At 35.8% G+C, this 144179-nt stretch overlaps 1 protein-coding gene and 1 non-coding gene across 4 annotated transcripts; one reads left to right on the plus strand and one right to left on the minus strand.

The window, feature by feature from the left end:
- Positions 1–53393: 53393 nt before the first annotated feature.
- e(y)3 (PHD finger protein enhancer of yellow 3) lies at positions 53394–117888 on the plus strand. 3 transcript variants are annotated; one of them, XM_089092481.1, is made up of 10 exons: positions 53394–53497; positions 76857–79084; positions 80327–80506; positions 85490–85602; positions 87151–87371; positions 98178–98655; positions 105015–105187; positions 108476–108774; positions 113550–113721; positions 117707–117888. In XM_089092481.1, exons 2-10 carry the CDS (start codon positions 76859–76861, stop codon positions 117823–117825), a joined length of 3981 nt encoding a protein of 1326 aa, XP_088948607.1. In that variant the 5' UTR covers positions 53394–53497; positions 76857–76858; the 3' UTR covers positions 117826–117888. The 3 variants fall into 3 exon arrangements, with proteins under 3 accessions (XP_088948607.1, XP_088948609.1, XP_088948608.1); XM_089092483.1 differs by having other exon boundaries at positions 80336–80506; XM_089092482.1 differs by lacking the exon at positions 53394–53497 and adding an exon at positions 75717–75921.
- A 10575-nt stretch (positions 117889–128463) lies between these two features.
- Positions 128464–128662, minus strand: LOC148950566 (U2 spliceosomal RNA). The gene has a single exon (XR_016142023.1). It is a non-coding gene; the product is annotated as a U2 spliceosomal RNA (small nuclear RNA).
- Positions 128663–144179: the final 15517 nt, after the last annotated feature.

A 144179-nucleotide genomic window follows, 5' to 3' on the forward strand; every position in this document is an offset into this window, starting at 1 on the left:
ATTTGGACGTCATGACATCAAGAAAAGGCTCAAATTGTCTGCATTTAGAAGACAAGCTAATATATATATATATATATATATATATATATATATATATATATATATATATATATATATATATATATATATATATATATATATATATATATATATATATATATATATATATATATATATATATATATATATATATATATATATATATATATATATAGAGAGAGAGAGAGAGAGAGAGAGAGAGAGAGAGAAAGAGAGAGAGAGAGAGAAAGAGAGAGAGAGAGAGAGAGAGAGAGAGAGAGATCTATTTACTGGTAAAACATGTAAACGAAAATTATTGCTACTTCCCCTAAAAAGCAAGCTTGTCCGTGGGGGAGGTAGAGAAAACAAAATCCTTTAAACAAAAAGACCTCTTGGCCACCGACACCTCTAATACTATCACACTAATTCAGGCGCCATTGTGTTCGAAAGTGGACCATGGTATACTTCAATTCTCCGAGTTAACTATTTGCTTTAATTTAATAAAAAAGAGCAAACAAGTTTATTCAACGGAACGTAAAGAGCAACATTAAAACTCAAAACAGAGTAAAATTATTCCGTGTATGAAGGGTCACCCCCCTTCTCAATAACTTTCTCTTCACGCTAAATTTGTTAGCACTTTTAAAAAAGCTTCCTATTCTATTTAAACGGTCCTTGTGCTTCAGGAGCGATTTCTTTAAAAAATGGACAAACAGTCAAACTTTAGCGTAAAGAGCAAGGTATTAAGGAGGGAGACAACTCCTTCAAATAAGGAATAGTTTCTGTTCACTTCGAGTTTTAAAGTTGCTCTTTACTTTCAGTTAGAAAAAATTGTTTTTATTATTTAATATCTGGTCGTTTTTAAAATAATGCCGGTAATTCTGGTACACTCTCCATGAAAAGTTCTTTCACCTCACGGAAAACTCCTCCGTGAAAAATTCTTCACACATAAAATATACCCCTCCGCGTAAAATTCTCTCTGGAAAATTCCGTCCTCACTGAAAATACCCCCCCCCTTGTAAAATTTTTACAGAAGATTCAGCCTGAAAAATTCTCCTAAGCATAATTTTATTTGAAAAAGACTAATTACTAATCGTTTTTCCGAAAATCCAAACCCACTGAAAATTTCCCCCAGATATTTCCCCCGGAACATCTCTGCATGCAAACTTGAGTCGGCAAAGAGAAAGTAAGACATATCAAAAGGATTTTGTACAGGAAGTCTGTCACCCCCCCCCCCTAGTGTAAAATCTCCCCTAGAAAGTTCACCTCTGGAAATTTCTATCCTCAAGGAAAATTCACTCCATAGAAACCCACCCCAAGCACACGCCCCCCCCCCCGAAAAATGTCTGTATACTTCTCCATAACAAGTAGCCTACTATGCGCAAACAATGGGCTAATCCCATAACATACATTCCTTTCCCCGCGGGACTGTGGGGGTATTGCTACCCCTAAAGCCAAGTTTTTTTGGATCTTTCAACTATGCTGAACGAAATGGTTACCTCAAAATTTGGATTGGATGACATTGGGGAAAAGGGCCCTGGGGGAGGGGAGAGGCTAGTTGCCCTTCAATCTTTTTGGTCACTTAAGAAGAGCACTAGAATTTTTAATTTCCGTTCAAATGCACCGTCTCCCGATGTTCTAGGACCTTAAGTTCGATACGATCAGCCCTGGGGAAAAAAAGCAATTAAACACGCATCCGTGATCTTTCTTTTGGCAAAAAATGCAAAATTCCACATTTTCAAACAGTTCATGGTAACGAACAGTAAGTAAGGAGCAACTCGGCTCAATAGTAACCGAAACTCTAGAAAACGGGTTTTTGATACCAATAGATACATCAAAAGAATCAGATTTCAATTCTGATTTCAAATATATAAGTTTCATCAAGTTTAATCTTACCAATCAAAAGTTACGAGCCTGAGAAAATTTGCCTTATTTTTGAAAAAGGAGGAAACACCCCCTAAAAACATTAGAATTTTACTAGAAATAACACCATAAGATTCAGCTTTTAAGAAAACCCTACTTTGGCGGTTTCAAGCTCATATCTACAAAAAGAGATCACGGATGCGTGTTTATTATTATTATTTTTTCCAGGGGTGATCGTATCGACCCAGTGGTCCTAGAATATAGCGTGAAGGCTTATTCGAACGGGAATAAAAAGTTTTAGCGCCCTTTATAAGTGCCCAAAAAATTGGAGGGCAGCTAGACCCCTCCGACGCTCATTTTTTCCCAAAGTCACCCGATCAAAATTTTGAGATAGCCATTTTGTTAAGCACAGTAAAAAAATCTAATAACTATGTCTTCAAGGATGACTTAATCCCCCACAGTCCCTGGGGGAAGGGGGGGGGGAGTTATGAACTTTGCCCAGTGTTTACATATAGTATTGCTTATTGGGAAGTATACGGACGTTTTCGGGGGGGGGGATTTTTTCTGGTGGGGAGGGGGTTACGTGGGAGGATCTTTCCACGTAGGAATGTTTCATGGGGGAAGGAAATTTTACATGAAGGGGGCGCCGGATTTTCCAGCATTATTTAAAGAACGAAATTAAATAAAATAAAAAACTAGTTTTTTTCAACTGAAAGTAAGGAGCAACATTAAAATGTACAGAAATTATTACGTATATGAGATTGTTCTCCCCCTCGTCAATACCTCGCTCTTCACGCTAAAGTTTTTTTTCGTACTTTAAAAGGAGCTATTTATTGTAACTAAACGGCTGTTGTGATTCAGGGATCATTCTTAAAGAATTGGAACACAATTCGAACTTTAGCGTAAAGAACGAGGCTTTGACGAGGGGGAGAACCACCTTATATACATAATAATACCTGTTCATTTTGTGTTTTAATGTTGATCCTTACTTTCAGTTGAAAAAACTTGTTTTTTATTGTTTAATTGTATATAGGAGCTCGAACTTTCACAGAAGGGTTCTCTGATATGCTGAATCTGATGGTGTCATTTTCATTAAGATTCGTTGTATTTTTGTGGGTCCCCCTTTTTTTTTATAAATTCGGCAAATTTTTTCAGACTCGTATCTTTTGAAGAGTAATATTAAACTTAATGAATCTTATATATTTGGAATCAGCATAATAAGTCAATTCTTTTGATGTATCTATTGATATCAAAATTTCGTTTTCAGAGATTCAGTTACTGTTGAGCTGAGTCGCTCCTTACTTACACTTCGTTACCACGAATTGAAAATTCAATTTTCTATGAAGGGTGTCTATATAACGAGGCGAAAAGAGGTTTTTGTTTGCTACCTAGAGTAAAATAGTCAACAAGTTGCATTTCAGAGCCTTTATTCGTACTAAAATGCTTCTCCTTCTCTTTGCATGACAACTGCAGCTATCACCTCTCTAAGAAACCTTCCGTCTCTCGTTCTGATATTGGCATTGAAAGGCATTGAAATGCTTCTATTGAAAATCGTGAATAATGTTACCACAAATTTGGAAACATTACTATAAAGTCTTTTAATGAACAGACAAGTTTACATTGGGTTTCATCATTATAAGGAAAAGAAAAAATTCACAGGAGCCCATAGAAAAAAACAGCATATTTTGAGCTTGTAGTAATGACTCTGTTGGTGTGCAATGTCACGTTGTAAATCACAACGTGATATAAACAGTGGCGTCATTTCATTCTGAACTACGCGGGGGCAGGGGGGGGCTAAGCAACCTCTATGGGTCCCCTTAATTGGTCGGCTCACAGTTGTTGAAGAGCATTATTTCATAGTGCTCTTCAACGTAGCCACTTCACAGTAGTTAGCACAGGTCTCTCCCAAAATCGAGTAATAAGCAATGAAGCAATATTAGTATGAAGCAATTTAAAAGTGTTTAATGAATACACAGAAAACTTAAGTTGGAAAGTAAGTTACAGCTTTATTGTAACACTGAGAACCGAGAACATCTCATTTTTCTAAAAATATTTTCTAACCATATATTTTATGTTCTTTAATTTTATACAATCATTTTATATGTTTAAAAATATTTCCTAACCATAGCACTGAAGTCAAGCAATTTCTTAAGAGCCTTTTTACTAAATATCAACATCAGATCACTGAGCCTTTCGTCACCTACTATTGATCTTAAATAGTTTTTTTTCAAACTTAGTTTAGAAAAAAATATCGAACTACAAGTCGTTGTGGTATAAAGAAGAGTAAGATTTGTATAATTTTCAAAACTTTGGAACATGCTGTTGACATTGCCTTCAGACAGTTTCGAAACTCAAAAAAATCTTTTTTTTTATTGAATAATGAGTCTACATCTCTCACAAGATCCATTTGCGAGGCCAACAGAGTTGTGTCAATGTACGATTCTTTGTAATGCAATACTACATTAGCTAGTTGGCTAGTATTGGTAAAGTGTGGGGAGCATCCACGAAGCTACTTTCAAACTTGGAGCACAATCTGTCTGTCACAAGAAAATGATCCCATCTGAAAGCATTTTAGTTTATTTTTCACTTCAGCGAGATTGCTTTTTCCCAAAGTCGACATGGTTACAAAATCACATAAGCAGCAAGCTACTTGCTATGCATGCTTTGGTCTTTTACATGAAGATTCAAAATTCTGAGAATTTTGCAAAAAGTCTTCAGTGAGACTGCTTTCACCGGAAAACTATTTCGCTTTACGAAAGGTTTCTTCAAAACCATCGACAGTTCGCATTTCTTTAATTTTATCTCGCGAACCTACAATAAGACCAGTAGCTATTAGAGAAAACTGGGTCCAACTTCTGCAGCTGCTCACACAGAGTTCGTGACGCATTTTTTTTCCGCTGGATGGAGTATAAACAAAATTCAAATGTATGGTGTATGGTTACGAGTCCTTAGGTCGGAGCAGTCGATTCCCCATTAGTAATGTCCCGGTACTTCATAAAACGGTCAAAATATCGTTGTATATACTTAGAAATATGCTCGTTAATCTATTCCAGTGTGCCCATCTTGTAGTAGATGATTTCTCCAGCTGAAGACCAGTTATGCCAAAAGCTTTCTGAACACCAAAGTATAATCATCTATTGAACAAGCACTGACAAAACTCTCCAAAATTGACCCCGCGTACCTCAGCGCCTCTAGACGCAAAATGTTGTACTACTTAATTGCTCCGAGCCAAAGTACTTTGCTCCCAGCCAATAAATTATCCCAGCCAATCGCCCCAGTCAATAGAGCGTGATTCAGGCGACGAGTTACCCGGAAATTTGTATTGAATTGTGTAACTAAGGGTCTTAAAAATAACCTAAGGGTCTGTGTAAATTGTGTAACAAAGGGTCACTTTTTTGTGTGGAAAGGATAGGTTTTGTCAGTACTTTTTCAGTAGATGATTATACTTTGCTGAACACTAACAAACTGTTGGTAGGGTGTACTACTATTCGTGATTAAACAGTATTGCTCTGGAAGAGTGGAGAAAAAAGAAGCCATTCATCTCAAGTTCTGAACGGAATCACCCAACAGAAGGTTGAGTCTATGGGGATGGCAGTTAATAAAAATTACATGCGGTGCAGTTGATATAATACAGGCTTGCCCACCTGAAAATTGGTCGCTTATGACACTGCCCTGGAATTTTCAAAGAAAAATTTTAAAAACAACAAATTTTCACTCCCTCTAGATATTTTAGCAGTACATTCCCCTCCCCCAGCGTAAAATTTCTTGAACTGACACCAATCGATTTGCCTGACTATTTCTTTTAATGCTCAGATTGTTTTTGTATAGCTCTTATCTTTTAAATTTCTCATTTTTTCTCATTTTTTTTATAGGTTGTTTCAAGCTAATCCCCCCCCTGCTGATAAGGCGTTTGTGAAGTCAAAATATTTCGCCTTTGATTGTCGGTGCAATTTCTTTTTAACTGTCTTATTAACAAATGTTTTCCATTTTCCTATTCCCGTTTTGTTATGATCTTTGGTGTTTGAGATTAAGTATTGTTCTTCAAGATCTTTATCGATTCTTTGAATTTTCCTTTTATATAATATATTTTTCTTGTCTTTCCTGAAATTTAAAAAAAATACTGGTCAGAAATTCCCACTTTGATTTTTTCAAATTCAAGAAGCTAAATTTTAAGACAATTCGAGAAACAAAATTCATGAAATAATCATTTTGAACAAAATCAAATTTCAAATTTAACATAAGGAACTTTAGCACAAGGAACTTTTAACATCCCATACGGTCTGGCTTCTATTAATAATAATACGTCTATGGCTACTAGGAACGCAAAAAGTCCGCCGTTGTACAAAATAGTGTTTTATTTACCAAGTCCAGAAACAGAGAAGACCTGAGTCAGGTCACGCCCGACTCAGGTCAAATTCACAAACAGTTCCAAAGAAATAGAAAGTACATGATAGGTATATATGGAAAGGATTACTGCTCCGATGTAACTATAATTTATAATTTTATTAGGGATCCTGGGTCAATTACTTTATTAGAATGAAAGTTGGTCATCGTGGCTGTAACATCAATGCAATAAAAATATGTGACGATATATGAAAAAGGAATATCAAATAAATTGTTTGGGAAGGAAGCCCACATTTTTGTGAAGTACAACCATATTAGAAACGGATTTGTTTTAATTGAGATCACTTTTCTACGCCTTTTTTCACACTTAAAATCAAATCAACAGAAATTGTGACAACTGATTTGGGACCCATTCTAAAATCAGGGTGGGGCTCTAGCCTCAGCCAGCCCCCCTCCCAAATGCCGCCTCTGGATTTACACACCTGTATCAACACATGTATCAATCACAACGTGTATCAACAATCAAGGCTTTACCCAGGGGAGGGGGATGGGAAGGGATATGACTCCCCCCCCCCCCCCACCGAAAGTTCTGTCCAACTCGTGTAAACAAATTTTTGATGCGTTTTTTTGTATCCCTCCCCGGAAAAATCCTGGATACGCCCTTGTCAGCAACCATGTACATTTGAGCCTCGCATCCCCAGCCTATTTTCAACTTGTCACTGTTTAACCCTATTATTTTCTTTTTTTTAGAAAAGATAATTAAAAACTTATAAATAGTGAAGATGGATATTAAGACTGTGATTTCTGAGTTAGCTAGCTGGGGGGGGGGCATGGTTACCATAGGAATGCCATCTTTTGATCCACCTAAATATCGTTTTTTAGAGTTTCGGTTGCTATTAAATCACACTTAGTTACAGTGCGTTATCACGAACTGTTTGATAACCTAATAGGTACAAATATATTTGCTACAATAACACCTCCCACATCACTATAGAAAAAGTAATGGTGTGTTGTTAATTAGGATAACCTGTAGCTTATGATCAGAACAAAGTATAAAAGCCCCGTCTAGTGGTTCGTTGCTCCCTGGAACAACATCACCCTAAAAAAAACAAACACGGAAAACCATTTTTGTAAGCTCCGATATTTACTGAGGCAAAAGGACTAAAAACTTACAACTGAAGATAAGCATTACTTCTATGCCCCACTAGAAGCTCGCAGAAGCGCTTAAACAATTCCATTACTGAGGATATAAATATACGAGGCAACTGGAAATGTGAAGCTGGCAGAAATGGTGGTGGTGTTTCGGACAAAGACTGGCATCGTAGTTTTATGGCTCGCTCCAAAACTTTAACAGTTAGAATGGATGATGGGGTGAGTCTAGGTGAGCCTGGTGACTGAACTAACAGACACACTTTGAGAATCTTTTTTTAATAGCTTAAGAGTGTATCCTTGACAAATTCCTTTTTCATATAGAAAAATATCTGGAGCGTGGAAGAGACGTGTACCATAAATGTCCACAACCATGAGAGGATAGACGTACAGAAGTAAATAGGAAGTCATACCTGGCGATTGAGGCCTGTTGCTCTTCTGCTCATTTGGTTACTGATTTGCCAGAAATCTTACTCAGGAGGCTTCACTTAGAATCCTTATGTCCAGTTCGGAAAATTATTCAGGCTGGCTGCTTCGTCCTTTCTCATTTACATTCCTATTACTAAAAATCTTTAAATCAGTGAGCTCTATTTCTGGAACTAGACAATCCAATTATCTATTACAAAGCTGAGTTACTTGACTTGGCAGAAACCAACGGTGTTTTCCTAACTGTGCGCCCCTCTTCAAACTATTCACAAACTAGTCTACAAAAGAGTCACGGGATAAATGAAGGACTCCTGCTACAAGAAAGCAGCAAGTTTCCTAAACGCCAGTAAATATAAACATCATTGTATAGCAAACTTAAACAGCTGGAGAAAGCATGAAATGGCTCACAGTCCTGAAGATATTATAAGCGGCTTCATTGCAAGTATAATCTGCCCTACAAACAGATGTATCTTCAAGGATGTTGAGTTTTTCTCATTGTCTGTATCAGACAAGCCGAAGTTACAACTAGCAAAGAGCCCAAAAGATAACGTTATACAAAATATACAAAAATTAAAACATCTCCATTTATGTTGACGCTAATCGTGCAGCGATACAGGATACCCTCAATATGGGCAGCTTAAGAGTCGTTCACCAATATCCTATGAAAGATTACAAGAGGGCCAAACGCAAACTGGCTCTTCTAATGAGGCCCTGATAGTCAAAAGGAAAAAAGAGTGAGGAGCAAAAAAAGTAGTTTATCTTAAAAAAAAAAATTCAAGTGAAGCAGTGAATCCAGCTTAGTCTAGGCTATATAGAGCGACAATTCAGACTTCAACATGTATGTTGTAGATTAAGCAATCTTAAGCAATTGAGAAAATACAGGGAATGCATCGATTGAAGATTAAATTGTGACCAAGCTGAAGAGCAGGAAATGGAATCCAATTCACCATACTGCCGTTATTAAACGCACAACAATCAATGCATTGGAGATTCAGATTATTAGGTGCATTAAAACTAGAGGTTTCGTTACAAACTGACGACATGCCGGTATCTTGAAGAAACAAGTTGAGCCGAAACCGCCACCATCAGCTGAACCTCACGGCTGATCATCTGTATCAGAGGCAACGCTATAGCGTTGCCTATAGTAACAAAGGCCATACGGCTCCAATGTTTTCTTATTATTTATTATTATTTTTTTTCCAGAGGCACTTCATATGGAAGGGGTTGTCGTATAAACTTCAACAGGGGCTCATTCGATTGGAAACGAGAGTTCTAGTGCCCCTTTTAAGGGTCAAAAGTGATTGGAAGGCAATTAACACCCCTTTCATTCCCACCACTTCCCCAAAAACATCCAATCAAAATTTTGAGATAGCCATTTTGTTCTACGAAGTTGATTTCGAGATAGAAATTATGTTTTGAGGAGGCCACTCCCCCCACAGTCCCCACGGCAAGGGTTGTAATTTGTGCCCTGGGGGCATATAAGGTTTTTATAGAAAGCTTTGTCGTAGAAACTTCAAAAAGGGCTCATTCGATTGGAAATTCAAAGGGCTGGTGAACTTTTTAATAGTCTAAAGTGATTAAGGACAACTAACCCCCCTATCACAACCATCTTTTCCCCAACTGCATCCAATCAAAATTTGAGATAGCCATTTTAGTTCAACGTAGTTGAAAATTCTGAAAATTAGGTCTTTGAGGATGACACCCCCCCCCCACAGCTCTCAGGGCAAGGGTACTAAGCTATGCCCTGGGGGAATATAAAGTTTTTTTTTTTATAGAAAGTGTTATCGTAAAAACTTCAAAAATGGCTCATTTGATTGGAAATTTAAATGGCTAGCGCCCTTATAGTCAAAAGTGATTGGAAGGCAACTAACACCGTTCCACGCCCATCATTTCCCTAAACACATCCAATCAAAATTTTGAGATAGCCATTTTGTTCAATGTATTTGAAAGTTTTGAAATTATATCTTTGAGCAGGACACTCCTCCCACAGTCTCCAGGGCAAGGGTTATAAGTTATGCCCTTGGGGCATATATGGTTCTTATGGAAGGAATGCTCATATAAACTTCAGAGAGGGCTCATTTGATTGGAAATTGAAAGTTCTAGTTCACTTTTTAAGCGTCCAAAGATATCGGAGAGTAACCAGCCCCACACTCCCTTTTTCCCAAATCCATCCGATAAAAATTCTGAGATAGCTATTTTGTTATAAATAGTTCAAAATTCATATAGAAAAACCTCCGGTGTCGACACAACCCCCGCGGGCCTGGGGGCAGGCGTTGTAAGTGGATGCCCTGGGGGCATATGTGTATTTTTTTTTCAAGTTCAATCATTTCTTATGGAAGGAATGCTCGTATATTCTTTAAAGAGGGCTCATTTTATTGGAAACTTAAAGTTCTAGTTAACTTTTTAAGAGTCAAAAGAGACTGGAGGGCACCTAACCCCCCCCCCCCCCCACACCCTTTTTCCTCAGACTCATCCGATGAGAAATTTGTGATAGCCATTGTTTTAAAATAGTTCAAAGACCATATAACGAAAACTCCGGAGTCAAAAAAGCCCCCCAGGGCCTGAAGGGCAGGCGTTGTAAGTTATGCCTTGAGGGAATATATGGTTTTTATGGAAGGGATGCTCATAACTACTTCAGAGAGGGCTCATGTGATTGGAAATTGAAAGTTCTAGTTCAGTTTTTGAGAGTCAAAAGAGATTGGAGGGGAACTAGCCTTCCAAACGTCCCTTTTTCCCAAAATGCATCCGATAAAACTTTTTAGATAGCCATTAAGTTAAAAATTGTTCAAAAGTCAGATAACTAAAACTAAGGTGTCGATACAACCCCCCAGGGCCCGGGGCCAGGCGGTGTAAGTTATGCCCTGGGGCATATATGGTTCTTATGAAAGAGACGCTCGTAAAACTTCAGAGAGGGCTCGTTTGAGTGGCATTTGAAATTTCGAGTTCACTTTTTAATAGTCAAAAGAGATCCGAGGGCAACTAGCCCCCCACGCCTTCTTTTTCCAAACCCATCTGATGAAAATTTCGAGATAGGCATTTTGTTAAAAATAATTCAACGGTCGGCTAAGAAAAATTCTAGTGCCAATACAACCCCCCCCCCAGGGCCGGGGGGAAGGCATTCTAAGTTATGCCTTAAAGGCATGTATGGTTCAAAGGCATGTATGAGCATCTATAAAATAGATGCTCGTATAAACTTCATATAGGGCTCATTTGACTGAGTCAAGAGATTTAAGGACAACTAGTCCTCCCCTCAAGCTCCTTTTTCCCCAAATGTATCCGATAGAAAATTTAGGATAGCCATTTTGTTAAAAATAGTTCAAAGGTCAGAGTAAAAAAAAACTCAGGTGTCGACACAACCCCCAGGGCCCGAGGGCAGGCATTGCAAGTTATGCCCTGGGGGGCATATATGATTCTTATTGAAGGGATGCTCGTATGAACTTCAGAGAGGGCTCATTTGATTGGAAATTGAAAGTTCTAGTTCACTTTTTAAGAGTCAAAAGATATCCGAGGGCAACTAGCTCCCTCCCCCCAACACACCTTTTTTTCCCAGCCCATGCGATAAAATCTTTAAAATAGCCATTTCATTAAAATAGTTCAAAGATCAGATAAGAAAAACTCCTGTTGCGACGCAACCTCCCGTATGCAGGCGTTGTAAGTAATAATCTGGGGGCATATATAGTTCTTATGGAAGGAATGCTAGTATAAACTTCGAAGAGGGTTCATTTGACTGTAAATTGAAAGTTCTCGTTCCTTTTTTAAGAGTCAAAAGAGACCAGAGGGCAACTAGTCCCTCCACCCTCCACGCCCTAAATGCATCAGTCAAACTCAAAACGAGCAGAAATTAACATAAGTTGGGCGTAAAACCCCTATGCCTTCCCAAGGCCAGAACAAAATTTGCACTTTACTGAAAAAATATAAATATTTTTACTTTTATAACTTTAAAAAATTAAATAATATGACCATTTTGATTAGTAAATATCAGTATATGTATATTAAACTGCCAATGCACATTCATTTGTATTTTCTTCAGTAAAGTGCAAATTTTCTTCTGCCCTTGGGAAGGCAGAGGGGTTTTGCGCCCAACATGTTAATTTTTGCTCGTTTTGAGTCTGACTCGGTTAAATATTGTAATTTCTGTTCGTCTTGGGTTTCATTTATTTATCGATGCTGATTTGTGGTAGTTTCACGCTTGGTAGATTTTTTTATTTTATTTTTGCTCATTTTTTGTTTAATGGAGTCCTTTAGTTTTCTGTGAAAAACTTATTTTGTGGGAAAAGTTTTTTTTAATTAATTTCTGTTCGTTTTATATTGACATAGTCTTTTAAGGGAAAAAGAAAATAATACTTTAAATCTTTTCGTTTTTAAGACTTATTAGTTTGGCCTGATATTTGTATGCCGGAGAAAAATTTTCAGCAATTTTTAACAGCATACACACTTTTAAAAATCTGGACACAAATAGTACTGTTTGATTTAGTTTCATACCTCCTCTAGTTGACCTGAAATGGAAAACTTAATACCATTCGCAAAAAATTCCGTTTACTTTCTTTGATAGCTTGGATACACTAACGCTATTTTGATTTGGTTAAATTTTAAGAGCAGAAATGGAAGGGTTGGCGTGGGAGGGTGAGACTGGAAGGGGGATTAGCTGCCCTTAAATCACTTTCGACTATTAAAAAGGGCATCAGCCCTTTCTATTTTCAATCGAATGAGCCCTTTTCGAAGTTCCCACGACAACTCCTTCGATACGAAGTGCCCTGGTCTAAACAACAACAACAACAAAAAAATAATACATTCTACCCACATCGATCTTTACTATAAGAATGTCAAGCCTTTCAATCACTTTCGACTATTAGAAAGGGCACTAGGCCTTTCGACTTCCAATCGAATGAGCCCTTTTCGAAACAACAACGCTTTCTATAAACACCTTATATGCCCGGAGGGCATAAATTACAACCCTTACCGTAAGGTCTGTTAGGGTGGTTGTCATCCTCTAAGACCGAATTTCCAGAACTTTCAACTAAGTTAAACAACATGGCTATCTCAAAATTTTGATTGGACGTGTTTGGGGAAATGGTGGGCGTGAGAGGGGCAGTAGTCGCTCTCCAATCACTTTCAACTATTAAAAATGGCCCAGGCCCTTTCAATTTCCAATTAAATGAGACCTTTCGAAGTTTCTAAAACAAAACTTTCAATAAAAATCTTATATGCCCCAGGGCATAACTTACAACCCTTGCCCTGAGTGCTGGGGGGGGGGTGGGGGTGTCATTCTCAAAGACTTAATTTACAGAACTATCTACTAAGTTGAACAAAATGGCTATCTGAAAATTTTTATTTGATGTGTTTGGAGGAATGGTGGGCGTGAAACGGGGTTTAGTTACCCTCCAATCACTTTCGACTATTACAAAGGACACTAGCCCTCTCAATTTTGAATTGAATGAGCCCCTTTTGAAGTTTTACGACAACTCTATCTATAAAAACCTTATATGCCCTAGGGTAGAACTTACAACCTTGGCCCTTGGGGCTCTGGGGGGTTTGTCATCCTTAAATACATAATTTCCAGAACTTTCAACTACGTTGAACAAAATGGCTATCTCAAAACTTTGATTGAATATTTTTGGGGAAATGGTGCGCGTAAGAGGGGGGTTAATTACCCTCCACTCACTTCCGACTATTAAAAAGGGCAATTTCAATTTCCAATCAAATGAGCCCTTTTTGAAATTTTTATAACAACTTTCTATATAAACTTTATATGCCACCAGGGCATAACTTACAGTCCTTGCACTGAGGGTTCTGAGGGGGTTCTCTTCCTAAAAGACATTGTATACAGAATTTTCACGCGCTTTGAATAAAATGGCCATGTAAAAATCTTTATTAGATGTGTTAGTAGGAGAGATGTACGTGACAGAGACGTTAATTTCTCTCCAATCACTTTCAACTATTTAAAAATGCACTAGCCCTTTCAATTTCCAATTAAATGAGCCCTTTTGAAGTTTCTACGCTTTCAATAAAAACCTTATACGCCCCCAGGGCATAACTTACAACCCTTGCCCTGAGGGATGTGGGAGGGAGGGGTTGTCATCCTTAAAGACCTAATTCCCAAAACGTTCAACTACGTTGAATAAAATGACTATCTAAAATATTGATTGGATGTGTTTGGAGAAAAGATGGGAGTGAGAGGGGGGTCAGATGCCTTCAAATCACTTTTGACTATTAAAAAGGGCACTAGCCCTTTGAATTTCCAATCGAAGGAGCCCTTTTTCAAATTTCTACGACAAAGGTTTCAATAAAAAACCTCATATGCCCAAAGGGCAAAACTTATGACCCATGACCTGAAGACTGTGAGGGGAGTGTCCTGCTCAAAGATATAATTTCCTGAACTTTAAACTGCGCGGAACAAAATGGCTATCTCAAAATCTTTATTGGATGTGTTTGGGGAAATGGTGGGCGTGGGAGGGGTGTTAGTTTCTTTCCAATCACTTCCGACCATTAAAAAGGGCACTAGCCATTTCACTTTCCAATCGAATGAGCCCTTTTTGAAGTTTTTACGACAACACGCTATGTAAAATCCTTATATGCTCCCTGGGCATAATTTAAAACCAACCGTTGCCCTGAGGGCTGTGGAGATGTTGTCAGCCTCAAAGACATAATTTCCAGAACTTAAAACTACGTTGAATAAAATGGCTATCTCAAAATTTTGATTAGATTTGTTTGGGGAAAAGGCGTGTCTGAGAGGCAGGATAGGTGCCCTTTAATGACTTTTAACTATTTAAAAAGCGACAATCCCATTGAATTTCCAATCGCATGAGCCTTTTTTAAAGTTTCTGTTACAAACACTTCTATAAAAAACCTTACATGCCCCAGGACATAACTCACAACCCTTTCCCTAAGCGCTGTGGGGGACTGTCCTCTAGATCAAAATTTATATCTGGAACTCAACTACGCTGAACAAAATGGCTATCTCAAAATTTTGATTGGATGTGTTTCGGGAAATGGTGGGCGTGGAAGAGGGGCTATTCGTTTCCAATCACTTTCAACTATTAAAAAGGGCACAAACCACTCCAATTTACAATAGAATGAGATCTTTTCGAAGTTTCTACGACAACTTCTACGATACGAAGTGCCCTGCTCTAAAGGAAACAATTAATAAATAATACATTGTGCCAACATCGTTCTTATATGCCCCCAGGGCATAACTGAAACCCTTTGCCCTGAGGGTTGTGGGGGAGTGCCCTCCTCTTTACTTAGTCCGCGTTTCTTCTCTCGTTCTCAAGTGTCCCCGTTCTTTACTTAGGCAGCGCGATCGTGCTGCCTATGGTTTATGCAACAACTTTCTATATAAGCCTTATATGCCCCCAGGGCATCAATTACAACCCTTGTACTGAGAGCTCTGAGGGGCTCATCATCCTAAAAGACCGAATTTCCCGAATGTTGAACTACTTTGAACAAAATGGATATCTCAAAATTTTGATTAGATGTGTTTTGGAAAATGGTGGGCGTCAGAGGAGCGTTAGTTGCTATCCAATCACTTTCAACTATTAAAAAAGGCACTAGCCCTTTCAATTTCCAATTTAATGAGCCCTTTTGAAGTTTCTACGACAACAATTTCAATAAAAACTGTATATGCCCCAGGGAAAAACTTACAACCCTTGCCCTGAGGGCTGTGGGGGGAGGGGTTGTCATCCTTGAAGATCTAATTTTCAAAACTTTCAACTACGTTCAATAAAATGGCTATATAAAAATTTTCATTCGATGTGTTTTGGGAAAAGGTGGGCGTGAGAGGGGGATTAGTTGCCCTCAAATTGCTTTCGACTGTTAAAAAGGGTACTATCCCTTTGAATTTCAAATTGAATGAGCCCTTTTTCAAGTTTCTACGACAAAGATTTCAATGAAAACCTTATATGTCCCCAGGCCATAACTTATAATCCTTGCCCTGAGGGTTGTGGGGGAGTGTCACCCTCAAATATGTATTTTCTATCTGGAAATCAACTACGCTAAACAAAATGGCTATCTCAAAATTTTGATTGGATGTGATTGGGGGAATCATGGGCGTGGGGGGAGGGGGCTAGTTTCCCTCCAATCACTTTCGACTATAAAAATGGTACCAGCCCTTCGAATTTTCAATCGAATGAGCTTGTTTTGAAGTTTCTACGACAACGCCTTCTTTAAAACTTTATATGCCCCCAGGGCATAACTTAAAATCCTTGCCCTGAGGGTTATAGGGGAGTGTCCTCCTCAAAATATATTTTCTATCTGGAAATCAACTACGGTGGACAAAATTGCTATCACAAAATTTTGATTGGATCTGTTTGGGGGAATGATTGGCGTGGGGGGAGGGGGCTAGTTGCCCTCCATTCACTTTCAACTATTAAAAAGGACACTAGCCACTCCCATTTCCAATCGAATGAGCCCTTTTCGAAGTTTCTACGACAACTCCTTTGATCCGAAGTGCCCGGGTGGAGAAAAAACACACGTTGTGCCCACATCGTTCTTTACTTAGGCAGCGCTGGCGCTATGCCTATGAAAGATCGATGTGGGCATAATATTTTTTTTGTTTATACCAGGGCACGTCCCCTCCCACCCTCCCATTTGTCCATTATATTTAAAAACTAAATGTTGCCTTAATATTAAAACAAAATGTCCTGTGTTGATGTTAATTCCCAATACGGCATTTCAGCAGTAGCCTAAGAACGACTGAGGGTATTATTTTATATCTGAGGGTATTTCGTAGCTACTTCTGCTATTAAAATTTAACCAAGTCAAAGTAGCGCAAGTGCATCCAAGCCATCAAAGAAAGTAAACAGATTTTTTTTTGCGAATGCTATCAAGTTTCCTATTTCATGTCAACTAGAGGAGGTATGAAACTAAATTAAACACTACTATTTGTGTCAGATTTTTAAAAGGGTGTATTGTTAAAAATTGCTGAAAATGTTTTTCCAGCATACAAATAGCGGGCCATACTATAAAGTCTTAAAAAACGAAAAGATTTAAATTATTATTTTCTTTTTCCTTGAAAAGACTATGTCAATATAAAACGAACAGAAATTAATAAAAAAAAAAACTTTTCCACAAAATAAGTTTTTCAAAGAAAAGTAAAGAGCTCCATTAAACCAAAAATGAGCAAAAATAAAATCAAACTATCTACCAAGCGTGAAACTACCACAAATCAGCATCGATAAATAAATGAAACAAAAAAAGGAACAGAAATTACAATAAATAACCGAGTCAAACTCAAAACGAGCAGAAATTAACATGAGTAGGGCTCAAAACCCCTATGCCTTCCCAAGGCCAGAACATAATTTGCACTTTACTGAAAAAAATACAAATGAATGTGCATTGTCAGTTTAATATACATATACTGATATTTAGTAATCAAAATGTTACTATTATTTGATTTATTAAAGTTACAAAAGTAAAAACATTTATATTTTTTCAGTAAAGTGCAAATTGTGTTCTGGCCTTGGGAAGGTATAGGGGGTTTTGAGCCTTACTCATGTTATTTTCTGCTCGTTTTGAGTTTGACTCGGTTATTTATTGTAATTTCTGTTCTTTTTGGGTTTCATTTATTTATCGATGTTGATTTGTGGTAGTCTCACGTAGATTATTAGATTTTATTTTTGCTCATTTTTGGTTTAATGGAGTTCTTTATTTTTTTTTTTGAAAAACTTATTTTGTGGAAAAAGTTTTTTTAATTAATTACTATTAAAGAATAAATCAAACCCAAAACGAACAGAAATTAAAAAAACAATCATAGCAAAAAACATACAACAAGTAATAATATAAATGAGTTTTTTTTTTTAATTAAACCCTTAAACCCTATAATTTTTTCTCAACTCTCCTTTCATTATTATGCTTTTTTTTTTTTATATCAAGCTTAAAACGAAAAAAAAAATATTTTGTTACTGAAGTATAAATGAAACTTAAAACGAACAGAAATTAAATAAACAATCAATGCAAACAAACATACAATAGATATTAATGTAAATGGATAAATAACTCTTAAAACGAGCGAAATTTTAATTGAATATGCAAATCAAGCTTGAAACGAACAAAAATTACTACAAACAAGAGTTTGGGTATCGTCTCCTCCTCTCACTGCAAAAGTCTAAACCTACTGCGTCTTTGGCGCTTTACTGAAAACTATATGCGTCTTGAACAGTAATGGAAAGTATAAACAACATCAAATGGAATATTTGATACATAATGATATTAATGGTTGAAAGATCCATCAGTTCAAGAATTTATTTCACTGTAATTTTATCTTTATTTTCAATGCTGTAAGAACTGGAAAACAAAATATTTGTTATATAATTCGTTTTCAGAGAAGCGCCAATGACGCAGAAGGCTTTTGGTTTTTATTTACAGTTAAGGAAGGAGGCAGTATCCAAACTCTCGTTTGTAGTGAAACAATATTCGTCTTGAACAATTTTAGAAAGAACTAATAAATTAAACTGAATATTTGATGCATAATGATATCAATTGCTGAAAGCTCATCAGTTCAAAGTTTTACTATAGTTTTAATGTTTATTTTCAATATTAAGTACAAAAAATGTTTTTGTAATAAAATTGGTTTTCAGTAAAGCGCCAATGACGCAGTAGGTGTTAGACTTTCACAGTGAGAGAAGGAGGCGATACCCAAACTCTTGTTTGTAGTGATTTTTATTCGTTTCAAGCTTGATTTGCATATTTAATTTAAGGTTCACTCATTTTAAGATTTATTTATTCATTTGCATTAATATCTATTGTATGTTTGTGTGCATTGATTGTTTATTTAATTTCTGTTCGTTTTAAGTTTCATTTATACTTCAATAGCAAAATATCTTTTTTCGTTTTAAGCTTGATTTTCATATTCAATCTAAGCATTAATCGGTTTAAGATCTTTATTCATTTATATTATTGCTTTTTGTATGTTTTTTCCTATGATTGTTTATTTAATTCCTGTTCGTTTTGGGTTTCATTTATTCTTTAATAGTAATTTCTGGTCGCTTTGAGTTTGAATTTTAAAAGGTATTTGTATCTGCTGAGCTTAAGTTAAAAATGACCTTTAATTTTTTTTTAAAAACTTATTTTACGGAAAGTTTTTTTTAATTAATTAGCGAAAAAGTTTATTTGTAATGCTGCTTTTTCCACTTTTTGATCTGAAATTAGTTTGTTTGTACTTTCTTTCTAATATTAATAAAGCTTATTTTGCAGCTTTTTATACTAGTGTACCCTTATTAAATTTTTGTAGACAGAAAACAAACTTTTGCTGTTTTCTTGAGAATTTTTTGATCTTATTACTTTTTTTTGTGGCGGCCGAACGTAGGACTGAGACGGCTAAACCAATATCAAGGTAGCCAATTAGGCACTTTAGTTCACATGGATAAACAAATTTCAAGCTAAAGAAGTGGGAGTGTCCCAAAGGATCTCTTTACTGAGTCCTACCAAATGGGGGTGACTTCAAGTCATAGAATGCTTTTGAGGGAAAGACAGCACATTTTTTTCGCAATATAGGAAGAGGGTAGTTTTTTCCCCCTCGTTTTTCCCAATCAAAATACCAAAAAAGGTTTTTTTTCACTGAAAAGTCAAAAAAGGTATTTTTGAAATCTAGGAGGAGGGTAAATCTAGGGATTGAGATGGACACTTGACTAATGGAATATATTTACTTTGGTATGCTTAGCAATTTTTGTATCAGTTTCTTGAGAGCCTCGAAAAATAATCAAGTCAAATCTTGCCAATCGTTGATTAGTCTCGCTATATTTGTAACAGGTCTTTTAGTTTTACCAGTATAATTTGAAAAATTGGCTTTTATTTCACCAAAAAAGGCACTTTGGATTTTCGAAGCCACGAATTTTAAATTTGAAGCTAAAAATACAATTTGATCAAATGCAACAAAGCACATTGTGCACCATACCTATTTACCAACATTTTCCACTATCGCAATTTGCACCAAAAAAAACTCGAAGCTCATTGGTTTTAAAATTGATCAAAATATTGGAAATAGGTAAACCAAAAAGCGAAACGGAGCAAAAAATATTAAAACAATTGTGTTTGGTTTCTATAAGAGTTGGTAAAGAATTGGTGAAAGCAAAATAATGATCATTAGATAGCGACGTATGTCCCGTGTGTATTTTTTTCCACCTAATAATATAGAACAGAAAACTGTAGAGTTACGAGAAGGCTCATTTGATCGTAAATTCTAATACATGTGCCCTCTTTCAGTGACAGAACGTGTCAGAGGGAACCTAACTGCCTTTTTTTGTGCCTCCAGGCATCCCCGTAGCACCAAATAGCATTCTATTATAATCACAAGGTAATCTGTCACAAAATTTAAAACCTAAAAACAAAGCTCCGAGGACGAAAAGATACTTGCAATCCTGAGCACGAGGGGGACCAAATTATGTTAATAAATCTTTTATTTCTGCAAGAGCCATATAAACACAGCAACATATAAACACACTAAGTAAATACAAAATAAAAACTCCAACATAAAGCAATCCACAAGTATACTGCCAAGGAGGGAAGTAGGAAGAAATTATGAGTGCCAAAAAATCACTATTCTCAGTCTCCGTGATTCAACTTTTTTTTTCAATGGAGATACAATTTATTTACAAAAAAACTGAAGCAGTAAGCCTAGGTAGAGTGACTGACATCAGCAAAAGCTCGACAACTATTAGCAACTTGTTTCATATAATTACTACATATCTGAGGCCATGTAAAACATTCTCCCGTAACTTGATTTTAGCAAACCTTTATATACTGCATTTTTCATTTGAAGAGTTAGCAGAAAGACATAGGCTAAAAACAACTACAGCAATAAGTTTGAAAGAAACATTTTTTTAAGAGCAACATCTGCATCGCAAACTTCCGAATAGGTATATCTGAATACAAAAACCTTATTTTTTCTATTTTCAATCAAATTCTTTAGTGTTCCAGAATAGTTTAACGATCTTTTAGCTTTAGAATGACAACAAGGGTTCTCCATGACCAAACGGTGCTAAGTGTATCCCCCCACCCAGAAAATTTTAGAAAAGTAATTAAAACCCGTTAACAAATAAATATTGGGTATCATGCCGAAATAAAAGAACTATCTATAAATTATAGGGAATGTCTTTCGAAAATGGCGAGGGGGCCTAGAGGTCATACGTTTGCGAAATCCTTGAAACCCAAAGATTATGGGGTCTATATACAGTCATTCATAAACAGTTGACAAGTGAACATCTCGCTATATTCCGTTGTGCGCTGGCGTCATGCCAGTATTCTGGGATGGATTGCTGAACTATATTTCGCGATGCATTGACAGTGAGATTGAAATTGATAAGAAAGATGTGTGCGTTGTGGCTTGCGATTTTTCCAAAAAAGGATCGATTTTGATCTCGAGAAAATGTTTAGCTAGCTAAAGCTGGTGGTCAGATAAATGCCAATAAGGACGGTACAAAGGAAGAACTAATTAGTGAGCTATACGACTTTTATGTGATTTTTCGAGAAAATGATATCAGAAGCGAGACGGTGTTATGCATGTATGATCCTTCGGAGGGCGGCAAAGCCAGTTTTAAGGCACATGCGGATATATTGCGCTGGCTGCTAAAAATCGAACGCACGTTGGAAGAAGCGCTGAACATAAAATTCAAAACGCTAACGAACTAACCCGTGAAAGGTGCTGCATGTGCAAGTAAGGATATAGTAAATGCTTCTGAGAAAAGAGCTTTCTCCTTTGCTCTGGCAAATACACCTGAAGTATCAAATCTTACGAAAAAAAGACAGTTGATTGAGAAGTGTGGCATTAGCAATACTGATGTTTGTATCAAGTCTTAAAAAAGTCGTTGGCTGATCAATGTTTCCGACCTGGTTTCGGCTGAAAACATTGCAAAAATCCTGAAAAGCGACACTGGACAATGAAAGTGACCGAGGCCGTCTTCATTGGCGCTGTGAAAGGGATACCTAGTTATGTAGCAGAAAAAGACTTAAAAACTGCCTCACCAGAATGCACAAGAGCTATCCGTATCGGAAGCTCGTCAACTTTCAAAATGTATTTTCTGTCAAAAAGTGCCCTTTCCTTTGCAATCCGACACGGTATTCGGATCGAATATGATTGCTGTCGAATAGAGATATTCCTGTTTAATCAAAAACACTGCTACATTTGCCAACATTATGGACACGGAGCTTCCGAATGTAAAAATACGGCAAAGAGTGTTAGATACTCCGGAGGACATACCTCCAGTGCGGAGCAACCTTGTTCTGTACCTATGAAATGTGCAAATTGTGGAATTGAGAGACATCCCCCTCATAGCATCAAGTGTAAAACACTAACCGAAGTTTCGAAATTTTCTGGCTGACTCACCAACTAATCCTTTGTTACCCTTGCTGAAAGTTTTCTTATACATAGTGTACGAAGAGCAGTCTTCCTGATATCGAATTGATTTGATTATTTACGGTGAAAATAAGTTTTTAGTGCTCATGTTCCTTTTTTCTTTTTATATAGTACTCCGTCATTCCCCTTTTTGTAGACGGGTAAGAAATAGATTATTATTATTATTAGTATTTTCTTGAGGTGGAGGGGGTTTTGAGAGTAGGAGATCCAGAAGGCTAAATGAGTGGCATCAGTACTACTGTAGCCCTATACGCGTTTCAGGATTTTTAAGAACTTCCAGAAGTCTCGATGGTGGCAGCTAATAGAGCTTTGCATCCAAAAGCGCCAGCTTGCCACAGAATTATTAGTTCACGGGAGACTTTGGCACATCGATTGTGAGTATTCCCTAGATCAGGAGGAAATGGAGGGGGGAGGTAGGTGAACCTTTGGTTCCTTCATCGACGACCTATATAGGTGTCCTCGAAGTAGTCTGTCAACTCGGTAAAATATCTGCCAAGCTCTTCCTGGAGATATTCAAAAGCTGAAATAGCATCGCTAATGGGAAGAAGTACAAGAAATAGTATTATCTGAACCTGCAGAGAAAACTCAGGGTCACTTCTGTATTGACCTTGGAATCCAAGGGCCTGAAATTTTCTACAGACACTCCGACTCAGGTGGAAGGCTCTGATCGCTCCCAAGATACGGGTGTATGTAGCCTGACCCTTTGGTTCCTTCTTAGACATCCTACATAGACGTCTTCAAAGAAGTTCATTAAGTCGGAAAAATCACTACCAAGCTTCTCTGGAATACCTTCAAAACCTGACACAACATCGCTAATAGGAAGAAATGGTAGAGATGGTATCATTGAAACCAGGAAAAAAAAAACTCAGGATCATTTCTGTATCGCTTCTGGAGCTCAAGCGCATGAATTTTTCTACAGATAATTAGACAGAGGTAGAAAAAAATCATAAGATCTAAACATAGGAAGCCTGGCGACGGCTAGTTCCGTCAAGCTTCTCGAAACAGTCGAAACAATGCGAGAATAAGCATCGGACATTTCCCTTGCTCGCCTTGCAATTCCCTGACAGGCAATAAGGACCTCTTCAGCCTTTGGATTAGGGGGATTGGCGTGGTTCACATGATATCAGTTCGTCCCTTGTGCTCGAAAACGCATACACTAAGCATAGGCATGCATCAGAAGGTATTCCCATCTGACGTGTCAATAAGATATTTTTTTGGAAATTTTTTAATTAAACTTCAATAGTACAGAGTCAAAATCCAAGTCAGAATCAAGAAAACTTAAGATGAACAGAGCTTCTTTTTCAAATAAGCAATTAAATTAATTTTCTCCTGTTCAGCTCTCAACTCTCAAAAACATGAAAAGAAGAATTAAAAGAAACAAAATATAAAATAAGTAATATATTCTCCATCATATATTCTAAATGTATTTTGGAATGAAGATACAATATTCCATAATCCTTCTTTTCTTCATTGTTTTTATTTCTCTTAATTTTCTTTGGCTGCTCAATTTTACATGTGGGGAGAATTTTCCAGGGGGGGGGGGCATCAGAGGGGAATTTTCCAAGGGGATTTTCCGAAGGAGGAATTTTCCCGGGAAGTGGACGGGTTATTTTCCTAGGGTAATTTTCTGAGGAGGAATACACCAGACCCCCGAAACTCCCAAACCTTCCTTTAAGACTACGACTGTCCAACATAACGCCTGTCAATTACTAAATAATCAACACCTCTGCAGAAATTTTCTAGGGTAGCAGCTCGTATGTTAGATATTACAAGGAAATGTAAAAGAGAGTTGAATTCATTTAGATATTTAGCAACATTTGTTCAAGTTTTTCATTCCAAATTATTAAATAGATAGATATCTACTTTATTTTACCAAAAAAAAACAAAAAAAAAACGTAACTACGTTTTGCAAAAAAACTAAGCAACTACATAAAAGATAAAAGTTCTGTGGATGACTGTGTTCTTCCAATTACCTTTAAACTTATATTACAAAAAAATAAAGTGTTATTTCTTCAAAAAAGAACGAAAACGAATAAAACATATGAACAAATAAACATCATCATCATCATCTATATACAAGAGTTTTTTCCCTCTTTTTGATTTTCTAACTCTGGGTAAAAGCAAGCGAAGTACCTTGGCCCAAATACATCCCTTGGTTGCTTCTTTGTGTCTTTACGTTTGGATCTTCTTATTATTTAAAAGTATGATTGGACCTTGGACCCCCTCCCCCCACACGTCACCTATTTAGAATAGAACGTTGCCATACCACACCGTATTTGATGTGGGATCATGCAAAGATTTTCAATCTGAACAATTCCAAAACCAAATTGGGCACCGTGCCTCTCCATCATCCTCTACACAAACTCTTGACTATTTAGCGGATAGGTAGGCTTGCTGCATGTTGTCCAAACCAGAATAATATAAAGATCTTGAATAGGTATCATTGGAGGATCAAAGTTGGCCAATGGCTCCTCTAACTGAAAATCAAGCGTGAAGGTAAGTTTTAAAGAAGAAAGTAAAGCCCCAGTCTCCAATATGGCTACCCCCCCCCCCCCCCCCCTCAAGGAAAAATATCTAGCTGCACCCATAGTGGGAGGTACTAGAAGTTACCACATCCACGTAGTTCTCAGTGTTCTGATTAACTAACCTCATGATAAATAAGTCAAGGGCAGATAGAAGGTATAATTAATCAACTTCAAGCTAGCTACACCCATAGAACTGGTGCTGCAAGTTTGCAGATTAACCTACTTTTCAGTGTTATGCTTAACTTTGCTCAGTATTACCTTATCAAGTAATGATGTATCTGAACAGTCCTTCTTGGTGGTACATGCCAACCATCCATATATAATCACATGCTTTTCGCAAAGACAGGTAGCATATTACCAAGTAGTTGACAGTGCAACAAACCGATCTAAAAAAAAGGAAACGTTTACCAAATTTTATTCTTCTAAATTGAGCACAGTAAACATTTGACAATTGGTAAATTTTTGGCAAAACTCAGAAAACCATTCGTCACGAAAAAAGAACTGAAACTTTAATGGAAACCATGGGTAATTGATAATGCAGAACATTTATTCATCTAGCTCAGAAATCAAACAGAATAATAAATATAACTGTTTTAGACACGTTTTAAAAATGGACTAAAAATAGAATATATTTCATTTCTTTTGGAAGATCTATGGATATAAGTGAAAACAAGGGGTGCCAGACAGACTGGGCTTCACATAACATAGATGTCCAATTGATGTAAGTTATAAATACACAAATAAAAAAAAGTTAGTGGATTGAGGAAAACACTTTAAAAAGATAAAATTCTGCAAAGCCCAATCCGTTTTCAAATTATTTTTGGTACTTGTATGATATACCCACTACCTAATATTCTTCTAATATCTTCTAAAACGGATCTAAGTTATAAATGCACAAATGAAAAAAGTTAGTGAATTGAGGAAAACAAGTTAAAAAGATAAAGTTCTGCAAAACCCAATCCGTTTTCAAATTATTTTTGGTACTTGTATGATACCCACTTCCTAATATTCTTCTAATATGTTTCTCTGACACTCAATCCTAATGAAATACGCCAAAGTAAAATAAAAATATAATACTTTAGAAACAAATTTGGGCTATATATTTGCACATTAGGGGTGGGGGTAAAGTATATTGGGTCTGCAAGCCTAATGTATTAGGTACAATTATTCTGCATATTATGTAGTAAGAATTGCTTTCAAACTTCACACACTATCCAAATACTTCCCCCCCCCCTAATGTGCATATATATATCCCAAATTATACATTTTCCATGTATTCTGTCACTTTTCTTTGTCTTGTCTCACACTAGGCTGAAAGAAACTAACAAAAAAAAAGATTCTATAAAATGTCAATGAATTAACAACTTGAGCGGTAGTGGGTTTATGATACAAGTACCTTATTTTTTACTTCTTAATACATTCTGAAAATGAGTTTAATTTTTTTTAACTTATTATTTTTGACTTTTTAGTCTTCTGATTTCATTATCATGAAATTGTGTTTATTCTTATACAAACATTTACACACTTCATATTTCTAACTACTATGCCCAGTTTCTAAGAGTTTCCAATTCGAATCAGTTTGATTTAGAATTTCATCTTGAGTGGACATCTAGACCCGACACAGAGAAACGCACGCAAATAAACAAACACAACAAGCAACTGAAGAGAAATAGAGCCTGAAACAAGAGAGAATAAACCAAAATTATTAATGATAGTCTTTTGCTTATAGGCTGTAAATTCTGCACTCTTCCTATTTCCTTTATTGTATCCTTGCTGCAAGACATCTTTCCTCTAAGTTTTTGTCTATTTTAAAAAAGACTCTAGGCTGAGAAAGACTCTGCTTATAGGCTGTAAATTCTGCACTTTTCCTATTTCCTTTGTTGTATCCATGCTGCAAGATATATTTCCTCTAAGTCTGTCTATTTAAAAAAAAGACTCTTCCCTAAAATTCAAACATAAATTACAACAGTCACAGGCAAGTGTCCTCACCACTGCACTATCAAGTCTTATATAATGCTGTTTGTTTCATACAAGAGGGCACATACAAGAGAGGACTACCAACTATATCAACTACATCAATTGCAGTTGAAGTGAAAAGGTAAATTATGGTATACATCACTGATGCAAGATTGGGACCTTTCTAGTCATTTTGACAAGCAAAATTTTCAAAACATTACCAGTTTCCAACATCTGTCCAGTCAAAACATAATTACAAACTTGTGCAGCTTTGGCCCATCAGATATCAGAAAAATTTACTGTCTGAACAACTGCAGAATCATGAAAGGCAGAGATTAGCCAAAAGTAGCAATAAGATTTGCATTCCTTTTTAATCACTAGAAATAAAAAAGTATGTTTTATAGACTACCAATCTTATTAAACAAAGGTTTTGACCATTTGTAGTTTGAAGTCACTGAGTTATATGGTAGAATAGGGGATTTACATTGTAGAGGCTAGATTATTCCAATTTGGTGTATAAAATTATCAATTAATTGCCAAATTTTTCAAAAAGTCCATCCAAAAATAGCATTAGCAATCATTTCATAGAGTTGTCTAGGCAATTTAAAAAACAAAAACAAAAAAAAAACAAATCTTACTAAACAAGAAGTTGACTACCCAAGTTTTGTATCAAATACAAATAAAATATGTAAGCCAAAGCATCTATTACTGTAAGCAAAAGATTTAAATTACATATTTCTTTCATAGAGAATTGGTATTTGAGGAGTTCTGTGTCATCAATAGAACTTTTCATACATATTTGTAGTATCAATGCACCCAGGAGAATTCTGGAAGAAGGAACTATGCTAACAAAGATCAGCAGTTTGAAAAATCTAGCCAAAAGTAAAGATTTGGAAATACGAGAATAATTACAATTTCCACAACTCCCTCCCCCTGAAAACAAATTGCGTTGTTGTAGAAACTTCAAAAAAGGCTCATTTGATTGGAAATTGAAAGGGCTAGTGCCCTTTTTAATAGTCGAAGTGATCGGAGGGCAGCTACCCCCCCTCCCTCATGCCCACCATTTCCCCAAAAACATCCAATCATAATTTTGAGACAGCCATTTTGTTCAATGCAGTTGAAAGTTTTGGAAATTAGGTCTTTGAGGATGATAACCCCCCAACACCCCTAAAGGCGGGTTGTGAATTATGCCCTTGGGGCATATAAGGTTTTTATAGAAAGCGTTGTCATAGAAACTTCATAATGGGCTAATTCGAATGGAAATTGAAAGGGCTAGTGCCCTTTTTAATAGTAGAAAACGATTGGAGGGCAACTAACCCCCCTCTCACGCCCAGCATTTCCCCAAATACATCCAATCAAAATTTTGAGATACTCATTTTTTTCAATGTAGTTGAGAGCTAAAGAAATTAGGTCTTTAAGGATGAAACCACCCCCCCCCCCACAGCCCTCAAGGTAAGAGTTGTATATTATGCCCTGGGGGCATATAAGGTTTTTACAGAAAGAAGCCTTGTAGAAACTTCAAAAAGGGCTCATTCAATTGGAAATTGAGAGAGCTTGGGCTCTTTTTAATAGTCAAAATTCATTGAAGGGCAACAAAACCCCCTTTGACGCCCACTATTTCCGCAAACAAATCCAATCTAAATTTTGAGATAACCCTTTTGTTCAACATAGTTTAAAGTTCTGAAAATTAGGTCTTTGAGGATGACACCCCCCCCCCCCACAACCCTCAGGGTAAGGGTTGTACGTTAAGCCCTGGATGATATAAGGTTTTTATAGAAAGTGTTGTCGTAGAAACTTCAAAAAGGGCTCATTCGATTGGAAATTGAAAAGGCTAGTGCCCTTTTTAATAGTTGAAAGTAATTGGAGGACAACTAACCCCCTCTAACGCCCATCATTTTCCCGAACACATTCAATCAAAATTTTGAGATAGCCCTTTTATTGAACTTAGTTCAAAGGTCCAGAAATTATGTCTTTGAGGATGACAAACCCCCCACAGCTCGCAGGGCAAAGGTTGTAAGTCATGCCCTGGGGGCATATGAGTTTTTTTTTTTAGAAAGCATTGCCGTAAAAACTTCAAAAAGAGCTCATTCAATTGGGAATTGAGAGGTTTAGTGCCCTTATCAATTGGCAAAAGTGATCGGAGGGCAAACGCCCCCTGCGCCCTTCCTAACCACAAACACTTCCGATCAACATTTTTCTATAGCCATTTTTTGGAACATAGTTGAAGGGTCTGGAAATTATGTTTTAGAGTGTGACAACCTTGGTACTTTCGCATTAGATGGCCCTCTCTAAAAAGTCAAGTTTGGTTAATCCTAATGAAATAAAATAGGAGGACTATATAATAGTTTATAAACAAATTTGGGCTATATATTTGCACATTAGGGGTGGGGGGGGGGGGCAAAGCATTGCATATATTAAATACGAAACTTAAACTAACCTAGGTACCTTTTTCCCCAACTAAACTCCAAAAAAACACTGTTTAATATCGTATACGCAATTAAAACCACGCTAGACAAAATATTTCTCTCAGCGGTGTCTTGAATCATCTTGTATCAAAACGGGTTTTTCAACGCCCGTTTGACTGTAGCATCTAGCATCTCTTATACGACTTCTTTAGAGAGGCCCATCTAATGCGAAAGTACCGACAACCTTCCCACAGCCCTCAGGGCTAAGATTATAAGTTATGCCCTGGGGGCATATAATGTTCTTATAGAAAGCGTTGTCGTAAAAATTTCAAAAAGGGGTAATTGGATTGGAAATTGAGAGGACTATTATCCTTTTTAATAGTAGAAAGTAATTGGAGGGAGAATTACCCCTGCCCCACGCCCATCATTTCCCCAAACTTTTCCGATCAACATTTTGATATGGCCATTTTTTTCAACGTGGTTGAAAGGTCTGGAAATTACGTCTTTCAGGATGACAAACCGCCCCCCCCCCTTAGCCCTCAGGACAAGAATCCTAAGTCATGCCCTTGGGGCATATAAGGTTTTTATAGAAATTTTTGTTGTAGAAGCTTCAAAAAAGGCTTTTTTGATTGGAAATTAAGAGGACTAGTGCCTCTTTTATCAGTCAATAGTGATCAGAGGGCAAATGACCCCCCCCCCCTTACTCCGGGCCCATCATTTCGCCAAACGCTAACAATCCAAATTTTGAGATAGTCAATTTGTTCAGCATATCAGTAAGGTCTGGAAACTATGTTTTTGAAGATAAGAATTCCCCCCAGCCCTTGGCAAGGGTTGTAAGTTATGCCATGGGGACATATAAGGTTTTATAGAAAGCATGGCCATGTAAAGTTTGGAGGGGGGCTCATTGGATTGGTAATCAGACAGTTTAGTGCTATTTTCAAGAGTCAAATTGATCGGAGGGCAGCTACCCCATCCCCCCATACGTTATATTATCCCGAAATGCATTTAATATAAATTTTGAGATGACCGTTCTATTCAAAAAGTCTAAGTATCATATAACAAGGCTTTTGGGGTTGAAACAGACCCCAGAGATTAGGAGCAAGGGTTATAAACTATGCCCTGGGGGAATTTAAGGTTTTATGGAAGGGATGGTTGTTCAACTTTAGAAGAGGATCAGCCTTTCTCCCTGAAAACGACTATGTCAATATAAACGAAAAGAAATTAATTAAAGAAACTTTTTCCACAAAACAGGTTTTTCAAAAAAAGTAAAGAACTCCATTAAGCCAAAAATTAACCAAAATTGAATCAAATAATCTACTAAGCCTACAAATACCACAAATCATTATCAATAATTAAATGAAACCCAAAAGAAACAGAAATTAAAATAAATAACGTTTTGAGTCAAACTCAAAACCAGCAGAAATTAATATGAGTAGGGTTCCAAACCCCATTTGCTTTCTAAAAGCCAGAATATAATTTGTACTTTACTGAAAAAATTCTTTTAAATGTTTTCACTTTTATAACATTAAGACATTAAAGATTAATTAAGATTTTAAGGAGTAAATATCAGCATATGTTTATTAAACTGACAATGCCCATTTTTTTGCAGTAAATTCATTTGAATTTTTTTCAGTAAAGTACAAATTATATTTTAGAAAGTATGGCTTTAACCAAGACACTGGACAGCTCTTTTTCACTGGACAGCTCTTTTCGCTCTAGGGGCAAAATTATCGTTTATTTGCCACATCTGGTAGACAGCGCAACTTTGCTGCGGCGCAATCTTTTTTAATGCTTAAAATGGGTACCAGAACTTTTATTTTTGTCTTAATGAGCATTCCCTCAATTTTACGTATATTATCATTGGTTGAATGCGATCACTTTTGGAAAAAAGGCAAATAAAAAAATATATGAAAATTCATGATCAATCTTTTCAGAAAAATGAAAAATTTGTCATTTCTGTAATTAGGGTCTTAAAATACTTGAAATGGGATTATCTTATTTGCTGTGTTGATTTTTTGTAAACATTTTTACCACTTTGAGGATGTTTTGTCCTTTTTTCAAAGATCAGGCAAATTTTCCGATGTTTATAATAATTTGAACTTAATCTTTTGAGCTTTGAACTTAAAGAATTCTAAATATTTAGAATAGTTGTGAACAACAAAGTGTTTTGATGTATCTGTTGTTATCAAAATCCTATATTTAAGGATTCGGTCACTATGTGCAAGTTAATTCAATATCCCTTCAACCCTCCCGCCCCTTTGATTTCCAAATTTTACCACAAAGGTAGTCGTGTTCTACCTTGTTCAAACCGAAATCCAATTTTCAACATATACAATTTAAGACAAAAAATGGTTAATTGGGATCATCAACGTCCTATGTCCATTCTCTACCACCTTTTTGCAGAAACTTGGGCATTTTCCACCTTCTTTTATGTGGGTTATTACATGTTCAGTGTGTATAACAGACAGCAGAAAAAAGAACCTATGTTCAAAGAAACTCTTCTGACGTTTTTGCTCGGCCTAGTTTTTGTATAGTAATGCAGAAAGTTTAAATACGGATAAGATTATTGAGCTGGAGAATTTAGCTCAAGTAATTGGGGCACCACTAGTAGCGGTAATAGAGGTTCATAGGCAAAATCCGGATCTACTCAGTTTGTTAAGTTATTAGGAAATAATGAAGCTACGCCCATATGACCACTGGCTTGGAAAACAGGTGGAAGTCTTGCAATTTATGTTAATGAGAAAATTTCTGCTTTTCAGATAGAGGTACCTGTGCTTGATTATTATGATGAGATTCTATGGGTATTTGCAAAGCACAAACGCCTACCCGCCCATTATAATGGTATTGCTATTTGTGTCTTATGCACTTATCACGATCAGGTATGTCCCTAGGTAACCACTTTGCGAAGAACCTAACCTCCTCGTCAGGATGGTGATAAGTCCCTTCAAATTTAGGACACTTAAGTTCTTTTAAATTGAAAAGTGGAATCCTAGGATCGCAGTTTTGAATTAAAACTTTATTCGTAGGTTCATTACCCTTTAAATGAAGTGCTGCAACCCCGAAAAATCTGCAAATTTCACTGACTTCTTCCTGAACATTTTTCAGTTCTTGACCACTTTTATTATATGGTGTAATCACTCTATCGTAGAATCCCATTCTGTTTATACGGCGTAATCTAGTACTCCATAAGCTTTTATCGTAATCAAACAAGTTATAGTTCACCATCCAATGATAACAGTCAATTTCTTCAAGTTCCATTGACAATAATAAAAATGCACATTCAAATATAACACCTCAGAATGATTTTTTCGAATCAATAAATTCTGTGTCATATAGTCTTATCATTCTGGAGGTTATTAATGCAATGTTTGAGCAGAGAAGTACTTCGTCAAACTTTTATATCTTTGCTCAAGGTTAGAAAGACTTAAGACTAGGGGGCGGAGTCCTAAAACCATCTGAATTCATTGTGGTAAGCAGTCATAAAACTCTTGCTGTCTATTGCATGCAAAAGAAACATGTAAATTGTTACATAAATCCTAATTTCCCGAACTTAAAATATGTATGAAACATGAAAATTGTTACGTAACTTTGCTTGTAAAATATAACATGTTTGTTAATATCATGTATCTCCAACTTTTAATAGATATTCTAAGCGTTAACACCAGTTTAAATATTGTAAACGCAATTTAAATCGCACTTTGCCATCCATTTATCTAGAGAATAGCCGTTTGTCTGGTTTCCCATACTAGTTCCTTGTAAAGTATATAGCGATGGATGACATAAAATACACATGTACCAAAGTTTCTATAGAATTCTATGATGTAAACATTGGGTAAAGTTCATAACTTTCAGCCCTCCTCCTGGGGACTTTGGAGGATTAAGTCAAACTAAAAGACATATTTATTATATTTTCGAGACTAACAATGAAGATATTTATACACAGTTCAACAAGCTATGGCTAAGTTTGTTAAAGACGATATATTTTCTTGCGAAAACACACAAAGTCAGAAAAAATGTTAAATGTTCCTTTATTAGCTACGCAATTGTATTAAAAATGAAGAAATTATACACAGTTTCAATTAACTATGGCTAAGTTTGTTAAAGACGAGCTATTTTCTTGCGAAACCACACAAAATCTGAAAAAATGTTAAATATTTCCTTATTACCTACGAAATTGAACTAAAAATTAAGATACTTATACGCAGTTTCAACTAGCAATGGCTAAGTTTGTTAAAGACGAGCTATTTTCTTAAAAAAACACACAAAATCGGAAAAAATGTTAAATGTTCCTTTATTACCTACGCAATTGGACTAAAAATGAAGAAATTTATACACAGTTTCAACTAACTTTGGCTAAGTTTGTTAAAGACGAGCTATTTTCTTGCGAAAACACACAAAATCAGAAAAAATGTTAAATGTTCCTTTATTACCTACGCAATTGGACTAAAAATGAAGATATTTATACACATTTTCAACTAGCTATGGCTAAGTTTGTTAAAGACGAGTTATTTTCTTGCGAAAGCACACATAATCAGAAAAAATGTTAAATGTTCCTTTATTACCTATGCAATTGGACTAAAGATGTATTTATTGTACATAGTTTCAACTAGGTATGGCTAAGTTTGTTAAAGATGAGCTATTTTCTTGCGAAACAACACAAAATCAGAAAAAATGTCAAATGTTCCTCTATTACCTATACAATTGGAATAAAAATGAAGATATTATACATAGTTTCAACTAGGTATGGCTAAGTTTGCTAAAGACGAGCTATTTTCTTGCGAAAATAAAACAAATTAAAAAACAACTACTTGTTACAAAAATAAATAAATTAAAATATATGCGAAGAATTATCTTAAACATTATTTACATGTATCTATTTTAAAGATGTTTCAGATATCTTAAAAAAATAAATTTAAAAAAACGACTACTTGTAACAAAAATAAACAAATTAAAATATATACGAAGAATTATATTAAATACTACTTACATGTATCTATTCTAAAGATGCTTCAAATACCATGAAAAAGCTCAACACGCTGCCTCAGACCTCTGAGCTGTATTCTCTAAAATATATACTTCCTCGCTAAATATATGTCAATAATATATGATTCACCTATACCAAACTTCCTCAACAGCTCTCCGAAACTATACCTAGTGGAGGAAAATAGTACCCCCATTTTTATTATTATTAAAGAGTTTCAATCAAATAAACGAGTATATTAAAAAAAGTCATGTTGTTAACCGAAATTTACATTAGGAAAAAAATAACGCCTAAAGGTCATTCTAAGAGATGTAAAAAAAGTTGAAAAAATACCATGTTAAAAATAAAAAAATTCAAAAAAAGTATAAAAAATTGGCCCAAAAGTTGGAGGGGGCCCAAAAGTTGGAGGGGGAACCCTTTCAGGTTGGGGTAGGGGATCTTACAACACTTCAAATGCTGCTTGTGTATTATACAGAACACCATCGAAAACCACCCAAATAAAAAATAATATGTATCTCTTAATAGTGGTAGCATTCCCTGAGATGCCTTACCTTTTTCGTTTCTACTTCTTCCAAATTTATCCCCTAAAATATGTCAATCTGTTTCGACCAAATAATCACCTAAAATGTCTCAATCTGTTTCGCCCAAATAATCCCCTAAACTTAATTTCTGAATGTTCCTTTGCTTTGGCATCCCTGCACTGTCACATTTTAAATTCCCAGGAGACAATTCCTGCGTTAAATATATTCAATCTGTCTTCTATCTCGTTTGAATTTCTGAAAATATCTAAGATGTTCGTAGTAGTTACACTATCAAGGCTTCAAAAGAATATTAAAATTTATCCCTCAAACTAAAGACCAGAAAAGCGATATTTAAAAATGGAATTTCTATCTCTTTAGAAACCCGCATAAATCCTAGAAAACAAGTGATGTCATTTCTAATTCCACTAGTGGATCAATAATCTTGTCCCGTTAGACGCTCTTATCTGGCAATGATGTAAACTTCTATCTGTATCCATTAGGCTTAGAAACATCTATGAGACATCAAACCACATAACCATCAACAAACAGAACAGAACTAAGAAACAACATCAAACCACATAACCATCAACAAACAGAACAGAAATAAGAAACATCATTAAACCACATAACCAAAGACGCTCTTATCTGGCAATGATGTAAACTTCTGTCTGTATCCATTAGGCTTAGAAACATCTATGAGACATCAAACCACATAACCATCAACAAACAGAACAGAACTAAGAAACAACATCAAACCACATAACCATAGACGCTCTTATCTGGCAATGATGTAAACTTCTGTCTTTATTCAATAGGCATTGAAACATCAAACCACATAACCATCAACAAACAGAACAGAACTAAGAAACAACATCAAACCACATAACCATCAAACCATATAGCCAACAAACAATATAATCATTAAACACGCTCTTATCTGGCAATGTTGTAAAACACCCGTCTGTATCCATTAGGCTTAGAAACATCTATGAAACATCAAACCACATAACCATCATCAAACAGAACAGAACTAAGAAACAACATCAAACCACATAAACATAGACGCTCTTATCTGGCAATGATGTAAACTTCTGTCTGTATTCATTAAACATCTAAGAAACATTAAACCACATAACCATCAACAAAGAGAACCATGTAAGAAAATCAAACCACATAACCATAGACGCTCTTATCTGGCAATGATGTAAACTTCTGCCTGTATCCATTAGGCTTAGAAACATCAAACAACATAACCATCAACAAACAAAACATAACCATGACACAACATTAACATAACCAGCAAACATGCCTAGAAAGAGAATGTGATCTTTTACAGTTAGACTGGTTATAAATGGCAGCAGACGGCCCTATTCGGACCTCCTGATGGGTTCCTACTAATATAAGCATATGTATTTGAATTAGACCCAGTTTGGAGGCCTTAATTAGGACTAAATTTGAGAAATGCAAGCCGCATAGCATAAGAAAGAAAGCGGATGCTGCTTTTTATCCCCATTCTCCACTCCACTCTAGTAGGCAGGGGTGGGCACCACCCCAAACTTTATGCGATTCGGTAAAAATTAGACCTAAAGTTCGACATTACACTGAATCCGAGAAAAAAAACGGAGTATTTACAGTAGAATCTCAGAGAGTCCAAAATTTCAATCCGATTTTGATACCAATTCTAAAATCCGGTAAAGATGGTCCAAAATTAAGCGGTAGAATTTATAAATTCTGTGAAGATCTGGTAGTGATATGCCTAGTTATTAAATACAGTTAATGCTGAATCAAAATCTAAAATCGTTCCGCAAATTTGAAAAAAAAACGTTGAGTATTTGGATGAATATCACACACGACTTTAGTTTTATCCCTCTCTTCTTTCTGAAATCCAAGTGAATTTTCTGTAACGGAAATGGTAAAATGGGATATTTAACTTAACTTTGCATTTCCCTAGTTTCGTCAAATTGGCCCAATGTTTTTCTGACCTAAAATAAGTTATTCACTCAACGAATTTACTACTTTTATGCATTGGTTTGATCTGTTTTATTTTTCGTCTATTTTCGCCAAAGTTGAACAGTGAGCAATAAAATAATACGATCAAATAAGGCCTTGGTTGCAAAATTTCAAGAATATACTTTCAACTCACGCCTTCTTAGGAATATTTTTAACTGAAAATCGTTTTGCTGCTTTTTCAGTGCTATCATCAGTCCAAGCATACAGGACATTATAAGGTCGTTTTATGGAGGTAGAAAAGTTTTACGGAAATGGACAATTTATAATCCTCTAAATTCCAAATATCTTGCCGCTTTGCTTCATACGAAAACTGATAATCCTTAGTCCCAAGATTCGAATTTTTAAATTTTTTAAAATTTTGTGCTACAATTTGAAAAATGTGTTTCAGATTTTAAAAAATTGCAATAAAATGCGTTGGAAACTAGATCATAGGAATGGAATGACGGAGGGAATGCTAAATTATGGCTCATGATTTGAGATACATCTTAAAAGTGAATAATCTTAATAAATGTATAAAAGCAAAATAAGATCATTAAAGTGTAAAATTTTTATTGTTGTAAGCCAATTCAAATAAATTATCAAACTATACTGCAAGAAATTCAGAGGACTGCTGAAAATTAAAAAAAGCTCTTTAAGAAAGTCTTGTGAAATCCTTGGGGGAGGAGGCAGGCCCCTCTCCCCTTTACATACGCCATATTCTAATCGCCGATAATTCTGTGCAGTGTCGGGGTCTAGTTCATAGACAAAATATATGTAATACAAACGTTCAATTGGAATAATTTTATGGTACCAATTAATTCGGTGCTTGTTCTCGTTTATGCTCAGTTTCTCGGGCTTCTACGACGCATTAAAGTCATCATACATAGCCAAAAGGCACCCGGATACCTCACCCTTTTTTAATCTTGTTAGTTAGGGTAGACCCAGACACCGCACCGATTTATCGGCGGTGTGCCACCGATGATAGACGTAGCCTATTGGCACGAAGAAAAGTTTTAGCGGCCCGCCAGCGTTCCATCGGTGCTACTGGCACGATGGCGTGTCGACGGTTTGTCTTTATTTAGTCTTAGGTTTTTGTAGTGATTTGCTGGTCTCGGTGTGCGAAGTAAGCTAGCAAGCTAAGTAACTTTTTGAAAGTCTATCGACACTGATTTCTAATAAGAAAATGGGAATAAGAGCTTACAGAAAGAGTGGGCTGTGGTATTTAGGGGGGAATGGGTGCCTGGGCCCCCATTCCATACATTTCTTAAGATTGTCTTTCAAGAGCTTATTCTCTTACTTACAGCACTCCTCTTGATTTATTGCAGTTGGGTTTGATAATGTATTTGAAGTGACTCACAGCAATAAATATTTTTCCTTTTACAGCTCTTATTTTGCGTTTATAACTCTACGAAGATTATTCATTTTAAAATCTATATCATGGCATGAGCCGTAATTTGTCATTCTCTTGGTCACTCCATCCCTATGCTCTAGTTTCCAGCGTATTTCATTGCAAAATTTTCGATTTAATGTTAGGTTTTAACCTTGGAATTAGGGATTATTAGTTTCCATCTTTCAAGTGACTCAGTATGACGTGAAGCAGTAAAACATTTGGAATTTAAAGAATTAAAGGAACGTGTCCTTCTTCACAAAGCTTTTCTTTCTTGATAAAACGACCTCACAATATTATCTATTACCAAATTATTTGAACAGCTGGATCTATGATAGTATTAAAAAAGCCACAAGAGTTTGATTTGTTTCGAATTTTGTAGATTGAAAACTTGGGGAATAATACATTCAGTTGTTATTTTTGTTTTGAACCAAAGATGACAACTTTAGTTTAGATCAACAATTCTAAGTTAAGAATATTTCTAAGAAGCTGTGAGTTTAAGGTATATTCTTGAACTCTTGCAACCAAGACTATATTTTACATATTTTATTTTATTGCTCACTGTTCAACTTTGACGAAAACAGACAAAAAATAAATAGGTCAAACCAATGCAAAAACAATAAACTCCGTAAGTGAAAAGCTTATTTTAGGTCAGAAACAGATTTTACTTTCTTAGTCGGGCCGACCTAGTGAAAATACGAAAATGCAAAGTTAAAGAATTTCAAATTTCACCATATTCTTTCCAGAAAATTTACTTGGATTTCGGCAAAAAGAGAGGAATAAGATTAATATCTTGTGCAAAATTCAACCAAGTCCTCAACCTTTTGGCCGAACCTTTTGGTTCGGCTTTAACTATAGTTGATAACTAGACATATCACAACAAGACTTCCTTTGAAGAATTATAAATTGTACTACTGAATTTTGAATCTTCTCTACCTGATCTTGGCATTGATATCAAAATCAGATGGAAATTAAGGGGTCTCTGAGATTCTGCTGTAAGTACAAGTAGTGGGGCCAATCTGCTTTTAAACGCATGCCCTCCCTTTTCCCATAGGATTTTCAACGCATGCCCTCTGACGTCATGACACAGATAGGGAAAATAGTATTGGATTTTAAACGCAGGCCCTCTAACGTCACAACACCCCTGGCAAGATTCCGAGCACATCCTGTTTCTAGGCGAAATTCCCAGGTGTTTTCCCCCTATACATGTCATTACAGTTTTTCAGGAGTGCAGGTGTTCCCTTCGAGAATAGAAGATCCCTGTGTATTCTAGAACTTGTATAAATACTCAAGAGAAGAATAAAACAGCATCATTCTTATATAACCTATTGAAGACAACACAACTATCTATAAAAATAATGGATAATTAACCTTCATACCAAGAAGTAATTCACTTTCTCTAGTATTGCCTATACCCCCGCCCCCCGCCAAAACCCCGCCACGCACATCGCTTTGTTTATACTCGTTTTAAGACTTATAATACCTTCTTTTTACCGTGTAAAAACCCAATCCTCCACCCTCACTCGATAAACCTCCAAACATGGGGTAAAAATAAGGACTATGCAGCCCTTTCCACTTCCCTTAATAATTCCTTTCTGCACCAAGAAGTAAACTATTCATCTTCAACTCACTACTGAAGGTTAGGTCCTCTCTTCCTAAATTAACCTTAAAAAAACACCCCCTCACCCCATGCCTTTTTTACAACTAAGCCGAGTCATAGGGTTTCTGAGATATCCTTTTACTGCCAAATATGCACCTTGTGATCACGTAAAATATTCATCAAGGTTGCCAATTTTTGGCCACCTCATTATCTATACCCGATCCGTATTTTATTTTTCTCTCCCTCCACAATCTTTTGAAATCTTCCTTACCTATAAAGGTCGCAAAACTGGAGACATAAAAGCTTCTAGGCCAGTTAAATAGATTCAATCCTGGCATATTCAGAATATATTCCCGGAACTTCGTTATATTTAATAGCCTAGGACTTGTTTGTGCAAAGCTGCAAATCTCTACTCAACTACTAAACTATCAATGTTTTCACTTACAACTGACCATCTTTTACAAAAGCCTAGTTGTAGAGCTTCTAATGCTGGAACCCTCAACCTTTTGAAGCATTAACTTTCGATCTGAGCGGTTCCCAGGGCAAAATTTAAGTGCCCTCTCCCCTCCCGACTTAAATTGTAAGCAAAAAAGTCAAATTAAAGTGAAAAATTTGATCAGAAAGGGCAAATCCCTAGCCTTGGACTTACCCCCTGCCATGGAACCTGGGAGAGCTGTCCCAGTTGCCTCCCACCCTCTTTGAACGGATCTGTTTACGATCATGACAAAATTATCATTGGTGAAGACCACGTTCACCAATGCAACAAACACTTAACAACGTTAAGTGTTTTTTTTTCAATGACCGTTTTCCAAGTATTAAGTACTATTATTAGGTTAATGTAGGTTTTCATTTAAGTGTTTTATGAAGATCGTTGATCAAAGTTTATGTTATTTGTGCCCTTAATTTATGTTATTTTACTGTGTTCATGGCCGTATGTTTGGCTTTAAAATATACTTATCTATCTATCTATCTAATATGCAGAATATTTGTACCAAAAACACTTCGCATGTAGACTCGCTATACTGTACCTTACCCCTCCCCCCTAATGTGCAAATTTATAGCCCAAATTTATGTCTAAAGTAACGAAGAAACTAACGAAAAAGCCGGTGTGTTTTCAAATTTTACATAGCGTAAACTTGAGTGAGTGGCGCATAATACGCAAGTACCAAAATTCCTTCCCCCAACGGAAATAATAAAAATAAAATTCAAATAAAATTCTCAAATTTTGAAAGTCTCTTTTTCCAGTGGTGGTATTATCCGGAGGAAGTGTTTTTTACGGGGTCGGGGGAGGGGGGGGGTATTTTACACGGGGGGATTTTCCGATGGATTTTCCGGGGGTATTTTCCACGGGGTGGGGTCCAAGGGGGTTATTTTACAAGGGGGTAATGTCCGGAGGGTGGGGGGGGGCTTAACGCTGGCCACCAGACTGATCATGATACCTTTAGACTCATCATATTTTAAACAGTAAGTGGTACAAAATATGATTCCGTATCGGTATAGAATAGCCAAGAGTTTGCTATAAAAAAAGAATGGTTACTATTTTACTAATATTATTTACTAATTACTATTAATTTGACTAATCAATCCATTTTATATTTATTTAGAATTATTTGTTGATTAATTATTAATTATATATTGATTTATTAAAAGATCAATATTTTTGATTCACAAATTCTGGTATCTTGACTAAATTCCAGTTCAGGTTTAAGCTAAAAGTTAAGTTTAATTATTATGAAAGAAGAGCAAGCAAAATTCCTAATGCGACAAGACCTTATAGGATACAACCAATAGAATAGACACAGGATGATCATTATAGACTTAAGCAAAGTTAGATTCTTACCCCTTAACTGGAATTAAATTTTAAAAATTAAGTAAAAGAATAAAAAAATAGACTTACGTTTTTAGCTTGACAAAATATGAGCAAAAACCAAGACCAAACTGACTCCTGGTTGGGAACGACGCAGTATATAAATTAAACTTTTCTTTGTTTATTAATTCCAAAATGCGGTAAGCTTTATCAAGCTTGTCGCACTGTTGCTAGGGTATAAGAATGTCCTTGAGAGTATTTACTCTACACCTTAAATAGGGTTCCCGTTTCGGTCTCCTTTAGATAGATAAATAATGACCTATATCGAGTTAATATAAGATCTAAGAATCGAATTAAATTCTGAATTGATTCTAAACAAGTTTCATAGCAGTTCTTAAAGAAAAAAACAAAAATAAAAATTCTTTTAATTGATTAGTTGTTACACTTCTATGTTCTTCCTATTCTGGTCTAAATTCCAGGGGCCATGGCACCCCCTGTCCCCCTTCCCTGTGGGTAGCCATGGAGGTATTAGTGAGAAAATAAATCAGGAAACAACACTAAAAAAAATAAGTCACACATTTCAAACGAAAAAACTCAAAAAGAACTTTGAAACATCAACAGAAGTAACACTGACAAGATAAATCACGACACAACACTAGAAAAAATATCTGTCATACGTTTCAAACAAAAAAAAATCCAAAATGCACTTTGTAACATCAAGAGTATGTAACACTGAGTATATAAGCCATGACACAACACTAGAAGAAATATTCGAAGTCATACGTTTCCTACGAAAACAAATTCCAAAATGCAATTTGAAACATAAACAGAGCTAACACTCATAAGATAAATCACAAAACAACACTACAAAAATATTCTAAGTCATATGCTCAAACGAAAAAAATCCACAATTTACTTTGAAACATAAACAGAATGTAACAGTGACAAGATAAATCACGACACAACACTACAAAAATATTCCAAGTCATACGTTTCAAACGAAAAAATGCCAAAATGCACTTTGAAACATCAACAGAATGTAACACTGACAAGATAAATCATGATAAAACATTACAGAAATATCCCAAGTCATACGTTTCAAACAAACAAAAATCCAAAATGCACTTTGAAACAACAACAGAGGTAACACTGACAAAATAAGTTACGACACAACATTAGAAAAAATATCCCAAGTCGTATGTTTTAAGCGAAAACAATTCTAATATGCAATTTGAAACATTAACAGAATGTAACACTGACAAGATAAATCACGACACAATACTAGAAAAAGTGTCCTAAGTCATACGTTTCAGACGAAAGAATTCCAAAATGAAATTTGAAATATCAACAGAGATAACACTGATAAGAAAAATCACGACACAAAACTAGAAAAAAATATACTAAGTCAAACACTTCAAACGAAAAATTCTAAAATATACTTTGAAACATCAACAGAATGTAACACTGACAAGATAAATCACGAAACAACACTACAAAAATATCCCAAGTCATACGTTTCAAACGAAACAAATTCAAAAATGTAATTTGAAATATCCACAGAATGTAAGACTGACAAGATAAATCACGAAACAACACTACAAAGACATCCTAGTTCATACGTTTCAAACGAAAAAAAAATTAAAATGCACTTTGAAACATCAACAGAATGTAACACTGACAATATAAACCATGACACAACACTACAAAAAATATCTTTAAGTTATAGGTTTCAAACGAAACAAATTCTAAAATGAACTTTAAAACATCAATGGAGGTAACACAGACAAGATAAGTCACAACATAACACTACAAAAAATATCCTAAGTCATACGTTTCTTACCTTTCGAACGAAAAAAATCCAAAATGTACTTCGAAACATCAACAGAGCTAACACTGAAAAAATAAATTACGAAACAACACTATAAAAATATCCTAAGTCATACGTTTCAAACGAAAAAATGGGTCCTTGGTGGTTCAAATCCATAACCACATCACTACTTGATTTCTAAGGACTGTATTGGATTTCTATGGATTTTCCTTGATTTTTATATTAAAGTTCTTTTTTCGGCACCTACGAATTTATTAGTTTCAACTTTCTGCAATTTGTAGTAACTCCAATAGTATACCCACTATGAGCGTAGTTAAATCCATAACCCTCCCACTACTGGATTTCTGTTCATCGAACTTTGTGTAATACAGAGCGAAAAACGTATTTTATATTTTGTAAAAAGAATTTTTAATATTTCCAATAGTATAGCCTACCCTCTATGGTTGTCGTCAAATCCATAACCACCTCACTACTTAATTTCTAAGGATTATACTGGATTTCTAAGGATTGTTCTTCATTTCCATATTAAAATTCTTTTCTTTGCACCTACGACTTTATTAGTTTCAAATTTTAGTATATTCCAATGTTAAACGATATTTTGTATAGGCTGCACTTCTCACTTGGTAGTTGTGTATTATACCAACCACAGTCAAGAATTGAAGCTAGGTCAATCGTTTCAATCAACTTGTGAATAATGAATATATTCTAATAATATTATGACATTCATTTAATGTGCCATGGGAGTCACCATTCTCTCAGACTTACATTTAGTTGGTAAGCAATTTTAACCCTGTACCTGTTTCATTCAATCCAAATACAAAATATTCTTATTATTGTAATCCGTCCATATGTTGAATCTGGTTGATATGGATCGGTCACCATGACCTCATAGGAATGGAATCTTGCAAGTGCTAATGATGAACAAATTATGTGCAATCTGTATCTATTGATATGGTTTAGATTTTAAAGCTGTAAGTTCTGTATTGTTTATCATTATAGCCCAAATATAATGTGTTCTGGTTGACTTATAAGATCTAGCCCAGTATTGCATACAACTTTTGGCTCAAATGTAGCTGGTTCTGGTCACTTTATACGATTTCACTCATTATTGTATACGTACATACTACTACCCTAGTTAGTAGTATGTACTAACATTACTTGTAGTATCTAATATGAGTAGTATGTACTCATATTACTTTCTGCTCCTTTTGAGTTTAACTCTGTTATCTATTTTAATTTCTGTTCGTTTTGGGTTTCATTTATTTATTGATACTGATTTGTGGTAGTTTTATGCTTGGTAGATTATTTGATTCTGTTTTTGTTCAGTTTTGGTTTAATGAAGTTCTTTACTTTTTTTGAAAACTTATTTTGTGGAAAAAGTTTTTTTTTAATTAATCACAATATATATTAACCGGAATTTTGTTCTAGACGTCTTTCAAGGGGTTAAACAAGTCTGTCATTTCCGGGCGTGGAAGGAGGGTCAACATCTTTAATCCTTGGAATTAATTTGCATGTAAAAGAGTATAAATATTGCAGTGATTCCGCCATCTCCGTCCATTTTTGACCGTTCTTCGTTCTTTTTACTTGTTCGTCACTTCTCCTATTTACTAATATCAATTTACTTCGCATGATTAGATTCGTAAACATCAGGTAAAAAATATTTGTAGCTGTGATTTTAGCAATCAGTTCAGGGAATACTCTTGTCAAAGTATGTTACAATTTATCAAATTATCAGTGCATGATAGAAAGTTAAGCTTCTACCAATGATCCACCACCCATCCACCGTTGCTTAAGGCTGTGCGTTATGCTAATTTGAAGTGGCGAATTAGAGTTTGGTATAGCCCTTTTCCCTCCTTCTGTTTAAACTAATTTTGGATGAAGTGGATTTGATTGTTTAATTCATATAAACTGATTAACTTGAATGATCAAAAAATTTTTCGGTAAGTTGTTTTGTTTTCAGTGGCGTGATTTCAGAAGAATTGTGAAGGGAACAAATCCAAAATGTTAGTCGCTCCGCGGCAGAAACTTTTGAAATTAAACACTAAAGAGTGTAATTTTCAAATGTTTAACTTTTAAAAAACTTGTTTGAGTAAGATAATATTCTAAAAAAAGGATTATTATACAAGGAAGAAGCCTAATTTCATTCTCTTTCATCGTTTCTTCTATAATCTACTGGAGAAAAAGATGACTACCAAAAATCCAGAGGAAGGCACGAAGATCTAGAGAGTAAAACTGCCCTCTAGCCCATGGTAAATTACACATATTTTTTTTCAGAATGCCATTATTGGAAATATCAAAGAAAAGCTGTTTTTCTTTCTATATAGTTCTTTCTTTGAAACGTGTGATTAAGGATGCCTGGTCTGTTATGGTCTAAAGGATTATATTAATACTTATTTATAAAACTTTGTAGATTTCACTCATATTACAAAAAAAATATAAGAAAACTTTTTTCTCATACCCAGGGGTGTGAACTTCAAAAAGCGCAGCGCATTTAAGATAGAGGAAAAAATGCAAGAACAATTATCATTAAAAAGGCTAAATTTAAATCAAATTGCTTCGCCACGGCGTAAGATTACCTTTTCAGGCATTGAGCTTTTCAAAAATATTTCTCTAAGAGTCAAATACAAAGTAAAAAAGTATTATGTAGAAAATCCAAAACAGTTCTGTCACTTCTCGGCAGCAAGAGACCTGAAATGAGCCTCCTAGCGATTCTTAACAACACTCTGGCTAAGTCCCGCTGCAAACTCACAGCTTATCCCATCCTTTCCAGAAGCAAACAGGTGACATTTCTGTTGAGTTGGAAAATGCCACAGTCTGTATATCATTATACAGTCCCTGAATAATGTTACCAGAAGATCCCCTTCCTTTACATTTTGTTGTCTCAGTCAATGATTGAAAAACCAGGCCCACAATTGAAAGCTGCATTGGAAGGATACCACAGCTAATTTCAGATGGAAAATAGTGAGACTATCTTAAACGAAGTTCAGCAATCTAAAATATTTGACGAAGAAGATATTTTGGGTAATCTTTCCGAGGTTGTTGAAAGTATATCGTCTTCATCAAGTAGTGCACTTAGAATGATAAAAAGCCTAAAAGATGCTTGCTTGTAAGCCCAGGAGAATCAGGTTTTACTACCCCAAGAGTTTATTTTGGAACATGACCCTGGACATCACCCCAAAACCCTGACAGATAATCAAAAGTGGCACCTCATCAACCTAGTCTTAAAATCTATCTAAGTAATATTTCTGTTTCTGGTGTTAGATAGGTTACAACATTTTTCAAAAGTTGGTATGAGGATTATTCACACTTTCAATATTCAATTCAGAAGGATGCTATGTTCTGACATGTCTGCTGTCTTTTCCGTTCTGGGATTAGTAAGGACAGAAGTAGCGATGATTTTATAGCTGGGAGTCATCAGTGGGACAAATTGAAAAGTCAACGACCTGGTCCGAAAGGGAAGCTGCGGAAACACTTCAGCAGTCAATCACATTGAGCTGCTCTACTTGATTTTATGTAATTTTCAAAGTACAACTCTTCTGTAGGATCTTTGATGAACAGACAATAGCGCAACATCAAGATTTTGCAGGCTGTTGATGATGAAAAGAATCGGCGTGTTTTATCTGTCCTAAAGACAGCACGAGATACTTGGCCCGGCAACAGCTAGTTTTTAGGAGATCTGATTCAGAGGAAGGAAGGAACTTCTATCAGCTTATCAAACTGTTAGGTCAACATTGTCCCGATATGAGAGCGTGGTATGGAAACCGTGACAGTCGTCTTGACAAAGTCACCTACTTGAGTAAATGGTTCCAAGATGGGTTTATCTTTGTCATTGGAAATGAAGTGACATGTAAAATAAAAGAAGCTGTTAACAAGTCACTGTTCTTCGGGATCCTTGCTGATACGACGCTAGATGTAAGCCATGTAGAGTGCTTGGTTGCTGGGCTGCGAAATATTGATGAAGCTAAACTAGCTAGAGAGCGCATATTATATATAGTGGAATTGAAATCTAAGGAATGCCTGGATATAGATAACGACACTGTACAGTACATTCGAATTACTGGTCTCAGTGAGGAGAAGCTGGCTTTCCAGTCGTACGACTTTACCAGCGCCATCTCAAGACGTTTTGAAGGAATCCAAGCTCATGTGACCAGAGTTTTCAAAAAATAAATTCCAGACTTTTGTTGTTTGGCATACCGCTTAAACAATATCGTGGAACACGCTGGTGAATCTTTAAGCCTTCTTCTTCTTCTTCTAATTCACAGCAGGCGGGCTTTTTAGTTGATACTATTTAGCCCTTTCCCTTTTGCTTCACTCTGTGGGCTACAGAGCTACTGGCTTGGCTGTCTCCTATTTATTAGATATTCTCAGATATCTTTCAGTAGATCTTTCGACTCAAGGAGTTCAAATATAAGATGATAGATATCGATTTCTGTGCTCTGTGTGCAGGTATAGTTGGCTAGGCTCTTGGCTAATAGTGAAATTTTGTGGTGTTTGAAGCATTTTAGCACTTTACACAGCAATGTGTGTTGTGAAGACGTCAGCATATTACATTCAAATAGGCAATGGTCAATTGTTTCATTATTCACATTATAATTCCTACAAAGAGGGGACAGGGGAATTTAACCCCTTGAATTAGGAAACTTATACGAGAATGCCAGAAAATTTAGTCCATTTGTTCCGGAACGAATTCTATGATAAATTTTAGAAAGATACTTTTTGGGAGAGGGGGAAAGGATAGGATTAATCTTATTAAAATTAATATCTGATAGCCTCCATCGGTAAATATCTCTGATTGGGATTGGTCTCCCACTTGGCTGGTCAATATATCTAGCATTTTTTGCTATTTTATCAACCTGATGGTTACCAATTCTGCCAGAGTGGCTAGGAATATATGAAAATAAGTTTTATGCCACTTGAAGCAAGATTACCTATAAGACTAAGACAATGATAAGTGTCAATGTTCAACTTATACTGAGGAGCTGAGCCCAGCAACTCAAGGCTTGATAAAGAGTCAGAATATACAATAATATTATTTGAATTTGCAATCAAAGGTTGGTTTTCCTTAAAGTGTTCTAATGCCATGATTATGGCATTTAACTCAGCAGACATTATAGATAAATTATTATATAATCTCTCACCCATTGCAATTTTCAGGTGAGGAAGGAAAGCGCAACTTGCTACCTTCTCATTCATTTTTGACCCATCAACAAATATTTGGAAGTGATTATTATAGGTAATTGTATTAAGTTCAGCAAATTTTTTTCTGGACAAAAGCAATGGGGGTTAAATCTTTATTCCACTTTGAGAAGTCAGTATTTATTATGGGACTTGACCAATTCCATGGAGGGGATTGGGGGAAAGTGGGTGCAATAGACTTTGCTGGTATGGGGAACTTCTTCTGCATGTTGGCATACTCATCTGCAATGCCTCTATACATGGCTGGATTTCTTAACCAATTATGTAGGGTGTGTGAACTATTTGATTCAATTTTCGTAAGATGTTTTGTCAAGAGAAATCTACGCCTCTCCCTTATTGTTGTTAATCCACTCTCCATAAGCAGAAACTTGGTGCTTGTGGGTTTCCTAAGACCAAATATGAGACATATTATATCATTTTGTGCTGTTTCAATTTTTTGCATGGAGTAAGGTTTTCTCCTTACAGCCCCAGGGTCTGGAAAGCAGTCTTTTTAGTATATTTGTTTTCCTATAGCATTTTTTATTGTGTTTGAAATGTGGATGTGGAAATTAAGTTTTTGGTCAAGCATGAGACTTAGGTAATTAATATGATTATCTTCCGGAATAGTTGTTTTATTTAGAGTTAGTTTTGTATTAACATGGTTTCGCTTTCGGTGAAATTGGATTATTTTTGACTTGGTAGGTGCAATGGGTAAATCTGAATGTTGAGAGAATTTTTCAAATTGGAAAAGTGACTTTTGCAGATTTGACTGTGCTATCTCAAAGGTGTTGCCAGATGACCATAGCACCAGATCGTCAGCATATTGTAGATTTGGTTGGGGTAGGTTCATGTTCCAGAGATATAGGGCAAACAGGAGGCAACTGAGGACTGCTCCCTGAGGTAGTCCTTTGGTTGTTGTCTTTTGGGGTGAAGAGGCTGAACCAACACAAACTATGAAACTTCGCACTTCTATGAATGATTTAATAAAAGATACTAGCTTAGGGGGTAGTCCAAGGTTTGCAAGTTTGTTTAAAAGGATTTGGTGGTTCACATTGTCATATGCCCCTTCAAAATCTAGGAAAGCTGCAACTAGGACATTATTTTTTTAGAATGATTCATTTATTGCATTTGTTAGCAAAATGAAAGCATCTGTTGAGGAGTGGTGTTTCCTGAATCCAATTTGAGTATGAGGGATCATATTATTTTTTTTTCAACAAACCAGAGGAGTCTGTGATAGATCATTTTCTCAATTATTTTCCCCATCACAGGAGTAATCATTATGGGCCTATAGGACTCAGGGTTATCTTTGGGTTTATTTTTCTTTAGGATTGGTAGGAGGGACGAACATTTCCATATATTGGGGAACATAGAAGATGCCCAAGCGTGATTATAACACTTTAGAAGTTCTTGTTTATATGAAGGGGTGAGATTCTTTATCCATGTAGGGTGTATATTGTCATAGCTGCCACTGGTTTTGGTCCTAATATGATGTATTGCATTATTCATTTCCTGGATTGAAAATAAACTAGTTATATACTCGGATCCTGGGCGTGGTTTGTAACTTAGTTTCATAGGAATTGGGGACATTTTGCTTTGATTGTTTGATGTTAGCTTATTAACAAAAAGAGTTGCAAATAGCTTAGCTTTTTCATTATCATTGTCATAATGGGTATTATTATGTATAAGCTCATACAGGAGTGGATTGGGGGAAGACTTTTTCCCACAGATGTGGCTTATGACTTTATGTATGATTGGCTCGTTTGTTTCTCTGGAGAGATTATTAGCGAAATTATTCCAGTAATTATATTTAGCATCTATTATAGTCCTTTTTAGATTAGATTCTGCTTGTAAATTTTTTAAATAAGTAGTAGGTGATGGTTTTTTTTAATAATTCTGTCCTAGCTGCCTTTTTTATTCTCCATTTATTTTGGCACTCATTTGTCCACCATGCTTTAGGAATGTGTTTAGGGAAGGTTTTCTTGGGTGTTGTCCTGGGGATAGCATGATTAGCTGTATTTATTAGTAAAGATGTCAATACTTCAGCATGTGTGTCAACTGTTGTGTTTGAAATGCATGAATTTTGGGTGAAACTTGTAATTTCATCATTTAGCTTATTTTGGAACATAGACCAATTTGCTTTAGTGTTGATATATTTGGAGGTATGTGATAGAATTTTAGCAGGTTCATTTAGGGAGCAGACTATAGCAAAGTGGTCAGTTCAGAGACTATCAATTTCAGTTGTATAAATTTTATTCAAAATATTTAATGACACAATTTGTAGGTCAATTGTGGAGAATCTGCCACTTTTGGGGTTGAAGTAAGTATTCAGGTTTGGAGGGGTAGCAACAGTTAATTCATTATTATTTGAAGTCATATGCTCAATCAATTTACCAGCTTTATTTGCTGGTTTAATCCCCCACAAAAGGCTGTGGGCGTTGAAGTCTCCACAAATAATGATATTTTTTAACATATTAGAATTATTTATATAATTAAAGAAATCCATGGCATCTGTAGTTTGGCCATTAGTATTATAAAAGCTTATTATGTAGGTTTTTATATTATTCAGCCAAACACTGATACCAATTGCATCAACATCATTTGCAAAATCTGGAAGATTGATCCCTCAGAATTTTATATTATTTTTAACTTATAAAGCTACTCCACCTCCCTTTCTCTCTGATGATCTATCCTTTCTCAGGATAGTATATCCCAGAGCTTAAATTTGTTGATTTTGGTTTAAATGAGTTTCCTGGAGGCAAGCATATTCAAAGTAATTATTATTCATAAAAAATATTAGTTCATTTGACTTATTTTCTGTGGGTAATCTTACGTTCCACTGGAGTGTTGATATGTGATGTGTTATTGATTTATTTTTCATATGACTGTGTATCAATGTTCAGCTTTGTTAAAAGTAAAGCAAGATCTTTTTCTGCTTGAATGAGCATATCATCGGGGATGTAGATTTTTGCCAATTCTGCAATGATTTTTGTTTTCTGTAGTTGATGTATGTTCATGGCCTGAACTGCATTACTGTTTAGAATGAATAAGCATATATTTGGGGATTGCATGTTTGGTTGTGCATCCTGTTTGTCAGTTAATGAATTAATCCCTGGTAATGTTTCTGGTTTGTTTCTTCTTGGGAGGGGGGGCCAGGCTGATCTCATCTCACCGGACAAGGAGGCTTGTTGACTTGGTGATTCCTTCTGATAGGGATGTGAGCTATCAGAAGGAATCACCAAGTCAACAAGCCTCCTTGTTTCATGCTGGTGAATCTTTAAGCCTTGTCAAGAACATGTTCGATAATCTTCGAGTTCTTCATTCCTTCTTCACTGGAGGCACTAATCGCTTCACTTGTTACACAGAGGCCACGGAAAAGGTAGAAGACAAGATTCACATGAAAATTTTGTCAGAGACAAGATCGTTTGCCAGACATGAGGCTTTACTTGTAGTGTAGAGCAGGTTGCCAGAACTCACTGGGCTCCTTTTGACGATGAAAAGTGATACACGATTAGACACTGATATGAGAAGTAAAGCCGAGAGCCTCAGTATTGTGACTTTGTGATTTGATTTCATCTACTCACTGAGCTTCATGAGACTTTTGCGGAAACAAACCGACAATCTCATTGTTTGTCTCCAAGCTGAGAGCCTTGACATTCTTGCTGCTAATCCATTGATGGAAGTAAGCTTAAAATCATTTGTAGACATCACTGATACAGACATCGAAAGACAGATTGAAGCATCGGTAATTCTTACTGGGCGTATAGTTTTAGATCCGAACACAGAATCTAATCATCTGGACGATTGCAGCCCAGAAACAGACTTCGACCGCCGCTACAGACCACGGTCTATTCCACTAAGATCCAGAGATGTGATACCTTCTTGAGCTGCCTACCACTTGACATTCAAGGGTTTCTACACTTGGAAATACAATCAGTCATAGTAGTCCGTGTCTCAGAAATAAAAGAGTCGGTCAGAGACACGAAAACAAAAATTGTTTCTATTGTTTGGTGCCTTTTCAATTGTGAACTCACTGAGTGCGATAATTTTGTGTTAGCATTCCCCATACTGAACTTGATGAGAGAGGAAACTGAATCTCAATTACATCTCTTCAAATACAATGCTGAAGAATGGATTATTGACAAAACATTCTAGAATGCTTTCACTATTACAAAAGAACTGAAAAATGCTTTCCTGCTAGTATGGAGAGGATTCCAGATGACAAAGATTGTTCTGTGACATTGGCTAAGAGAGAAAAAATATTTAGCTGGCTTAAGTTGGTAAAAAGTGTTCTTAGGTTTACGATAAAGGAAAAACGACTTGATCACCAGCTGACACTAGCCTGTGAAAGTGATTTTTTGGACCAATGCGACTTGTCTCAGATTGTTCAAAAGTGGAAAGAAATGAAAAGTCGGCAAATTTCTCTCTAATTATGATCTTATACATGCTATGCGATATCTAAATATTAAAGTATATTTAAAAGTCAATCTTTTTTTTTTAATTTGGTGAAAATCAGGTAGCGATTCGGAAAAAACTAGGAAGTTCAACCCCCCCCCCCCAATGAAAAGAGGCTTGGGACGCCCCTGACTGTGATTACTGGGTTTCATGAAATACAATGACAGGGATCATAAAAACACAAACATGAAGGGAAGCGAACGCTACCGTTTATTGAATAGCGAAAGACTAAGAAATCTGAAAGAAGGTTCTTGGTCCTACAGATATTTCAGTGTTGTTGCTTGTGTCGCGTTATCCTCGAATTTGCTTGTTCATTATGTAGGACGTGGTATCGGAGTTTTAAAGGGCCTCGATGTCGACAAACTCAACTGTTTATTTGGATTTGAACGATACGCCACTCGGGGTGTTTTGAACAGATTTGAAACTCCTTTCTCATCAGAGAAATTGGTGTCAGCCAATGGCACGTCACAGGAGAAAAATTAGTGGCGCGCCATGGCACGCCGCCGTTTTCCCTAAAAATCAGCTACTCGCCGCTGAAAAGAAAACCGGCGCGGCATCGGGGTCTACTGTGCACCAGAGTAAATAGAGCAAAAATGTGCAAAAGGGCGAAAATAGAAACACTGCTCAAAGTTTACAAAAGAAAAGAAGACAACAGTCTTCTGGAATTAGCCTAGCCTACTACTGTACAACTGTTGTACATACATTTGGTCTTGCATATACATAAATAGTAGGTTTACTTTATATATTCTAAGTTGATCTTTGGTAATAATAGCTATAAGCTTGGTATGTTTTCCTTATGTCTTTGACAGCAACTAAAACCAAGGACAAGAAACCCATTGACATTAGGCTATTGTTCTGTTGAGAGTCAAATAGTTCGGGTAAAGTTCTACGAAATCATATTATTGAGTTAGGAATAAAGTGAAAACACCATTTGATGCCTTTTTGTAGCCTATGCTGATTACAAATATAATAATCATTTCTATCGGAAATGAATTTCAGCCCACCCCTATAGGCTATATGCCAATTCAGGGTTAGGTTATGTTGTAGAAATATATACCCTGAATTGGAATATATAGGGGGGGGGGGGGTTGAAATTAATTTCCAATAGAAATTATTACTATCATAATCAGCATATAAAAAGGCATTGAGTGGTAGGCCTATATTCACTTCACAGTTTTTATAATTATCCAGTAAGTTTAGCACAGATGATTTCTGGCTCTTCATTCTTGGTGTGAACAAAAAGCTCCTCCCACTTATTTGTGCACTTATTGGTGAGCTGGACAAGTGGTTTTGTCAGTACTTGTTCCATAGGTGATTATTCTTTGTGTACCCATGAAAAGATCTAATGCTGCTTATGTTTATATGTTCTCTGGGGCACTTGCACCTTGGTCTGGGTTTTTATAATGGGTGAGATAGGGAAAGATCATACTGCTCATTATATAAACTGTGATTCACTTTATGTGTAAGTCAATAATATGATTTGGTAGAAATTTACCCCTCCACTTCTTCTCTCTAGAGGGTCCTGACCTTTGATGACCTTTAAAAATCTTTGTGTTATAAAAGTAAGACCTTGCAAAATTGATTTTCTGCTTAAATAAAGTACAACAAAATTGCTGGTAAACATTTTGCAGTTCATATTATTGACTTACAAATAAAGTGAACATACTGTAAAATTCCTTTTTATGCTTTTACAAATATAATAATAATTTTTTTGCAAATTAATTTTACCCCCACCCCTATATAAACCGATTCAGGGTATATATTTGCACACTAGGGGAGTGGGGGTTGGGGTAAAGTTTAAACTTACCTCTCATTTGCATCAGAAATAAACTTTACCCCCACTTCCCTAATGTGCAAATATATACCCTAAATTGGTTGAATTGGTGTTGATAACTTCTTTGTGTAGTTACAAAAATGAAATAGACCAACCCTTGGGGCCCTTTAGGGGCTCAAGATGCAATTTGCAATAGAAGCAATTATTGAATTATGAAAGAGCATAAAAGGCATCAAATGATATTTTCACTTTCATCCTAGTTAAATTATAGTGCCACCTAGAAATTTAACCAACTTTGCTCAATCCTAATTTATAAGGTTGTAAAGATATGCTAATACATTTCCTAAATTAAAAAAAACAACATTGATATGGTTTAAAAGTCTACTCAAATAACAAGAATTGCATTTTGAGAACTAAAGCCAGAGAAAAAGAAACTGCTAACTAAAAATTAAGGTAAAATGGGGAAGGCATCAGGAGCACTACCATCAATACATCAACAAAATCTGCCATAACATCAACAAAAAGTCTGTCAGAACATCAACATGTCAGGACATTGACAGTCATAGTTGCTATCCATCAAAATGTCAACAGTCATAACATCTACACATCAGTTCATTGCCAGTCACAATTGCTACCTGTCAGAATGTTGACAGACATAACATCAATATATCATAACATTAAATTTTTTTTCATAATTAAAATCTGTCAGAACCACTAACCATCAGAATGTCAACAGTCATAAAATCATCACATCATAACATCAAATTTTTTCATAGCATCTGAAACCTTAAAAATTTAGTTTTTTTGTGGTTTAAGGGGGAAAGGTGTCTAGATTAGGTTAGTTTACATATTTAATGCATGCTATGCTTTACCCTACCCCACTGATGTGCAAATGTATAGCCAAAATTTGTTTCTAAACTATTATATACTTATTACTATTATATAAACTTAAAAATTTTTTACATAGCAAAAATCTGTCAGAACCACTAACCATCAGAATGTCAACAGTCATAACATCAACACATCATAATATCTAAAATTTTTAAAGATATTATGTCTGTTGATGTTCTGATGGGTAGCAATTGTTACCTTAAATTACCTTAAATCACAGCTTGGAGTGAAATAAGGACTTTTGATCCTGTTGAATCACTCCTTGTGATGACTGTTGTAGTTGGTTAAGTTCTGGTGGAAGATTCTGGTGCTTCCCAGTCAAACTTCCATGGTGTATCTTTCCACTCAGCATCCAGATGGCGTTTGAAAGCATCTGTTGATTCAGCAGCAACAGTGTCTTCCTTGAGGTTATTCCAGAGGTTCTTGATCCGATTCAAGAAGAAATTGCATCTTGCTCCAGTTGTAGTGTGATGTTTGCAGATTTGTCTAGGGTGTCCCCGTGTTTTGTGGGAGGTGTCAATCTCCAGGATCTCATTTTCTCAATTGGTTGAGAGGAGTTTGTGCGCCTGGATCATGTCTCCACGTTTCCGTCTGTATACTAAGGAGGGGAGGTTGAGTTCCTTCAGCCGTTCACTGTATGTCTTGTTTTCCATGCCGGCAATCATCTTAGTGGCCCTTTGTTGGATTTGCTCAAGAACTGCCTTGTCCTTTTTGAATCGAGGGGTGGCCAGTATCGACCCCACCTCCAGTCTAGGTCTTACTAATCCTTTGTAGAGTTTGGTGATTACGTGTTTACTCCTACTGGTGATGCTGTTTGATGATGCCTAAGGCTCTACTAGCATTGGCTGAGATGTTCTGTGAGTGGGAGCTGAATTTCAACTGGGAGTCAACGATGACGCCAAGGTCTCTCTCCTCCTGGACAGGCTCAATTGTGTGGTGACTTCCAGAATTTTGGGTCATGAGGTACTGATGTTTGGGGTTTTTGTGTCCAAAGTGTATGACCTTGCATTTTTCTGCATTGAATTCCAGCAGCCATCTTTTGACCCAGGAGCACATGTGGTTGAGATCAGTTTGGAGGGATTGGATGGAAGAAGAGGTATTGGCAGGACCTATGAGTTTCAAATCATCTGCATATAGGGTGGTTTTGCTGCTGGTGATGAGGGGTAGCTCATTTATGTAGAAGTTGAACAGGGTGGGGCCCAGGACGCTGCCCTGGGGAACCCCACTAGTGACTGATTTTGTCAGAAAGGACATGGCTGTTTGGTCCGGTTGTCACTTTCACTTGCTGTGTTCTGTCCCTCAGAAAGTCCTCTGTCCAACTGACCACTTGTGGACTAACAGAGTAAGTAGCCTGTGAATGAGGTATCAGTGACAAACCTTGTCAAATGCTTTGGCTAGGTCCAACAATATTATATCCACAGGTAATCCTCTCTCTAGTAGGTCAGTTACAAGACTATATGACTCAAGAAGGTTTGTGTCCACCGATCTCTTTGAGCGAAAACCATGCTGACTACTGCTGATAAATGAGTTGGCCTCAAGATGGTTAATGATACGCTTATTTATGATTCTCTCCATGACCTTGCATGCCACACATGTAAGGCTGATAGGTCTGTAGTTTGCTGCAGAAGTTTTGCTACCCTTCTTGTGAATTGGGATGACTATTCCCTTCTTCTAGTCCCCTGGAAGCTTTCCTTGTGCCAGTGACAGATTGAATAGTTTTACCAGTGGGGCTGATATTGCAGGGCTTAATTCCTTCATCAGTCGTGGGCTGAGACCATCACGTCCCGTCGATTTATTGGGATCGAAGTCCTTAAGCTGTTTGGTTACTTCTTTGATTGTGACTGGTGAGTGTACCATCGGGAAGGGAGTGTGAGCCTGTTCTGCTGGTGGGGGGGGGGTTGATTGGGGGTCATTCATGGAGAACACTGAGGCAAACTGCTGATTAAGCAGGTTTGCTTTTTCAGAGGGGCAAGAGGATAAAGAGTTGTTGTTTACCAGGTCTGGTATGGAGTGTCTGCCTGGCTTCTTATGGGAGATGTATTTCCAGAATAATTTTGGGTTTTCCTTAATGTTTTTGGCCAGTCGTTCTTTGTAGTTTGAGGTCAGTTTTCTAGTTTCTTTTCTGAGGAGGTTCCTTGCAGTTTATTACTGCTTGTACAAAGCTGTAGTCTTTTGTTTCGTGTACCTCTCCCAAAGTTTTCTTTTCCTGTTGCATAGTTTCTTGATTTTTGGGGTGAGGAAAGGTAGAGTTTTGGGTTTCTTTTTCCATGTTATGCTGGTGTGTTTGGCTTGGCTCTCTAGTAAGGTCTTTTTTAGAGTTAGCAATGAGGCTTTAACATCTTCTGATATAAGTGTTTCCAGGTTAGCATCCAACAGCTCGTCCACCATCATCTTGTAATTTGTAAAGGATTGCTTGGTATATGTTTATGGTTTGGAGTTGAGTTGAATAGGTGAGAAAACTGGCTTGTGGTCACTTTAGCCAACTGGACTGAGAGTGTGTGTGTTGTTCACCTTTTCTGGGTCATTCGTTATGACTAGGTCCAGTACGGAGGGATTTTGTCCTGGCCGCATTCTTGTGGGCATAGTTACTGTTTGGTACAGAAAGTTGTCGGAGAGGGCTTGTACTAATGTGTTTTGTTCAAGGCTTGACTTGGTCATACCTTGACCATCTACCCAAGACACGTTTGGGAGGTTGAAGTCCCCTGTCATGAGCAGGGTTGCCTTTGGGTAATTGCATAGTATGAATTGCATCATTTTGGCAATTGCTCTTTCAGAGGACAGCTGGCAAGGGCTGCTGGGGCTCTTGTAAATTGAGCTTAGGACAAACATTTCGTTAGGTAGGGACAGGGAGACCCATTGTGACTGTTAATGAACTGATGTGCTGATGTTATGACTGTTGAGGTTCTGACAGCAACTGTGACAGGTAGCAACTGTGACTGTTGATGTCCTGACATGTTGATGTTATGACTGTCAATGTTCTGACAGATTTTCCTTGTTGACAAAATGATGTTTAGTGCTTGTGTCAGTTAGATGAACCCTGGTAAAATCTTGTTTTGTCTAAATTTCAATAGGTATAGACCTGTCATGTGGGCAAATTTCAGGACCCTCTAGAGAGACAAGGAGTAGAGGTTGGTACTTCAAAATACCTTCCAAGGACATACTTTAGCCTATAGACCCATTTCTGAAAGTTTCATTTTCCTAACCTAACCCCTTTCCAAGATAGCCAAAAGTAGCTAAAGTAGAATTTTACCACCAAAACTTTTTCAAATAAAATTTTGATAGCAGTAGATACATCAAAAGAATTAGCTTTTTATTCTGATCCCAAATATATAAATTTCATTAAGTTTAATGTTACCCATCATTAGTCAATAGTCTAAAAACATATGTATTATTTTAAGAAAAGGGGAAAACACTCTCTTTTATCCTAGTTATTTGTTTTTTTTGCCAGGTGTGATTGTATCATACAAATGACCCTATAAGATCACATAGAGAAAAAAATGAGCAAAAATGGAGTTTTTAAATGCCAAATGAAAATACTGACAAAACACAACAATATGAATGTGAAAAAAAACAAAAATTAATAGATGAATAAAAATCAATAAAAGCCAAAAATTATAAGAATTAAAACCAAATGCCTAGCAACCATAAAAGTAAGTCATTCATCAATATCAATAATAGGTGAATCCCTCACTTTAATGGTTGTTAGGTATTTGGTTTTAATTCTTGTAATTTCTGGCTTTTATTGAATTTTGTTCATCTTTTATTTTTTTGTTTTTTCATTGGTTTTTTCACATTGACTTTCTGCATTTTACTTTGTTTGTTTTTTCTTCAGCACTCTCATTGAATATATTTTTTGGTTTCATGCTGAAGAAGAGATGCATCTTTCCCCTTGAAATATTTGGTTTGTTGTGTTTTGTCAGTGTTTTCATTTGGCCTTTAAAAACCCCATTTTTGCTTGTTTTTTCTTTCTTAATGCTATGTCAGGCCAATGTGGTTTAAGAAATTATCTTTTTCCCTATAAGATTAGGAGAGGGCTCATTCAAATGGAAATTAAAATTTCTAGTGTCTTTTTTAAGGGATCAAAAAGATTGATGGACAATTACTCCCCCCACCCCTTTCCCCCCCCATGTCATCTGATCAAAAATTTTAGATAGCCATCCTGTTCAGCATAGTTGAAAGGTTCAATACCTATGCCTCTGGGGATGACATGACCACCCACAGTCCCCAGGCAAAGGGCTGAAGTTACAAATTTTGCCCATTGTTTGTGTATAGGCCTAGTATTTGTTATCTGGATGCCCAGAGACAATTTTCAAGGGGGGATTTTGGTATAAGCCTAGAGAAGGAAACATGTTCCCTGAAACAGAGCTCCCTTTACAAAACTTGTTTGCAGTGGATGCTAAAGGAATTGCAGTGGCATTGACATGGAATTCATGAAAAAAGTCTATTGATAAAGAAAATATATTTCTATGAAAAAGTAGATAGTATCTTGTTTCAGAAAAATAGCCAGAATCTTGAGTTGACAGTGCTGCAAAGGGATTTTCCATGGGAGAAATTCTTCCTGGGGAATTTTCTGCATAAAAAACTTCACATTGGGGAGTGGGTTCTGGGAAACCTTTTCCATGGGAAATTTCTGGCATAATTTGAAAAAAAAAACAACTTAATAACCAAATAAAAAAACAAGTCTTTTTTTCAAATGAAAGTAGGCTTGGGAGTATTTTCTAGGTGGAATTGTCCACAGATGGGGAAGGCAGATTTCCCAGCCTCATTTGAAAACAAACAGAAATTATTCTGTATATGAGGAGGCTGCCCCCTCCTCAATAGCTTGCTTTTTAAACTAATGTTTGAATTTTGTTCAAACTTTGCAAATTTTCCATGGAGAATTTTATATGGAGGGGAAGGCAGATTTCCCAGCATTATTTGAAAACAAACGGAAATTATTCTGTATATTAGGGCTTTTCCCTCCTGAATAGCTTTCTCTTTACACTTAAGTTTGAATTTGCTTGAATTTCTTTAAGAAAAACTTTTAATATGAGTAAGAAGCTTTTTTAAAGTACTAAAAAACTTCAGCATAAAGAGTGATGGATTGAGGAGAGGGCAGCCTGCAGTCCCCTCATATATGGAATAATTTCTTTTCATTGTAAGTTTTAGTGTTGGTCCTTACTTTAAGTTGAAAAAAAAACTTTTTTACTTAACAAATCCAGAGCCTAATTTATGCTCAGAGGTTTTTTTGGAAGGATCAGAGGTTTTTTTTTTAGTATCATTGGATTCCTTATTTTATGCTCTTTTTAAATATCATGTTTGTTTTTATAGCATGCAACCCCCCCCCCCTCCCCTAATGGTTGCATATATAGATTAATAATATATTTGGTAAAATTCTAGTTTAAAGGCTTCTTGCTATGTTGGAAAGCTGTTGAGTCAAGTGAATAAAACTATTTGGAATATATCCAGAGCCAAAAATATAAGCTGGGAAGGTATTACCCAGCTACTATATCTACCCGTTTGTTATTTTTTGGGGCTTAGAAGATTGCATATGCATGAAAGGTATATTACCTATCTTAATTCTGATAACTTGTTGCTTTACTGTAACTTTGATTCTTCAGTCACTTTCATTGGCTTTAGTTTTTAAAAATACAGTTCCTGTTGCTTAAAGAGAATTTTAACATGTATTAAGGGCTTTTTTTTCCTAAATTCAAGTAACAGATTTTTGGATCTTTAAAACCATTTGTTTAAGATTAAGCAAAGGTATGAAGCTCAAAACCCTTTTCTTGTGCCTTGTTTGAGAAGATTGATTTTGGAAGGTTTCACTTTTATAACACAAAGATTGCAAAAGGTCAGTGCCCTCTGGAGGTTGAAGGAGTGGAGGTGCTTCAAATGTCTTCCCAGGAGATCATCAAGGCTCTGGATAAATTCCTGAGAATTATATTCAATTAAATTGACTACTTTCCTAGACAGCAAGAAGCCTTTAAACTAGAATTTTACCATATATTTCTTTTGTTGTTTTCCATCTCATGATACATCATATCAAACAGTTTATGGTAGCAAACTTTAAGTAAAGACCAACTCAACCAAATAGCAACCCCACTCTAGAGGTTTCAAGCTCTTATCCTAAAAAATGTGGAAATTTGAAGTTTTGCCAGATGAAAGATCACAGATGCATGTTTATATATTGTCTGTTTTTTTTTTGTTTTTTTTTTACCAGATGTGATCATATCAAACTAATGGTATTAGAAGCAGTGGTATATTTAGGATTTCCATTTTTTTTGGGGGGGGGGGGGAGAGGCAGGCACCAGCTAAAAGCTATCAGAAGTCCAGAAACTTACTGAAAAATAAGTATTTTACTGGCATAGTCCCCATTCTGAGCTTATTTATTACTATGCTATTAAAAATATTAAAACTCAAAAACAGAAATTATTCTGTATGTGAAGGCTTGCCCCCTCCCCAGTACCTTGCTCTTTATGCTAAAGTATGACTGTTTGCCCCATTTTTTTAAAGAATTATATCTTTTAGCCAGACACAGTCTTCAGGGCAGGGGTTATAAGTTATGTCCTGGGGGTATATAGTTTTCATTCACCACTCGTCTGATGAACATTGCCTTGGGGAGTGTTGCTTGCAAGTGAAATACAAAATAGAATTTAGACTCTTGTGATAATATCTCTGGACTGTTATTTATATATGATTATTGATTGTGTTTTGGATTACTGAAGCAGGAATACATAAGCAGTGTCCATATGTCTTGAAATTTAAATCTGTAATAGAGGATTTTTATTTATATATTTTTCATACGGATAACCTTGAAACCAGATACTTAACTATTCAATTGGTATTTAATGTGACATTTCGGAAATAAGTATGAATCATTTTGCTGAATGAAAATCTGTTTTCATTCAGTGTTGCTTGCAAGTGAAATACAAAATAGAATTTAGACTCTTGTGATAATATCTCTGGACTGTTATTTATATATGATTATTGATTGTGATTTGGATCACTGAAGCCGGAATATGTAAGCAGTGTGTGGGAGGACTGAAATTTTTGAAAAATGAATAACTCAAACGGCATGAATAACGCAAAGCAATTATAGCTTTAACTGAGGCAATGCCTGAGGGTACAGCCAGTGCTCAGTTTTTACAGGAAATTAATTTCAAGCTAAATCTGATACCACAATTAATTGAGGCTACTGAAAAGACTTTGCCAGAAGTTTTAGTGAAGGTTACATCAGTTGAAAGCCAGTTTTCTTCTTTGAACCAAAAACTATCTGACAATGCCAAAGCTTGTGAAGATATGAAAGGAGAAATTGAGATGCTTTGTAAGAATTTACGAGCAGCTACCATGCGGGCTGATGCATTTGATGAAGAACTGAGAAGACGTAATGTTGTCCTATATAACTTCGAACCTATTAATCCTGCTATATATACGCTGAAGCAAGAAGTAATCGTGGTTCTTAATAAGTGTATACCGAATTTAAATCTGAACTGTTGTGATGTAAAAGACGTGTTCAGAATGCATGTGGGACCAGTCTTACTAAAGATGAACTCTGTTGAATTTTGCGGGATAATTCTTAAGTCTAATCCCCTTTTGGAGAGGAATGGGTTGTCGGCTGCCCCTGATTATAGTGCCAGGCAAAGGGAAGCCCGTAAAAACCTTAAACCAGTCTTAGAGTACGCTTTGTCAAAACACCACCAAGCTAGGCTTAGGGGTGAAAAGTTGTACATCGACGGCAGAGTGTTTGTTTATGACTTTCCTTTGGAATGTGTTAAGGAAGTAACCACCAGCTCCAGTGAAGTGAACAAACAGGGGCCTCCTTGAAACGGGTCAGCAGAAACAAGAGAAGTCGAACTAGCTAATGAACTGGCTAGCAAAAAAAATGGACATTTCCGTTGCAGGCAGAGTGGTGTCTGAAAGCTCTGAGAGTGATAGTCAAACCGAGAGTGATATCGAGATGGTGATCGAATTTAAGATACGTGATCCAAAACCGCATTTCTTGAAAGGGGCTCCGCGTCCTGTCCGGAATTCTCCAATAGTTGCAAAAAATACTGAAAAGCAAAAAGCCTGGGAGGTCATAAGTCCGGATGATCAAAATTCTATTGATGCCCGTAATGTTGCAAGAAAGGACTCTAGACTTGGTGGCGGAAGAGCTAACTACTGAGGTCAGTCAAGGAGCACCAGAGCTGCATCATCAAAAGATTATTACAGACTTTTATACTTACCTGATGAGCCAGAAATGCCCTTTGTCCTGCCAACACATGACCAGCTTGTTCTAAGTGAATAGGGACAGTGTGGCCATGTTAACCCTATGCGAGTAATCATATGGAATGTCCAGGGTGTGAGAAATAAGGTTGAACAAGTACTGAAGGACCTAGGTGGTGTTGATATTATTGCTCTTGTGGAGTCGTGGCGTAGTGATGATGCAGTGCCTTATTTTGAAGGATACTGGGTAGAAAATGTGGCGCATAAACCAGAAAAGAATATGAGATATTATGGAGGTATTTTGTTGTTAATTAAGCAAGGTCGTTTCCGTAAACATTCTCAGATTTCTAGTGTATCCAAGAATATTATATGGGTTCGGATTCATCTTGTTAGTGGTAAAAGTTTGATTTTAGGTACCATGTATATTGCCCCCCATAATAGTTTGTATGTAGTAGAAGTGACATGGCATTTATTAGAGGAGGAGCTTAGGCAATTGCGATCACGTTTTGATAAGGATTATTTTTTGGTGATGGGGGACTTTAATGCTTATATGGGAATATGTAAGGAGATTAATCAAGTTTCATTTGTTGGTACGCTGAACCTGATAACTGTTATTTATTAAACATCTAGAATGAGCAAAGACATTGAAAGGAAGGTTAATTGTTGGGGAAACGGGTTCTGGAACTGTCTTCACATAATGTATCATTGACTGAAAATGGGAAACCTGGGAAGGATAGGGAAGAAGGTGACTTTACCTGTCTGTCTAGGACAAACCCTAGTGTAATTGATTATGTTTTGGTTGGTATTGAGCTCGTGGCCCTGACAGTTGATGTTGAGGTTCTTAGGGTCGTAGGCTCTGACCACTTACCAGTTGAGATTAAGCTTTGCCTTGGAAGAGGAGTTCCAAGGAATAAAAAACGTGATAGTCCTACTAGTAGGGTTACAAAGGATCTTTGTTTTTCAGGGAAGTTTTTAAAGAGTGAATGGAGTAAAGAGGAGTTGGAGTTGACGAAAGAGGAGTTTTTGAGGCCTGAAATAATTGAGAAAGTTGAGAGTCTGCATGATGAAACAAGAGATATAAATGAAGTTTTGAAAGAATTTGGTTGTGTGATTTATGACTGTGCTCGCGTGTCAAAGAAACCATATATGAAAAGAAAAAATTGTTTTTTTGATGATGAATGTAGTTCTTTTAAAAAGGAGTTGGGGGAGTTATAAGATTTGGTAAAAGCTTGCTCTGTAGAGGAAGAAAGGCAGAGTTTGTTTTTACGGTTTAAGGAAAGAAGAAGGGAATGGAATAGGCTGAAATGGAGGAAAAAACGAGAGAACATTAGAGTGGAACAGAAAGGGATAGAGCAGAACTTTACGGTAGGTTGAAACCAGCTGTTTCGTGCATGAATAAGGTAAGAATCCAAACAACGGACAGATCAGTTACAACGCATCGAAATTGAAACTTGTGCTTAGTTTCTTGACAGTTATTGATGGAGATTCTTGTAGCCTAGATAGGGATGATTCAGGTACTGCTCTACCATTTCTCCTGAAAGAAAAAGATTATGAGTTAGTGAAGGAGGTAACCTCAGATGAAGTTAGGAATGTAGTTAAGAAGATGAAGGGAGGATCAGGGTCAGGAATGGATGGTATACCAGCAGTTTTGTTGAAAAGGTTTCTTGTTTTTTTTTTGCTAGTTTTAGTGAATATTTTTAATAGAATTATAAATAGTGGCGTATGGCCTTCCCTATGGAAAGTATCGATTATGGTACCTCTATTTAAGAAAGGTAGTCCTAGTGATCATGATAGCTATAGGTTGATAGCATTAGCGGAGGGTTATGGGGTAATTAAAGAGGAGCAGGGGGGTTTCAGGAAAGGGTATAGTACATCAGATAGAGCATTTGTGTTAAGTGCACTGATAGAGAAGTATGGATCAGGTAGAAATAAGGTGTATGTTGCGTTTCTAGACTTAAGAAAGGCATTCAACAATGTAGATAGAGCTCTCCTTGAAAAGTGTTTAACAGATGTAGGTTTACCTTTAAGTTTTATTTGTTTATTTGTTGGTATGTATTCTGGGACTAAGTCTATGGTCAGGGTTGCAGGTTCGGGATTTTCCAGGCTATTTGACCTTAAGAAAGGAGTGAAGCAGGGCAGCGCCATGTGCCCGAGACTGTTGTTTTTGAATGATATGGTGGAGTTTCTGGAAAAAAATGGGCTCCAAAGCTGTGTCTTGGAAAAATTAATTTTTCGGTGTTATTATTTGCGGATGACACTGCATTGGTGGCGAAGTCGGCAAGGTAGCTTCAGATATTACTTGATTTAATTGAGGAATATATACAAATGAAAAAGTTACAGCTTAATGTTATGAAAACTAAAGTGGTTGTTTTCAGTAAAAGGAATGAAAAAATAAATAATATATTTGTATTTGGAGGACAACAATTAGAAGTAGTTGAAAAAATAAAGTATCTTGGTTATATCTTCCAAAGTAATGGTGGATGGAGTTCTCATATTAAAGAAATGTTAAATAGGGGAAGAGCTGCAACATTTTCACTTTTCAGGAATAAAATTAGTGAAATAAAGAATTTGTCTTTGCATAAGAGGTTTTTTTTTAATCTAAGATTATGCAGATTGTCCATTACGGGGCAGAGGTCTGGGGACATGAGAACGCTGCCCAGTTAGAAAGCATTCAGCTAGGTTATTTTAAGAGATTGTACAGGTTGCATAGAATGAGCCATACCCAGTTTCTTAAAGGACACCCTGGACTGTGGTCTCTTAAAAGTTATAGGACAGTCCAAATGATAAAATTTTGGCTAAGGGTTGTACAGTTACCCAGTGATAGGTTACTGAAGGCTGTATATGATGAGTTACTTCAGCTACATAGGAAAAGATCTTGACCTTTTAAAGTTAAAGAGGTACTGGATAAGACAGGTTTTTCTTTTGCATGGAATGATGGCCTTGGACCAACTAGTCAACAATTACAGTTGGACAAGGAAATCAAGCGGGTACTGGAGGACCAGACGATACAGAAATGGGGTGAGGAGATTAAGAATTTGGAAACTTTATGGTATTATAAAGAGGTTAAGATAAGTTATGGTCAGGAATTTTACTTTAAGTTAAATTTACCGTTTAGATACCTTACATATTGGATGCAGCTACGATCTAATTGCCTTCCAATTCGTTCGAGATTGAAAGTTTTTGAGAGGAGGAAAAGTGTCCCGGACGGCAGGTTTGCTTGCCCTCTTTGCCAAGAAGAGGAGGAGAATTTGGAGCATTGTCTGAGTTGTTGTCGAGGTTTTTTAGGGACAAGGGAAAATTTATTTGGGAATGATGGAGTGCTGCTTCCTGATGTCTTGAAAAGTACGTCGTCACAATTTATTTGTCTAGCGGGAAAATATCTTGATGAGTATTTTGCAAAACGAAGAGAGTAGTTTTTATTTTTTATTTTTTTCTTTATTATTGTGACGAGTGCTGTAATTTGTTAATCTTGTATGTTATTTGTGTACATGGCCACATTTTGGCTTGAAATACTCGTTATCTTATCTTATATGGTTCTTATGGAAGGAATGCTTGTATAAACTTCAGAGAGAGCTCGTTTGATTGGAAATTGAAAGTTCTAGTTCACTTTTTAAGCGTCAAAAGATATCGGAGGGTAACCAGGCCCCCGCACGCCCTTTTTTCCCAAATGCATCCAATAAAAATTTTGAGATAGCTATTTTGTTAAAAATAGTTCAAAGATCATATAACAATACTCCAGTTCAAGAGAGATCCAAGGGCAACTAGCCCCCCCCCCCCGCCTTCTTTTTCCAAACCCATCTGATGAAAATTTTTAGATAGATATTTTGTTATAAATATTTCAAAGGTCGGATAAGGAAAACTGGTTCTTTTGAAAGGGATACTCGTATAAACTTCAGAGAGGGCTCATTTGAATGGAAATTAAAAGTTCTAGTTCATTTTCTGAGCGTAAAAAAGATCGGAGGACAACTAGCCCCTCCCGTCCTCTACGTCTTTGGGTTTATCGGATGGATAAATCCATCTGATAAAAATTTGAGGTGACCATTTTGTTAAATTAGTTCAAACATCAGATAATAAAACTCCAGGGGTCGACACAACCCCCCAGGGCCCAGGAACAGGCGTTGTAAGTTTTACTCTGGGTGTATATATGGTTCTTATAGAAGGGATGCTCGTATAAACTTCAGAGAGGGCTCATTTGATTGAAAATAGAAAAATTCTAGTTCACTTTTAAAGAGTCAAAAGTGATCAAAGGGCAATTAGCCCCCCCCCCCATGGCCTTTTTTCCCCAAACTCATTCGATAAAATTTTGAGACTGCCATTTTGTTAAAAATAGTTCAAACATCAGATAATAAAAACTCCGAGGTTGACACAAACTCATTTTTTTACTTTGATATTGTTACTTTGATACCTGTTTTGATACTTTGATAAACATTTGATTTTTAAAAAAAGTTTGCTTTGAAATACGGAACTCTTAAAAGCTTGAAACTTTTTGCAATCAAAACCGAATAATAATTAATTAAATCCAATCCAATCAGAATTATGATAGTAATTTCAAATTTTCTTATTTTTTTCAAAAGGTTATCAGTTAGTACTTACCTTAGACCTTAGCTCCTCCTGTACCTCCAGAGGCACACAGGGCGTCCGTTAACAGCCTCCAATCATCCCGCAAATGAGCTGCGGCGTAAATGTCCTAAGTTAGTACTTAGGATTAGAATAATACCATTGAACAATTTTCTCATTTGGTCAAAAAAGGAAAATCCTTCGGGTCCAAAAATTTCGGCATGATCTAAATTCCTAGAATGCATAAGGTTTTCCACTTTCTATTTAAATTCAAAAGTGTATGTTCTCATGTTATATTGATCATGGCTGCTGCGATAGCTGCACCACAGTAAAGAGGAACCATAGCCTATAGGAACCAAAGTTTAAATTTTTTTTTTTTTGAAATACGGTCTAGGGAGAAAAATTGGGGCTGATCTTTTCCCTCCTTGGAAAATCCTTCCACACGAAATCCATCTCCCGCCAAAGCTGCCCTCCGTGAAATTTCCCCATACGTAAAGTACAGCATCACAGAGAAAGTACAAAACATGTAGCTAAAAATGTTGTTTAGGTGTCATAAGAGGTATCTGATAACCCCATGCCCTCCCACTTTCCGTTTTTGGTTAAATCTTGAAAATCGCTAACATATTTTTCTGGCGTCCAATTTATTTCCGCATAGCATATTAAAAACTCCTTATTATAACTTGGAACTCCTAGAGATGTTTTCTATTGTAACCATCTCCCCCCATAAATCCCATTATTCTTATAAATTTGTATAATCTCTCTCTAGGCTTCTGAACTAGGGGGACTGTTTCCCCCCCCCCCCCGACCATATAGAAAAATTTTATTTTTTAACGAGTAGGGTAAACCCAATGAAAAATCAAGCTTCGAATTAGGTTTTTAACGAAAGTTTCTTTTAGCTGCTCAAGTATTTATTTTGTCAGCTAATTCCCTCCTCAGACGGTTCCCCCTCAGAAAAATCCTCCCCGCGTACAAAAATTTTCCTCAATCAAAATAACCTCATTTCTTAAAATTACCAGTTTATTTAAAATCACCTCTGACTCATTCTTTTTATTTTCTTCCGTTAAGGTACAAGGCACTTTGCATAGAAACATTTGCTGCAATTTATTCATTTGAAAACTTCACCCAATTCTTATTCCCTTCTTACTAGTCAAACCACACATTCTTGATGACAACTAGTCATCTGTAAGAGTTTGCTAAATGTTAGATTCCTGCTAAAATGTTACGAATTCTTGCCACTAGATTAAGTTATATCTATGCTTTTAATTTTGTGGAAAAAAATTCAGAATCGGTAATCCGGAAATTAATCAGCGAAGTAACGACCCTTAACAGAGAGACATGAAAACACTGTCTTAATAAATGTACGTCATTCCCTTTAAAACCCGTTCATTTCCGAACCACCTAACCTATTATCCAAGTTGAATTGTATGCTTTTTGTGCGTGGACAGCGTTCATCCCTTAATGGGTACTTTTCCACATATTGTGCTTTGATAGCATTTGTTAGGTCAATGTCTTTTTGCTGGGGACAAAGGGAAATAGAAATTGTAATTGGGGTTTGCTGGAGTCATATGACTTAGAAAGAACAAAAAAGTAATTGTTTTCCTAATATTTATTAGGCATTGCACAGGGGGCGGATCCAGGATTTTTTTAGGGGGGGGCAAAATAGGTCGATCCGATAAACTTGCGTTAGGAGCAAGTTTAATTAAGGCAAATTTGCGTTAATTGGGTAAATTACACTACTTTAGACTACGTTAGGGGGGCGCCCCCTTGCCCCCTCTGGATCTGCCACTGGCGTTGTATAATTTTGATCTTAACTTCTTGTTTGCAAGACAAATCACAGAAATGGAATTCAGTTCTGCATGATTAACATTGATTCTATTCTTCAAATAAAGGCTTCAAATTTTTCAACCAGCTCAATTAATTAGTCTAGGTTTGGCACTTAGCTTGTGTAACAGTATTGGTAAAGCCCCTTCTTCATCAAGACATAATATAGATGGCCACTCTGATCATCTTCATGGTAAAATTTAATTGATTGGGTACATATTAGTTCAATACCCCCCTGATTTAGTCCCAAACAAGTAAGATTTTTGTCTCTTCAATTCAAAAAATGGGCTTGGGTGAAATAGATTTAGCCCCAACAGAGACTACTGGAAAACTAAAACACTTCATTCAGTATTAAATGTTTTTCCCTCCCAAGCTTAGGTATCTATTACTGAAAATCTGTGTGAGTGTATATCTATTACTGAAAATTTTATAGTATGTAGGTCATATGTTGGTTGTGGCTGTTCTTGGTTTTCAAAACTAAAAATTTATTCTTTAAGTATAGATTATCATAAATGTTATAGCAAAATTAGAACACAAAAGGTGTGCTCTTAGGAAAATTTGATTTTTTGGTGATTGCTTGAATTACAGCAATTAAAAAAAAACAATAATTCATTATTTTGTGTAAAGCTTTCTGAACATTTTGAAATATGCCAGTGCTACTCTTGCAGCTATTAGAATCCTTTGATATGACTTAAGAACTTTCAAAAATTGATCACCTTTAGTTAGGTTTTCTAGTCAATCAAAAGAATAATTAGACCAAAAGTTGGCTGGGAGACCAGCTAAAATATACACGAAAACTCTGGAATTCCGGATTTAACTAATTTTCCTCCATATCCCAAAAAATCCCAAGGAAGGGTAATTGATCTTTCCCTCTGTGCATGTATGAATAAAATTCATTCCAAGTTATAAGTTTGCTATAGAAATACTGGTCAAATAACAAGGCTTTATAAGAGGTGACTTAGTCTTTTCTGACAACAAAGGATTTTAGGTATTTAAAACGGAATTGGGCCCCAAAGGCCTACAATAAGAAAAAAAGTGAGCATTGCCTAGAATGTACTAATGTACATTCTATAGAGCGTACTATACCTGCCACACACACACATCATTGAAGGTTATTCAAAAGAAGCAGATTCTCCAGATAAATGGAAAAATAGAGGCCAAAGATCTACTTTTTCCAATTTCGCTAGGCCTACCTACCTACACGAGCTTTGTCTGCAAGGTACCTATTGTTTGTCAGGGTACTGTTTGCAAATGTCAAGAACAAGATTCTATTTTTCAGAATCTTGTTCTGGAGGCATCCTTTGGACCATTTTAGAGTAGTTTTGTATTTATGCAGCAAGAAACAGGTATATTATGTAAAATTATTAAATTTCGGTATTAGAGGCACATGCTGAGAGACATGTCTCATAAGTTACTGATTTGTAATACCACAGCTGTAGATAAAGGGCTATATTGGTAGATTCCTCTAATAAAGTCCTCAAAATATGTGCAAACTTTGCATACCAATCTCATCCCCTATTAAGACTGAAAGTTGGTTTCTCCTCAGAAGACTGCCCTGTTTATGTATTTGTATCCTTTTATGCTAATTAGTACTTTCATGTAATCGTTGGTAGCTCAAGCTTATCTGCTGCAGCTTTATTATGTAAGGTGTCTCTTATTATCCACGAAACGTGAGCAGCTGTGATTTAACTGAATACCAGCAGGTAGAAAATATAATTTGATATGTTGATGATTGATTCAATCAATGTATGTATTTTGATATCCATAATACCGCGGGCAAACTACTTGCCAGGGGTTCTGGAAGTCCCTTCCCCACAATTGAAAATTAGAAATTTTATTGTAGTTTACGATTTGTTGTTATTTGATGTTTGTGGGAAACTTGTTTTTTTATTATCACCAAAAATAGTAAGTGCACAGTTCTGGTTGTTATAAAAAAAAAACACACATCACAATGTTACTGAAACAAATAAAGTGAAGATTGTGAAAATGCTCCTATGCTTCTAAGAAAATGTACGGATGTATTGAAATGATCTGAATGGTGTGTCAGCAATACCTCTCTTTAATGACAGCACTCTCAGCACAAACAAGATCATCTGGCAAGGGCTTCCATGGCTGGTGGCCCTAGTAGCAAAACTACGGTTCATGGGTAGACACCTCTAAAAATGGGCAGGACCCCTCCCAAAATTGAATTGTGGGTATGCTACCAATTGAATTTATCTATTGCTTGTTATAGTCTCTGGATGTTGAGTGTTTTCTCTTTGGGCTTGCTATTGACTCTTGCTCTTTTGTAGGTCATGAGCAGCCAAAGAGGAAACCCTCAGAGAAAACGAGCACAGAAGTACAATAACACAACTGCTTATAAAAATAATTTACATGGAGACACAAAGTTAACAAAGCTTTTGAACAGTATCCAAGTATGCTCTGTATGTGAACGGTGCAAAAATCAAATTGAATGGAGGATTAAATTTAATAAATATAAGCCTTTGAGTACTCCAGTCAAATGTGTAAAGTGTATGCAGAAGTCTGTGAAGTATGCATATCACATGATGTGTAGTCCCTGCTCAGAGAAGCTGGAGGTTTGTGCAAAGTGTGGAGAGAAGAAAGAAGTTCTCATGAAAGCGCCACCTACTGCTGCTGAACAAGCTCGCATGGATAGTGACTTCCAGAGGGAACTTAAACTATTGCCAGAAAGAAAAAGGAGAGGGCTGTTGAGATACCTGGACAATGCAGACAAAAGTAAGTCTTTGCTCGCTTGTCTTATAAAGTTTATTTGTTTTTTGTTTTGTTTGTTAGTTGAGTCCTATGTCCCTAAATTACCTTCATTAGAGGGTTATGTAGGTACTTGCAGTAGAGTAAAGAGGGTCAGACCAGGCTTTGTCTTCCCACTCCTTGAAGACCAAAAAGGCAATTAATTGCAATAAATTTAAGATGCATCATATTTTGCACTGAAAAGTTCATAAAGTTCTTATTTATCACAAAAAACTTTGGGAAAATGCTTTGAAAATAAATTTTTCCTCAATGCACATGTTGGTGTACACTTTTCCTATTTGGTAGGTGGGTTAGCTGGAGGGTCAAAAAACAAAACAAAACAGGTTTTTAGTTCCCAGTTTTTTGGGGGGGATGGGCTCTTTTGATAGTTTTTGTTGGAGGTCTCTCCCTCGTGGTTTGTGTATGTATGCAAGCGAGATGGAACTCTAAAGATTAACAGTCAAGTTTTGTATGAGATGAATGTGAAATACCGAACTTGGTTGGGTAAAATTCTAATCGAAACTCTTTATCAATGGCATAAATATAATTGAAAAAAAAAGAAAAACATTCTTTGGATTAGAAATTCTATCAGGATTGAGATATCAAGGTAGAATTAAGATTAGACTCAGCATCCGGAAATTGTTTGTTACCTTTCTATCGCTATTTTGTTCAGCTATTTTGTTCAGCATGGTCGAAAAATGTAATGACTATGTCTTTGAGGATGACTTAACCACCATAGTCACCGGGGGAAGGGCTGCAAGTTATGAACTTTGCCCATTGTTTACATATAGTTTTGGTTATTGGGAAGTATACATACTTTTTCAGGTTTTTTTTCTGGTATTGGGGGGGGGGGTCGGGGGCTACGTGGGAGGATCTTTATATGGAGGAAGTTGTCATGGGGGAAGGGACATTGCTATGAAGGGGGCTCCGGGTTTCCCAGCATTATTTAAAAAAACGATCTGAAATTAAATAAAAAACAATTTTTTCTACTGAAAGTAAGGAGCAACAACAAAACTTAAAACGAACAGAAACTATTACGTATATGATGGGTTTGCCCCCGAGTCAATACTACGCTCTTTACGCTAAAGTTTTTTCAGTATTGTGATGAGAGCTATATATTATATTTAAAGGTCTTCGTTTTTACGGTGTAATTTTTACAGAACTGGAAGAAAATTCGAGCTTTAGCGTAAAGAGGAAAGTACTGACTAGGGGGGAACTCCCTCATATATGCATTAAAAAAATATGAATATAGAAGTTCGTTACGTAAGTTAATTCGTAAGTTACGTATATTTATTACTAATAAAAACGTTCGTAAATAAAATTAAACAACTTTCAAGAAAACCATTTAAACAAAAAAAAGTAAAATTAATATGGAAATTTTGTTTTAATTATTCATCTACGGTGAGCCAAAATCAAAACCTGTATTAATTCTAAAGCGTTCAGAAATTAAACAAAAAAATAAGTTTTTTTTAACTGAAAGTAAGGAGTGACATTAAAATTTAAAACGAACAGAAATTATTCCTTATATGAAAGGGGCTGTCCCCTCCTCAACGCATCGCTCTTTACGCTAAAGTTTTAAGTTTCTGTTCGTTTTAAGTTTTAATGTCGCCCCTACTTTCAGTTAAAAAAACTTGTTTTTTTTAATTTAATTATTTTCTATGGGCCATCAAATGAGGCACTCTTGCTGCAGGTGTGAATTAATGCCCCCCTCCCCCCAAAGAAAAATACAACACACACACTCCCCATATTATTTTCTGATCTGTTCAAGTCCAAACATTTTTAAAGCTTAGCAAAATAGCAATTCCTTCATTTATACGATTGTAGGAACAGTTTGAATCTATAAATAGTCTAGCTTTATGTGCAACTGTACACTTATGTGGTCAAAGCCATTCATCCCCAAGTCAAATGTGAAAAAGTTCTATATAAATTTCTATTCGGTTATATTATGGCTAAAAAACACGCTTTTCAGTTTGAATTACAAACCTATAATCACCCCTCCTCACCCAAATAATTTGAACCTTATCCTTCCTCCCCCTAAAAAATCTAGCTGTGCTAAAAGGAAACCTGGACTGATATAGACCAAGATAGGTAGAAAGCAAAATGATATTTTTAAGTTTTCAATGATTCAATGTTGCTGAGTCAGTCGGGCTATACCTGGCCAAAAAGGGCTGAGAGACTTTTGTATGAGATCAATTCAAAGGACCTTTCCCCAAGTAAAAATAGAAAAATCATTGAGGAAGTCTTTACCACCCCTTTCTGTGGTTTGAGTCTGGCAGTGTCTTCATGAATAAATATTTTAAAAAGCAATAGAAAAATGTGGAATGCAAATTCTTCTACACAGACAGCTTCTATGATTGGTTCAAGATATTTGCCAGGATGATTTGGACAATTAAGGCCTAGAAGTATAGTTTTGAGAGATATTTTTCAAATTTGGAATTCAATTTCACCTACACCGACGTTTCCTGTGGTTTGTCCAGAAGATCTTCCAGTATAATTTGGACAATTCATTGTATGATTCCAGTATAATTCAGGCCTGTAAGAGTACAGTTTTGGAGAGATATCTCTTTAAAAAGCTCCTCTGCTATTTTTACTTACTTTGGCTTAATTTTCTAGCCCCATTTGATGGTATTGACTACATTCTTTTTTTCGTTTGCCCTGGAAAGGTCTGTTATCGCGCTGATTTCGCTTTTTTTTTTTTTTTTTTTTATTTATTTATTTTTTTTTTTTATACTAAATGAGTTTTTTTTTTTTAGAGAAAGACGACAGAGAAGTAGAAGATGAGGATTCGAATGCTGAGAATCAAACTAATAAGTCAAGTGATGAGGCATATCAAATAGCAAAAGAAAAACTAGCTAAAATGGCCCTAGAGGGTAAAGGCGATGGAGATTTTGATGATGAAGACTTCAGTGATTCTGATGATAATTCTTATGCAACTGATGAATGATTAATAAAGTTTCCATAAAAAATAGTCTAGAGTGCTTTTTTTTAGATGATTTAATTCTACTCCATACATCAACCAGCTGACTATTTGTGTAGTCATAGGAACATGTATATCAATATGTATGTAATATCAGTTTATGCTACATGTCCACTAAGATACAACAGTTTAAGGACTCATATTTAAGTACTCGGTAGGAGCCTAGAAAGGCTAGCTGAGAATTAATCAGATTTCAAAGGTGCTTAGTAGTTTTTTTCTAGTAGCCTTTTTTCTACGTTGTAAGCCTTTCTATTTCATTTTTTTTAGTAGTATTATTTGAAGTAAAAAGAAATACTATTTTGAGGTATTCAGCCTTTTTATTCCATCCTTCAGTACCAAGGTGATATGGGGAAGGATATAGACTACCAATTCTTTTCCCTAGACGCAAGATGTCCAGCAGAGTGATTTGACAAATGGGCATTGCTAAGTGCAAAGACTAGAAATAGTAAAACCAGCAACTTGATCTGGTGTCAGACAGAAAAATTAGCAATGCTATCTAGAAAGCCTTCGCTCGTTATGGTGATATTTTTTGTCGCTTGACGAAGTTGTTTGTTGGAACAAACTTTTGACTTTTTTTTTAAGGCAATCTTCTGGACTGCTTAAGAAGCATCTATTTTTGTTAAGCCTTATAAGATGATCCTTCCTCCTTCTATTATTTAGATTCTCTTCATCTTCCCTTGTTTATTGGTTGAACTTATGTAGTAAGGGCGTTCAAAATACGGTTGGAGAAGGAGGGGACTATAAGTAAACGATTTTTGGGCAGAAAAAGTTTTATAAACTTAGAACACTGTCATCACACAATGTGAAAAATTCGAGATACTATTTTTCTTATCCCTAAATTTGGAGCTGTGTCTTTACCTCTATGCTCAGCCCCAATGTTGAATGACTAGTTTAAAGATAGTGAAGTAGCATCTAATGGCATTCGTACTGCAAATAACTGCCAGATTTTATGTTTATGTTATTTTTTCTGTATATTGTGTTTTTATGACGGGAAATAAAACTGCAATGTACCCCAACTGTGTACTAATTGCATTTGAATCATTATTGACTAAAATAATTACTGCATGATTTTTACAATTGTATTGCTATAGCTATGTTCATCCCATTTATACTAAAAACTTCTTTTTTCAACAGCAATGGAAGAGAAGTTATCAAAAGAACAAGAAGAGACATCAAATTTACCACCATCAAATGTCATCCCAAATGAAGAAAGTAAAGAATCTGGATCTACATTAAAGAAATGTGACAAAGAGACCTATGCAGACTCCAATTGTTTGCTGGTGCCGATTGAAGAGGAAACCATTCAGAAGGATACTAAACAAGATAAAAATAGTAGGAATCAAGAGGTGATTTATTCAGAAAACTCCCTAGATAGTGCAATGGCCACGGGAGAAGTAAGGAAAAATGTAGAGAAACTGGGAGATGATAACACTGAAAAAGAAACTATAAATGACGAAACTGGTCAAAATAAAGTTATAACGGACGAACCTGGAAATGTTTGTGTTATTGACAGTGCTAAGAATAAACCTGTGAACGATGTTGACAATGTACATGATAAAGTGAAAAATATGGTGGCTGTCTGTCAAGACGATAGTAATGCTGAAAAGGCTATTGAAAAAAATAAACCCAGTGAAAATGATGTTGACAATGCAAATGATAAAGTGAAAAATATGGTGGCTGTCTGTCAAGACGATAGTAATGCTGAAAAGGCTATTGAAAAAAGTAAACCCAGTGCAAATGCTTTTGAATATATTGAAAATCAGCAAAATACAGTTGGAAGCGTTAAGACCCTCTGTCAAAATGCCATGCCTACTAGTCAATCTTTGGACAAAGCCATCAGTAACACTGAAAATATGCAAAATGTCTGCCAAGGTGGTAGCTCTTCTAGGGAACTCATTGAAAAGGGTATTGCTAATGCCGAAGATAAGAAAAATAAAGTTGAGAGCATGGAGCCTGTCTGCCAAGATGGTAATACTGCTAGTGAGTCCATTGAAAAGGCTACTGAAAATGCTGAAAATAATCAGAGTGAAGTTGAAAATATGGAAATAGTCTGTCAAGATGGTATTTTCTCTAGTGAACCAAATGAAAAGGCAACTGATAATGCTGAAAAGAAACAAACTGTAGTTGAATATATGGAAACAGCCTCCCATGGCAGTGCTTCTGCTTGTAAACCTGTTGAAAAGCCTACTGACATTGCTGAAAATAAGCAAACTGAAATGAGAAATATGGAAACAATCGGCCAAGGTGGTAGTTCTGCTAGTGAATCCATTGAAGAATCTATTGGCGGTGCTGAAAATAAGCAAATTAAAGTTGAAAATAGGGGAACATTCGGCCAAGATGGTATTTCTGCTAATGAACCCATTGAAAAGGCTACTGATGATGCCAAAAATAAGCTAAATGAAGTTGAAGATATGGAAACTGTTTGCCAAAATCGCATTGAATCCAATGAAAAGGCTTTGGATGGCATGGAAAATCCACAAAGTAAAGTTGGCGAAGTTTATAACAGCAGAATTAAAGATGGAAAGACGTTTGAAATTTCCAAAGAGAATAACATCGATAGCCCAGTTAAATTAGGTGAAGATATCATTTGTCAAGACACAGAAATTAATATTGAAGAACAACAGATTGAGGTAAAACTAGCTGCAGAAGTATGTAATTCCCCTGCAAATTCAAAAAATGTGCAAAATGAAATTAAAGCTGAAGAAGGCAGAGAGCAACTTGCAGTAAAACCTGATTCTGATGAAACTGAGAACGTTGTGCATCCCTCGAATGAAAAATCTGTTGCTAGTAATTTTAATCCATTTTTGGCTACAATACTTGGCAATTCATGTGATTGTCGCACTGATGATGATGGAAGCGTCCAATTTTCGGACTCTGAACTCTCTTTAAGAAGTGAAAAAAGCTTTGAAAAGAAATCTCCAAGGAGTGACGGAAAAGGTATTGAAAATAATATGCCTTCTTTTGCTAAAGAGGAGTTATCTCTTTCTCAAGGAATTGGTGAAAATGAATCAGCTATTCTAATGACTGATCATGAACCTGTTCTAACAGATCCTGATGACAACCCTGACAAAAGCATTACAACTATTGATAAAACAGAAAAAAATGTCCCGAGCACAAATGAACGTTTGAGCCTTCATCATGTGCAGAGCTTTATGATAGACGAGACAACTATCATAGATCCTACAACCTCTAACAACGATAATAAAACTGAAGCAAATTCAGGCAACACTTCGGAAAGTCTGAATTTTCATTCTGCTTTTGGGAACCAAAACAAATTAAAGACAGATGGTGTAACTTCAGGGGTGATGAATGCTAATGAAGATCTATCAATGACAATGGATGAGACCACTAATGACGATACGGTACGTTTATTTTGATCCGTTCTAAAAGAATTTAATTATATTAATTGTGTTCTTCATTTCCTGAAAAGTCGTCCTGGTGGGTTGAAGGAGGAGGGAAAGTATCTGATATTTTATTAGGTTTCGAAATAGTGAGCATACATGGGCTCGTAAACGGAGCTCAAGAAGTTTTCCCACTCATCACTATTAAGAGCAACTTTCTTGTAAATGTGCATCGTGACCACAATCCCCTCCCATTTTTTTCTTTTTTTTTCTTTTTTTATACTTCATGTCTAGCTTCGTGATTTTAGAACATATTTTCGTAAAAAAAAAGAAATAAACGAGGGAAATTCTTAGGTTGTATCACCTAGAAGGAATGACAATATTTTGACTCCAAAGCCCTCACTACAAAAGAATAAAATGCGCGAAACGAAATAAAAAGACAAACTTCAATAAAATAATATTAATTAAGCCACCCAATCCCACTAACCGCAAAAAGGGGAATGATAAATTAAACAAGGATGTTTTGGTTGAACTTTTTCTTTTTATTTCGTTTTGTGTGTTTTATTGTATTTATGTTTTTCTTCATTTTGATTTTTTAGTTTTACCTCTATTCCATTTGGACCATTTTGTTCTATTTTATATGTTTCTTCTTGGGTTCCACTTAGTGAAAGGTACAATTTACTGAGTGGCACAATTTTACTCATGTAAATTTAAGAGGGGGGGGATGATAAAAGGGCTGCCTTCAAAGGTCAGTTCAAAGGAACTTCAGTAAAAATTAAAACGTTTATGAGTAAAAACAACGCTTTCCAGGTTCTTGACCCCCTTTGCAAGGATCAATCCTATGTGAACCAAAGCCTATGTATGTAATAACCTGTCACCCGTTGTTTGTAACCACCAAAAGTCAAGAATGTTAACCGCAAAATCGGATATTGGTGAACTTAATACAAACTCAAAGAACGATTTTTGCGCAAAATTTCCTTCTTTTAGAAGATTTTTATAATTTGTAGACATCCCCTTGAGCATAATTTTCTATTTTTTACACCAAATAAATTCATCATTCTCTAGATCTTCTAGAAAGTCACTCTCAATTTCGGTTAAGAATCGCGAAATATTCGGATAGTAGATGTCACTGTGTTTTAGAAGAAAGTGTGTTTCTGAACATGAAGTCGTTTCCTGTTCATTTGTATAAAAAGAATATTCTTTTAGGTGTCAGTTCTTTGTGTATTTATGCCATTTTAGAATGATTGAACATTATTTTTATAGTCGTTACAGATGGGGCCTGATTTTGATATAAGTATGAATTCATCTATGATGACCGATCAGCTAATGAGTCAAAATGATGAGACACAGACAAAAGAAGATATGGAGCCTGTGTTCGTTCATTGGAGGAGACGGGGAGGAAGAAAGTCCAAGGCACAGAAGCTAGCAGAAGCCCGTAAAAAGGTTAGAAAATTAATTTATGAGTGAATATTTGCACTTCGGGAGATAGAGTCATCCCTTCGTTGAAAGTCTAGTCTAGTGAACAATTTTAGTCTTAAAACTAAAAGTTGAGTTTTCTAATGGAAAAGGGGTTGTGTATGATATTTATACTGGCCACCATAGGGCATTCTAAAAAGTTCAACACTATTGATGAATTATTTCTGCCTAGTCTACTGCTTTTTTGGCTATCCATCAGTGGCCAATCGAAAAGCAGGTCGTTCTCGATTTGCGTGGGAGAGGTCATTAGAAGAATTTGAAGGAGATTAGAACTTCATGGGAGAGAGTAAAGTCTGATGCTTTGAAAAGGTTTGGATGGAGGAAGAGCGTGCAGATTTAGTTGTTGTACACTGGCTTCAGGTGGCTTGATACCACCATGTGATGTTACCATCATTAGCGATTACAATATAATTAGGATAATTTATTATATTCAAGGCACATGTTAAGAAAAATTTCCACTTTGCTTACAGGTCCCTTTTTTAAGTTTCACAATTTAATTTTTCTGGTGTTATGAGTTAACTTTTTTTGGATTGTATAAAATCTCCGATTTTAATTAGTTCTGTGAATGTTCTACAGCAATGCAAGACACCAGTTGAATCTTAAACAATCAAGACAAAATTCCCGCCTGGGATTCAATCAAGCCAAGGCCCCCGATAAAACAAGTAAGGTACATTGATTTCTTACGATCACAAATTTTCCTAGCAAATATCAACCCAGCTTTTTTATGGTGTCATGGCAGACTGGCTTTAGAAAAAAATAACTCAAAAATCTCCCTGCAACGGAAAAAGTGGCTTTAAGCTGCATAACATTTAAAAAAAAACGAAAAATTGTTTCTGCAAAACCAAATGAGTTGTTAAAGTCAACGTTTTTTGAATAGTTCCGTGTATTTTAAGATATCTATTCCATTGACAGATCATCACATCTAGACATCACATAAAGTTCATTTTTATTTACAAATTCATTTTATTCAGTAGAATTTTTCTTTGATTGCATGTGCTAATATTACATTTTGTGTAACTTGTCAAGCAATCAAAGGCCTCTTGTGCCGGAACTGTTTTAGGGAAAAGAATAGTTTCAATGAACTTGGTCAAGTGGAAGAACAATAAGGTCAAAGAGATGACAATGTGGAAGTAACGAGGTCACAATACAGAAAGGAGATTTTGTAATGGCGCATTCAAGATACGTGTTATTCGGTGTAAATTATCCCTTCCCTGAATAGACAATTTGGGTAACTTGTCAAGGTACGAAAGGCTCCTTTTGCCAGTGCTGTTTTAAAGAAAAAGATAGTTTCAATAAACTGATAAGTGGCGTCTAGTGGAAGAGCAATGAGGTGCTGTAAAAAGACGACAGCGTATAAGTATCAATGTAGAAAGGTGAGAGACTGCAATTTTGCATTATGATACCTTTTAGGAGATAAAAGTTATCCCCTTCTTGGTTCCCTCCACAGTCCCTGTGGTAAGGTCTGGAAGCTACGCATGTTGCCCATTGTTTATATATAACCTTTCTTATTGGGAAAAGGGACATGTTTGATCCTGGGTCTTCAAAGAGGCCTTGTGTATTAAGGGGAACATAAACGAAAACTGTAAAGAAAGTAGTTTTCATACTGATATGTGCACTAAAGAACAGGCATTTTATTGTGATTTGAAATATATAGAATCCATTAAGTTTAAATTTCAAAATTTACGAGCCTGAGAAAATGTTCCAAATTTTCAAAAAAGGGGAAAAGAAACCTGAAAAGGACGAGTATTTTTTGTAAGAATTACGACATTGAATTCATCGTAAAAGAACGGTATTGCATAGGTTTCAAGCCCTAATCTACGAAAAAGAGAGATTCTGTATTTTTTCCACGAAGGATAGTTAGGGATACGTGCTTATTTGTTTTTTCCTAAAGTTGATCTTATTCAACCAATGGTTTTAGAACATCAGAAGAAGGATCTTTAGAAAGAAAAGTTAATAGTTAATTCACCTTTTTAATTACCGGAAAAGATTGTGCCGAAGAAAGTAGCAGTTTCTGCTATTTCGTGACAAACTACAATTTTAGCTCAAAGGTTGCCATAAAGCATTTTTTGAATGCTTTATTCATTGAAAATTTAAACAACCCTAGTCTTAAAACAAAGACTGGTTTAAATCTAAGAGTAAGGTAAAATCGCCTAACTTACCAAGTACATTTTGCTATTGGCTATAATTTTGATAAATCTGGATGACAGTACTATTCAAGTTTTGAAATCTCATTAAATATCTTTATACCTTTTCTTCCTTAATGTTTAAGGCAATCCTTGTTGGGCTTTATTAAGTAGTCTATTAAGGCCATTCCTGTCATTCCTGGTCCTTCGTGTCAAATAAATCTCTCAGAAAGCTTTTTGCCCTGGGTTCAGCCGATAAAGCTAGATTTAGTGAAAAAATTATTAACAATTTTGAAAAACAGGTTCTTTGACTGATGTGTTTTACTTTGTAACAAATTACAAAAGAAGTTGAAAAAGAAAATTTTTTAGGTTTTAGTTTTGTAATGTCTGTACAATTCAGCCCTCCCACTTCACTAAGGCATTCCTTGCATTTTTTACGGTTTTCTGATTAACATCCCATCTATGAATACTATCCATGTTGAATTGATTAACGAAGTCTTTGAAGTGATTAGACACCCAAAGTTTGATATAATCAAACCTTCATAACGTTAGGATTAGGCAACTTTTCTACTAGACTAGGGCTCCTCTAAAAATCAGAAAAAATAGTCTGGAAAAGTTATTAGTATATTAGTCGTTCATTGTCTATGTCCTATGAAGGTGATTTCTGATAATTCCCTAATACAACTTAAAAACTTGAAAGTTGTTTATGTCGAAACTGATGTTTTGAGGGGAAGGCGCTACGAAATGGAATGGCTGCTCTTTGTTGGGCAGTGTCATTTTGTTTCTTTTTAACATTCAAGAATATTCTTAGACATAATTAACCAGTCTGTTAAGGCCATCCATGTCAAATATTATGATGAGGATATAGAGCTGCCACTTCTTTTCAGGAAAGCACGTATTTACTGGAAACTCCCGGAAATTATGTAGAACTTATATTTAAAATTCTTGAAAGTTATAGATGGCGCTAACGTCAACTTTTGTTTTCTTTTTTGCAGTCATAAGTTTAAGACTTCTGAATTTGGTGTATTTGATGCAAGCTTTTTTTTTTATTTGTTTTTAAGTGCTGGCTATGACCTGCAGCCTGCAGTGCAATGATCTTTGGATTATTTTGGTCTAGTATAAAAGTTTTTTTGATGGCTTGGAAATTGTGTTCTTAAAAAGAATCAAAATTTTTTGGTTTTTGAAAGCGTAATTTGAAAAAAAAAAATACTTAGTTTTTTGGCTGGTTCTGGATATATAGACACTGTAAAGTCGGAAGATGCTAATTAGAAACATTCTGGATTAGAAAAATATCTACGAAAAATGGTAACTTCCTGTAAAATCTTTGTTATATAAATTTTCTTTCCAGTTGAATGAAGTTCAACTCATACGATGTGTTTATTGGAATCACCACTGAAACGGGAATCTTTTTCAACATTTAGAATGAAAAAAGAAGGGATAAAAAATAAGTTTTCTTTGACATTTTGAAAATAAGTCCCTACAGACAAAACCTCCCATAAACTTATAACGTTCAAAATTTAAATCTATTTTTTTATATATTCAGGACCCTTGCAGTATTACTTTTCAAAAAAGATATTTTTTTAAAGAACTGACACATTTACAAATATGCATAATCGGGGAACTTAAAATCTGAATTATTTAAGGTAATGACTGCTTAGTATAATTTATTTTAAGATATTTACTATTTTATTCTCATATTTGCAATTGATTATTTCAAAAAATCCTTGATACTAGCTTGTTTCTAAAAATGTGCAATTTATAACTATTTTAAGATATATAATTATATTTATATATAATTATATACTTATATTATTTATAATTATAATATATAATTATGTTATATATAATTATATTATTTTAAGATATATAATTTATTTTAAGATATTTACTATTTTATTCTCATATTTGCAATTGATCATTTCAAAAAATCCTTGATACTAGCTTGTTTCTAAAAATGTGCAATTTATAATTATTTTAAGATATATAATTTATTTATATATAATTATATAATTATATTATTTTATATAATTATGTTATATATAATTATATTATTTTAAGATATTTACTATTTTATTCTCATATTTGCAAATGATCATTTCAAAAAATCCTTGATACTAGCTTGTTTCTAAAAATGTGCAATTTATAATTATTTTAAGATATATAATTATATAATTATATTATTTATAATTATAATATATAATTATATTATATATAATTATATTATTTTAAGATATATAATTTATTTTAAGATATTTACTATTTTATTCTCATATTTGCAATTGATTATTTCAAAAAATCCTTGATACTAGCTTGTTTCTAAAAATGTGCAATTTATACTTAACAAGTGGCGTCAGAATGAGCTTCACGGATCTGTTTCTTCATCATGTTGCCTGCAATGCTTTCCTTTTATATCCTCTGATTGTAATAAACATGAACTAGTAGCAAAGAGAAACAATTCTGTAGGATTCAGGCTGATTTTATACTAAATAAAAAAATAATAACAATTAAAATCATAATAACTTGACTGTCATAACAATGCTATAAAGAATAATAATAACCTTTAAGCAGTTTAATCTCAAACCTTCGAATTCTTCGAATTTTTTGAATGATTTGCGACAAACAACGAAAAAAAAATTAAGCAAAAGTCAAAAATAAATTACTTTCAGCCAGTTATTGGCTAAAAATAACCTTCTTTTGTTTTTATTTTTGTTCTTTCATCGTTTTGCCGTAGGTCTTGTACAGGCAGTGTTGTATCAGAACATATTTAAGTTTTTATAACTGTATCATGTTTTACAAATTGATTCACGTTTCTTGACTGTAATTTTAGAAAGCCGAGAAGAGAGAGTTAAGTTTGCAAGCTGATGAAGAATCGCGTGATAGTAGCTCAATGACTCCTGCGGCTAAAAGGTCTAAACGTGAAACCACACTCCTGGGAGAGAGGTAAGCAATGCTAAAGTTAATTTTTGATAGAAGATGACGAATTGTGTCAAGCGGAAACGACGAAACGATGTTGTTGTCCATTCCGGCTGGTATGTCTAACTGAGGGGGAAGTTTTTCTTATGTCTTGATAGAAAGTTCTTTTAAAGAAAGAGCACTTTGAATGCCTGTCTGGAATGAAATGCCAGTATCATATGTTTTCCAGAGCACATGCACAAAGATTTTATTTACTTTAAAGACGATTTTGTCAGCCCGACAAACTTATTTTCAACTCTGATCCAAAAAACGTTCGTCCACGTGGAGACAGTCCTTTCTGGCAATACGGCGTATAAAAATGTTTCTTTGTCATCTATAGATTTTTGTTTTTGGATTACTAGAATGACGAGTAACCGTATATTAAATCACCAGATATATAAACCGTGGAAAACTTGGAGTAACCAGATTGCAAATGCAAACTATTGTAAACGCTATTATAAACGTTTAATATTATATAATATTAAACGTTTAATAGCATATTAAACGCTATTATACGTTTATTATATAATATTACGTTATTATATAACGTTGTTTTATAACGTTATTATATAATATTAAAACAATATAATAGCATAATATAATAGCATAATTAAGCCACAATAAATTTGCCTAAGCCTTAATTTAAAAAACATTTTTTTATAGCACTGTACAAGGAAAGAAACTTGCCTACTTCTTCCAGCGCTTTATTTCCTAGCTTCGTAATACCTTATGTAAAATATCGTAGTATAAAATATTTTGTCTTCATTGCAGCTATTTTTAGTAATGTTTTCCTTATTTAGCTTCCCCTTGTTTATTAAGATTATTACGGGCACGATTAGACCTAATGAACAATGTTCCTAAGTAATATTGAGATGGTTGGCATAATCTAAGTTAGATATAATCTGACCTCTTTATCGCTGCCGTATATCATGAACTTGCTTAAGGGGTTTATGCTAAAGAAGATCGGTGTCAGTAACAGTGCCGATTGACGATTGACAAAAATTTAGGGGGAGAATATTTTTTTCAAAATCAAGGGGGGGGGCAAACTTGTCTTTTTTCAATGAACCCCCCCCCCCCCAAAAAAAAAATGTCTTCTCTGCATTCCCTTCTCCCATTTGACACCATTGCTCAGTAATGCAGATAAAAGCGGAAAGGATACAACCTTGGGTTGCACCTACCTCTACTTTGGACCATCCTTTGAGATCGCTATCTAACTTTATTAATACTTTCGTATTTTTATTCGGTATTAGTAAAATCTCTTGTAAATGGGCCTTAAGGAAGATCTGTCTTAGTAATACAAATGTAAGGGGTAAGGATGCAACCTTGTTTTGCACCTACCTCAACTGTGAACAGTAAAGTGTATTAGAAATTTAGAATCATAGATAATTGTCCAAACAAAATTTTGTTATCGTCATTGTAAACATTGGAGTGGTCACTGGGTATTTAAAACATAAGTAATTCTTCGAGAAAAAGAAAGAAGAAAGAAAGCAAAATATTTTTTTTTTCTCTGCTTTAACCACTTCATTTTAATTTTAGTTGTATGGAGGCAATGACGGCTTCCAATATAGTTGAGTATGTCTGGCCGCCCTATGACCCCAGAGCGGAAATATGGGTCCTTCAGGAGCATATTTCAGAGTGTTTGGATATCAAATCTTTCAAAAGACGGTACCCAAAGCTGTGGAGAAGATCTGTTGAACCTGTTGAAAGAGACTTTCTTCTCGAAAATGAAATTGTTACAATGAAACAATCTGATTTAGGTAAAGTGGAATGATTCTTTATTCATAATTAAATAAAAAAAACAAGTTTTTTAAACTGAAAGTAAGGAGCGACATTAAAACTTAAAACGAACAGAAATTATTCCGTATATGAAAGGGGCTGTCCCCTCCTCAACGCCTCGCTCTTTACGCTAAAGTTTTTTATTGCTTGAAAAAATAGAGTTATGAGACAAAGTCTAACTTTAGCGTAAAGAGCGAGGAGTTGAGGAAGGGACAGTCCCTTTCATATACAGAATAATTTCTGTTCGTTTTAAGTTTTAATGTCGCTCCTTACTTTCAGTTAAAAAAACTTGTATTTTATTTAATTTCTGATCATTTTTTAGTTAATGCAGCATTGATTTTGGCTCACCGTCATTGAATAAGTAAACAAAATTTGCATAAAAATTTTACTTTTCTTTTGCTAAATGGTTGTTTCTAAATTTGGTTCTGACGTCATTTACAAATTAACTTACGTAACGAACTTCTATATTCGTATATTTTTCTTCTGGCAAAAAATACAAAGTTGCAGATTTTTGCAGATATGAGCTTGAAACCTATGTTATAGGGTTTTCTGATACGCTGAATCTGACGGTGTGATTTTCATTAAAAATTTTTCACTTTTAGGGGATGTTTCCCCCTCTTTAAAAAATCAGGTGAGTATTCTGAGGCTCGTAGCCTTTGATGAGTAATACTAAACTTAATAAAATTCATATATTTAGAATCAGCATTATAAGACCATTCTTTTGATACATTTATTGACATCAAAATTCAATTTTTAAAAGTTTCGCTTACTATTGAGCCGTATCGCTTGTTTTTTTTTATTGTTTTTTTTTATTACGTATATGTTATTATGTATATGAGGGGGTTCTCCCCTTAGTCAAGACCACGCTCTTTACGTTTAAAGTTAAAAAAAAATTTAACTCACAAACCCCTAAATCACAAAGGCCGTTTAATTAAAATAGATAGCTCTTTCGAAAGCACTAAAAAAAAAACTTTAGCGTAAAGAGTGAAGTATTGACTTGGGGGAGAACCCCCTCCTCTACGTAATAATTTCTCTTCATTTTAAGTTCTAATGTTGCTTCTTACTTTCAGTTGAAAGTACTTGTTTTTTTTTATTTAATTTCTGATCGTTTTTTAAATAATGCTGGGAAATCCGGCGCCCCCTTCATAGAAATGTTCCTTACCCCAAGAAAACATCCTCCATGGAAAGATTCTCCCGAGTAGCCCATTCCTCCAGCCCCCCACCCCACCAGAAAAAAATCCTTCCTGGAAATGTCTGTATGCTTCCTAATAACCAATACAATATGTAAACAATAGGCAAAGTTCATAACTTGCAGCGCTTTCCCTGGAAACTGTGGGGGATTAAGTCATCGTAAAAGACATATTTATTAGATTTTCGGCTATGCTAAACACAATGGCTATCTCAAAATTTTAATTGAGTGACTTTGAGAAAAAATGAGCGTGGGAGGGGGCCTAGTTGCCCTCCATTTTTTTTGGTCACTTAAAAAGGGCACTAGAACTTTTAATTTTCGTTCCAATGAGCCCTCTTACGATATTCTAGGACCACTGGGTCAATACGATTACCCCTGGGGAAAAAAAAAACAAAAAAAAAATAAACACGCACCCGTGATCTTTCTTATGGCAAAAAATGCAAAATTCCACATTTTTGTAGATAGGAGCTTGAAACCTCTGCAGTAGGGTTCTCTGATACACTGAATCTGATGGTGTGAATTTCATTAAGGTTCTATAACTTTTAGGCGGTTTTCCCCCCTTTTTTCGAAAATCAGCCAAATTTTCTCAGGCGCGTAACTTTTGATGGGTAAGATTAAACTTGATGAAACTTATATTTTTGAAATCAGAATTAAAATCTGATTCTTTTGATGTATCTATTGGTACCAAAATTCCGTTTTTTAGAGTTTCGGTTACCATTGAGCCGGGTCGCTCCTTACTTACAGTTCGTTACCACGAACTGTTTGATATTTTCCATCCCTGGCCTTACCTTAAGGAAGATTACCTTAAGGAAGACACCCTAGGGACCTCAAGGTCCTCATTTTAGCACCGAGGTCCTTTCTCCTCTCCGTCATAAATGTTTGCCCCTTCCTGATCTTCAGATTGGTAGCCAGTAGTCAGTGCTTATCAAATTGTCATGGGACAGTGTCGGTGGTAGGGTACTTCTGTGACTCCACATTGGGCTCCAGAGGATAATCATTTATATTATTTGGCTATTCACATGTCTAATATTAAAAAAAAAGTCTCATTTCTTTATAACAGTTAAGTTATTGTGCTATTGCGCTAATATACACATACACACACACACACTATATATATATATATATATATATATATATATATATATATATATATATATATATATATATATATATATATATATATATATATATATATATATATATATATATATATATATATATATATATATATATATATATATATATATATATATATATATATATATATATATATATATATATATATATATATATATTTTTTTTTTTTTTTCATCTGTGTATTAATGGAGCCGACAAAGACTATTGTCATGAGCTTCGGTATGTCTGTGAACTCCGGATGTAACCCGTTTAATGTTTGTAAAACCAATTAAACAAGCCCTGCTAATTCACTCTGTAGAGAATAAGAAACTCCCTGAGGGTGTTGTTAGTTCAAGCCCTACATTTTTGCTTGGTGGGTAAAGGGTACAGTTATTGATTTACTTTTTGGGGGAAATTTACATTTGTATGGTACAAAAATTGAGATTAGATTTTTGTTATGCATGTAGATGAATAAATGTTCGATTAACGGGGAGGAGGGTATCTTTTCTATTAGCAGATGAGTATTTCCAAAGCTATTTAATTTACTTTTAACGTGGCAATTTCTATTGAATGCATAATTAGTTAAGTTCGCTTCTTTTCTAGGTGTGCTCACTCATGTTAATGAGGTTCATTCCGATAGCATAACGTCGATGAATAAAATCCATGTTAATAATTTTGTTACGACTAGATCGAGGTTTTCTCTGGTTTAAGAGGGCTAAGTTATAGAATTTGTTAGATGGGATTAAAAACAGTTGTGATGTAAGTGAATTTTAAAGGCTGTTAAAATAGATTGTTTTTTAAATATGATTTTAGCTATGAAATTGATAGGATATAAAATTGATGAAATAAAATTGTAATAAGTAAATAGTCATGAGTATTAGTATTATTATTTTTTGCATTTTAATTTTGATTGCTGTTTGTTAATATATTTTATCAAGGAGTAACGAAGATATAACAAATTCGCTGTAATTAAGAAGTTGAATGTTAAAGTATTAAGTTAGTGATAACAGGGTACGTGATGTTGTAGTTATGTTTTAATTTGTTTTCTTTTTTAAACTTCTTCTGAGGTTAAAGTAAATTTAGTTTTTATTTTTATTTTTTTATTTTGCTTATTTATTTGATTATCCTTCTACCATATTATGCCGTGGCATTTGGAGGGGATTTTGTTGTTTTATATTTAGACTATTTACTGCCCTGCCCGAGCAAAGCCGCCAAAAAGCCAGCGAACCTTGGTTTTGCTCGCAAAAAGCAATAGGTGTTCCATATATATATATATATATATATATATATATATATATATATATATATATATATATATATATATATATATATATATATATATATATATATATATATATATATATATATATATATATGTGTGTATATGGAAAAATTTAATTTTTGGATTTAATTTCTACTCATTTTCAATATCATATTCAGGGTATTTTGGAGAGTTTGCCTCCAAAAAATATTTTTTGTATATTTCAATCTTTCTCATTGGAATAACGATTTTGACATGAAATCTCCCATCATTTTTTTTCTTATTTTTTTTCTTGCCAAGATGAGACTCAAATACTCTACTCTTACAGTATCTTACTTTCCATTTTTTTTTTTGTCCTTTTTCCAATATTCTACAATCATCAGTTCGATTTGAGTAGATTTTTTAACATTAGTTTTGTGGGAAAATAGGAAAGAGGCGAGTATTCCTATAATCATGTAGGATTAAAAAGGGAAGGTCTTTTGGCCACCATAACTGTTTGTGCCCAAAAAATTATGATTCATACTCCAAAAGTCTCATCTTTCTACCGCAATTCACTGATCGACTTCACTCGCCCGCTGATTCAATGAGTAAATGAATTTTTATTCTAATAAGGATCCTCTCAAGCAAAGAGCTATAAAAGTAATACTTGTTATTTACATCACTGGGCCACAAGGTGTGCCCTCTCTAATATGCTTTTCATACTGTCAAGCCTTTTATATAAAGTGTAAATGTAATTTAAATCTGCGCTTTACTGAGTGGTTCATTATTATAAACGAAGCTACTAGCCTACTTATAAACAAACATTAATTCAACTTGATTCAAATAAATTCAACCCTACAACCAAGCAATATGCAAGGGTTTTTGGTTCATTGTGAGGGGGGGGGGGGAGAGTTGGAACTATAAGAAAGTATAAATACACGAAAAACATTGTAGAATTATAAACATTGTGATATTTCTTGTGAACTTGGTACCAAAGGCTCCTCTGTGTCCCTTGGGTCTATATTGATTTGGCGATCTTGCCATAACTTTTAGAGCTTGGATAAGAGATCCGACTAAACGACTGAAACCGAAAAGCTGACTCATACTTTCCTGGAAATCTTAGAAAAACCATTTAACCTCTTGCGTTTTCTACTGAAGACAGATATTGAGTTTTAACGAAAGTTAAATCATGGGATTTTTTTTAATTAAACGGAGCAGAATTTTATTTATTTTTTTAGTTCAAGAAAGGGCAGTCCCTGAAAAGTTTCTAGCATACCTTCTAGGAAAACGCTAAAAATCACCTCAAAAGAATTATTATTTTCATAATTCCTCCGTTTTTAGAGTTCCCTGTGGTGTTACCCGCTTTGATTTACAAGCATACTGACAAAAGGATGTAAAACTCCATTGTAACATTACCTGAAATTCCGTAGATTCTCAACAGATCTCGATAGGAGAATTCGCTGAGTCCTTTGTCTTTATAGCGGTCAGCCGATGCTGAGGCTCGCAAAACGATTTTAAGGTACAAGACAACCAAAAATACAAGATCAATGTAAGAAACTTGTTTGTTAGTGTCTGAAATCAATGATATTGAATTGCCAACTAGCCCCAGTCACACTAAATTCCTTGACTGTCTAAAATAAAATTTACCTGATTTTATAGCACTAGGAGGCACGTGGGGATTTTTATAGCACTACCACGAGAAGGGTGGGGGAGATTTCCGGAAAAATATATTAAATATAGTAAATTTTTACTTGGTTTTCCAATTTGTTTTAGTACCGGTGAATTAGTTTCAAGATTTAAAATGAAAAACCGTTGGAATCAGCTAATGTGTAGATAACTGACTTTTGCCGTAAGTCTGAAAATATTCTCTCTGTGCATAGCCTTTCCCCTTTTTTCCAGAATTTAAAAAAAATATATTTTAGATGTTAATCATTCTTGTTTCATTCTGTTTTATGTGGCGTATTTCTTTCAGTTGTTTTTAAGTGCATTGGGATTCACTGTTTTGTTCTATCTGTTGGAGCATTTTTGTAATATCATTTATTTATCTCTTCGAAGACATACCCTAGGATAGACATGCCGCGAGGACCAAGAGCTTCTTTCCATAAATAAGGCATTCCCACTCTTTCTTGGAATTAATGAAAAAAAAATTTCCGAAAAATAATTTTTTAAGAGATAATTATCGGCCATTTCAAAATTAAGCTCTGCAGAGACAAATAAATTTTAAAATACAAACTAAAAAATACCAAAAATCACTATTAAAGAATAAATTAAAACAAAAACGAAAAGAAATTCAACAAGCAATAACAGCAAAAACATACAGCAAGTAATAATATAAAAGAATAAATAGATCTTAAGGCGAGTAATGCTTAGATTGAATATGAAAATCAAGCTTAAAGCGAAAACAAATATTCTGCTATTAAAGTATAAATGAAACTTAATACGAACAGAAATTAAATAAACAATCAATGCGAACAAACATACAATATATATTAATGTGAATGAATAAATAAATCTTAAAACGAGTGAAACTTAAATTGAATATGCAAATCAAGTTTGAATCGAATAAAAATAACTACAAACAAGAGTTTGGGTATCGCCTCACTGCAGAAGCCTAAAACCTACTGCGTCATTGGCGCCTTACTGAAAGCAATTCTTTGAAATATTTTCACTTTTGTAACTTTAAGAAATCAAAAATTAATTAAGATTTTAGGGAATAAATATCAGCATATGTATATTAAATTGACAATGCACATTTTTTTTCAGTAAACTCATATGAATTTTTTTTTCAGTAAAGTACAAATTATATTCTGGCTTTTAGAAAGCATAGGGGTTTTGAAGCCTACTCATATTAATCTATGCTCGTTTTGAGTTTGACTCTAATATTTGTTTTAATTTTTGTTTATTTTGGGTTTCATTTATTTATTGATACTGATTTGGGGTAGTTGTATGCTTGGTAGATTATATTATAGTCCGGACGCCAGGTGTTGAAAATGTGAACCATACCACGACGGAATGGGGCTGCTACGAGAATTAGCCTACCCTCCACCCCCTAAATTGACCATGCGGATTCAAAAATACCAATGGCACTTGCTTGCGAGTGGTGGAACACTTTGAAACTTGACATTTTATTATATTTTGGTGTTTCATGCAAGAAAATGCATGTTCCACAAAGTTTGAGGTGCAGTTTTCCGCTCAAATAGAAATACCTAGAAGCCATAAAATGTTTTCATAACAAACTAATACGATTAGTTACAAAAAATGGCAGAGTTAAAAAAAATGGCAAGACTATATGAGTCTTGAACAGTCTTGGAAAGTATGAACAAAATCAAATTGAATATTAGATATATAATGATATTAATTGTTGAAAGATCCATCAGTTCAAGATTTTTTTTTCACTGTAATTTTTATTTTCATTTTCAATGCTGTAAGAACTGGAAAATAATAAATTTGTAATATACGAGTAATTCGTTTTCAGTGAAGCACCAATGACGCTGAAGGCTTTAGGTATTTACAGTTAAAGAAGGGGGCTGTATCCAAATTTTGTTTGTAGTGAAACTATATTTGCCTTGACCAATATTGAAAAGAACGAATAAATTAAACTGAATATTTGATGCATAATGATATTAATTGCTAAAAGCTCATCAGTTCAAAATTTTACTGTAATTTTAATATTTTTTTTCAATATTAAGTACAAAAGAAAACATTTGTAATATAATTCGTTTTCAGTAAAGCGCCAATGACGCAGTAGATTTTAGGCTTCTGCAGTGAGACGATACCCAAACTCTTGTTTGTAGTTATTTTTATTCGATTCAAACTTGATATGCATATTCAATTTAAGTTTCACTCGTTTTAAGATTTATTTATTCATTTACATTAATATATATTGTACGTTTGTTCGCATTGATTGTTTATTTAATTTCTGTTCGTTTTAAGTTTCATTTATACTTCAATAGGAAAATATTTGTTTTCGTTTTAAGCTTGATTTTCGTATTCAATCTAAGCATTACTCGCTTTAAGATCCATTTATTCATTTATATTATTACTTGTTGTATTTTTTTTGCTATGATTGTTTATTTAATTTCTGTTCGTTTTGGGTTTCATTTATTCTTTAATAGTAATTTCTGGTCGTTTTGAGTTTGAATTTTAACAGGTATTTGTATCTCCTGAGCTTAAGTTTAAAATGGCCTTTACTTTTCTTTGAAAAACTTATTTTTCAGATTTTTTTTTTAAATTAATTTTCGTTCGTTTTTTATTGCAAAAGGTTTCAAGTTTTTATGGCATGGGGGGGGGGGGCTTACTGTCCGATTATTCTTGACTTTAAAAAACGGTTCTAGAGCTTTAAGTTTAAATCGAATGAGGCTTTCTTCAAAGTTTATACGATTACCTCTTTGGTAAAAACCTTATATATGAACAATAGACAACTCGCATAACTTGTGGACAGCGATTGACAACAATGAATGGATTGAAAAAATAGCTCCAATAAGGGGGTTTAGAACATTTCAGTTGCTGACACAAAGAGATCACGACTGTTTGGAATTGACCTTAATAGGAATTTGTGTGCCAAAGATTTCCTTATAATTGGATAATTATAATAGATTTCCTATGTGTTCTTCCCATACAAAACCCCTTCCCATAAGTTATAAACCCCCCTTAATAAGTTATGCCCCAGGGCATAAATTACAACGCCTACCCCTGGGCCCTGTTAGGCTGTGTCGACACCGGAGTTTTTGTTATCTGAACTTTGAACTATTTTAATAAAATGTTTATCTCAAAATTCTTATCTTATGCATTTAGGGCGTGGAGGAGGGAGAGGGGCTAGTTGCCCTCCAATCTCTTTTGACTCTTAAAAAGTGAACAAGAACTTTAAATTTTCAATCAAATGAACCCTCTCTAAAGTTTATACGAGCATCCTTCCATAAGAAATAATATGAAGGATTCGGAGAATTCTTAAATAACAACCCTTGCCCTGAGGGTTTTGGGTGAGCTCTAATCCTCAAAGACCTATGTTCAAGATCCTAAAACCAAGATTAATAAAATGGCTGTCTTAAAATATAGAGTGGATGTGTTGTGGAGCTAGTGGCCGTATGGAAGATTAGTGGCACTCATATCTCTTTCTACTTTTGCAAAGAGTACGAGCCCTTGGAATTTCCAATCGAATGAGCATTTTTTGAAGTTTCTACGACACCACCTTCTATAAAAACATTATATGCCCCCAGGGCATAACTTAAAACCCCTTGCCCTGCGGGTTGTGGGGGAGTTTCCTCCTCACAAACATGTTTTGTATCTGGAAATCAACTACGCTGAACAAAATGTCTATCTCAAAATTTTGATTGGATGTGTTTGGGGGAATGATGGGCGTGGGGAGGGGGGCGAGTTGCCCTCGAATCACGTTCGACCATTAAAAAGGGCACTAGCCCTTTGAATTTCCAATTGAATGTGCCTGTTTTGAAGTTTCTACGACAACGCCTTCTATAAAAACCTTATATGCCCCCAGGGCATATCTTAAAACCCTTGCCCTGAGGGTTGTGGGAGAGTGTCCTCCTAAAAACATATTTTCTATCTGGAAATCAACTACGCTGAAAAAAAAATTGCTATCTCAAAATTTTGTTTGGATGTGTTTGGGGAAATTACGGGCGTGGGGGGGGGCTGGTTGCCCTCCAATCACTTTCAACTATAGAAAACGGTATTAGTCCTTTGATTTTCCAATCAAATGAGCCGGCTTTGAAGTTTCTACAACAACGATTTCTATAAAAACATCATATTCCCACACGGCATAACTTAAAACCCTTGCCCTGAGGGTTGTGGGGGAGTGTCCTCCTCAAAACTACATTTTCTATCTGGAAATCAACTACGTTGAACAAAATGGCTAGCGGAAAATTTTGATTGGATGTGTTTGGGGAAATGATGGGCGTGGGGGGAGGGAGGGGGCTAGTTACACTCCATTCACTTGCGACTATTAAAAAGGGCACTAGCCCTTTAATTTCCAATCGAATGAGCATGTTTTGAAGTTCTTACGACAACGCCTTCTATAAAAACCTTATATGCCCCCAGGGTATTACTTAAAACCCTTGCCCTGAGGGTTGTGGGGGAGTATCCTCCTCAAAATATTTTTTATAGTCGGAAATCAACTACGCTGAACAAAATGGCTATCTCAAAATTTCGTTTGGATGTGTTTGGGGGAATGATGGGGGTGGGCGGGGGGGCTAGTTGCCCTCCATTCATTTTCGACTATTAAAAAGGGCACTAGCCCTTTTAATTTCTAATCGACTGTGCTTTTTTTGAAGTTTCTACGACAATGCGTTCTATAAAAACCTTATATGCCCCCAGGGCATAACTTAAAACCCTTGCCCTGAGGGTTGTGGGGGAGTGTCCTCCTCAAAAACATATTTTCTATCTGGAAATCAACCACGCTGAACAAAATGGCCATATCAAAATTTTGATTGGATGTGTTTGAGGGAATGATGGGCGTGGGGGGGGCTAGTTGCACTCCAATCATTTTTGACTATTAAAAAGGGCACTAGCATTTTAATTTCCAATCGAATGAGCCTGTTTTGAAGTTTCTACGACAACGCCTTCTATAAAAACCTTATGTGCCCCCAGGGCATAACTTAAAACCCTTGCCCTGAGGGTTGTGGGGGATTGTCCTCCTCAAAAACACATTTACTATCTAGAAATCAAATACTCTGAACAAAATGGCTATATCAAAATTTTGATTGGATGTGTTTGGGGAAATGATGGGCGTGGGGGGGGGGCTAGTTGCCTTCCAGTCACTTTCGACAGTTAAAAAGGGCACTAGAAATCTCAATTTCCGATCAAATTATCCCCCTTTGAAGTTTCTACGACGACCCCTGCCATATGAACTACATCTGGGAAAAAAAAATAAAAAATAATAAAATATTTGACCCGTATGGCCTTTACTATAGGCAACGCTACAGCGTTGCCTCTGATGATTTAATCGGGGATGGCCACGAATTTTCAAAGCACTCTTTAACATCTCTTCATATACAGCTTTAACTAGCTTGTCTTCGTTTAGCTTAATTAACTTTAACCAAAATATAATTATAATGCCTCTCGATTTTAATGAAAGAAATTCAGTGAGATTCCGATTGTCAGTGTCATTTCTGCCTTCTTCCACAGATGATTCTCTGCGAAAAGTTAAAAAGCTAATTACGAACCCCCTTTATTGCTTGGATGACCATTCGCAATCAGTAAATTTTTAGCCAACACAAATTTATTTTGCAGGATTAACTGCCCTTCGAGTGTCAGAGGTTCTAGATGTACTCTACAGCGATTTTCCAGAAAAATACGATGAATATCAAAAGGCCCAAAAAGAGCGTAAAGAAACAGCGCGTAAAAAACCTAGAACCGATGGAATTAGTTCAACCATGGACATCCGGACTCAAGCTTTAAGAGATGCTCTGTCATGGAACGCATCTTTTAATAAAGAGAGAATAGAAAAACGAGGCTGTGCATTTGACTTACAAACCTTTCAAATTCATCGCAAAGTAAAACCGATAGAAGTCGTCGAGAGGGAAGAAGCAATGAACTTGTATCCAGTTGCTTTGTTTCCTGGACAATTTCAAGACGAAGTTAAATATTACACGCCAGAAGAATTGAAGTCGTTACCACTCAATACGGTGGTGGCAGCACCCCCTGCAGATTTAAAGTCTGATGGTGAACAATCAGATTCCGACGATTCTAGTTCTTCTGAGGACTCAAGGTTTTATTATTTCTTATTTTTTTAAGATTCTTTTAAGGGAAAACCAACATTTTGCATTCTCTAAAATCAAGCAAGACATTTCTGGGATAAATTTTTGTGTTCGAAAAAAAAATATTGTGTTCTCTAAAATGAATCAAAAATTTCTGGGAATAGGTAAATTATATTAAAGTTTTAATGCTTGAATTTTATTCTTCAATTGTCTTGAATGATTTGTGGATTTTCATCTAAAGGTCTCATTTGGGTTAAATCATAGTCACAGGCATGTATGGAGGGTGGGGATCTTGGGTCTCCCCTTTCAACCCCTAACATCTCAAGGTTTTTAAGATCATTCCTATAATTTTTTGTATTTTCTATATCATTCATCTAAATTTTGAAGTTTATTTGAGCCTACCCACTCCCACCCCCATCCCTAGAATATTGCAAACGTGCCAATATAGACTTATATTGCTGATGGACGAAAGGCATGCGATCCCCTGTTGTATGTTCATTGAAACCCTTAGGTTTTGTGCAAGGTTTTTGATAGTTTTAAACTGATCAGCTATCTCAGTGTATTTTACTGTGTTGCGCTTTGGCCTTATTTGGCCCTAAAACAGTTGTTTGATGACACAGTGTTGCCGAAAAATGCACTTTGTTGAGGCGCGGTATCAATTGTTACTTAAAAAGGGCACTAGAACTCCATCTTCCGGCTTTGTATGGCCATAATTTCGACACGTTCAGCCATAAGAAAAGAAAATTAACACCCTTTAGTGATTATTCTTTTTATGAAAATACCAATTTTATATTCATGTTGAGGCAGTATGTTACTCAGCTTCGTTTCTTTTTTGTTTTTTTGTCTTTTTTTAGGTTATCACCAGTGTCTTTTACACTGTTACTTCAGTAGAGATATATTTTTCTAACTTTTCTTAATGCAGAAAGTAAACTACTGAGTTTTCGATTTTATAGAAGGGATGTTCGTATAAACTTCAGAGAGGGCTCCTTTTTATTGGAATTGGAAAGTTCTAGTTCACTTTTTAAGAGTCAAAAGAGATCAGAGGGCAACTAGCCCCCCCCCCTACGCCTTTTTTCCCCAAATACATCCGAAAAAAATTTGAGATAGCAATTTTGTTAAAAACAGTTAAAAGATCACACAACGAAAGGTATGGGGTCTACACAACCCCCCAGGGCCCAGGGCAGGCGTTGTAAGTTATGCCCTGGGGGAATATAGGGTTCTTATAGTAGGGATGCTCGTATAAACTTCAAAGAGGGCTCATTTGATTGGAAATTGAAAGTTCTAGTTCACTTTTTAAGAGTCAAATGAGATCGGAGAGCAACTAACACCCCTACGCACTTTTTCCCCCAAATACATCAGAATAAAATTCTGATATAGCTATTTTGTTAAAAACAGTTCAAAGATCATATAACGAAAACTTCGGGGTCGACACAACCCCCCAGAAGCCGGGGGTAGGCGTTGTAAGTTATGCCCTGGTGGCATATATGGTTCTTGTAGAAGGGAGGCTCGTATAAACTTCAGAGAATGCTCATTTGATTGGAAACTGAAAGTTCTAGTTCACTTTTCAAGAGTCAAAAGATCGGAGAGCAGCTAGCCCCCCCCCCACGGCTTTTTTCCCCAAATCCATCCTTTAAAAATTTTGTGATATCCATTTTGTTAAAAATAGTTCAAAATTAGATAATACCAACTGCGCGGGTCGGCACAGCCCCCCAGAGCCCCGGGGCAAGTGTTTTCAACTTATGTCCTGGGTGTATATAACGTTTGTGTGTAAGGGGTGGCTGTATAAACTTCAGAAATGGTTCATTTGATTCGAAATTGAAAGTTCTAGTTACCTTTTTTGGGTCAAAAGGGTCGGAATTTTGAGATTTCCAGTTTGTTTTAAATAGTCCAACGATCAGATAAAAAAAATAAGGGCCAACATACCCCCCCCCCCCCCCAGCCCGGGGGAAGAGTTGTAACTTATGCCCGGGGGGCATATAAAGTTTTTATGGAAGAAGTGGTCGTAAAAACCTCGGATGCTCTGTTTGCCAATACGGAGCACCAGGGTTCAATCCCCGCTGCAGCAAGGTTGGGTGACAAGCTTGCTACTTGTCCCTGTAAAAACATCCAGCAACTGAAACGTCGACTCGACGCCCTATGCGCCAGCAAGGGCTCAGGAGGAACTTTATCCTATCCTTTCAGCACTACGAGCAATCGTGTCAATCACTAAATAATGGAGGGGGATTCCCCTTGAAGGTTCTAAAAAGATTTTTGTTGGGTAAAGTTCCAAAAAAAATTCTGACAAATGTATATATTGTCGGCGAAAAGTTATAACTGAACCAACGATCCTTTAAAAATCTATTGTGTATTGGCCCAGAGGGATGCCTCATAAATTGTCTCCATCGTTTAGCCGAAATCGGTTCTAAATCGCTGCTTTTTGTTCTAAAAACTAATTTCCGCTCTGAAAATACCACTTTCAAACTAAAAATCATCTCTTTTAGGCTTCGTCTGTTGTCACCTAAACCGGAGAACATGACTTGTCAGAAACTTTGTTTGGCTGCTTTAATATTTTCTGACCGCATTCACAAAAAGACAATAAAGGGGGGTTTGAATAGTACAGACTTCTGGATCGACTTTAATACATAGGTCTGTTTATGGAAAGAATCCTGGACAGCACTAGAGAAATCAAGCTCATTTAGAACGCGTTTAAATTAAGCCTGCAGCATAGTTTTGACTCTAAGCAAATATTGCAAGTTTCTTCATTCTTTACGTCTTGCATGCATCCTGTTAGAAATAAAATATGATCATAATCTCCTTCTAATATATTTCTGATCTTCAAAATTTTTCTCCTGACTCTAAAGGGATGCTCACATGGTACTCGACATCAGCAAAGGTAATTATCAAAATGGAAAAATTGAAAAATCGAGATTTGTTCTCAAAATTTATGCTAGAACATGCATAAGTTTTGATAGAACTTTCATTTTGATCCAACTTTTGATTTTTTTTTATGGAACTTTTAATTAGAAAAATAAATTTTGATAGAACTAGAGAATCTTCTTCTTTTCTTTATTTTATATCATTTTATCGACGTGGAAATGCTCATTATGGGTTTTTTGTTTGTTTGTAAAACCTAAGGACCCTATGAAATTTGTAACTCAAGTCATTTCAGGAAAATTACACTATCAAACAAGTTTCTTACATTGATCTTGTATTTTTGGTTGTCTTGTACCTTAAATCATCGTTTTGCGAGCCTCAGCATCGGCTGACCGCTATAAAGACAAAGGGCTCAGCGAATTCTCCTATCGAGATCTGTTGAGAATCTACGGAATTTCACGCAACGTTACAATGGAATTTTACATCCTTTTGTCGGTATGCTTGTCAATCAAAGCGGATAACGCCACAGGGAACTCCAAAAACGGGTGAATTATGAAAATAATAATTCGTTTTTTTTTTTAGCGTTTTTTAATAATAATTCGGTGATTTTTAGCGTTTTTTTAGAAGGTATGCTAGAAACTTTTCAGGGACTTCCCTTTCTTGAACTAAAAAATAAATACAATTCTGCTCCGTTTATTCAAAAACATTCCCATGATTTAACTTTCATCAAAACTCAATATCTGTTTTCAGTAGAAAACACAAGAGGTTAAATGGTTTTTCTAAGATTTCCAGGAAATTATGAGTCAGCTTTTCGGTTTCAGTCGTCTAGTCAGATCTCTTATCCAAGCTCTAAAAGTTATGGCAAGATTGCCAAATCAATCTAGACCCTTTGGTACCAAGTTCACAAGAAATATCACAATGTTTATAATTCTACAATGTTTTTCGTGTATTTATACTTTCTTATAGTTCCAACTCCCCCCCCCCCCTCGATGAACCAAAAACCCTTGCATATTGCTTGGTTGAAGGCTTGAATTTATTTGAATCAAGTTGAATTAATGTTTGTTTATAAGTAGGCTAGTAGCTTCGTTTATAATAATGAACCACTCAGAAAGCGCAGATTTAAATTACATTTAGACTTTATATAAAAAGGCTTGACAGTATGAAAAGCATATTAAAGAGGGCACACCTTGTGGCCCAGTGATGCAAATAACAAGTATTACTTATATAGCTCTTTGCTTGAGACGGTCCTTATTAGAATACAAATTCATAATTCATTGAATCAGAGGGCGAGGGAAGTCGATCAATGAATTGCGGTAGAACGATGAGACTTATGGAGTATGACTCATAATTTTTTTTTGTGCACAAACAGTTATGGGAGCCAAAAGACCTTCCGTTTTTAATCCTACATGATTATAGAAATACCCGTCTCTTTCCTATTTTCCCACAAAACTATGGTTAAAAAATCTACTCAAATCGAAAAAATGAAAAAAAAATGGAAAGTAGGATACTGTAAGAGTAGAATATTTGAGTCTGATCTTAGCAGTAAAAATAAAAAATGATGTGAGATTTTATCTCAAAATCGTTATTCCAATGAGAAAGATTGAAATATACAAAAAATATATTTTGGAGACAAATCTCCAAAATAACCTGAATATGATATTGAAAATGAGTAGAAATTAAATTTAAAAATTATTTTTTTCTAAACGAAAGTAAAGTAAATCGAAAGTATGAGGGGTTGCTATAACTCTCGACGCCCTACTCCTAATACAAAGATTTGACCTGTTTTTGTTAGTTCTTCAGGAAACAACAGTGGTGTTGCACCAACGAATACTTTTTTTTAACAATACTTCAAAAATAAAAAGGCTTCTTTGTTTCCAGATCAAATGTTCTGAAACGCAATCAGTAAATAATAAATTCGGAATTAACAGCTGGGCTAAACATTACACTCAAAAATATTTTGAATAAAAGCACCGTTCATAATTTAGCGTTGAGAGCGAGGCGATTGCTGTCATTCTTTTTTGAGGGTGTTTGGAGCCCCTCTCATATACAGGATAATTTATGTTATTTTTCTGGTTTATTCTGCTCCTTATTTTGATTTCGAAAAAGGTTGTTCTTTTAATTCAATCAGGTAATAGAGTTACCCAAGATTTTTTAATTATTATTGATACTGTCAAAAAAAAGAAAACAAAAAAAAGGAAAAAAGAAAAAAAGACCAGTATTTTCTGAAGTGGAGTCTAAGATCTAAGACAAAAAAATCCCCTCCACATGTCAAGGCATAATATGGCGGAAGGATAATCAAATAAAACCACAAAATAAAAAAAAATAAATAAAAACTAAATTTACTTTAACCTCAGAAGAAGTTTAAAAAGGAAAACAAATTCAAACATAAATACAACATCACGTACCCTGTCACCACTAACTTAATACTTTAACATTCAACTTCTTAATTACAATCACTGTATATAAATATAAGACAGTATGATCATTCCCTACCTCAACCATTATAAAAACCCGGACCGAGATGCAAGTGCTCCGGAGAACATTTAAACAACTATAAACATAAGTGACATTCGATTTTTTCAAGGGTAGACAAGTTAGATTTCTCTTGAACGCGAAACTTGGCTTCACCTTTGTAACACCAATTTTAAAGAACCTAATTTTAAATTAATTTATTCCAATTCATACATGAAAATCGGTAATTAGTAGTGCAATGTTATTATTAGATGTTTTTAGGAATTACAAGTAGGTTACAAAGGCTCGAGTGGGTTTCAAAGGTATTTTGAGAAAGTTTCTGACGAGAAATCAAAAGATTAAATAAGATGTAAATGGTTAAATGGTATCAATTACTAATCCTTATAAAGATGCCTTTAGTTTAAATTGATGCCAAGTGCTTTGATCCTATTACACAATAATAGTTCTGGGTTTAGTTCTACCTACACTGGTTTGTGTTTTTATTAACATTGAGAGAATAAGGAGTGAAATTTTTATGAAGAAGCAGACGAAAATTCGGCATTGATTTCAGTAGAAAAGGAAGTTATTGAATACACAGCGTAGGTTTATACAGGTAACAATAGGATTTGTCTAAAATTTTAGTATATTTTTTTTTATATAGACAAAACTAAAAAGATGGCCCTCAATTTTATGACCAACTAGGTGGGCTATTTCCCTATGTTCTAGCATGTCTAGGGCTCCCAATAAAACAAAAAAAAGCTCAAAAGGGCTATTCGTCTGAATTTTCTCTTTTTTTTCAAAAGTTGTAAGTCTTTGAAATGGTATAGAAAATATACCAGGACAGTTTGGAATTTTGAAAGTCCCCTAAAGCCCGCTTATTTTTTTTTTCTTTAGATTTTGGAGCCCGGAACATAAAATGAAACAAGAAATAACCACATCTTTCTTATCTGAAAATAACGGGGTGTTTTTTAGTTTTATTTCAAGATGTACAAATCGAATCTTTTGGTTTAATCAAAGAAGGTTCCCTGAAGTTCTTCTAATCTTCATGCTGTTTCATACATTTTAGTTCATCTTCATCTAGTGACGATACTCAGAACGAAGATACTACTTCAGATGCCGAGCCTGAAGACCCATATCAAAGACCAGGTGTTCCTTGTAAAATATGCAATGAAGAAAAGAAGCTTATGAAAGATGAAAAAGTTGAGCCTCTGCTTCATTGTGTTAAATGCTTGAAAAGTGGTAAGTTTCTTTGTAAGTGGTAAGTTTGTAAGTGGTAAGTTCTTTTGCTATACAGTAGAAAGACAATTTTCTGCTTTGTCTTTGTTTTCTTCTTCCTTCTTTTTCTATGATAATGTACGGTAAGTGTTCTCCATAGTGTCCGCCACTTGACTGAGATTACTTTAGGAAAGTTGAGATAAATTGGATTTTTCATACAGTAAAGACAATATTAATATAAAGCGCGAGGAGAACGCTTCAAATTGCTGAATTTTGATTTTAAATCGCCAAATGTTTTGTAATAGAAGCCCTTTGATCCGAACGTTAGATTTTTTTTATACGAAATCCATTTTATTTATGTGCATCTATGTTCAACTTTTAAGGGGAGAAGATAAAAAGAAATCATGTTTACGAAAAGCTCAATCGTAGACTTGAATTTTTCAATATTTTCTACTTGATTCTTCAGGATATTCTTCGAGAGGGCCTCTTTTTTTTCTTTTCATACATTGGCTCCCATGGTCTCAGAGAATCTGTTGAACCACCGACCTTCGGACCACTATATTAAAAGCTATACAGCTTTTGCTTGATATACAGTATCTAATCAAAATTACCCAAAAGCACCCAGAATCTGATGACCAAAACCTTTTCTTTTTTTTTAGTCAACATAAAGAAACAACTCCCCAATATTACCACCATACAATCCACTGCTTATTTCATAAATCATGCTGCATGCAGTCAAGGCCGTACCCAGGATTTTTTTTTGGAGGGGGTTTTACTCAAAGATTTTTTTTCAGGGGGGGGGGGGCGAAGGGCTCACACAAAAAAAAACTAAAAATGCATACAAAATTTGTTTATATCCATTTTTGTTACGTTTTACAAGTAAAAAAAAACATTTTGGGAAGGGTTTAAAACCACCTAACAACCCCCCCCCTCTCTGGGTAGATTCTATCCCCCCCCTCCACCTTGCATGTGGTAGATTCTATCTGCTTTTCTGTGGAAAATTATCTTTTGGGAACGTCCAGATATAAAGTGGTTAAGGGTGGAAAAGAACGCAAGGCCTTTATCTGCCAAAATTGATCCTAAGGATCCCTCGAGAAATTTAGAAGGATAGATATCTCTAACGTTGTTAAGCCATTTCCATAAAAAAATCTGATAAATACCCCATACCACCCCCCATAAGTTTAATGTGCTTTACAATAGAATATGTTTGTTTGCACAATAGCTTTAAGCTAACATGAGGATGTCAAAACGTAGTCGTTATGTGAACACCTTGTATCTGAAAATTTTAGTAAATTTAGTTACAGAGTTCTTTGAAGTGTAAGTGTCGGATTGTAGAGACCATGAGAATATTAAAATTTCATACAAAACTATCCGTTTTAAGGCCAAAAATGTCTATAAAAATTCCTTAAAATGCCCTACAAATCATTAACTTATGTTCTAATAGACTAGTTAACCTAATTTTTTCTGTACATTGTTTATTCTTGTGACTAATAAATTAGTCCAAAAACTCATAGAATAGTTTCAATGGCCAATGTCGCTTATATGTTAATGATAACATACGCCCATAGGGAACAGTGGTGAATCTACCCCTATTTGTTCGAAAAACCTCCAATAAATAATAATAAATAATTTTGAACTTTTAAGCCTTTAAAAATTCCCTCTCCATTCCTTTCTCCCAGTAAAAAGGTGTTATAGACCCCCCCCCCCCCTCACGTGACCTACACCTGTTTGCAACTATGCTAATGCTAGGGTAAAAGGTGTACGATGTGTTAGGAATAATTTCAATGGTTCCACAAATAATGGAAAAATCCAGACAAGAAAGTGAACTCGTTTGAGCATCGAAGTGATTTGTATTAGAAAGAGTCGACAAATCAAGTTACCTCAGTAAAGTGGTGTTGAAACTCTTCTTCGGAATTGGAAGAGCGGGAAATCAGAGCGGGAATGCAATATGCATATATATCCAAGCTCTCCAATATGCGATTGGTATACTTTGATTTGGTCTCAGAGAGATCGGCCCCCAAGTCGCCTCCTCTACAACAGAGTTTTTCTTCTGCATTTCGCAATCCTCCGTAACTATCAATGTTGGCGCAGTAGTTATTTCCGTGTTGTTTCTTCTCTCAAATACTTAGGTCTTCTGTTTGACTCGACTGTTAATGCTACTTAAATACTTTCTATCTCAGCGTTGAAAGAAAAGCTAAATAGTAATAGAATAAGTTCAAGATTGGTGTTTTATATTGCCAGACCATGATTCTTAATTTTTAACATATGCTTAGTTTAGTAATCATTTATACAAATATAATGTAGAACCTGAATAATCACGCATATCTGTTTAAGAACGGCTCAACTATTTAATATGCCAACAGATTATTTCCCTAGAGATAGTTTTTTAATTGTTTCAAGGGGCTATGGGATTTTTTCAAGAAGTCATGATTAAAGAAGGATGCCTTCTACTCCTTAACTTCGGTAAAGTTAAGCGTATGGATTTAATCTACCATTTTGACATCTAAATATTCTCTAAGAATTGGAATGCCCTCCTTCCTCCTTGCAAAACTTTTCTTGACAATTCACCTACATGTCTTACTGCAAATAAAAGATTTTGGAGGCCCGGGGGGGGGATTGATAAGTTCTAAAGATGAACATACTATAGAATCTTAATAATTTGGTTTAAATGACGGGAAAAGCCTAGAGATTTATTGGAGAGACGCAAACATGTTGAAAAAAAACAAACAATTCTTACTTCATAATATGCAGGAATAATCGTATTTAATGATTTTGCATGCAGCTAACCTTTATCTTCACCTATTTAAGTGTTTATCCACTTTTTCTAATATATTTATCTTTTTTTTTTAAACCCTTTCTTCAGTTTTGAATCATCCCTGAAACAGACACTCCGTACCAATTTTTCTGTAGAGGATGTTAAGGTAATTGCTGGGGTGTTAACGCAAAATTCATGAAACAAGTGTATTGATTATCTGGGGGAAAAAAAATATAGATAGCGCTTTATTTCAGAAAACGGCCAGAATCTTCAGTTGACAGTGCTGGATTTCGCAGACGTTTCAAAATTAAACAAAGGTTATTGTGAAAAACTTATGAATTTCATGGAAAAAGTGGAAAAACAATGAAAGAAGTGAAGATAAAGCTTAGCTTCATGCAAAAGGTCTTAACTATGATTATTTTGCATATTAAGAAGCAAGAATTGTTTTCTTAATATGTTTCCTTCTCCCCAGTAAGATCTTTAGGCAATTGCCTAGACGACTGCAAAAATAAGTTATACACGTGTTCGTTGATGTTGATTTGCTTCTTTTGTTTTAGCTCATATGACGTGTGTTGGTCTGACTCCTGACATGTATAATCGTATCCGTGAGATCAACAACTGGATGTGCAGTATATGTCGTGTTTGCTGTGTTTGTAACGACCAATTCCGATTGGATGCAAATAACGAACAACGTTTTGCCAATTGTGGAATGTGTGACAGATATTATCATTTGAAATGCTGTGGTCTAAAACGCCGGCCAGATGGCAGGTGGCATTGCCCTGAGTGTGCTAAGTGTACAAGCTGCGGTACAACTAAACCAGCTGAAGAAGGAGAAACAGGACATTGGCATCACGAGGTTTGTTTTCCCTACTTCTTTGTTGCTGCTTCTGTAATAAGGCCCTGTAATAGATGTTGAAGCATAAAAAAAAGAATTACAAATAATTAAGGATGTCTATAAGCAAAGCCGTATCGAGGATTTTTGTTCGGGGAGGGGGGACAAAAGAAAACTTTAAAAACATATCAGAATTTTTTATATATTTTTTTGTTATTATTTTACGAGCCAGACAATTCTTTCTTCTTTTTTTTTGGGGGGGGGGGTTTAAACCCGGTAACGCTCCACTCCTGGATACGGTCTTGTCTAAGTAATGGAAAAAATAAATGTATGTTTCTTCTTTTTTTTCCTACATTTCCAACTTCAAACATTTTTCCTTCAAAACTCCGTGCTAAAATTGAAATTCAAAATTGAAGTCCTGTTTACGAATATGCCAATTTATTGAGTAAATAATAGTCAATATTCTCTCTTTATGACTCTGCTGTGGACCAAAGGTTTTACCAGAATTTTTAAGAAATTCGATTCTTAATTTATTCAAAGCCAAACATCTTTAAATGGATTATAGCAGCCAAACGAGCCTGATTTGCTTGTTCTAAAATATAATCCAGTGGCTGAGCTACCGAGGATAAATAATTGTAAGAAATGTTATTGTTAGCGCACATTGTTTTAGTAATTCAACTGTTTATCGTCCATTTTTTTATGAACTTTCGCAGAAACAGCCCAAAATAATTCTAAAGAAGGCAAAAATCCGTAGCAGAGAATTTGTTATATTCTTCTTATAATTAATCCCTTTTCTTTTTTTCCTTTTTTACATTTTCCTCTCTGTGGCCTACCACCCCTCCCCCCCCCCTAAAGAAATATATTACGCTATCTTGCTTCTTTTTTTTAAGGGTTGGACGTCGACCGTCACCAAGATTTCAATCGGATTTGTATGGAATTTTGTGTACTTATAGAGATTTTTGACGTTTCAATTTGGAGGGGTTTCATCATCCCCCACCAAATCTTATACCGGCATTGTAGAAATAATGCCAGACAACTCCAATCTCATTCACTGTGTAAATTGTTTGTCCATTAATAGAAGAAAAAAGACGTTCTCTCCGATAATGCTAAAATAAAATAAACTAGGGAGTGTGCTGTTTCAGATGTTTGGCTGTGTACATGAAAATCAACTCATAGTAGTCTGATGGGCAATATTTGCTGGGACTATTGGTTTGATCATAGGTATGGCGGTGGCCGGCGTTTACCCCCCGCACGGAGAATACCCCCCCCCCCCTGTGGAAAATCAGGCTTACCGAATTTGAGAATTTTATTTGATTTTTTTTCCGTAGGAGTAAGGAATTTTGGTACTTTTGTATCATACGCCACTCACTCAAGTTTACGCTCTGCAAAACTCGAGAACAAACCGGTTTCTTCGTTAGTTTCTTTCAGCTTAGCGTGAGACAAGACAAAGACAAAGTGATAGAATAGATGGGAAATACATAATTTGGACTATAAATTTACACATAAGGGGAGGGGGAGGGGGTAAAGTATTTAGACAGTTTGAAGTCAGAAAACAATTCTTACTTCAAAATATGCAGAATAATTGTACCTAGCACATTTTGCATGCAGACCCGTGCAAATATATAGCCCAAATTTGTTTCTAAAGTAATGAAGAAACCACAGTTTATATAATTATCCAGTAAGTTTACCGCAGATGATTTCTGGTACTTCATTCTCGGTGCGAACAAAAAGCTCCTCCTGCTTATTTGTGCACTTATTGTCCACTTATTGGTGAGTCGGCCAAGTGGTTTTGTCAGTACTTGTTCCGTAGGTGATTATTCTTTGTCTACCCGAAAAAGATCTAATGCCGCTTATGTTTATAGGTTCTCTGGAGCACTCGCACCTCCGTCCGGGTTTTTATAATGGGTGAGATAGGGAAAGATCATACTGCTAATTATATAAACTGTGGAAGAAACTAACAAAGAAACCGGTTTATTCTCGAGTCTTACACATCGTAAACTTGAGTAATTGGCATATTATACACAATTACTGGGATTTTTCATGGAGAGAGAGCCGGATTTACCGGTATTATTTAAAAACGATAAGAAATCAAATTAAAAAAAAACAGGTTTTTTTCTACTGAAAGTAAGGAGAAACATCAAAACATTAAACGAACAGAAATTATTTCGTATATGAAAGGATTGCCCCTTCCACAAGACCTTGCTCTTTACGCTTAAGTTTTGACTTTTTGTCTTAATTCTTTAAGAACGATTCCTGAAACACAATTTCCGTTTTATTAGAATAATAAGCTGTGTTTTAAAATTCTAAAAAAAACTTTAACGTAAAGAGTGAGGTCTTGAGGAGGAGGCAACCCTTTTTATATACGTAATAATTTCTGTGCATTTTAAGTTTTGATGTTGCTCCTTACTTTCAGTTGAAAATGATTGTTTTTTTAAATTTAATTTATGATCGTTTTAAATAATACCGGGAAATCCGGCTCTCTCTCCATGAAAAATTCCGGTACTTGTGTATTATACGCCACTCACACAAGTTTACGATGTGTAAAACTCGAGAACAAACCGGTTTCTTCGTTAGTTTTTTTCGTTGCTTTTGAAATAAATTTGGGCTATATATTTGCACATTAAGGGGGGGGGGGGGGGTAAAGTAGAGCGGGTCTGCCTGCAAATGTGCTAGGCACAGTTATTCTACATATTGTGAACTAAGAATTGTTCTCTGACTTCAAACTGTCCAAACACTTTATCTACCCCCTTTATATGCAAATATATAGCCCAAGTTATAGATTTCTCATCTATTCTGTCACTTGTCTTTGTCTTGTCTCACGCTAAGCTTAAAGAAACTAAAGAAGAAACCGGTTTGTTTTCGAGTTTTACACAGCGTAAACTTGAGTGAGTGGCGTATAATACACAAGTACCAAAATTTCTTCCCCTTACGGGAAAAAAAACTCAAGTAAAATTTTTAAATATTTTCCACGGGGGATATATTCTGGGGGGGGGGCTATTTTCCGCGGCGGGGGGATACTTTCTCTGGGGGTATATTCCGGAGGAGGAGTATTTTCCGCGAGGGTATTTTACGGGGGGGGGGGGGTAAGGTCATAGAACTAGGTGTGGCATAATCATAGGCCTGTGAATTATCTGACTTCTTATGTGGTTTCTCAGCAATTATATAGAACAAAATTTGGGCCAAAATTGATCAGAATAAAGTTTTTGACCAAGTTTAAGGTCACAATAGATGCGTCGTTTTCAAGCTTACGTTGTATATTTTTATCACAGTTTATAGAATTATCCAGTAAGTTTATCGCAGATCATTTCTGGTCTTCATTCTCGGTACGAACAAAAAGCTCCTCCCACTTCTTTTTGCATTAGCGGGTTAGTCTGTTTCCGTCAATCAATGAGAAATGGTTACAAAGTGCATTATTCGTCATAGCGGGTTTCCACTTGTTTCGTGTCCAAGAGAAATCTGACTTGTCTACCCGTGAAAAGATCTAATGCCGCTTATGTTTCTATCTGCAAAAACGTTCTCTGGAGCATTCGCACCTTGGTCCGGGGTTTTATAATGGGTGAGATAGGGTATGATCATACTGCTAATTCTATAAACTGTGATTTTTATGTTAAGAATTTGAAATTGAACCAGTTTTCAAACAATTTGGAAAAGTTCACAGAAGAATGACTAAGCTATAAAAAGTCAAATCGAATACTTTTATTGTAATGTGTATGTTCGTGTAAATTTTTATTAATGTAAATCCAAATAAACCTAATTCATAAATCCTTCTATATTAAGAGTTAACAAATCTATAACTTGGAAAACATATCAACCTGTGTCCGTATAAAATTTGACGAACTATGAGATGGTTGAGTTGAGATGACTTTCAGAATCATATCGTTTAGCATGGGTTGACTCATTAAGCTCTTTGACTTAATTGGTAAATAGGGTAAGCATGGCCCTTTGAAGTACAGGATCGATTTAAGAGCTCCCCTTCTATGGGTAAAGTCTGATTTTGAAAAATGTTCTGCCACCCATAAAAAGCTCCCATAAATGGTATAGTAGTACCATGGCTGACAGTCCTGACTCCTGATCATACTAAAGTAAGATCAAAAATGAAGAGTTACTTGATTGAGCCCCCATTCGGCCTATCTTGAGCTTCTTCACTTTAAAGGTCTTGTGGTAATATCAACCTTTTTACACACATTTTGATAGATGTGAGTTTTGCTGCACATCCTTTTTTACTCTATGCTGCCAAATTGCAATCTTTAAAAAAGAGCCAGAAATTCTTAGAAAGGCTATCGTATGTACGAGCACATGTTGGAGCCTAACTTGAGCCTCTTGTCTAGCGTATTTCAGGAGCTCCGTAGTTTCTAAGTATTTGCTAGTTTTTTCGTATTTTTGTCTAATTCCCCCCCCCCCCCAAAAAAAAATGTGCTCCTGTGTGGGTAGTTGTGCCTGTGCTAACCAAAAGCCTTGTACTGGCAAAAATATCTTCTCATTTATTTTTTTTTATTTTTTTTTTTTTTTTTTTTTTTTTTTTTTTACCAGTGCATACTATGACGTAGATCTGGGTCTGCCCCCTATAGTTTATCTTCATTATGGTTACCATTTACTTCTAGAGTTTCAAGACATGAACTTTAGTTTTTGCTATTTACCTGGATAGTATCATAAATACCTGTTTTTTACTTTTGTTTGAGCTTCATTTTGTTGTATCGAAATTTTAGTTGATAGAAAAAATATGGATTTTGTTAAAATCAATGAATTCAGAGTGATAAAAATTCCGATATATTTAAATGTATATTTTCTTTATTTTTCAGCTTCGACGAATGGCAGATGGTACGCGTGTATATTTCATGACGTTCTGTGTCCGTTGTCTGAAACTTTGGAAGAGGGGCCGAGTCTGTCCAGTCTGTCATAAATGTCTTATCCCACCTATTCACAACTCTGAAGTTGTTGACTGTTGTTCATGCCAGAGGAAAACTCACACAGGTCTGTTTCTTCATCTTTAGGTGTAAAAAAACAACAAATAAACAGAAAACTAGGATTGTAAAGTTGCGGAGAGGAGAAAGGCGTAAATATGCGGAGATAGTAGAGCTCCGATTATAAGTCTTGAAAAGTACACTGCAAACATAAATTTTGTTTCACAAGAAAGAGTTTCTAGGTCTTCAAGGGTCTAAGGTCTATATTTTCGGAAAATTACCCAATATACTATTTCAAGACCGCTGGACATCCCAAATCCCAGTGATTTCGAAGGAATTTGAGCTTTGCCCTTAATTTTTGTATGCCTGAAATAAGTCATAGTACAGGAAAGTGGCTTCTCCAGCGGCCACATTCCTTACTAATAAGACTTGTGGTTACTTTGTTAATTTGTCTTCTCTTAAAAAACAAAGTCAAGTTTATTGCTGCTTCTCTAAAACCATAGACCCTGGCAAAATTTGCTCCCGGGACTTTAATAATGTATAAATCAGACTTGTTTTCTTCCTTTTCCAGTGGTCAATACCTATCTTCACAGGATCTTTGAGGGTTCATAAGTAGGGAAGAACTTGAGGTAGAAATTTGAGAAATTTCCCCAATAGTTCAGACCTTTGGTCCATTGCTCAAAGTTTTATTGAGTGAGGACAACTGAGATGTGACACCCGGATAAGCCACTTTAGATATATTTCTTGCATGAATCTATTTAGATTAATCCCTATTTTATTAAGTGGAGAAGCCAAATCCTTATCGGTACTTTAAAGCCTTTCAAATAAGAAAAATAACATGGTTGTTTAAAGAAAGCTATTTGAAGTTGCACTGGATCATCTTCAACCTTAGATGAAGGACAATCCTACTAACTACTCATCACAGCGCCATCACAGGCCATAACAACTGCACATATTCCTCCTTGACCCCACCCTCTTTGAAATTTATGTTTTTACTAAGTTGTGTCACTTTTCTATATCTTTTCTCATGACTTTTTCTGAAGTTGCCAAAAGAACACAATTTTTGGCAACCAATCATCCTTCATTGTTAAAAGGTCACCTAAACAACCTAACAACTTTTCTTTATTTATTGCTTCATAACCTAAATTGTTAATTTCAAATAAAAGGTCTCGAATTGGTGTTGGATCGTGCCACCTATAAAGGGCTGGGTTCTCTAAGCTTATGCAGTTTTAGTAGTGCGTAGTGTTGCCTTATGTCGTAGTATGTAGTATAGTGTTGTAGTATGTAGTTTTGCCACCAATCGCAAGAGCATATCACAAAAATAATACCTTAAAAAGAAAAAATCACTTTGCGCAAAAAAATCGAAAATTGCTTTGCAATGCATAGGATAGGTTTAACGCTGGAGCTTTTCAGTCTGTTTAGGCCTCTGTGCTGCGTTAGGATATAAAAAAAATAAAATGCTGAACCTACATGAAAAATTCAATAACTGACAAAACCCAGATGAACAAAAAGAAAAAAGATTCTTGAGAGATTTTTGTAATATTAATTCAATAAATGCTAAAAAAAAAGGGGGAGGGGGAAAGCATCATATATTAAAAATACAATTACTGACAATACCTAATGAACAAAGGTTCATGAGGAATTAATGCTTTATCAAAGTTTATCAAACGCTAAAAACTGTTAACAGTAGGATTCCTATTAAAAATAAAATAGTGCAAAAAATGGAAATGATTTTCGAAAAGAATTTTTTTTTTTTTTAAGTAAAAGTAACTAACTATATATCAGGTTGCTTTTGTTTGCATGTGTTTATAGAAATTTTCCGGAAGAAGCTAAAAAAAAATGTACTAGATCAACATCAGAGTAAAATACAGTTCACATTAAACAGAGAATTCGTATATTCCTGCGAAGCTTCAAATAAATTTTTAATTCTAAAGAAAACACAAACAATATCTCTAAGGTAAATAAAGGGGAATTTCTTAAATAAAATAAAAAAAACGAAAGTTTCTAGGAAGATTCTAATAAAATTTCAATTTCCACTCAATGTTCAGATGTTTTCTGTCTTTTTTAGGAAACCCCTAATTTAGCCTTTCTCAGACTTACAAAATATCAGCACATCTCAATTAGAAGTATTTTAAAATTTAAAAATAGACCTGAATATGTATTATAACCAAATATAGGAAAAATTTGTCATCGTCAGAAAACATATTTTGAAATATATTTTCAAACAGAGGGGAATCGCACGGCCTTCTAAATCTATGTGACATCTTCACAAACACAGTTTTAGTTTAAAAGTTAAGGAAATGCTTATTCTTGTAGGAATGCTCTGTCCCAGCAGGAAAAACAAAACATTTGCTTAATCTGCCTAAAAATATTTTTATTACCAGCTGTAAGAATAGCCAAAATATAAATTCTTAGAAAATCTCTATTAATTTTTATGCTAGACTCCGTTTGACCTCTGGATCCTTTAGGGGGCTAGGCTACCACTGTCTTTGTTGATGAGAAGTTTACGGTCACTGGCCTTTCCTTTTGCTAAGAAGCACTGTTGTCTTTGGACAGTTCTTGTCTCCTCTATGTGCTGGCATCCCATACAGCTGGTATTTATATAATTGCTGAGACCAGTGGCACATCGTTAAATAGTTAATCATGCCACCAAACTTGTTTTAGAGAATCAAACAGAATTAAAAACTGAGAAGTTGAATGTAATCTAAGAAAAATCGCAGAATAATTGATGTTTTAGGATTGAAATGATAAAAATTGGACAAATGAGTTCGAAGAAATGTAAACTCTTTTTTCAGAAGAGAGCGAAATATGAAACTTACTCCGCGATGTTTCAGTAATACGTACAATACGTAAAAAAGCTGTCGTTTAAATACAAGTTTAAAATATAAATCAAGTTTAAGCGTAAATATGAATCAATCAAAAATTAAAAAGAATATGTATATAAAATGTCATCAAAATAGCCTTGACCTCACTCCAAGGGAGCTAGGCCAGAACTATTATTATTACTTCTACAATAATAATTATAATGAGGAAATGACCATATTTAAAAATAAATGGTTAATGTGAAAGTGGAGACGCCGCTGCATTAAACCTATGCATGTGTCCTGAAATTTTCGCATTTCTCATTCAAATTGTATTTGCTAAAACAAAGACATTATAATATTTGTCCAGTTTCTAGCTAACCAAAGGAGATTCATGCCCCTACCCGGTGTTTCTGACTGAATCTCTTTTTATGTAAATCCTCTTTACCCTGTTTTTCCTTGTCTAACGAAATTCATTATTATATGTTTTCCTTTTAACTTTCCTGCTTGTTATCTGTTTTTTTTTTTGTTTTTTTTTTATCGTTCCTCCTAAGACGAAAGTTAAAGATGTGGATGTATATCTGGGAAGTGTCTTGGGTAGAGGGAGGTTCGATACCCTGGTCATTTGAAACCTCGTGATTTTTAAAATCTGTTCTATAGTTTACTATAATTTTATATATTTTTTTATTCTTTTTGCTTTTTGGAAAATGTATTCCCCCCCCCCGCCCTGCACACACATAAAATCCTACATAGCTGCTTGACATATAGTCTAATTCTACACATTGGAAATCTGATGAAAGCTCAGAACGTACAAGATTTTGTTTAAGAAATATGTGAATGGTTATAGAAAGACTAATGGGACGATTGCAAAGAATCTGTTTATGTCAGACACATGAAATTAGATCAGAAAGTTGGCAAGAGAGTGAAAACAAAAAGAAATTGGTCTGTGTAATTATAAAAATAAAGCCGTCGACTGCTTTTTGGCTGTCACTATTGTTGGCTGTGACTCTTTGGCTACTGTTGGTCCTAAATCTTTAGAGGGTGCTCGTAAAATGTTGCATCGAAGTGTTTTGACAATAGCGCAAACTCTCTTATGTTTGCTAAAATGGAACCGACTACAGAGAACTTTGAAGCAAAAATCCTTTTATCTTCTCTTATTCTCCAAATTTCGGAGAGTTTTCCGAAAATTTCGCTTGTATTAATTTTAGTTTTTTGTGTCTTGTTTTAAATCAATTTTTTATTTTCTTTTTCCAGCTTGTGTGAAGCATTTGAGTGAAATTGAAAAGCGTCATTACAACTGCACCAAGTGTATCCTCAAGGGCAAACGAGGTCCAGTTTTCCTACCCAAGTTTGCTTTTGGGTTTGTGAAGTGATTTGTGTGTCTTACCTAGTTGTCTTAACTTTGATTTTTAAGAGATTTTTTTGTCCTATTCTGATGTTAAGAAGCTACTATATATATATATATATATATATATATATATATATATATATATATATATATATATATATATATATATATATATATATATATATATATATATATATATATATATATATATATATATATATATATATATAAACTTAAGTTCTGAAAAGAAAATCTTCATTGGTTATAAAGGATTGTAGATTATTGCTTAAAACTTGTTTTGGTAAATATAATTCAAATCTTACTATAGGTATTGACAAGTATTTGGCAGCAGTTCAAAAGACGCTATGTGATATTTTCTATTATATTCTCTTTTTTCACTCGTAGATATATTCGGGAAACGGCATTTGTGATGTGATAATGGTCCTTGTCGTATCTCAAATGCCTAAGCAAACCTTCCTTGTAGAAATAAGGGGTCCTTAGTAACAGTCAAAAACTCAAAGCGTATTTCCCCTTGTTTTTGCTCTCTATGTTTCTCTCTCTGTTGTCTCTCTTTTCTGCTCCTCTTTTTTTTCAAGTCCATGCTCTGTAACATAACGTCTTTAGATTACCGCAGTCGAGTTATGCACACTAACGTTAAATGATAGAAAGAAATTATTCAAACGGTAAAACGTCGCTAGTCTTCTTTGTCTGAGTAATCTGTGCTTTTAGTGTATAATGTTATTTTACCAACCTGTTGTCTCAGTCCAATCTAAAACACTTTCCTCTTCTTGAATTCAAATATTTTACCAAAATTTATTGTTGTTTTGCCACCAGTTTGGTGTTAAGGTTAGTTGTTGTCAGTACGAGAGGATAACCCGGAAGATAACCGAATTGAAGCTACGCTAATGTTTTTAGAATTGTGAAATGAGAATGCGTACTACTTAGTCAACTATCCACTAACACTTTTAGTTAGAAGTCTTAAGGTGTTTGTGTTAAATTCCTGAACTTTGACAGTTAGGTAAGAGGTACATAAAGACAAAGACCCAGCCCAAACGGCCTTATTTGTGAACTGCTATTTTGGCTTACAGGTATGGTTTATTGTTCCCCACTATCCAGGGCAAAATCTTAGCGGGGGAAGGGAGGGGGACAATGTGACGAGGGTGCCAATACGTCGGCTGGGAGGATGATTGTCGTATCTGACTCGAGACGAGTTTCAAGAAAAACGCGATTGAAGTTTGAAACGCGATATCTTTTTTATTTAATGACGAAACCGGGATTTTTTTTATCTCGACTGTAGACGCACTCAAGGGCTACAACCTGGTTGAAATTTCGTTCACCTGGAGCAACTGGATATTGAGATATTGCTTGTTGAAAAACAGATACGACAAAACGCTCGCGGAAATTTCTTTTTACGGAAAACCAATACGACAATTTTGCTCTGAAAACTAGCAGCGTAAATGTCTTATCTCTTAGGAACTCAGTTTTGCAAGCTTTAAATTTTAATCAATTTCGAATATAAAAGCATAAGAAAAACTCAGCACTACTTCGGGTACAAAGAAACATCGTTCCAACGAAACTGGACCTACTTTTTTATGTTTTATCGAAAAATGCTTTGTAGTATGCTTGGTCCTCCAGCGGCATGAACTTTAGGAGGCTTTTCACGTCCTTGATCTTTTCCTCAGGCAAGGAAGAGAGCCTAGGGAGTGGGCCTGGCTCAAGTAACTCCTCAATCACAGTAACTTTGGAGACTCCCCTTCCTTTTTTAACTACTGCAGCCTCGGGTGCAATCTTCACCAGTTCATGTGAGGCAGAGCCAAAATTCTCCTTGTAATACACTCTTTTGTGCTCAGTTGAAACAAATCTCAGTTCCTTGACTTTTGTGAAGGGAACTTTCGAATATCCTTTGTATTCTTTGGAGCAGCTCTGAAAATCTAAGAAGTCAGAACTTTTCATTTGGATCACAATGTACGGTTCCTTTTTCCTAGCTTTAATCATAAGTCGAGTGAGGGTCAGAGGTGAATGAATTTCCAATTTAGCAAAGTAATGTTCGATGGCACTATGGACAGCGTCCACTTCTTGGATCGATGAGTGTCCTGGCTCGCAAAACTTCATTGTAATGGACTGAACATGGGGGAGCTTTTTCAAAGTATCCTGCATTTGGTAGCTCATGATACTGTTCCTATTTTGCGGGACACAGGAGTCAGACCACGTTATAAGCTCTTTGATATTTGGATGCCCTGAAAAGACTTTTGACAATATAGCCGCCACTGCACTTGCAATGTCATTTCCGGTCCGCCCTCCAATCAACTCAGACCAGAGAGCACAATAGATCTCCTTTTTCGTCTGTTTACTTGGATCTGGTTCAGCACTGTCCTTGTAATGCAGCACAGCAGTCAAGTTATAAGTATTGATCTTTCTTTTGTAAAAGAAACAAGATGCGTTCCCTCTTGGCAATGCAAATACATTTTCCAGATCAAAACAGAGGACTGGCTTGGTAAGCAATCTATCCATATCTCTTTCTACTTTGGTTTCTGCTTTTGACCTTTTATGATTTTCAAAAATAGCTCGTTTTTCGTCAGATACCGTAATTCCATTCCTGCGTGCAACATCAAATTCTTCGCACAAATCACACCGGTCATTTTTTGGTGTGTGGAACGACAAGTTAAATTCCGTATTGAACACTTTCCTGTATACAGTTTCTGAGGCACTCTTGCGGCCCTCATCTTCGCACTTTTCACAATATAAGCTATACATCCGAGCCATGTTCAAGTTAGACTCCAAATATTGTTTGGAAGTCTCAGCCCTTCGATAGTGGGACTCGATCTTTGGAAAGGAGTTAATGTGGTTACGTATGAAGTCCATGTCTTCCTCTGATGTTTTGTTTTTGGCGATCTTCTTCCTTGGAGGCGTGGGCGTTCCGCAGGTATTCTTCTGCTCGTGAGCGTAGTGCACTCTCCTCTCGGTTATGTCGAACGTTGTCAGATAAAAAGATCTGCAAACCTGCCTTTCTTTTCCGTTGATGACAACAAAATACTGGTAGGTGTTTTTCCTCCTTGTCACTTGTTTTTTGTTTTTCTTCTTAGGCAGGCACTTTGTGGTTTTCAGATAAAACATTTTCTTCATTTCAGCAGACAATTTCCAGAAATTATCAAAAGCATTCTGTCTTTTTTCGGGTGGGATTTTGTGACATTCGTAGGAGCAATCTTCAGTACACTTTGAAGGCTGCACAGAACGGACTCTGCTATGCGTTTTCTTAGTCTTGGGGTTAACGTAGGCAGTCCCATCATTATTTGCTGTCTTGATCTTAGTTTTTATCCATTCGCTTTCATTCCTCAATCTTTTTCTCGTTGATTTTTTTCCAGGGTCAACGCCTTCTGTGCCATTCCTATTTCCAGCTACAGGCTCTGTAAAAGAATTTGAACCTCTCTCGACATCTTCAAAATAACTAGTTTCATTATTCCGATTAGCTTGTCCATAATCAGTCGAAACATAAACAAAGGGCAACGGGGAATCGGAAAGAACTCTTTCACCTGCATCATCAAAGCTTGACTCGTCTTTGTAAGAAATGATGCTCGGTTCATTTGCTGATGAGCACTCAGCAATACTCGGTGCATATTCCGAATCTTCGTCAGAATTCTCAAGGTCTTCGTCAGAGCTTTAAAAAAAAAAAAAAATTATAGTGGTTACTCCAGCGATGGGCTCAGTGAAGAACTGCAGGTCAGGAAAATGAAATTTTCAGTAGACTAAAGATAGGCTTTGTAAGGATAGACTAGTCTAGGCCTAGTAATAGCAAAACATATTTTTAGCTCTAATATTTATTAAAGGGGAGAAATCAGATAAAGAAAAAAAGGAAATATACCATTAGATTTTCTATTTCCTTGTCTATTCCCCCACAAAGCCAGATACACCTTTAGGCTTAACAAAACAGTTTGATTTTTCTTTAAACTAGCTTTATTTGGTAATACACATCAGCTGCTGATGAAGAACTGGGTATATTATCCAAGCACCCCTGGTGTTTGGATAATCACTAACTTTGGACAAGCAACCGAGCATAATTTGATTCAAATAGAGCCTATATTTCCAAGCAAGCTCTTAGTCTTGCATATGTATAGATTTAGATTACCTTGTTGGGATTAGCTCAATTTGATCTCAGAAACTTTTTTATACTGAAAATTAAGCTTAAAGAAAAGTTAGCAAACCCTAGTAGCCTATTTTTTCTTTACAGCACATGTCTGGGATTGAATCTATTTATGTTTGAGTGGTTTTGTATCCTACAAGGCCTATAGGATCATGTGTTTAAGATTGGGCAGTATTTTCTAGAATTTATTAGCCTAGGCTATGCTTAAACTAAATTGTGTATTTGTCATTAGACTCTACTATTAACTATCAATGCATTCAAAACATTCAGCAATCCATATGGCTAAAATATTCAGCCTAATCAAATAGCCTAGGCTAGCCTACTTGTTCAAGAAAATTTGATACTTCCTTTGAGTTCTGCAAATTAGCAAATCGCATTATGAGATGGTGCAGTGGTACAATAATGTGCGTAAATAGACAAGACAATTCTGTTATCTAGGAATAGAACCATATTCCTAATTCAATGCTGTTTCCAAATCAAACTATATATGCACCAAAAATCATAACAAATCAGGTAGCCTATTTGATATACTCTTGGGTAAAGGTGCAGTGTAGCTCCCCCTGTACTATAGGGTGCAGAGACCCTACTCTATACTATACTATAGGGTGCAGAGGCCTAGAAGAAATCGACACTTTACCTGCCAAATTCATCAAAAATTGCTTCAAAATCCCTCGCCAAGTTTTTCCTTGGACGCGCCATTTTCTTCTTCTCTGAAGTGCGTGACGGCAAAACAGCCAGATACGACAATTTTCCAATACGACAATTTCGCTAGCGGATTATCAGCGATAATGTCCGATACGACAAATGGTTTTTGGTCTTTTACTCAGGAACGGTAGCCAGTAGAGCAAAACAAAAAGCAGATTCAGATTCTACGCAAAATTTTACACTAGATGGCATTCATAACTCAATTTTGGCCGGAGATGCCTAATACGACAATCATCCTCCCAGCCGACGAATAGTCAAAGTCTTGGGGGGGGGGGATGTGACAGGGGTGCCAATAATTGACCAAAGTGACAAATTTATTTAAAAAATAGAGTGAAAAACAGAAAAAAGGAACGAGGGTGCCTGAAAAAATTTTGCCCCCCCCCTGGATCCGCCAGTGCCACTCTCCGTGTTTGTTAGATCTAGTAGTGTGTGACTTCCGATTCCCGAGAATGACAAAAAATATTGAAAGCGAAGTGTTTCCATGATATGGAGACTGAAAACAGCTTTGCAGAAGCAATAAATGATATCAAAGTCTAAGTGTCTCAGATGTTCTTCAAATTGATGGATGAAAACTGGATTTGTGCATCAACTCTAATGACGAACACTGAATGTTAATGACAAAAATGTTTGGATGAAACATGATAAAACAACTTTTCATAGCATAAGTCCGGCTATTTGTGGATCTTCCTTCGTGTCGTGGTAATTTTCCAGGAGGAAGTGTCTTCTTTTCCTAGAGAGCAAATTCCCATTGAGTGATGGTATGAGAATATATGAACAGAACCTAGTCGTCCTGATCCTGTCGTCAAGACTTCGTTTATATGGCTTAAGTGCTCGATGCCTGTCGACTTTTTAATATTTGATGTCTGGCGAGTTTCAATCTCCATTGCAGGGACAACTGAAATATTAAAATCAAATGATTTCATGTGTGTCGTTTAGTTAGTATTTCTCTTTTATTGTTGTAGTTTATTGTATGTTTTTAGTAACTTTTGTCGTTTTTTTTTTTATTTAATTTCTTTTACAATAATCTAATTTTTCTAAATGATTTGCAACCTTCTTTTTTATCAATAAACTCTTCTTTTTTTTACTCTTCTTCGTGACTGATTCGAGGTTTACACAAACCCGGAAGGTTAGAGAACTTAAAACAAGTCAGGAATTCTGAGGAGTTTGGTTTTAATGCAGCTGAAGTGCGGGCTAGTTTAAACATCTAAAAGAATCAGAGTAAATTATGTTTACTTGGGATCGTGGATGCCATTGTACAATTAATAATGATAATCAAGATCTAGGAAGAAACATCTTGGACAGTTTAAGGTAGACTTCTAGAATGGCACTAACTTCAATAAATTGTAAGAATTGTCTTTTTTTTTGTTCAATTTTTCAACCTTAATATCTAAAGTCGTATGACAATTTTAGTTCCTGGTTGCTAAGGGCTCGATGTTTAACTCTGTAGATTTCGAAAATACGGTGTTCTGATTAAAGGCAAAAGTTCGTATCGGTTGATGAAACACCTCTAGAAATCGATTGTGGTGTGTAGGCAAAATAATATAGCTCACTACGAGTAATTGCAGTAAAAGTTGGACGAGTCAATTCGTGCTACTGCCCTGCATGGCCTTGACCAAGGAAAAAGATAAATCAGGCTTGACTTCTTCCACCTTGCCGTAGTACAAACATTAAATTTATGACTGCACTTTCCGCTTAAATTTGGCTAATAAGTTTTTTTTCCTATTTACGTTCTAGAGAACATTGTTATTACTACTAACAACTCATTGCAGCACGAAGCTTGCCAGAGACCAAAACAGCTATGCACGCTCCTCCTCCCCAATTTATTCAAAACTATATTCTTTACCCCTCTAGGGTGTAGTACCAGTTTCTTTGAAATCCTCATTTGTGATTTCTTTCCAACCTATTCGGTAATGATCTACTTTTATTTAGGCCCCAGATGAATGGCCAAAGGCACAATCTTTGGCGATTAACCTCTTTCTTTCCTAAAACCATGTTGTCGTTTTGTCGTAAAACTTTATGTACACCGTCGTTTATTTTCAAGCTAATCCCCCTGCAATTACCACTCTCAATCTTGGTGTTTGGTTACGAGAAGATTGATCAAGTGGACAACTTCACTTACCTTGGTTGCATAATTAGTAAAGACGGTGGGTGCAGTAAAGATGATAAAAGTGGAATAGCCAAAGCCCAGAGGATTTTTTCACAGTTGAAAAAAGTTTGGAAAAATACAAAAATAAGTCTCCGAACCAAGATTAGAATATTGCAAGCTACAGTGATGACAGTGGTCAAGTACGGTTTTAAAAGCCTGGGCACTCGGAAAAAGGGTGAAAAATTTGCTAGAGGTTTTCCGGAGAAATTACTTGTGAATTGTTTTGGGCACCCGACTGACAGTAGGCTGTCACAGTAGACCTATCGCAAACAGTAGGCTGTGCGAAAATTGTGGTTCAATCCCCCTTTCTAGGGTTATAATGAGAGAAAGGTCGAGATTACTAGGACACGTCTGTGGATGAAGGATGAGAGATTACCAAAGATTGTCCGTGTTGGCCAAACTTAGGACTAAACAAAAATCAGGTCGTCTCCAGTTCGGGTTGAATGATGTCGATAGGAGAGATTAAGGGACGTCGGAACCTTCTGGGAGGGTGTAAAGAGGGAGGCTTTGAATACTTTTCGATAGAGGAGGGGCGTGCGTATCTGTGTTGGCTTCAGGCGGCTTGGTGCTGCTGTGAGTTGTTAGTAGTAGTAGTAGTAGTAATATTCAAAAGCTTCAGCATTATCACTAACTTCGCAACTGCCATATTATCAGCGCTTGAGGCCATGTTTATTCCTATCTGTTTATTCCAACCCGTTTATTCCTGTCTGTAACTCCTAGCAAAATAAGTATTCCTTCGGTTCTAAATTGTCCAAAACAAAATTCTTTTTTATATAATTTCCTATAACTTTATCACGGTTCAGCACATTCTCAAAATGTTCTGCCCATCTCTTTTTAACCCTTCCCTTATCACTTATTGAGGCCCCATTCCTATCTTTACCTGGGACAAGTCCGGGTTATCTCATTACTTCCTCTCAATTTCTTAACCTGGCAATACAATATCTTACTATTATTCTCTCTGGTTATATGGCTGCATCTTACAGGTCCTCGGTAATTTAATGCATGCCATCCTTACCTCCCTTCCTCCCTCCCTCCTCTCTTCTACCAAACCCACCAGGTTTTGCCAATATTCCGTTATAACGTTATAACTACGTTTCTTATATTGCAGGTTTATTTTGACTTTGGAACCTACTAGATGGTGATATCTGCTTTTAACATCAAAGCTATTATATACTTCCTAGCTCTTGAAGATTAATTTGTATTTTCTAAGAAATCATGTTCAAAACATTTGAATTTGTCAATTAAAATTTCAATAGCTGGATTATCATTTAAATGATGAAATTGATTTGACATTGGTATTATGGTTGTAAAGATATCAAAAACCCAGTAAAGAACACCACGGCATATAGTAACTAAAAGTTAATATAATACCATGGTTGCAGCTCTTGCTGCAACCTAGTAAAAGATGAACCGCAGCCCAGAGTAACGAAAAGTTAAAAAGCATGGTTTGAAAATCCGGGTTGCAGTGATAGTAGTAACCAAAAGTCCATCTTTAAGGACTTTTTTCAATTTCTATTGCTTTTTTAGAGTTCAAAGCTTAAGGTGCTTTGATAAGTGTATGCTCAAATTCTACTATTTTTGCTTGAAGGCCATCTATTCTTCAACGCTACATTGTTAGTAACAAGATAAAAATATAGAATTAATCAAGTAAATTAATCAAGAATTACTCAAGTTAAATTTGAGTATATAAATACTCAAATTTAATCAAAAATGATCTAACAAAATATTTTATTAAACCAATTGACAATAGTATTGAACCCGTTACAAAAAGGCCTTTAAGACTAGCTGCTAAAAAAGCAAGATTAGCTTTGAAAACTTGCAGTTAATAATTTCATTTTATTTCGTTTGAATGAATTCATCCTCTCTCATCATTTTATTTATCAGTCCTGGTTGAACTTCGTTGAAGTAAGGATACTGGGGCTGTTTTAAAGGTTTTTTAAAAGCGTTTTTTAAAATCATTTTTAGTTTTAAACTTCGTATTTTAATGTAAGTTTGTTTTTATATATATTTTTTCTTTAATGCTGTGCTGAAGACGGCCCTTGGACATAGGGCCAAAATATTCACCGATTTAAATTGCACTGTCTTGGAAAAAAATTTCCCTATTGTTTTTAAGTTGTGTTTGTTTGAAATGAAAAGGATATATACTAACAAAACCAAAGTAAGAAATTATTCATCTGATAAAGTCTCATTTTTTTATGTCTGTGTATTTTCTTTGGTGATTAAAAATTCAGCTTTTGGGTCCATATTTGAAGCAAACTTAAGAATGTACCAGCAATATCTCAGGAACGGGTTAGAGCCTTAAGTTGAAACTTTCAGGATAAGTTGAGACGGATTTTCAGCTAACCAGAAGACACTGAGTGCATACTGCTAATACTGTTACTACGATGGCCGCTACAAGTGAGAATAGTAAGGTATTAAGGTGAAATTTTCAGGGAATGTTTCAACTTAATCAAAACATATTATATGCATAAAGGTTTTCAAAAGGGCATTCAAGTAATATTTTAGGAGCGGCTTGGAGAATTAGCTTGACACTTTCAGGGCGTGTTGAGGGGGACATTGAACTAAAAAACAGGCACTATATGCATTTTACCACTATTGCTACAGCTACGATTACTACTTCTAATGAGGTTAAGGGTATCAGGGGCAAACTTTCAGGGAATCCTTAGGGGGGTATTGAACTAAATCAAAACGTACTATGTGCCTTCAGGTTGCTAAAAGATGTCTCAGGAACAACGTAAAGTATTAAGTTGAAACTCCCAGGGCGTGTTGAGAGGGATGTTGAACTAACCAAAAGTCACTCTGTGCAAACTGCTACTACTATTACAGCTACTACTTCTACTATTACCACTACATATACTATTACTGAGGCTAAGGGTGTGAAAAAAACTTCCAGAGAATGTTTAGGGGGGATGTTGAAATAAACCAAAACATACTCCCTGCATGCAGGTTACCGAAAAAATGCATCAGGAATACCCCAGAAATGGTCCAACTGCTTTGAATGTCACTCAGAAGGTCCAATTAATGAAACAGATGCTTGTGTACGCAACTTTTCACATCAATGAATCAAGTCTCTAAATTATTTTTGAAAATAGTAATTTACCATTTCATTTTCATAGGCAAACGTTTTAATCGTTTGAATGCAAATTTACCTTTTTGAGAAAAGAAAATCAGGGGTTTTTGAATCTCTTAAAAATATGACTAAATAGTCGAAACTTTTATTTATGAGCCAGAAATAAAACCCAGTGGCTGTTCTACTGATTATGTAAATTATTTTCTCATTAACAACCAAAGGGGGCTTTAGTCATTACTACTGATACAACTAACAACTCACCTCAGAACCAAGCCGTCCTAGGCCAAAAACAAGCGCTTCAGCAATTCTACTCGAATCTTGGTTCAATTTAAATTTGAGTAACTTATAATTACGGATTATTTCCAAAAACATGTACGGGGACTTTAATCCGGCTAGGGCACTGAAATTAGGGCAAATGGTTATTGGCTTTTTCACCATCAACTTTTGTAAACTATATAAAATTTTTCTTCTTTTTTTCAGGAGAAAAAATATGATTTTCAATATATTCAAGGGCTAGGAAACTACAAGTGTGGTTTCTATTAAATTTAAAAAGTGCAAGGTTTACAAAATTGATTTGGGTTCATGGACTTTGATTTCTCCTTGAAAGGGGTGCGTTGATCCCGGAGGTACTGCAATACCAGGCCAACGTGTGGAAGGAGTGGAGCAAGCCCTAACGTCTAAAAATCAATTTAATATTCTATCTATATGTAGAAACCATATCAGATATTAAGCTGATAAGAACAGATACTACACTACACTTTGATCATAGGCAGCGCGCTAGCGCTGCCTAAGTAAAGAACGATGTGGGCACAATGTAGTTTTTTTTGGTTTTTCTCCATACCCGGGCACTTCGTATTGAAGGAGTTGTCGTAGAAACTTCAAAAAGGGCTCATTCGATTGGAAATTGGAGTGGCTAGTACCCTTTTTAATAGGGCGTGTTGCAGGGCGTGTTGCCCTGGGGGCACATAAGGTTTTTATAGAAGGTGTTGTCGTAGAAACTTCAAAAAGGCTCATTCGATTGAAAATTCAAAGACTAGTGCCCTTTTTAATAGTCGAAAGTGATTAGAGGGCAACAACCCCCCCCCCCCACACCCGTCATTCCCCCGAACACATCCAATCAAAATTTTGAGACAGCCATTTTGTTCAGCGTAGTTGATTTCCAGATACAAAATATCTTTTTGAGGAGGACACTTCCCCAAAACCCTCGGGGCAAGGGTTTTAAGTTATGCCCTTGGGCCATATAAGGTTTTTATAGAAGGTGTTGTCGTAGAAATTTCCAAAAAGGCTCATTCAATTGGAAATTCAAAGGGCTATTGCCCTTTTTTATATTCGAAAGTGATTGTAGGGCAACTAGCCCCCTCCCCCACGCCTGTCATTCCCCCAAAAATATCCAATCCTAATTTTGAGATAGCTCTTTTGCCCAGCATAGTTGATTTCCACATAGAAAATGCATTTTTAAGAAGGACACTCCTCGAAAACCCTCAGGGTGAGGGTTTTAAGTTATGCTCTGGGGGCATACAAGGTTTATATAGAAGGTGTTTTCGTAAAAACTTAAAGAAAGGCTCATTCGATTGGAAATTCCAAGGGCTAGTGCCCTTTTTAATAGTCGCAAGTGATTGGAGGGCGACTAGCCCCCCCCCCACCGTCATCATTCTCCCAAAAACATCCAATCCAAATTTTGAGATAACCAATTTGTTGTGCGGCGTTGATTTCCAGATAGAAAATATGTTTTTGAGGTGGACTCTACCCCACAACCCTCGGGGGAAGGGTTGTAAGTTATGCCCTGGGGGCATATAAGGTTTATATCGGTGTTGTCGTAGAAACTTCAAAAAAGGCTCATTCGATTGAGAATTCAAAGGGCTAGTGTCCTTTTCAATAGTCGGAAGTGATTGGAGGGTAAATAATCCCCCTCTTACGCCCACCTTTTTTCCAAACACATCTAATCAAAATTATGTGATTGCCATTTTGTTCAACTTATTTTAAACTTATGTAAGTTAGGTCTTTGAGGATGACAACCCCCTCACAGCCCTCAGGACAAGGGCTGTAAGTTATGCCTCGGGGGCATATAAAGTTTTTATAGAACGTGTTATCGTAGAAACTTCAAAAAGAGCTTATTCAATTAGAAATTGAAATGGCTTGTGCCCTTTTTAACAGTGGAAAGTAATTGGAAGGCAACTAACACCTCTTCCGTGCCCATCATTTCCCCAAACACATCCAATCAAAATTTTGAGATAGGCATTTCGTTCCACGCCGTTAAAATTCAGGAAATTATACCTTTGAGCAGGACACCCCCCCCCCCCCCACAGTCTTCACAGCGAGGGTTATAAGTTATGCCCTGGGGGTATATAAGTTTTTATTGAAATCTTTGTCGTAGAAACTTGAAAAAGGGATCATTCGATTGGAAATTTAAAGGTCTAGTACCCTTTTGAATAGTCGAAAGTGATTGGAAGGCAACTAACATCCCTTCCACACCTACCATTTCCCCAAACATATCCAATCAAAATTTTTTGATAGCCATTTTGTTCCACGAAGTTTAAAGTTTAAAGGGTTATAAGTTATACCCTGGGGGCATATAAGGTTTGTATTGAATTGTTTGTCGTAGAAACTTGAAAAAGGGCTCATTCGATTGGAAATTCAAAGGGCTAGTGCCCTTTTTAATAGTCGAAAGTGATTTGGGGGCAACTAACCCCCCTCTCACGCCCACCTTTTCCCCAAACACATCCAATCAAAAATTTTAGATAGCCATTTTATTCAACGCAGTGAAAAGTTTTGAAAATTAGGTCTTTAAGGATGACAACCCATCCCCACCCCAACCCTCAGGGCCAGGGTTTTAAGTTTTGCCCTGGGAGCATGTAAGGTTTTTATTGAAAGCGATGGTGTAAAAACATCTAAAAGGGCTCAATTGAAAATTGAAAGGGCCAGTGCCCTTTTAATAGTCGAAAGTGATTGAAGGCCAACTAACCCCCCTCTCACGCCCACCATTTCCCCAAACACATCCAATCAAAATTTTGAGATATCCATTTTGTTCAACATAGTCGAAAGTTCTGCAAATTAGGTGTTTTAGGATGATAACCCCATCAGAGCTTTCAGTGCAAGGGTTGTAAGTTATGCCCTGGGGGCATATAAGGTTTATATAGAAAGTTGTTGTAGAAATTTCAAAACGGGCTCATTTGATTGGAAACTGAAATAGCCCTTTTTAATTGTCGAAAGTGAGTGGAGAGTAATTAGCCCCCCTCTCACGCCTTCCATTTCCCCAAACACATTAAATCAAAGTTTAGAGATAGCCATTTTGTTCCAAGCAGTTAAACTTAGATTTGAGAAATGGCTTAGAGATAGCCAATTTGTTCAACGTAGTTGAAAGTTTTGGAAATTATGTATTTAAGGATGACAGACCCCCCAGAGTCCCCAGGGCAAAGGTTGTAATTTATGCCCTTGGGGCATATAAGGTTTTTAATGATAGAGTTGTCGTAAAAACTTCAAAAGGGGCTCTTTCAATCGGAAATTTAGAGGACTAGTGCCGCTTTTAATAGTCGAAAGGGATTGGAGGGTAACGAATCCCTCTCTCACCCCCACCTTTTACGCGAACATATCCAAGAAAAATGTTGAGATAAATATTTTGTTAAACGTAGTATGAATTTCTGGAAATTAGGTCTTTGAGGTTGACAACCCTACCCCCTGCCCTCAGGACGAGGGTTTTAAATTATCCCCTGGGGGCATATAAGGTTTTTTATTGAATTGTTGTCGTAGAAACTTCAAAAGGGCTTATTTGATTGAAAATTGAAAGGGCTAGTGCCTTTTTTAATAGTTGAAAGTGATTGGAAGGCTTGACATTTTCAAACAGTTCGTGGTAACGAACTGTAAGTAAGGAGCGACACGGCTCAATGGTAACCGAAACTCTAAAACACGGAATTTTGGTACCAATAGATACATCAAAAGAATCAGATTTTGATTCTGATTTCAAATATATAAGTTTCATCAAATTTAACGTTACAAATCAAAAGTTACATGCCTGAGAAAATTTGGCTGATTTTCGAAAAAAGGGGGAAAGACCCCCTAAAAATCATAAAACCTTAATGATATTAACACCATCATATTTAGCGTATCAGAGAACCCTACTTCAGAGGTTTCAAGCTCCTATCTACAAAAATGTGGCATTTTTTATTTTTTGCGAGAAGAAAGATCATGGATGCGTGTTTATTTGTTTTTTTTCCCCCAGGGGTAATCGTATTGCCCCAGTGGTCCTAGAATATCGTAGGGGGGCTCATTGGAACGGAAATTAAAAGTTCTAGTGCCATTTTTAGGTGACCAAAAAAAATAATTTTTTTCTGGTGGGGGGGGGGGGGGCTGGAAGAGGGGGTTACTCGGGAGAATCTTTCCGTGGAGGATGTGTCTTTGGGGCAAGGGACATTTCTATGAAGGGGGCGCCAGATTTCCAAGCATTATTTAAAAAACGATCAGAAATTAAATTAAAAAAACACAGTTTTTTCAACTGAAAGTAAGAAGCAACATTAGAACTTAAAATGAACATAAATTATTACGTATATGAGGGGGTGCTCCCCCAATTCAATACCTCGCTCTTTACGCTACAGTTTTTTTTAGCGCTTTCAAAAGAGCTATCTATTCTAATTAAACGGCCTTTGTGATTCAGGGGTTTGTGAATTAAAATTTTTTTTAACTATTAACGTAAAGAGCGTGGTATTGACTAAGTGGAGAACCCCATCATATACGTAATAACATATACGTAATAAAAAAAAAACAATAAGAAAAACAAGCGATACGGCTCAATAGTAATCGAAACTTTTAAAAACGGAACTTTGATGTCAATAAATGTATCAAAAGAATGGGCTTATAATGCTGATTATAAATATATGAATTTTATTAAGTTTAGTATTACTCATCAAAGGCTACGAGCCTTAGAAAATTTACCCGGTATTTTAAAGAGGGGGGGGAAACAACCCCTACACTTGGAAAAATTTTAATTAAAATAAAACCTATAGATTCAGAGTATCAGAAAACCATATTACATAGGTTTCAAGCTCATATCTGCAAAAAACTGCAAATGTTTATTTTTTGCCAGAAGAAAAATATACGAATATAGAAGTTCGTTACGTAAGTTAATTTGTAAATTATGTCAGAACCAAATTTAGAGACAGCCATTTAGCAAAAGAAAAGTAAATTTTTTTATGCAAATTTTGTTTACTTATTCAATGACGGCGAGCCAAAATAAAAGCTGCATTAACTAAAAAACGATCAGAAATTAAATAGAAAAAACAAGTTTTTTAAACTGAAAGTAAGGAGCGACATTAAAACTTAAAACGAACAGAAATTATTCCGTATATGAAAGGGGCTGTGCCCTCCTCAACGCCTCGCTCTTTACGCTAAAGTTTTTATTGTTTAAAAAAAGAGTTGTGATAAAGTCAAACTTTAGCGTGAAGAGCGAGGCGTTGAGGAGGGCACAGCCCCTTTCATATACGGAATAATTTCTGTTCGTTTTAAGTTTTAATGTCGCTCCTTACTTTCAGTTTAAAAAACTTGTTTTTTTTATTTAATTATAGTAAAGGTCGATGTGGGTATAATGTATTTTGTTGTTTTTTTTTTTGTTTAGACCAGGGCACTTTGTATCGAAGGAGTTGTCTTAGGAACTTTAAAAAGGGCTCATACGATTGAAAATAAAAAGGGCTGATGCCCTTTTTAATAGTCGAAAGTAACTGGAAGGCAACTAAACCTCCTCCCACGCTCATTCTCCTATTTGCCATTTTGTTTAAAAACTAAATGTTGCCTTAAAATTAAATCAAAATGCACCCTATTAATGCTAATTCCCAATAAGGCATCTCAGCAATATCCCAAGAACGACTGAGGGTATTATGTTCAAACTTTTGGGGCTGCTTCTGCTCTTAAAATTTAACCAAATCAAAATAGCGTAAGTGTATCCAAGCTATCAAAGAAAGTTATCAACAGATTTTTTTGCGAATGGTATCAAGTTTTCCATTTTAGGTCAACTAGAGGAGGTATGAAACTAAATTAAACACTACTATTTGTGTCCAGATTTTTAAGAGGGTGCATGTTGTTAAAAATTGCTGAAGACATTTCTCCAGCATACAAATAGCAGGCCAAACTATAAATTCTTAAAAAAACGAAAAGACTTAAAGTATTATTTTCTTTTTCTCTGAAAAGACTATGTCAATATAAAACGAGCAGAAATTAATTAAAAAAACTTCTTCCAAAAAATAATTTTTTCAAAGAAAATTAAAGAACTCCATTAAACGAAAATTTAGCAAAAGTAAAATCAAATAATCTACCAAGCGTGAAACTACCACAAATCAGCATCGATAAATAAATGAAACCCACAACGAACAGAAATCACAATAAATAACCGAGTCAAACTCAAAACGAACAGAAATTAGCATGAGTAGGGCTCAAAACCCCTATACCTTCCCAAGGCCAGAAAATAATTTGTGCACTTTACTGAAAAAAATATAAATGTTTTTACTTTTATAACACAAATTACAATAAATAACCGAGTCAAACTCAAAACGAGCAGAAATAGTTGGGCTCAAAACCCCTATGCCTTTCCAAGGCCAGAACATTATTTGCACTTTACTGAAAAAAATACAAATGAATTTGCATTGTCAGTTTAATATACATATACTGATATTTAGTAATCAAAATGTTAAAATCATTTAATTTATTAAATTTATAAAATTAAAAACATTTATATTTTTTTCAGTAGAGGGCAAATTTGTTCTGGTCTTGGGAAGGCATAGGGGTTTTGAGCCCAACTTATATTAATTTCTACTCGTTTTGAGTTTGACTCGGTTATTTATTGTAATTTCTGTTCGTTTTGGGTTTCATTTATTTATCGATGCTGATTTGTGGTATTTTCACGCTTGGTAGATTATTTGATTTTATTTTTGCTCATTTTTTGTTTAATGGAGTTCTTTACTTTTCTTTGAAAAACTTATTTTGTGGAAAAAGTTTTTTTTAATTAATATTAGCTAAAAGGCCAAGAAGCGATAATTGAACAAGGATTGTCAAAAAGTTTATAAGAATACGAGTAACAAAGTTTGTCGCATATTCAATTTCGGTTGCAATGCTCAAATAACCTTCAATTAACTAGTCAGTTTGTCTTTAGATTTTTTAAAGTGGTACTTAACATTTCCCATAATGTCAAAGCTTATTTCAAAATTTTTAATGGTAAACGGAAAAATTTTCCAATCGAAGACTTGGACAAAATTGTCATCCAAAAAGCCGAAATCAGAAAAGATAGGCCTTAAATCAGGGAATTATGGTCTTGGCCCTTTTGCTGACAATAGTCAGAACTAGCATTTATCAATGGTGTTAATTCAGGGTTATTTTGGGAGGACAGAGAAAAGTGTTTTTCAAAATCCAGAGAGGACAATTTTCTTGTGTTTTCAATTTATTTTACCAAAATACCCAAGAAAACACGCTAATTTGCAGTGAAAATTGCCATACTACCAATTGAGACCACTCGTATTGATAAAAAGTGTCAATTCATGAAAATTAGGGGGCAAGGCAGAATCCAGTGCTCCTCCCCCTGATATTTTTTCCGACTCGTTAAGACATAACGCAATGCATATAAACAAATTTCGGATTGTTTTCTTTTAACTTTTTTTGTAGACCTCCCTCCAAAACAATAATGTCGAAACGGCCCTGGGGTGAGAGGCAAAAGAGTGTTCTTCAGAGTCCACGGAGATGAATTTCGTTGTCTTTTCAATTACTTTAACAAAAATACGGAAAAAAGCCCCTTTTCAATTAAATACTACGAATTTTTTTTTGAACCTAAGAGGGGGAATGCAGAAGACATATTATTGAAAAATTCCCCCTTCCCAGATTAAAGCCACTGGTGTTCATATATGCTATTATGGTTGCAGCGGTAGCTAGCAACCTAGTAAGAGACGATCACGTCTCATGATAAGAAATACAATAACCCACAACTCCTAAAAATAATGTCTGATCGAAACACAAAGTACACTATTAGTAGAAAGGGGGGTAAAGGTCCCACGAATCACCCCTGCTGCCATCTACAATTTAGTTTAATGCTGACGGGACTCCTATTATGGGCATAGAGTCCCTAGGGAGAACACGTGGTTAATGGGGTCAATGACCTAAATTTCCAAGGTCGATGTTGTTGTTGTTGTTGTAAGTGCACACTCGAGGCGAATGTCAAGGTGTCCAGAAATAGGAAACAGTATTTGTTGTTGTTTTGGGCAAGTGCACGCTCTCAGCGAATGTCAAGGTGTCCAGAAATAGGAAACAGTATTTGTTGTTGTTGTTGTTTTGTGCACGATCGAGGCGAATGTTATGAGTTTCCAGAAATAGGAAACAGTTAGATCACATTTTTCCTTCTCAGCCAATCAGAGGGCTTGCTTACATAACAATTCACCCTTGAGATTTCGTATATAACGGACATGCATTGTGATTAAATTATCAGAAACTATTGTGACACAATGGATATAACAACTGACATAATTGATGACATAAGAATGGATAAATTTGACTCTTTAGAAGCCTTGGCAACCTCAATTTACCATGTAAGTTCCGTTTTAGTACATTTTCAAAATAAAATTATTTTCATTGATCACCCTCCAGTATATCTAAGTCCCCCCCCACACCCCCTATGCTATCTTTATACTCGATAGAAAACATAAAATATGTTCTTTTTACCCACAAAACCTAACCCCCCCCCCATTGTTTTAAAATGTTAATTATTTTTTTTTAAATTTATACAATTTTAATCATTATATATACTAGCTAAAAGAGACCACTGGCATCCGTCAATTCTTAAAGCATTATACCGTTCTGTTTTGACATAATGCTCTGCGCAAGGTTAAAATTAGCTATCACCCTTTTTCTGTGTGTTTACAATAACGGCGGCCAAGTCAAAGGAACTGTTTCTCCGTCAAAATTAAAACACTTTTCAGACAATTGCAATAATTTAGCACATGCCTGTGCAATCTCTATTTGGAGAAGTGAAATCTCGTTATTTTCAAATTAAGGTCTAACAATATATTTAGGACATTGACGAAAGGGGGAGGGGGCCATGCCTCTATTCTATCGCCATCATTGTAAAGCGAAAACTTCGCATGAAAAGTAAGGGGCCCGGGATTTCTAAGAAAAAAAGATAGCCTTATTTTGTCTGCAAAATTTACATCCTAGATTGTAATTTAGGCCTATAAGCTGCTGCTGGGTTAACAATCATTTATCTATTTTAAAGTCTACAGACGAGAACATTTTAAAAAATTTTCTGAAAGGTAAAAAATAGAAACATTGATTTCTATCCTAAGGCTATAGACTACTGTTTGTCATGGTTTATTTTTCTCACAAGTTTTCTCACAATATGATTTCCTTGCATAGAATATTTCTCGTAAATTTTACTTTTTGCACTGCTTTTTTGGCTTAGGGGAGGGGGACTTCTTTGTGATAAATGCTTTCTAGACAAAATTATGGCTAGGGGCGGGGGGTACTAATTTTTATTCTGTGAAAAAGGGAAAATTACTTCAATAATTATTTTTTCTCTTCTTTTAAGGCAAATTATGAAGAATGTATGGCCCCTCCACCTAAGAGAGCAAGAGAGGATGTGGCAGCCCCATCAGTGGCAGCCCCTATGAAGTCTGGGCAAAAGCCAAAAAGAGAATGGGGCATAAGGATGGAGAACCCTGCTGCCTCATCGGTGCAAGCCCGTAACATCGCCGGCCCGTCCATTCTCCATCATGCGTTGCCTGGGCCTTTAAGAGCTGCAACACCAACACAAGGTCCACCGATGCTACAGCATGCTTCGTCTGGGCCATCCGGCACCCAAGTGCAGCCAGGATTTGCAAATGTGAGCATTTTTTCCTACCTATCTTATAGAAATACATATCTATTTCTTCCAATGTCTTTTCTTTTCACTATTTTTCAACACTGTGTAAAAGTGTATCTCAGCGGAAAATTAAAATATTAACCCCTCGCCCCCAACCATTGTTTTCTCTGCTCCCCCCCCTCGGAGATATCTAAATATAATTTTTTTTTTTTGCTTGCTAGTCAAAAGAAACCGATCCTCTTTTTTATAATCTTTGCTATTTTCTATGCATTCCCCACTGCACTGTTGCTATCTCATCGCCGCTATTTCATAAGCGAATATTTTTCATGGGTAATTTCTATTCAATTAATGCTCACCGCCTTTGAAACTCTGTGAATGCTATTCCATTCACAATTGAATATTATCTAGTTTTAAGAGAAGAAGAACAGAGATTATTCCCACTTATCTATCTGTCACATATCGGCGTTCTAATTTGCACTGAATATTTTTAAAATAGCTTTCAATCTTACAAACCCTTGCCAAGATTTTAGCGAGGGGAAACATTGTTGACAATATACTGAGTTAACGGATCCCGGCATTTAATTGTGTATTTTCCTAGCTGTTGAAGTTCAGTCTTGGAAATCGGAACACTCGCGCGGTGGCTTACAATAATTGGGAGCTAGCGAGGAGTTCACCGAACCTGTAGAACTGGGAATTAGAGAGAAATAGTGACTTATGCCGTATAAGCGAATATTTCAACTTTTGAACATTATGTAAAGGGGCTGGGAGCCACGCGGTGGGGGGTCGGGGAGCGCCCGAGAAGCGCTGCGGGAAGCGCTGCGGGCCCGAAAAGTGCCGCGAAAAAAAAACAACGAAAAAACTGTTTCTTCACGCGTTGGTGAACGGGTATGGGGCCGGGAATTCGCTGAGAAAAAGATAGCTTTTTTCATTGTAGCAGCCGGGAAGCGCCGGTGGGCCCGAGAAGCGCCGCGGGAAGTTCTGCGGGAAAGCGCCGCGATGACCGGCTCGGAGGGGGGAGCATTAAATATTGTAAATTGATGGGGGGTGGGGTTGTTTGAACAAAATCAAATTGTCAATTCTATGTAAAGCGGCGTTTTAGATTGTAAATATCTTATATTAAGTTTGATATTTTGGAACTTTCAGTTGAATTAACCAAATGCTACTATGTGCATACTACTACTACTACTACTAAGCGCTGACTTTAAATAATAATCCAAATTTTTAAAAACAGTAGGGATGATTTGAACACTTTGAAAATAATCTATTTTTTTCATTTATTGGTTGGACGACCATTGGTCCCTTATTCAATGTCACCATCGTCCTCATCAGATGGTGAAGGAGAGGACGCATTGATGGACTTACAGAGCAATTCACCATGGAGTGGTTTTGTTAATTCCGATGAAATACCTGATAATATTGATGAGTTTATAGAAAAATTTTTAAATGTAGATCCTAGCACAGTTGAGCAAGGTAATGTTCCTAGTTCAAAGGGGGACTTGCCATTGCTAAGTCCAAACACCATACAAATTTTAGAGGATTTTACAGGGAACCCTCCTCTATCCCCCACTGATTACCTACTTCCACTTCAAACAACTGAAGTGGAGCATTCGTATACCCCAGATATTGTTGAACAACTTGGAGGAGGGGGTGATATCCCCGCGGGGGAGGAGGGAACAACTATTCCAGATTTTCAATTGTCCAACACAATTTTAATTGCAATAGTTGTCTACACTGCGACTTTTGGGGACCCTTTTAATTCACTAATGGGGGGAAAATTTGTGTTTGATCCCGTAGAAATTGTGCATGTCTATGTAGATAAAATTCTTGCGTTACTGGAGAACCAAATTCAATTGTGGGGGAGGGATTCAATTAAGGTTTCTATTGTTTTAAAGGTATTCTATTTAAATGAGGGGAAAAGCGAAGTTTATCACCATTATATACATTCCGAGATGCGTTTGGTTTATTCAAATTTAAAAAATTTTGAGGGTGTTTTCATGGATTGGGTAGGTCAAATTATAGCGCATCTTGAGAACTTTAACGAAAACGGTAGTGGGTCTGTAGTTTTATTTATTGAAAATTTAAGTGTAAATATTTGTAAATTTAAGAAAGATTTTATTTTAAGAGTGGGGGGCAGGTGGGCATGAAAGGGATACAGTTTTAAATTATAATCCAGCTTTAGTAGGTTGTCGTGGTGTCCAGAAGATATGTTTTGAAACAGGTCAAAAATGTTTCAGGTATGCTTTCCTCACATCAGCATTTCAGCTTCTAGCAGATGACGCTACCAAGACGAATTTAGACAATTGAGCTGTACATAGGAAGGAAGGGTCCAATTTCCCCATTGTAGATTTCTCTTGTTTAGAAGGAAAATACTCAATAACGCTACGATCCATTGATATTTTTGAAAGGGCTAATGCCCACTTAAATATCGGCGTTACTGTGGTTCAGTATGAAACTGAATGTGAAGATAGGGTTCGTTTAAAAAAGAAGGGGGTGGTCTTCCCTGTAAGGGGCCCGTCAATTGATTTCGTCAGACACTGGGTTTGGTTGTTATACACACCACCTAGTGAACCGAATGCAATTGGCCATTTTAATCCTATCACAGACATCAGTAGAGTTCTGGGGGAGGGTAAGAATATGGGGACCTGTTTCTACTGTCCGAAATGCCTCTCTAGATTTTGGACTGAATTAAAGTTGCAAAATCACATGAGGCATTGTAGCCGACATGGTTACCAGAGAGTGGAAACGGTTTCAGGGGATAGGGCCATTTTACGCTTTAAAAATTTCCAGAGCACCCTCCTCCAGTGCAACAAATATCTTTAGACTGTGAAGCTAAGCTGGTGGAGGTGAACGATCCCCGATTTCCAAATCGAGTCAAAGAACATCAGGCTATTGCAGTGTCCTATGCTCACGCGCAAAGAGACAGTTCTAACACCATGCGGTTGTTAGAAATAGTAGAAACATTGAATGAGAACGAGTGTATGGTCAAGGCACTGACTAAACTAATTGGCACGGCTAATGGTGCTATTTCTCGTTTGAGAAATACCCATTACCCAATGGTTTTGTCTGCAGAGGATCGTCTCACGATTAAAGAACAAAAAATATGTTGGGTTTGTAAGGGGGAGTTTGTAGAGGGGGCTAAGGGCACTAAAGGGAAAACAGGTGGTGGTGGTGGGAGGGCGAAAGTCAGAGATCATAATCACTTGTGGCAGGAAATATCCTCTGGGGGTAGTAATTTTAGAGGGGTTGCGCATCAATCGTGTAACTTAAATGTTAGCCAACAGTTTTTTATCCCTGTTTTTATTCACAACTCAAATTACGACTTAAAATTTATTTTACCGGCTTTGGCACGTTTGCATAGGGAGGGAGGGGGAGTAGACAGTCCATGGGTAAACAGTTCATTTACCTATAACATTATTCCAAAATCCGCCGAGAAGTTATTGCTTCTCGAGCTGAAATGGCAGGCAGTGGATAATGGGCATACGTGTTGGAATAAAATCAGGTTTTTAGATTCTGTTAGTTTTTTTCCCAAGGCATTGACTCAACTGATTCAAGTGCAGAAAAGTGACAATTTTGATAGCTTTCCATTGCTTAAACAGCACTTTCCGGACAGTGAAATGTATGATCTGTTGACCTGCAAAGGTATATACGCATATGATTATTACTGTTCTGGCGCTCGCTTAAGCGAGGTGAAACTACCTCCAATTGAAGCTTTTTACAAGTCACTGACCAGCAGTGAATGCACAGCCGAGGAGTATGAATTTGCCAAGAAGGTGTGGGCTAAGGGGAATTGTAAAAATGGGTGGGATTATTGTAGACTGTACTTGGCCAGTGACGTTCTAACTCTGTTGGATATAGTCTGTAAGAACACAGACCAAATCTATTCAGAGTTCGGGTTAGATATAGGCTACTATTTTTCCACACCCCATGTAGTGATTGATTTGATTTTAAAAATTAGTAGGGAGGAAATAGGCCTAATCACCGATGTAGATCAGCACCTTTTTGTAGAGTATTCAATCAGAGGAGGGTATGTTTTTCATGGGGACCGCGTCTTGTCAACCGATCCGAGCGGACAAAATAACACCGGTGTAAAGTCAAATGCAGTTTTCTTGGACCTGAACTCATAGTACCCCTCGGCAATGTCCCACTAATATTTGCCATGTGGTAAATATCAATGGCTTGAGAATCCTTGTTAGCTCCCCGACATTACCACCGTCGAGGACAATGGGCCACAAGGATGGTTCTTTGAAATTGATGGTCACATTCCGCTGGCGCTTCACGACTCAGTAAAAAATTTTGTTTTTCCCTGTATCAATCGACCCGTGAGCAGGGACTCTCTGAGCCCCTACAATAGATCAGTGGTTGAGGATATGGGGATGCACTGGACTCCCTCTAAACAGAAACTGATTGCTGATTTGGACCCTAAGGAGAATATCGTTGTTCACCATGTGCTTTTGCACTGGATAGTAAACAATGGTTTCAAAATCACCAAAATACCCAGGGTCCTGCAGTTCAATCAGAGACCATACTTAAAAACGTTTATCGATACTTCTGTGGATAAACGCTCTATGGCAAACTCAAAGGTGGAAAACGAAATGTATAAACTCATTCTAAAGTCAGCGTGTGGCAAAATGTGTGAAAGCGGACGTAACAGATCTCGCTGTGACGTCATGACTGACCCTCTAGAGTGTGTACGAATTATTGCCGATCCCAATTTTACATCGTTCACGAGCATAGAGACTGGCATGGTTCTTCTACACAGGCGAAAGCGAAATGTGGTACTGAACAAGAATATAGGAGGTGGCAGTTCAGTACTGAAAATTTCCAAAAAGCTCATGTTGTCGTTCTTTTACAATTTGAGCAAGGTGCACTGGCCACGGGAGGGGGAGGTTCAACTTTACCATGGGGATACAGATTCTCTGCTGCTAAAGGTAAATGGGACCGAAGATTTATTGGGTGATTTAGAAAAGGGGGAACACATGAGCTCGCGGATGGATTTCACCAACTGGAATCCATCACTCTACCCAGAGTTGGTGAAATATCAAACTCCTAACCAACTTTTAAGGTTAAAATCAGACAAGGGGAGTTATTTGATATCCAGGGAAGCTGTCCCGGGTCCCAAAGTTTATTGCATTAAAATACAAAACGGTGATGGAAAGCAGGCGTGTAAATGGGTGCCTACACATTTTGTAAAGAGCAATTTCAACATGAGCGTGTACAGAGACTGTGTAGAAAGTAGCCTAGTGTCGAGAGCACAAGTGCTTGCAATTCGCTCTCTACAGTATAGAAATTATACTGTGAGAGTGGAAAAGAATGCAATGTCATGTATATCTGACAAAATCTATGTGTTCGAGAATGGTGTGAGTGTCCTGCCTCATGGCCACTACCGTATTTCAGACCGGGTTGAATGCATAGACTATCGCAATCAACTTGGTCTGGATAAATTAACCTAATCTGACTAATCAACTAACCAACTAACCACCACCACTCAACCTGTTCATAAATTAACTAATCTAACTAACCCAACCTCAACCTAACCTGGAGCAGTGACGACAACTATTGTACTGTTTTTCCCCCGCGGGTCCCGGGAGGTGGGGGGTCCTTCCCGCGGTCGCTTTCGGGGGTGGGGGTCCCGCTCGCAGCTCCCGGGGGTGGGGGGTCCCGCCTGCGGCCGGCCTTCGGCTCCGCGCCCCTGGGGGTGGGGGGGGGCCCACCTTTAAATTCACTGTAATGTTCAACTGTGCTAGTTCATGTTCCATGTGTTTTCTGTTGTTCTCAAGTGCTCATTTTTTGTACAGAAAAGAGTGTGTTTGCTACTAATGTAAATAATGTGTTGTTGTTGATGGACAAAGTGTTTAAAGACAATAAGTGTTGTTCATGTTGATGGACAAAAAGTGTTTAAAGACAATAAGTGTCATTTTTATCATTTTTAATGTTGAACAAATAGAGTTTTAATGTTGTCGAAATAAATACTGCCATGAAATATTGTCAGGTTCTTGTTGAACATAAAGTGTTATTCCTATGTTGTTGTTCATGTTGAACAAATAGAGTTTTCATGTTGTCGAAATAAATGCTGTCATGAAATATTGTTGTTGTTCTTGTTGAACAAGTGTTATTCATATCGTTGCAGTTCATGTTGAACAAATATTTGTTTTCATGTTGTCGAAATAAATGCTGCCATGAAATATTGTTTTTTTGTTGTTAACCAGTACTAGATAGATCTATGGGAAAATTATTGCTACTACTACTTATTCATTGGACACGTATGACTTACAGTTAGATGTAGTCCGACTGTTGTCAACAGCAGCAGCAACATGTAAAAATTTAAAAGACCCTTCAGGTTGTTTCTGCGTGGGCCCTCAATGTCAGGGAAAACAACACTTTTAACTAAAATAATCCAAAATTGCGATAAAATGTTTTTGGAAAAACCGAAAAAAATCTACTATTGCTATAGTATTTGGCAGGAGTCCTATGATCAAATAAAAGCTATTGCCGCAACCATA

The sequence above is a fragment of the Artemia sp. Qi Xiang Cuo genome, chromosome 7 (genome assembly GCF_049724085.1).
Source record: "Artemia sp. Qi Xiang Cuo chromosome 7, ASM4972408v1, whole genome shotgun sequence".
NCBI lineage: Eukaryota > Metazoa > Arthropoda > Branchiopoda > Anostraca > Artemiidae > Artemia > Artemia sp. Qi Xiang Cuo.